The sequence below is a fragment of the Rhipicephalus microplus genome, chromosome 4 (genome assembly GCF_043290135.1).
Source record: "Rhipicephalus microplus isolate Deutch F79 chromosome 4, USDA_Rmic, whole genome shotgun sequence".
NCBI classification, from domain to species: Eukaryota; Metazoa; Arthropoda; class Arachnida; order Ixodida; family Ixodidae; genus Rhipicephalus; species Rhipicephalus microplus.
In genome coordinates this window covers 168,964,705-169,108,883 of record NC_134703.1, presented here as the reverse complement: position 1 = coordinate 169,108,883, position 144,179 = coordinate 168,964,705, and the positions used below count along the sequence as shown (strand labels likewise).

At 46.8% G+C, this 144,179-nt stretch overlaps 1 protein-coding gene and 1 long non-coding RNA gene across 2 annotated transcripts; both read right to left on the bottom strand.

Annotated features, from left to right (window-relative positions):
• Positions 1–64,500: 64,500 nt before the first annotated feature.
• On the bottom strand, positions 64,501–114,001 carry LOC119171502 (uncharacterized). Its single transcript, XR_012894793.1, has 2 exons — positions 113,853–114,001; positions 64,501–64,765 (listed from the first exon to the last, which is right to left on the bottom strand). It is a non-coding gene; the product is annotated as an uncharacterized LOC119171502 (long non-coding RNA).
• A 12,955-nt stretch (positions 114,002–126,956) lies between these two features.
• Positions 126,957–131,259, bottom strand: LOC119172462 (uncharacterized). Its single transcript, XM_037423575.2, has 2 exons — positions 131,047–131,259; positions 126,957–127,324 (listed from the first exon to the last, which is right to left on the bottom strand). Exons 1-2 carry the CDS (start codon positions 131,047–131,049, stop codon positions 127,064–127,066), a joined length of 264 nt encoding a protein of 87 aa, XP_037279472.1. The 5' UTR covers positions 131,050–131,259; the 3' UTR covers positions 126,957–127,063.
• Between the last annotated feature and the right edge of the window lie 12,920 nt (positions 131,260–144,179).

Sequence of the window (144,179 nt, the reverse complement as noted above, 5' to 3'; positions counted from 1 at the left end):
GAAAACCACTCACTATCGAGAACCTTCGGCCGATATCTCTCACATCCTGTGTCGGCAAGGTACTCGAGCATGTTATTCACACTCGACTACAAAGGTACATGGAAGAACATGCCCTCTACCCACCTACAATGCTCGGATTCCGCCCTAAACTATCGACACAAGACGTGATGCTGCAACTGAAGAGTCACATTATTGACGGTGAAGACGGCTCTCGGTATGGGACACGTGCTATTCTGAGGCTAGACCTGACCAAGGCATTTGACAATGTGCTAAATTCATCCATCCTTGCCGCCTTGGCCACGCTCAACGTAGGCGCCCGTACCTACCGCTACATCCGCAACTTTTTAACGGACAGGACAGCGACACTCTCGGTCAACGATTTGCCTGCACCTTCCATCACTCTCGGTGGGAAAGGGACACCACAGGGGTCGGTCCTTTCTCCATTCCTTTTCAACCTGGCCATGCTTCACCATCCGCCACTTCTAGAAGATATCCCCCACCTCCACCACAGCATATACGCGGACGATATCACCTTGTGGATTTCCAGAGGTAGTGACGGAGAGATACAAGATGCACTTCAATTAGCGATTGATAGAATCACAGCTTACGCTGAACAACGAGGATTGTCCTGCTCGCCCCAAAAGTCTGAGTTACTCGTCTATCGACTTAGATCTCCCTACAGCAGAGACCTTCCCATGATAAATCTGCATGTGCAACATCACCCTATACGTACAGTCCCTACCATTCGCGTATTGGGCTTCCGCATTCAGCAGAACGGCGGCAATTCGGAAACAATGCAACTACTACACCATCATGTCTATCAGACTACTAGGCTCATCTCCCGCATCGCCAATAAACAGCACGGCATGAAAGAGGCCAATCTCATACGTCTGGTGACCGTCTTCTCCATAAGCAGAATCCTTTACGTTGCTCCATTTATGAAACTTACGCTCACCGACAAGAAAAAGCTAAACATAATGATCAGGCGCTGCTACAAGTGCGCGCTGCATTTCCCCGTGTCTACGCCCAATGCGAAACTCAATGACCTAGGACTTCACAATACTATAGACGAATTGATTGAAGCCCAACGTATATCGCACCACGAATGATTAGGCCAAACTCCTACTGGACGTCATCTGATGTGCTCACTCGGCATACCTTACGTCTCCCAGTTTGGCGAGAAACTCTCAATTACTTCGGACATTCGCGATACTTTCGTGATTCCCCCATACCACGCAATATGCACCCTGAATATAACGTGGAAAGACGAGTAGACCGCGCCAAGCAACTAGGCAAGCGTTACGCGAAAGCCACGTACGTGGCGTATGTAGACGCAGCGGAATATCCTACGCATCGGGCCATGGCCCTCGCTGTCGCCACCGGACCGCAGTACATAATTACCGCAACTGGCACCATTCGCGCAAACAAACCAGAAGAAGGCGAAAAAGCAGCCATCGCTCTCGCCTACGTTTCAACCCAAGCATCCTGCATCATCAGCGACTCCAAGACTGCCATCCGCAACTTTACCAAAGGTTTGATCTCCCAACCGGCGCTCCGAATTCTCACAAGTACACCTCTGTTACGTCGTCACCGCGTTGAGATCATCTGGACTCCGGGCCACTCAGGGCTTGCGGGGAACGAACACGCTCATGACGCCGCCCGAGCTCTCGTCCACCGGGCGCGTCATCTAATAGAGCACCACCCCTCGCGACCTGACGCGGCTGAGCGAGAGATGATCGTCTCCCCGTTTCGCGACAATGCGAGGGAAAGAATGGTTACCTTTGGAGGAATCCTAATGTATTACCGCAAGGCCCGACTTAAGTACCCACCACCAGACAAGTGCCTTAATAAGCAGCAGTCCACTACCTGGCGTCTATTACAGACGCGCACTTTCCCCTGTCCGTCACTGTACAGCCGTATTTACCCCGCTATTCACACACCACAATGCAAAACGTGCGGTGCGCCTAACGCTGAGCTCGACCATATTATATGGGCCTGCCCCGATTCTACTCACTCAGTTAAACACAGCACGAACCCTACATTCACAATCACCACGGCTGAGCAGTGGGAGGCTTCGCTGCTCAGCACGTGCCCGGAGGATCAGCTCTGGGCTGTCCGGCTGGCCGAAGACGCCGCCCGGATTCAAGGCCTGGCCGCCACCTGAGGAAGGGGGTTACAAAGGGGCCCGTCTCCCGGCCCCCCGCCACCTTTGACCTCAGCAGGGACACTTGAATAAAGTTTCTTCTCTCTCTCAAGAAAGTTGCGCGGATACGTTGATTATAATTACAGAAATTTCACCAAATGCTGTCAACGAGTTGTTACAGAAATGCTGAAATGCACAGAGCTACAAAAGTACAGAAATGTTAGCCGTATACCTTTACTTACGGCAGCGAATGTTTCGTGCAGTGCGATTGATATATCAGCCAGCGCTGGACAGCTTCTGTGCTCCGGAAATCTGCGTTGGGACTATGCGTAGTACGTATCTTGTTTGCACATGGACGCTGATGCATGCATATTGTTCACTGCTGTACATGCTAAAGCATCACTTGCGTGGCCTTTATTTTATGTGAACTTCGATAGACTCGCAATAAAACAATTTCTTGCCACAAGTCTGTGTGATCAGCGTTGTCGTTTGGCTCGGCCTCCTTGCGGCGGCACTCACTTACTGAAGTAAGTACGCAGGATACTTTTGAGCTTCTAGGGAGGAGTTTACTGCATTGTACTATGTGAAATTGAGAGAGTTTGAGAGAGGCAGCCGCTCCAAAGAGCATGGGGACAGCCATGACAGCAGAAGCAGACGACGATGGTGTCATCTGCTATGCGAATGGCCAGCTGCCATATCGAAAGGACCTGGTGCTTTGAAACTTATTTCGTTTTATACGGCCTTATAAATTATACAAAGAGTATTCTTTGTTATTATTTGTACAGAAAAGCTATTTGAGTGCAGAAGGTAATAAAAGCGTTCTCAGTTGTCAGTAAAATAGTAATTTTTCAAACTTTGTACAACTGCCACCACAATCAAGACGGCGAATCGTCGCGTTCAATTTTCATCCCCATTAACTCTATGAACATGTCACTCCCTTGATTCAGTGGCACTGAGGACCAAGACAATGAAGAGTGGTTGACTATTGAAATAAAAAACATGACAGATCTCTCCACCATTGGAGTCAGTATAAAACAAAAGTTAAACATGTCTTCACAAACGTAGTGGTTATTGTGTAGTGATATATAACAGCTAGTATAATTTGCATTGCTATTTCACTGATATAGCACCGTTTGACGTGGACGCAGCCACATTGACGTCTAGCATCCCGTTTCCATCGCTACGACTTTCAGCCATGATCGTGAAGTAAACGTTGTCGTAAGGGAAGTTTTAAATGCGGAGCGTTTTAAATGCGTCGGCGGCGATGTCCCCACCCCCACTGCGCATGCCCGCGCCACGCGTATCGTGCCGCATGCTTGCGTCTCGTTCCGACCACAGAGTTTCCTAAAATTAACTAGAGGGGACTCTGTCACTGCGATGGTTCAGTGACCAGGGTAATTATGGGTAGTACACGGATTTGCCTAGTCTTTGTACTTGCAGGCGGCGAATGGCACTTGCGGCTACGTTTGTTGCTGGTTTCGGTTTTGTTTTGAAAGAAAGAACAGATTCTTTTAGGGGCGAAGCTCCTGTTTAGAAAAAGTTTATTCTTTCATGGGACGCAACAAACCTAAGAGACAAGCGTCTGTATAACAGGCACAATAACAAACAAAAAACAAAGCACAACATACACTACACATATAAACTAAAGTTTCCAAATCCGTGGGATGTCCAACGTCCATTGTACTAATAACTGTACATACACTACATAAACGCACTAATCACAATATGGGCAATGTACATGATGATATATGTACAGAATTACAAGACTTGGTGAAGATGTTAAAAAATATGTACAACAGGTATCAATATTCATAAAAGTTACATAACTTACAGCGTTAGAATGAAGTGCATATATAGGAGAGCTCACACCCATATGGAACACACACAAACACATAAAAATAGTAAACACATAGTGATTACATGCACCAATCAGACATTGACAGGTGACCTGGCTATAGGAACCAGGCCAGGTGGAAGACTAATCGAACGCGTCTGTCAACTACGGACAGAAAGCGGCACGACCATTGTCGCAGAAATTCTTCCTCCCCAAGGAAGAACAATTCTTCCGACAGAAACAATAAGAGTTCAGAGTAGAGGCGTTCCAGAATCGGAAAAAGAGCACGACGACGATGACCTGCCGCAACAGCTTCGCACCTATTACGCCATAAACAAAAAGCTCCCGCAGCTATTAGAAGGCGTGCAAAGCGACTACGCGAGCAGCGACCAGATGTTACAAAGCGATTAAAACTTAGGCCACGAAAACTAGTGTTAACTGACTTCCAAAACACCTTTGCAATGACACGTTGCTGCAGCATATGCTGGTTAGACTCCTGTAACGGGAAGTTAGGACAAGTGGAAGATGCGACCATGCCCCAGCTCTCCAGTCTGTCCCGTGTTGGGAGTACTCTCCATCCAAGACGCCACATAAAGTCACGGAGGTGACCAGGCAAAAACAATGTCGTTATCGCGCTCCACGAGACATGTCTCGATCGAGCTAGACGGGCTGGAGGAACCAGAGGAAGCAGAAGGGCCGCCGTTGTATCTACAATGCGGCTTTCAAGAATTTCCACATCGGGACAAACCTGCTGCGCGTGTCGATAATATGCAACTGCCGTTGAGTAAAATGCAGGTACTTGAAGTGTTTGCGGTGCAGAATTATGCCGTGCATCTGGTAGTAAATAGCGTAACTTGGTGCCTAAAAAATAGCAGGCAAGATCACGCGTGGGGCACTGATCACCATGAAACAACCGAAGTAAGAATCGTAGGGCAAGTAGCCGGCAGCGAACAGAGACGGATGGGAATGCGAATCCACCGCAGTTTCTTGGTTGCCCAAGAGCTGCTCGGCAAACCAGCTCTGTTCCACCTGACCAGAAAAAAGAGCCAATGAGGGATTGCAACGACCTGGTGATTTGTAATGGGGGCTGTAAGACATGAGATATATACCATGCACGGCCGCAAAACACCGTCTGTGCTAAATACCTTCTTTCGAGCATCGGTAAATCATACTCCTGTGCTTACCGGACGTGTCGTTTTACATCTTCGACTACTGAATTCCACAGGGAGGCTGATATGCCGTAGCAAGTATAATCAAGCCCCAGAATGCGAATAGAGTCACTTTTTTGAAGACCGAAAAAGGAACTTAGACTTGCGTCTGGTGAACCAATGAATAAATATCGACATTTGGAAAAATTTAACGCAGCACCTGAAATCGTGCCATACGTAGTAAAAAGTCGTAGGCTACGGGATAAACTGTCCTCATTGTTCAAATACAACGTGATGTCATCAGCAAATGCTGTCACTGTCACAGTACCACTACCTGGAAGAGGAAGGCCTCTAACGTAAGGATCAGCGATTAGCGATTGAAGGAATGGTTCGAGGCTAAATACAAAAAGTGCAGGGGATAAAGGACACCCCTGGCGAACACCACGGGTAACCGGAAATGGCGCACTCTCTAAACCATCAAGAAATAACGTGCTGCGTATATTTCGGTATGCGTTTCTGAGAAGCTCGACGAAGTTTTGTGAGAAGCCAAATGCTGCCATTACGCTAAATATAAAGCTATGTTCGAGGCGATCGAATGCCTTTTCCTGGTCAAGTGAAACCAAGAGTCCCCGAGCTGATCTTGTTAACGTGTACGCAACTATATCGCGCGTAACAAAGGAGAGACTGTGGATTTCTCTTCCAGGAATAGAGCACGCCTGATGATGACCTATTAAGAAGGGCATCAGGCTTCTCAAACGCCGAGTGATAACTGCCGCGAAAGTTTTATAATCAACGTTGAGGAGCGTTATTGGTCGCCACTCCTCTAGGCGAACTGACGATGGGTCATGTTTAGGTATTAAAACAATTCGACCATCGCGAAAGCTATCAGGAAATTTAAAGTTCTCGAAACAGCGGCAAATAACAGAGGTGAAAAGAGCACCAATGTCGTCCCAAAACGTTAAATAAAACTCAACAGGCAACCCATCCGGCCCGGGGGCCGAGCCACACTTCATGGAAGACAGCGCCTCTTTCACTTCGTCAGCTCACGGACTTGTGCACAGTTGTTCAGCTACTTCAGATGAAATTTGAGGGAGCCTACTTAACATTGTGGCTGTCTCGGTGGTACCGCGATGTGATGACATTGTCGTACGAGCCATGATGGCAAAGTGAGCTAGGAAAACTGATTGATCACGTGTCGGCGGTAAGGCAGTGTGTAAGAATCTGGCAGCCGGAGTTCCTAGTCGACTCGACGGGTTGAGAAGCAAGCTTTTCGCAAAGCGTAGAACCTCAGGATGAGCACAAGGATTACGTCTGCAACGCCAAGCAGCCGCCGTCAATGACGAAGCTGCAATGAGGCGTTGAAAACGACCCCTTAACTCTCGCTGCCATGCGCGCATCAAGGGAGTTAGTCGATTAACCCGAAGAGCAATACGCAGCTTTGTGGCAGTGTCCGCTAGTTCTTCGGACGTACCGCGTCTAAGGGCCCGCCCTGCTACTGAGCAGTGTAAACGCCACTGCGTCTTGAGCGCGTCCCACACCTCCGGACCGCATCCCAAAAGAGAGGCGCGCAAGATTCTAGATAAACTGGAGCGTGTACGCGCGCCGTGCAGAATGCGGATGTCAAGACGCCAAGGTTTCACTGATGATGAAAAGGGAAAGTGAGCCTCAAGCGTCACTGTTCGGTGGTCTGATATATAAACAGGCGATGATGGTAATGTTACTACACCAGAGTGCGATACGTAAGAAGCTAGCGCGCTCGGCACATAGAAACGATCCAAACGACTAGACGACGTGCTACGCCGCCAAGTCCCGGCATACTGTGGTCCATGCACTAGTCTGTACGTATCTGTCAAAGAGAAATGTTGCACTAGGCGACGCAGCTCTCGCGCGTTCCAATCAGAGCGACCCCATCCTGGACCTTGCACGTCAGCTCGCATGTCTAACACACAATTAAAGTCTCCAGTGAGTATGACATGATGACCGTCTAGAAAATACACGTCCAGTTCACGAAAAAAATCGTTAGACATCACTGCTTCAGCTGGCCCATAAATACACAAAACACGCAGCTTGAAGGATGATAGGACGCAGTCAAATGCCTATACCCGTCCGATCCCTTCATCGAAAACATGATGATTGCGCAGAAGAGCGCGGTTAAAAATAATAATTCCAACTCCAGAGAAGCGAGATATCGCGAAGAAAAAATAACAGTCTAAATTAAATGCGCGTTTGAATGCACGAACGTGGCCAATGGTGAAAAAATTTGTTTCTTGTAAACACAGAATATCACAATGTTCTGCGCGGGCTATGCTCATAACCTCGGCTTGCTTTACTGGGTTACGGAACCCTTGAACATTTAAAGAAAGAATTTTCAGGGTGTCTGCCATATTGAAAAAAATGTGGGTCACTGACCTGGTCGTGTTTTTCGATTCGGTATACCGCGGGGATCTGTCCGGGGGAACTGGAGTACGTACACTACACAGCACAATTCGACCCTCTAGAAGAAGGTCGAGGTTTCTTCGGTTGCTGGAACTCGGAGCGGCTATCTTGGGTGCCGTCCGAGCTGGTGCCAGACTTGTGAGCACGCTTGACCTCTCGCGGGGCTTGCATTCCCACGTCACATCCGTCTGGGCTAGAAGGGAGTCCGATGCTACTGTCGACTTCGAGGCTGAAGCTGATGTCGGACGAATCAGATGATGGTAGCGCTGCAGCGTTAACGTTGTCGCCGCCTCCAACGACCTTGATCACGGATTGCTTGTCGATACGCGTCAGTAAAGAACTCCCATGGCGTCTTGCTACTTGTTCAAGGAAGTCACGAGCCTGGCTTTCGGAATGATCCAATGGGCTTTGCTCATTCGGTTTCAATTCTGCTCCTGGCGAGACACCAGCGCCCATAGATTTCGCAACGTCGACGTCTTCTGGGCACTCAGCTGCTAGGTTTAACGATGAGTCTGGTGCCTCGGTGTCTACCGGCGTTTCTTTCTCGGCTTGCGCCGGCGTCGAACATGGCATGACATGTTTGCCTGGGACAGACGCAAGGTCAATCGCAGTGGCTCTTTCTATCGCTGAGATTGGCAGACGTGGCACGCTCGGGTTAGCCAAGCTGCACACTTCTTCATCGTTTAATGGAGCTCTCAGAATCAGATTCTGGCGTTCTTCTAGTACAGCTCCTGGTTCTCGTTCATCTGTTGCCGTTGGTGACACGGACGGTAGGGCAGGAAAGATCCCCGCAGTAGCATCAGAATATGAACGACGCACAGGGCAGACGGTGGTAGGGTGGTTATCTCCACAACGTCGGCAGGGGCGGTCGCAACCTTCGCTTTCGTGTCCGTGCACACCACAGCGACCACAGAATGGTGCTGTGCACTGTGCTCGATAATGACCACTAGAGCCACACCGACGACAAACACGTTGCAGACCGCGGTAGTCGAAGGTGACTCGATGACCAGAAACGCGAAGATAGTTGGGGACGCGATTTGTGGGACTCATTTCCATCCGGACAGAGCGTGTGCCTGTGAGAACTCCGCGTCTTGCGCTCATGACGCCAGCGGTCACAGTCAATACCTTGCCGTATGGGGACAAAGCCTGGACGAGTACCTCGTTGGAGACGAAGGCTGGTAAAAACAGGCAGGCGCCGTTAGTTACCTGCGGGCCGACGGGAACGACAGGGATACGCTCGCCACCGATGGTCAGGTAGCCAGCGTCGACGATGAAAGTCATGGAAGCCATGCTCTTGACAGTTACTTGGAAGTTCATGCCTCCCATGTGCTGAACGCAGTGTACCTCTGAGAGGCCAACTATTGAGGCCGTCGCGTCGACGACGGTCTCCGGACTAGTCCCCGCCGGGACGACAACGTCGAAGGCCTGCGCCTTCGAGGGCGTCCACGACGTCGATGGCGCCATGGCTAGATGAGGAGGACGTCCCTGACGTGGAACACGCAGGGACCTCAACAGGATCACTTCCTCTTCCGAAGCTCCTTATGGCGTGGCTTGGGCTTCCCTCGTAGTAGGTAACCAGCAGTGGCACATACCCGAAATAGGTATAACATTTGACCTCCAAGGTGGTGCCGGAGAGAAATTTCTTCTGTGCGTTGTTTAACAATAGAGAATAGTGCTCAATGTACATGCGAATGGCTGCTAATGGGGAATGAGAGACAGGAGCATTCGGTTTTTAGTCAACGCGCACGCTGCGATCCCCATTAGCAGCCATTGGCATGTACATTGAGCACTATCGGACAAGAAAGGGTTGCTTCATTACACTCGCTCGGTGTAACCTCCTTAGTTTAGAAAGGTTTAGCGAGCGTTGAGCCGCAGGGCCATGAATACAATGAACTAGTATATACCATGAATGAATTCGAGGTGGTTAAAGGGGGGAAGCAGATACGAAGCGCAAGCCGTAAGAAATTAAAAGCTGAATCCTCCCGTCTCTCATTTCACATTAGCAGCCACTGGCATGTACATTGAGCACTATCTGGAAGGAAAAGGTTGCTACGTTATACTCGCTGGGCGTAACCTCCTTGGTTTTAGAAAAGTTTAGCGAGCATTGGGCCACAGTGCCATGAATACAGTGAACTAGTATAGACCATGAACTCAAGGGGGTTGAAGGTGGGAAGTAGACCCGAAGCGCAAGCCGTAAAAAGTGTGCGTGTGCCACCTCTCGTTTAGTCCTTGGAATATCCCATGGGTGGCGGTGCTTCTATATGGGGAATATATGATAAAAAAATGCGAGATGGTGGGACTTGGAGTGTTGAATAGATGGACAAACGGGAACACAGACAGATGCATGGATGGACGCATGAACGAACGCAGGGGCGGATGCATGAACGAACGCAGGGATGGGCGCACGAACAGACGCATGGACGGACGAATGCTTCGCCCCACTCTCCATCATTCACTCCGTGGATATGCTGCCATTTTTTTAATCTTGTGTCCTAATTCGAAAGGGTAAGCCCTAAAAAATAAGATGGTGAAGCGCAATCGCTGAACATTGGTTGATTTTTGGTTCGTGAGAAAACAGCTCCAAGCGACGCGAACACACACGGATCCGGAAGCAGGCCAGAAGTACGAAGATTAGACAAATGTGTGTACCACCCATCATTCCCATGCTCACTGAAGTGCCGTGCTTTGTAGCTCCCATGAACACTAGAGCCAGAGTTCTCTCTAGTGTGTATCAGGAAATTCTGGGGTTTCAACTGTTTGCCCCCCCCCCTTTCTTGCCCCGCAGGGCGGACGTAGGTAGCGTCTGCTGGTGAAACCCGACTCCAGGTCGAGCTGTACAACTGTATTCTGGCCCCTAGACACCGTTAAGTCTAGTTTGCCAGTCTGCCTGCAGAGCCAGAATACATAGCCTAGCGGATAAAAAGCATCCTCGAGACGGCCTCAATGAAAATGGAACGCGACGCGTGCGTTTCGTGCCCTGCATCTGCCGGCGGTATGTCGCCGGGATACCTGGGGGACGCGAGCACGCCCCTATTTTCTGCGTGTGCCTAACGGCGAATGTTAAACGATTTAAGACGGGACAGTGTGCGCAACGCACCTCCGTCTGGTCAGTGTGCGGTGCCTATAGGCACCATGCAGACGAATATTTCAGTGTGGCTGCACCACCAGAGCGCAACGATTAGCGGAGAAAAAAGAATTGGCAGATCCCACGTATAGTGGGAATCGATTATATGCGATGCACGAATGAGGAATGTTTAAATGTCAGTTTAAAATCAGAACAACGTCAGGAGGCGGAGGTATGTTATGCCGTATATAACTTCCATGTCATAATTATTATGCTTCGACGTGTCATTGACCTTCATAATCTATTCGCGCCACCTGATACCAAATTTTGTATATGTAGAGCTAGCAAAACGGCCGCGAGCCTGCTCTCAGCGTAGCATGTAGTCATGTTGTTACATGACACGCATGTCTTGATTGTAATGTTTGGACTTGTCATTTACATATGTCGTCCGTTCGCGTCACCTAATACAGAATTTGGTACATGTAAAGCTTGAGAAACGACCGCGAGCGCATCATGAGCGTGGCATGTGGTCGTCTGTTACATGACAAGCATCGCATGGTTATTATGTCTGCAACAGTCGCATACCTTCGTTGTCCATTTACGTCCCGTAATACGAAACTTGGAATATGTGAAGCTAGCGAAACGGCGGGGAGAGCATCATTAAGGGCTCAATATACCGCGACATAACGTTGACGAGCGTACGCTGGGTGCAGCGACGCTCTAGCAAAACGATAACACTCCATAGTCTGACGCCAGACGCGACAAGGGTCTGTCGGCGCAGTCCGGCGGCAACCGGTGCGAAATGTGCATTTCGCACCAACCACGTTGCCCAGAATGCACCGCATCTGCCTAGTTTTAGGTGTGAATACACTTTATAAGCGACCCCAAACCGTCCACCGCCGTCGGCGGCGTCCGCAGTCTTCCCTCTATCTTTCAAAGAAAGAGGACTTGGCGGGCCGCAGCGCGACGCTCTACCGAATAAGCCACGGACGCGACGCTAGGCCCGTTTACATTGACCCGACGAGGGCGCGTTGAGTCGAAATAAACAGGTTTTCTGGACTCGCCCTCCCCATGTATAAGCGGACGCGTCGGGGCGGAGAGTCGTCGCGGCGAGTCCCGTCAACCCGGAGACAGGGGGTAGGTTCACCCAACTCGCCGCGCTCAGAAAGGGCATGTATAACCGGTCGCGCTGAGTTGACGGCTCGTGACCTCTCCCGCCCGTCGCCGTCTCCGCTTCCCCATCACTCCGACGTTGCTCTTTCTCTGTCGGCCGGTACGCGCGCGCTAGGCACGATGACATCCTCGCGGGCTCCACGCACCGTGTGGACAGATGATGAAATAACGACGTTGCTAGCTTTAGTCAACAAGAAAAAACTGAGTGATTTGCTCGATAGCAAGCATAACAGAACGAGGACATCGTTCTGTTATGCGGTAAATGCAGATCACTTTTACGTTTAAATCTTGCTTGGCACGTCCTACGAGAGCTTGTTGGTTATCGTTCTCACGGCCGGCTATTTTGCTCTGCCCGTAGCAGGAAATCGGCTTGTGCGCCAGAAATCTCAAATACGTGCACATGAACGCTTTAATAAAGTTTCTGGTCACCTCGCCATCAGAATACATTTGCGTAAATTCACAGAATTGTCTACTAATGCGCAGCATTCCAACTCCGCTTGCATTTATTTTGCGTTCTTCACAGCCAGGTTCGACTATGAAAAGGCAAATACTTTCGGGTATTTTATTCTTTGTAAGTTTTGTTTTGGGTTTTCTGCAAGTGGTGTAAATTGACTTTATCACAAAAATTAACTGCCTTTACCAACGCATGTAATTTCCCCCAGAGGAAAAGCGTAGTCCAGGGTTTGTTTCTCTCTTTTTAATTCGTGTTTCATGAATCCCTGAATGGACTTAGGCATTTCAAACGTTTTTTCGGGTTTAGTGTTCGGGTTTTGGAGGAGATGAGGGTCGTTCCACGCCAAATATGCCAGACAGTACGCTAGACCATCTACGATTACACTATAAAAAGTAATGGTTGGTCACTTTACTACACTATTCATTTTTGGAACCAATTTTCTAAAGAAAATTTTAATTTTTAAAATATGGTGGCAGTTAGGTTGCGACGAAACTTCAAAAAAGTGAAATATTATACGCAGCACGGTAAAACGGTTCCAGTCGGTAGGAAAAGAACCGCATTTTCTTGTTAAAACGCATTCACCAATGTGCTTTGCGGGGAAGCAATGCAGTGTTCTTGACCAAAGTCAGAAATTTTTACAGCTTTTCAACTTTTCCAGAGACAACGCAGCTGCATAGCTTGCTTGCATTGTTGACGGTAAGTGGGGGAAAAACACGAGTCGCGAAGACAATAGTTTGGAAGCGCTGGCACATGAACTTTGAAAAATTTGCAATATTGCTCATGTTCAGGCACTTATTGGTCTGTGTGGCGCTCTATATAAAAATATACACTTTGGATCATTTCAAAGGGTGCAGAAACGATATTTATTTCTGTAAGTTTAATACGAATCTTTGTTTTACGCGAGAAAATATTATTTATATTGAGCTGCCCCCAAGGCTGTCAACGGCGGACCGTAAGCGCACTTCACTGCACCGAGGGTTCCTCGGCAGCCTCCTAAATGCACCAAAGCCGGCTTGTTGATTCGTGCTCCATTTTTCTGCACTTACAGCCAGTAATTTTCCTGCGCTTACAGAACTACTGCTGCCATCGCGTTGTGCAGTGTTAGCCAAGACACCAACACAACCATAAAGTACAGCTGGTGCAAACTGAGAAAAAATACCAACACAGCCATCGCGGTGGCGGAGCGACAACTGCGTAAACAACCGCAGCCCACAGCGGCGAGAGCGCAGGCTTGGAGGAGCGGAAACCGGTACCGGAAGACGGGCTTTCGGCTCGCCTCGACGCAAAGCGTCGCTGCGATCACCGCTCACCTCAACTCGTCCGTGTGAGTTCATATAAACTCGGGCGCGTCGAGGTAAGCTGAACCCGCCACTCAACTCAGCCCACCCCCGTCGCGTCCATGTACACGGGGCTGCTGATATCGGTGTCAGTAACGCGCCTTATACCCCCTCCCCCTTCGCTCGCTCCTCCGCTCTCCTTGCTCGCTGCAGCTGCGTGCGCACCCCTCTCTCTCGCGCGCCCGCCTTCTCTCTCGGTCTCCCGTCGAGAGCGGGTCGTGAGGGGGAGTAAAGTTAAAATCCGTTGGCATTCGCCAGTGAGTTAACGTAAACTCCCCCGTGTGATCAAATTGCGATTCCCAGGAACCATCCCACCATAAAGGCACCATAGTGTGATTAATAAATATAATAGTGCGAATTAATAAATACCGCTCATGGCATCACCCCGTGTATTCGCACTTAACCATGTTCACCCTCGGGGAAATGCTTGGGAGTTTTTGTGACGAAGGGACGCCAGCCATGCTCAAACGCGCATGCGTCAAAGCAACACAGTGCGGTGCGTGCCTGCGAGTATATGCCAGGCAGATCGGCGCCTGGCGTGGCATCGCCGGCATGACGTGACGAAACGAACGCTGGGGCACACGCTTACCTGGTCACGTCTAAGTGTATTAACGCCTTGACCTTGAGTGTGGCATGTAGTCATGCTCTTACATGACACGCATCTCATAAGTATTATGTTTGCACCAGTCTCATACCTTCATCATCCATTCACGTTACGTAATACCAAATTTGGCATATATGAATGTAGGAAAACGGTCCCGAGCACATCATGATTGCGGCAAGTAGTCATGTTGTTACATGACACGCATGTCATGATCACCATGTTTGGATATGTCATTTACATATGTCGTCCGTTCGCGTCGCGTAATACTGAATTTGGTACATGTGAAGCTAGCCAGACGGCCGTGAGCGCATCATGAGCGTAGCCTATAGTCATGTTGCTACATGACACGCATCACATGATTAGCATGCTTGCACCAGTCACATCCCTTTGTCGCCCATTGACGTCCGTAATCCCAATTTCGTGTTTGTGAAGCTAGCGAAATGGCTGCGCGGGAATCATGAGTGTTGCTTGTAGTCATAATGTCGCATGACACACATCTCATGATTATCATGTTTCCACCAGTCACATACCTTCGTCCTCCATTCGCATCACGTAATGCAGAATTTATTATACGTGAAGCTAGCGAGAGGGCTGCGAGCGCATCATGAGCGTGGCATATAGTCATGACTCGCGACTTACATGACATGCATGTCATGATTTCTACGTTTGAGTATGTCGCTTGTGTTCGCCATGCAATCATGTCATACCATACCAGTTTTGACGCGTGTCTTGTGAACGAGACCACCACAAGAACATCATGACAATGAAATGTAAATCATGACATTCATGACAAACACATCATGATTTTGGTGTTATGACTAGTCAATTATGCTCGTCATACATCATGTTATGCTATACCAAGTTTCGTATCGCTAGCATTGTCCAAACGGCCAGCGAGTATAACGTAGCAACCTTTTCCTGTCAGGTAGTGCTCAATGTACATGCCAGTGGCTGCTAATGTGAAACGAGAGACAGGAGGATTCAGCTTTTAATTGCTTACGGCTTGCGCTTCGTATCTGCTTCCCCCCTTTAACCACCTCGAATTCATTCATGGTATATAGTAGTTCATTGTATTCATGGCCCTGCGGCTCAACGCTCGCTAAACCTTTCTAAAAGTAAGGAGGTTACACCCAGCGAGTATAAACTAGCAACCCTTTCTTGTCCGATAGTGCTCAATGTACATGCCAATGGCTGCTAATGGGGATCGCAGTGTGCGCGTTGACTAAAAGCCGAATGCTCCTGTCTCTCATTCCCCATTAGCAGCCATTGGCATGTACATTGAGCACTATTTTTTATTGTTAAACAACGCACAGAAGAAATCTCTCACTGGCACCACCTTAGAGGTCAAATGTTATACCTATTTCGGGTATGTGCCACTGGTGGTTACGTACTACGAGAGACGCACAAGCCACGCACATCGGAGACATCGGAGACACTGCCTGGTAGCGTTGTCGTCTTTAGCGTCTCAGGGCGTCCCTGAGCTGGCGGACGCCCGTCATGGCAAGCCAGCCCCCGAAGAAGGCGCTGGCCTTCGACGTAGTCGTCCCCGAGGGCACTAGTCCCGAAGACGTCGTTGACGCGACGTCTTCAATAGTAGGAATCGAAGAAGTGTACTGCGTTCAGCACTTTGGAGGCCGGAACTACCAAGTTACCGTCAACAGTGACGCCGCACTGGCCCAAATCGTTGACGCGTCACACCTTATCATCCGAGGAGAGCGCGTCGCCATCGTACCCCTGGGACCCCAAGTGACCATCCTGTTCCTGCCGTGCCGCGTAGCCAGCGAAGTCCTCGCACAAGCACTCTCTCCTTACGGGAAGGTGCTGCACATCACCAGAGGACTCATGGGATCGCGCCCAACCGTGACCACTGGAACGCGATACGTCCGCATGGAAATAAAGGCTTCATCACCGGTGCCCAACTACCTCAAGGTCGCGGGCCATCGAGTAACCTGTGACTATAAAGGCATCCAGCGAGTGTGCCGTCGATGTGGAGACAGTGGGCACTTCCGCATGAACTGCACAGCTCCGTTTTGTGGAAGGTGCGGCGTTTATGGCCACGACGGGAGAGGCTGCTCGCTGCCGTGTCGCCGTTGTGGGGACCCGCATGCCACCGTGCCCTGCACCATCAAGCCATCGAATTCCGAGGCGGCATCCAAAGATTTCCCTCTACTTCAACCAGGAACGCCATCTAAGAACAAGTGTGACGATTCGTCAACGCAAGCCGTGGTAACTGACCACGACCAAGGTACGCCAATCGCGACGCTACACCAGACGCCCACTGCGTACCCAACGATTCCGGGCCTGGTAATCCCTCCAGGTACTGAAAACTTAAGTTCCCTGCGTCCCGTGGCCATTTCTGAGGAATCGCAGGCCAAACTCTCGTCAGACAAAGTGCCTCGTGAGGACGGCGTCTCGGATGGGAATATTGCATCTGAGGCTCCTCGCGTTGCTGCTCTGTCGACCACAAGTTCAGGTGTCATCGAGAAGTCTACATCTCAAGACGACGACGCCTGCATCTACGAGGACTCTAACAGCACCGCGAGTGAGGCGCCCCTACAAATGGACGAGGACACCAGCCCCAGTGACATAAGCCAGTACAGTGGAGACGTCTTTGTACCATCCTCGCTCAAGAACCCGGACACCAAACGCCACCGGATAACTACTTGTGGCTTAGTAGCCCCCACCAGAGACAGAAGTCCCCTACGGACTTCGACGCGATCCCGGAAGCCCCGAGCCTCCGGTGGATTGCATTGCCGGAAAAAAATGACTCAGCCATTTGCGGAGCATCGGCTCCCGCACCTGATAAAGGTACCCCTGCATTTGCGTGATCCTATACTATGTTTTCATTGTCCCCATGGCTCTTACTGTAAAAGTTATTACTTCTAACGTTCAAGATTTCCGAAATCCACAAAAACAGGCTAAGGTATTGGCTTTTGCACGTTCAGTGCACTGTGATTTGCTGTTCGTGCAAGAAACAAGTTTTTTCAAACTTTCTGATGTACTCGCTTTCAAGCGCGCATTCAATTTTGATTGTTTCTTTTCGTACGCCAGCACGCGTTCGACTGGCGTCGGAGTCATTATTTTTAACCGAGGTCTTTTACGTGACCATCATGTTTCCTTCGAAGCCTTCGGACGCGTGCTGGCGTTCGACTGCACCTTTTTTTTTTGTTAAGAATAAGATTTGTTGCCGTGTATGTCCCAGCGGCACGCGAAAACTCAAACACGTTCTTCCAATCTCTTGATGCGTTCCTTTTAAATTCCCGACATGTGGTACTTTTAGGGGATTTCAATTGTGTCTTAGACTCACACGCAGACGTTGGAGGTCCGGGTCGCGGCCGGTCAAACTGGAATGCCAGAGAACTCTAACGTCTAGTGCAGCAATTGGTATTGAGTGACATTCATCGAAGTGTGCATGGCAGTAATTATGCCTATTCTTGGCGTCGAGCAGCGTCGAGCAGCGTCGAGCAGCCGAATTGATCGCGTGTATGCATCCCCCAGTCTCATTACCTACGTTCACGACACCAGGGTAATGTCATTGCCACCGACACCTGTGTACATTAGCGACCATCGGCTGGTTATGTTCTGTCTCCGCCTGCCAGCGGGGACGCCAACGATTCACAGACCATGTCGTCTCGATTGCCGCGTCCTCCAGGACTCTCAGGCTACGGAGAAATTATCCCGAGCGTTACGCGCATCGCTCATTGGGGCGAATGTAGCTGATTGGGATCGCCTCAAAGAACAGTGGCGCCATCATTGCAGTGCGTCGGGCAGAGGACTTTGCACCCGTATGTCGAAAGGTGCGTCATTGTTAATCCAGAAGATACGCATTGCCAATCGAGATCCCAGTCCTTCCACTGTAATGCGGGCATGGCAAGAGGAGCTCGTTGAACGGTACCAACGCATTATGCGCGCTTCTTCACTCTCGGCTGCAGCTTGGCGCTGTAGACGTGCACCGTGTGCGCACCCCGAGGTGCTAAGGTATGCACGCAGAGCTCTGCTTTGTCCACCAGGCTCGCCTGCCCACTCGCTGAACTCTATCACCCCCGCGGCTGCGGGTACGCGCGACTTTCAGAAATTCACTCAACACTTTGAGTCAATAGCTCAATCTGGAGCTAATGGCTGTTACCCAGGATCCGTTTCTTCGCATCCTCTGCTAAAAGATTTACCTCATGATTCCAACATGTCAAATGACGTCCTCCTATCACCGTCATCCGATGACGAAATCAAAGGCGCATTAGACGCAATGATAAAGGGATCGGCCCCAGGGCCTGACGGATTCCCTGCAGAGTTTTATGTACAGTTCTGGCCTATCATTGGTCCAACTATGTCACGCGTCATTCGCAAGTGTTTCAAAGATATTACACTTGCAACCTCTTTCCACAAGAGCGAGAGAGAGATAAAGATGCAAGAAAAGGCAGGGAGGTTAACCAGACGCACATCCGGTTTGCTACTCTGCACTGGGGAAGGGATAAAGGGGAGAAAAGAGGTTGCAGAGAGATGAGAAGGTACACACAATCACGAGCACACTCGGAGAGCACACACAGTCTACAGGCGGTCACTCAGGTTTGTTGACTTTAGGTAAAGTAGCAGTGCTTTAGTTGCTTTCTGCGCTACTGAGGCAGATGCCCAAGGTCCTAGTATCTTCTGCGCACAAAATGGTCCGGGGTCAAGTTGGTTCAAAACCATCCGGAGCTGGCATCGCTGTGTGTCGTAGCAAGCGCAGCTGCACAGGACGTGTTCGATGGTCTCTTCAGCTCCGCAGTAGTCGCATGTAGGAGTGTCTGCCATACCAATGCGAAAGGAGTACACCTTTGTAAATGCAACACCCAACCAAAGGCGGCATAACAGTGTCGCATCGGAGCGGGAAAGTTGTGATGGTAGCTTTAGCTTGAGCAAAAGCTACCAAAAGGATCCAGTTCATAAAATTGACACCTTTGGAAGCTGGTAGACGACCCGAACTTGCGTGTGAGATCACGAGCCAGCAGGTAAAGTTGTCTTGCTGCATCAATCCTTGATAGAGGAATTGAAACTACACGGGTTCCTTCATGGGCTGAGCGGGCTGCATCATTGGCTAATTGATTTCCGGTAATACCGATATGTCCAGGCAGGCATTGATATATAATATCATGCCCTCGTGCTACAGCTTCATGATGGCAATGTCTTATTTCTTGTATCAATTGGTCATGACTCCTCCTACGCTTGGCAGACTGCAAACTCTGAAGCGCTGCCTTCGATTCACAGAATATGACCCATTTTCCTGGACGTTCTTGAACGAGATATTGTAAAACAGCCCTTATAGCAGCAAGCTCTGATGCCGTAGATGTAGTCATATGCGACAACTTAAACTTGATTGTCATTGCTGCAGCCAGAATTACAGCGGCACCTGATGAGCTGCTGGACGAGACGGACCCATCAGTGTATGTCTGCGTTCGGTCTAAGTATAAGTCATGTAATAATAGCAGTGTTGCTTGCTTCAATGCTACTCTGGAGTGACTGCTTTTTTTTTGATTCCCGGAATTTCTAGACGTACTTGCGGCTGGTCGAGGCACCACAAAGGACATGCCATTCTCACAGCTGGCGTATATCCTGATGGAATGCTGTTTAGGTGCTTGGCTATGACGTCTGAAAACGTAGCACGTAGTCTTCTGGAGGGTAGAAGGGCCAAGTGGTGGTCGGGGACACGGCTAGCATGTCGAATGTGCGCTCTGACGCAATCTACAACTCTATATGTCCTCACCGGATGGTCTTTGGCAAGCATGATTGTGGCATAAGTAGAAGCGCATCGGGGCAGTCCTAGGCAGATACGCAGTGCCTGACCCTGCAAACTTTCCAATGAATGAGTATTGGATTTGCAAGTGTTAGTCAGTACCGGCAAGCTGTGGCGCAATAGACCCAGAAATAGGGCCCTGTACAGCTGTAGCATGGAGGCCACAGAAGTTCCCCATGCTTTCCCGCACATGAATTTCATTATATGCACAATAGATAGCAGTCTCTTCTTCAAGTACGCACAATGTGGGCTCCACAAGAGACTTCTGTCGATTATTATGCCCAGGAAACGATGCGTCCGTGCATATTTGACACTCTGCCCATTGATGTAAACAGGGTATGGCGTCATTGGTTTGCGTGTAAACGCCATCAACTTCACAGTTGATATAGTTAGGCCTTGTTTCTGAAGGTAGGCTGTTGTGAGGGTTGCTGCCCGCTGTATTCGTGCACGCACCTGAGGGTGAGTAACTGCAGCACTCCAGAGGCAAATATCATCGGCGTATATGGATAGGCACACCGACTTTGACAGAACCTTCACCAGACCAATGAGGGCAACATTGAACAATGTGGGGCTTAAAACACCTCCCTGAGGTACCCCGCAGTAGGTGTAATGTTCAGCAGTTGTACCCTCATATGTTTGCACAAAGAAACCCCTGCCAGTTATATAATCTTTTATCCATTGAAACATTCGTCCACCAATGCCCATTGCTGCGAGAGAAGTGAGGATGGCATCGTGAGCTACATTATCATATGCACCCTTCACGTCAAGAAAGAGTGCCACTGATATGCGCTTGCGACTTTTTTCTTGTTGAACAAATGTCGATAAGTCAAGGACACAGTCGATGGAGGAGCGGCCCCGACGAAAGCCTGCCATGCAAGAAGGGTATTTGGTGTATCGTTCCAAGTACCACGCGAGACAAAATAGAACCATTCTTTCCATCACTTTTCCGAGGCAGCTTGCGAGGGCAATAGGGCGATACGCTGTCAAGTCCAATGGTGATTTTCCCGAATTCAAAAGTGGTATTATTCGACTTATTTTCCATTCTCTGGGAACACTGCCGCTGAGCCAGGAGTTGTTGAAGCACGTTAAAAGTTCTTTTCTGGCTTTTTGTCCAAGGTGTCCCAACGCACTATAAGTAATACCATCAGGACCTGACAATGACTTGCGCTTAGAAGCGACTAACGCACCTTCCAGTTCTTTCGTGGTGAATGGAATGTCCAATTTTGGTAATCGCGTCTCAGGAACGATCACGACGTCGATGCTCTCGTTCATAATATTCCCGGCAACTCTCGTGCAAAATTCTTCAGCCACCTCGAGTTCTGTTTTTCCATGATGGATTGCTAAAGCTTTAAAAGGGTGCCGTTGTTGCGGAGAGGAGCGAAGACCACGAACTGTTTATGAGGGTCTAGAGATTCGCAGAATGCTTTCCAGCGTTCGCTCTCCAGCTTCTAAATGCGTCGTTGAATTTTTTTTGGAGCCGCCTTGCTTCCCTCAAAACGTTAATTGATCGCGTACGTCTGTATCGTCGTTCAGCACGCCTTCGTATAGCTCGTAATCTTTCCAGTTTGATGTCAAACTGTGTTATTTTAGACAAAAATGGTAATTTACATTTGGACGCTTGCATAGCTTCCGCTATAGTATTTTCCAGGCTGCAGGCGAGGCCTTCTTGGCAAGCGTCCTCAACACGTGATGTAAACATCGACCAGTCAGTCCCTCTTTCCACAAAGGCCGTATAACACTTGTTTTCAAGAAAGACCCAATGTCCACTCGACCAGAAGATTGGTGCCCTATTACCCTGCTCAATGTTGATTACAAGCTCTTAGGCAACATTTTGGTGCGCCGAATCAGTCCATTTTTTCCAACATTATTTGCTCCCCACCAGGTCTGTTCTGTTCCGGGCCGAGAAGTACACACCCATACGTGGTTAATGCGTGACATCATTCAATACACCACTAGCCGATGTGCGCAAGGACTGTTGGTTTCATCAGATTAAAAGAAAGCTTTTGATTTCGTAGAACATGGCCACATACTAAATGTTTTACATGCATACGGATTCCCGGATAAGTTCATTAACCTCATCCACGCGATGTACACTAATTCAGAAAGTACCCTTTACTTAGATTCCCGTGAGAGTCACGCATTTAGAGTCACGCGTGGGGTCCGTCAAGGGTGTCCTCTCTCCCCAGTGTTATTTATCCTTGCATTAGAACTCTTCTTAAGGGCCGTTGAACATCACCCGCAGATTCGTGGCTTACCTCTACCTGGTAACACTCAAGTAAATGTCTCTGCACATGCAGATGATATTACTCTATATAACATAATGAACAGTCGCTGCAGCATGCTCTTGATACATTCAATGATTTTGGTATTATCTCTGGTGCAAGGTTAAACTTTTCTAAAAGCCAGTATTTTTTCATTGGCAATCCCAGCGGTCGTATGAACATCACGTCGCCTTTACAGTGGTCTCCTGGGATTTCAAAACTCGGAGTTAGTTTCACTGCATTTGGTATACAGGATATCATCTGGTCATCCGTTGTACAAACTCTTCTAAGTGATATCAAAGCAGCCAGGTACTTCGAATTCCCCTTCTTGGAACACCGATACTTAACTCAAACGGTGTACCTAGGAAAATTTTGGTACCTTTTCCATTATGTTGAACCACCGCTCCACGTCTGCAGGAAAGTGCAAAGCTGCATCAGTTCATTTTTTTTGGTCTGGTGGCACAGAATTGTTATCGCGTCCAGCGTTAGCTCAACCGCGAGATCAAGGCGGTTTTGCATTCCCCGACGTTTCCGTCACGGCTTCTACATTGTGCCTCCGCACTCTATTGCGAATACTAAGCAATGATGGCATGCCCGCTCAGACACTGGCTCGCTACCATCTGGGGCCTTCACTACGTGTCTTCTTGCCGGATAGTCAAATAAACCAAGGTCCCCAATCAACTGAGTTACCATCTTTGTATCGAGCCCTTCTGGCATTTCACCGACGTTTGGAAGCTTCGTGCCCAGAGATAGAGGTGGCCGATTCTAAAGTGGTGGACACAATGCCCGCCCTTCTACGGCCCTTGGTGCCCCAGCAGCGTCAATCTGTAATGAACCGCGCTTGGAAACCAATAACTGCCGCAGTGTTGCCAGGGCATCTCAGAGACTTTGTCTGGAGGTTGGGCAGGGGCTTGCTCCCCACGCGAGATTGGTTGCAGTGATGGCAGGTGGTTCGCACTTGCACTTGCCCTAACTGCGTCATGGTAGAGACCAATCGACATGCGACGTTTGAATGTGTGGTTTCCCGCCTTTTTTGGCGTGCGGTTAATGCTGGTTTTCGGGGACAGGGTGTGCGAACTTTTGTGTCCAACGGCCAATTTCCGCGTAGCCGCTTTTCCGCTCTGTTAATAGTTGTGGGGCTGTTCAGCCTTTGGAGAAACCGATGTGAGGCCGTAGCTGCCAAATACCGCCGGCGTGCTTTGTGGCCGATACTAGGGAGAATGAGACGAGAGATCCTCGCGTTCCTCTCCGAGGAGCTTTTCTTCCTCGGGGAGCAAGAGTTTCTGCGGCATTGGTCGTGCTCTTTCGTCAAGGTGGAACACGAAAGAATACAACTCATTTTTCGACCGACTTGGTGCTAAGCAGCTTCCGTTGAGTTGTTTTATATGATTTCATTTGGTTTATATCGTGTTTCATTGCATCTATTGTATCGTTATACCATTGTATCATGATATCGCATTGAGTTCTTGTGTATATATATGCCAAAATTGTCATGTATATTAGAGCAAATGTCTTCACTGTAACGTAGTGATGTTAGTCGTGAAATATAGATGTGCCGAGGTGTATATGCCCTGTTACTGGAATGGTATGAAACCTTTGTGTTTTGTACATGCTGTAAATAAATGTTTTCTAAACAAGGAGCTTGGCCCCTGAAAGCAGCGATTTTCAGTCTGCGAATTCGCTTGCAGCAAAAAAAAAGGCCAGTTCACTCTCGCGGCAGTGGCCCGCGGCGAGCTTCCAACATGTTGGAAATTTTCGCTCTGATCGCAGCGGCGGGAGCGATTTTCGGTCGGGACCCGTCGAAAAAAAATGCCGCCATATCCACGAAGTGAATGATGATGAGTGGGCGAAGCTCCGGAGGTAAACCTGGTAAACCATGAATCCTCCGTACATTTTGCCCACTCGATTTTATTGCAACGCTCCCCATAGCGTACGTCGCCGTACTATATCGAACGATGACACGCGCCATATGTGGCATCATTCCTATTTTATAACACCTCGCATCTTTCATAATGAACTACACGTACCGCCGTCTAGTTTATAACATCTTGCATCTTTTGGATGGACGGACGGACGGACGGACGGACGGACGGACGGATGGATGGATGGACGGATGGACGGATGGATGGATGGACAGACGGACGGACGGACGGACGGACGGACGGACGGACGGATGGACGGATGGATGGACGGACGGACGGATGGACGGATGGATGGATGGACGGATGGATGGACGGACGGACGGACAGACGGACGGACGGATGGACGGACGGACGGATGGACGGACGGACGGACGGACGGACGGACGGATGGATGGATCGACGGACGGACGGATGGACGGATGGATGGATGGACGGATGGATGGACGGACGGACGGACGGACGGACGGACGGATGGACGGATGGATGGATGGATGGATGGATGGATGGATGGATCGATGGATGGATGGATGGATGGATGGACGGACGGATGGACGGATGGACGGATGGATATGGCTGTACCCTTTAGATCGGGCGGTGGCTAGCGTAATACTTAGAACTGAACGAGAGGTGGCTACATACAGGGGACGCACAGCCCACGCCTTAAGGAGCTTCGCTCCTAATAGGGCTGGGCTGGCCAAGCCATCGAAATAGCGTCAACGTGTTTGTTTTAGTAATGGCCGATGCTGTGCATTTTACAAATAATTTAGATTGAAAATGTTCTTAAATGACGAAACACAAGCGCTCTTGGTTACCGTTCATGGAAACTTGATTATATCATAACGCACATAGTGTTAGATCAAATATGAAAAATTCTAGTGTCTGCCACAACAAACGGTGACAAGAAACGTTTCTCGCTGCTCCATTCGCAGAGCGAAATTCGCGGACCGTTCGCGGTTCATGTGAAACAAAACCGCCATTAGCGACGGCTGCGAACAGAGTGATTGGAGCGAACGGAACGATTTTTTTTTCGCTGCAATTGCGGCATTTGAAACGGCCTTAATAACGAATGTCGAACACTTTCAGACCGGGCAGTGTGAGCGACGCAGCTGCTTGTGGCCAGTGTGCGGTGCCTATAGCAACGGCTGCGGGTGCGTACGTTCCTAGCGACCAGAACCCCCACCACGTCACGCTTCGGCATTGGCAGCTGTCAGCAACAGCTGCAGGTGCATGCGCTTATCCTCGCCCCTGGCAGCCGGAGCCCCACCTTCTTGACTTGAACATGACTTGCCACCACCTCAATGTCATGTTAAACACGTTTGTAGCATTCGTGCTGCAGTTTTTGTGTAGCGTTTGTTTTATCTAGAGATTTTGAAACAGCCACATATGCAGTGCCGTCTCCCTGGCGCCGCAGAAACTCGGAAGGCGGCTACGTTACTCTATGGAAGTTTCTCTGCGGAGTGCTCAAGCGCCCAGGAACGCTACGAGCACGCGACAAGATTGGACGTGCGTCACATGGGCTCCCGCACTTTTCGTAGGACCCGGTGGAATCCGACTTTACATTTCATCATAATAGATCCTATGATCTTTCTAACATTGTTCTGCACTAAAAGATACCTCTCTCATCCAGGTGGGTCGATTTTCTGGCATTTTATGCCCACTTGTTGACCTCACCTCGTGGGAGCTACGCTCGCCCGACCAAGCGTTGAACCTAACGCTGACTGCGTCGTCACTTCTCCGTGGTCGCAGCCAAACATGGTGACTACCACTCTCTGTAGATATCATCCCACAACGTTGGCGCGAAAAAAAGTTTCTGCGTCAATGCCCGAGAAGTACAAACAAGCTTTAGGCTTTCCAGATAGCACCATCAACGAAAAACTGTTTCAACTGGGCTTACATAACATTTTAGAGGAACAGATAGAAGCGCAACAGATTGCCCAGTTGGAGAGACTAGCCAGCACGCGCACAGGACGGTGTATCCTTGACAGGTTGGGGATAACTTACCATGGGCAACAAGGAAGTAAAGTGTCGGTTCTAAAGGTGATCAGGGAAAAGATCCAGCTCCCCAATCTGCCCAAAAACATGCACCCCGAACTGAATCAGGGCAGAAGAGAAAGCCGCGCTAGAACTCTACTTAAGGCCTACGGCAGAGACAAGGAGGCGTTGTTCGTAGACGCAGCGGAGTACCCTAGTCACAAATCCTACGTTACGGCAGTAATAAACACCGACCGCAAATGCGTAAACGCGTGCTCCATACGCTCGGATAATTCATAAATCGCGGAAGAGGTGGCTATTGCACAGGCCATACTTTCCCCAAAGTGTAGGTATGTCATCAGCGACTCGCAGTCGGCAATCAGTAACTATGCACGAGGAAGAATATCTCCCGAGGCAGCCAACATACTCTTCCGCAAAGCAATCCTCGTATCATCCGAGGAATTCGAAGAAAGGTATATTATATGATTCCCAACCCCCACCCCCTGTGCGTCTCTCATTCCCAACCTCAACGAGGAGGCTCACCACGTACCGCGAGGTCTCACCGCACTCATGATGGAGCTTCACATGAGGTATTGGGAGGAGAGGAGTGGTGGGAGAGGGACAGAATGTTTAGGTTCTACGACATTATCCAATTCTACCAAAAGTCTAGGGGCAGATTTCCACCACCTAGCTCCACATTAGACAGATCTCAGGAGGTTGATTGGAGGCGACTTCAAGCTAGAACATTTCCCAGCCCGAAGCACCTAAATCGCATCGACCCCGAACTATAGCCAGATGACTCGTGTAAGCTATGTAGCATGAGACGCGCCACCCTAGAGCATATGTTATAGGAATGCACACAGATACAGGACGCCAATGCAGTCTCCCCAGAGCAGCTTGGGGCGCAGTGGAGAGCCGCGCTGATCAGCTCAGATCGAACAGATCAAATATGGGCCATCCAGCGAGCACGAGAGGCGGCTGAGAGATAGGGTCTCTCCACCGCCCCTGGCGCGGCTTAGGCCCACGCCTCAATCAGCTGGTTAAATAAATAAAGTTAGCTCACTCACTCAACCAATGCCCGAGAATTCCGTTTGACCAACAGATATCGTGGATGAGCTACTGTTCACCGTGGTGGCTTTCCGCAAGCATCGTCAGCCATCAAAATGCCTTCCAAGGGCGCGGCTACCAATAAGGCCACGTCCGCGAACAGTCCGCTCGAGAAAAAGAGAACCCGTGTATCGTGGCAGCCTACCACTATTCCCTGCATTGCTGCGGAAGACTTCCCCATTGAGCTGAAGCCTCGGGTCATGGTGGATCTCAAAGCTACCTTTAAAACAGGTGAACTATGCGCCAAGCTCACCTCATATATGAACGCAACCATGAGTGCTTCTACAAATGTGTGGCCCATTCGGAAACAAAAAAAAAATGGCAGACGCCACGTGCAGGGGCAATCGATGATATGTGAAGCATGAATGAGAAATGTTGATATGTCACTTTAAAATGAACATGACGTTACGAGGTGGAGGTAACTGATGCCGTACATGACTTCCGTGTCATGATTATCATGTTTGGATCTGTCGTTTACCGTCGTCATCTATTCAAGTAACGTGATACCAAATTTATTATGTGTGGAGCTAGCGGAAGGGCCGCGATTACGCTATGAGCGTGGTATGTTTTCATGTACTTACATGGCATGCGTGTCAGGATTATCATGTTTGCACCAGTCCTATCTTTTGTCATCCATTGACGTCACAAAACACCAAACTTGCCATACGTGTAGCTTGCGAAATGGCTGCGAGCGCATCATGAAGGGCCCAGTATACTCCAATGTAGCTTTGACGCACGCGCACGCTGGGCACAGCGACGCTACGTTTGCGAAACGCGAGCACTCTGTAGTCTGACGCCAGGCGCCAGCAGCGTCCGTCAGCGCGGCCCGACGGCAACCGGCGCTAAATGCGACACGCTGAAATTCGCACCGATGCGTTATCCAGACAACACTGCGTCTCCCTCTTTTCGGGATTCGCTCGCAGGATTTCAAGCTGGACGGTTGTGCCCTCGCGATCTCCGACATCAGCGTAGCTCCCGCCGACTGGTTCGCCCTCCGCGGTCTCCTGACGCCGTGCAGCTCTCGCATTGTGGCGCCCCGCCCTTGGACTGCTTCGACCGGATCCCCACTTTCCTGTCTCCTTCTTTTTTCTCTCGCTTGGCTGTCTTCTTCTCCGTCTATTTTCCTTCTATTCTTTTTATCCCTCCTTCCCCCCACCCCTATAAGGCACTGCGCCATGTCGCCTGAAGGTAGACAGAAATTAGGTGCCTTTTTCCTCTTCATTCTAACCACTACCACCACCACCTCTTTTCGTGATGGAGGGACGCCGGACGAGCTAAAACGGGCGTGCGTCAGAGCAACGCAGCGCGGCGCGCGCCTGTGAGTATAAGCAGAAGCGGCGCCTTGCGTGGCAACGCCGGCGTTACGTGAAGAAATGAACGCTAGCGAGCACGCGTTCCGCGTCACTTCGAAATGTATTGGTGGCTTGACTGTGGCATAGAGTCAAGTTCTCACGTGACACGCATTTTATTATTATCATGTTTGCACCACTCACGTACCTTCGTCATTCATTGACGTCACGTAATACCAAATTTGGCATAAGTGAAGCTAGCGAAAAGGCCACAAGCGCATCATCAGTGTGTTATGTAGTGATGTTACATGACACGCATGTCATGATTATCATGTTCGGATGAGCCATTTACTTATGTCATCCGTTCGCGTCGCGTAATATCAGGTTGGTTTCATGTGAAGCTAGCGAAACGGCCGTGAGCGCATCATTAGCGTAGCATGTAGTCACTTGAAAGAAATTTATGTAGCGCGAGGCGAAAAAACGAACACAGGAAAGAATAGACTGAGAGGACAGAGCGCTACTAGCAACAACATGTTTATTTTCGACCTCCAAGCCGCTTTTAAGCCATAATCGTCAGGCGAGCAAGCAGATAAGCACGTTTATTCAGATAAATGCACGGCAATGTCATCTACCTACAAGAAAAAACGATAAATAGGACAACAAAAAACCTCACAGATAAAATCACGTATCACTGCACACGCAGTAACGCCAGTTCCTTGGGTGACAAGGCAATTGAAGGCTTGCTAATACATACATCTCCAAGAGCATCAATAGGTTCTGCCTCTATGATCAACCGAGTCATCTCATCCTTACGCCGACCAACAATGATTGTACACTGAAACAAAGGCCGGCACCCACACGCGTGAATGTGAAGAGCGAGAAAACCTTCTGGCGGAAGTTTATCCGCCTTGTAATTGTGTTCTCTCAATTGCTCATTCACACACCTACTGGTTTGGCTGACATATTTTTTCCCACGTGTGAACAGAATAAGATAAATGACGAACGAAATGCACTCCACAAATTTGTGTGTATGCCTTTTTGTGCACAACACCCTTTCTCCGCGTGACGGATTCGTCAGCACACACAATTTCCCAAGTTTATCACGTACTGAAAATAGCACCATAATATTGTCCCGAAGTGCCACTTTCTTAAGGTTATGTGACAGCTGGTGAACATATGGAATTGTGGCCGTGCGTCTTGATCTTGCCGGTGAATCGACATGAACATGAGATTGGCTTGACCTTGCACGAATCTTTTTCAACTCTTTTTCCGCAACTGAAATTAAAACATGATCCGGATAGCCCGATCCTTGCAAACGTGTGATCTGATTTTGGAAGCTCTGCTTCATAAGGTGCGCACATGACTTGTTCAATGCGTTTTTGAGGCAAGTCGTCGCTATGGCTCTCTTGGTTAGTTTGGAATGACTGGAATAAAATGGAAGTAAAGCTTTCTGCGAACGCGGATCATAGCACCAGCATAGCTGGTTGTCAGAACACTGAACACTTAAATCTAAAAACCTTATTCGTCCGTTGCTAGGCCATTCTACTAGTCACTTCAAGGGGCTTAAGACCATCACGAAACACATTCAATGCACTTGTACTCTCACTTTACTCCCATTTATTCCGGTCATTCCAAACTAACCAAGAGAGCCATCGCGACGACTTGCCTCAAAAACGCATTGAGCAAGTCATGTGCGCACCTTTCGAAGCAGAGCTTCCATAATCAGATCATACGTTTGCAAGGATCGGGCTATCCGGATCATGTTTAAGTTTCAGTTGCGGAAAAAGAGTTGAAAAGAATTCATGCAAGGTCAAGCCAATCTACTGTTCATGTCGATTCACCGGCAAAATCAAGACGCACAGCCATAATTTCATATGTTCTCCAGCTGTCACATAACCTTAGGAAAGTGGCACTTCGAGACAATATTAGGCTGCTATTTTCAGTACGTGATAAACTTGGGAAATTGTGTGTGCTGACGAATTCGTCACGTGGCAAAAGGGTGTTGTGCACAAAAAGGCATACACACAAATTTCTGGAGTGCATTTCGTTCGGCATTTATCTTATTCTGTTCGCATGTGTGAAAAAGTATGTCGGCCAAACCAGTAGGCGTGTGAATAAGCGATTGAGCGAACACAATTACAAGGCGGGAAAACTGCCACCGGAAGGTTTTCTCGCTCTTCACATTCACGCGTGTGGGCGCCGGCCTTTGTTTCAGAGTACAATCATTGTTGGTCGGCATAAGGATGAGATGACTCGGTTGATCATAGAAGCCGAACTCATTGATGCTCTTGGAGATGTATGTATTAGCAAGCCTTCAATTGCCTTGTCACCCAAGGAACTGGCGTTGCTGCGTATGCAGTGATACGTGATTTTATCTGTGAGGTTTTTTGTTTCCTATTTATGGTTTTTTCTTGCAGGTAGATGACATTGTCGTGCATTTATCTGAATACACGTGCTTTTCTGCTTGCTCGCCTGACGATTATGGCTTAAAAGCGGCTTGGAAGTCGAAAATAAACATGTTGTTGCTAGTAGCGCTCTGTCCTCTCAGTCTATTCTTTCCTGTGTTCATTTTTTCGCCTCGCACTACATAAATTTCTTTCAAATGTTTCACCAACAATCCTACTTCGCCACTCATGTAGTCACGTTGTTACAAGACACGCATCTCATGTTTATCATGTTTGCGCCAGTATCATACCTTCGTGATCCATTAACGACCCGTAATACCAAATTTAGTATAAGTGAAGCTAGTGAAACGGTCACCAGCGCATCATGATCATGTCATGTAGTCATGTTGTTACATCACATGCATGTCGTGATTTTCATGTTAGGGTATTTCGCTTGTGTTCGCCATGCAATCATAACATACCATACTAGTTTAGCAACATGCCATGTGAACAAAACCACCGTAAGAGCTGCCGACCATGAGATGTAAATAATGACATTCATGACATACATGTCATGAGTTCCATGTTAGGACTAGTCAAATATGTTCTTCATACGGTCTTGTTATACATGCCAGGTTTGGTATTGATACCATTATCGAAACGGCCACTAGAGCTAAACGTCGTAAATAGATAGATAGATAGATAGATAGATAGATAGATAGATAGATAGATAGATAGATAGATAGATAGATAGATAGATAGATAGATAGATAGATAGATAGATAGATAGATAGATAGATAGATAGATAGATAGATAGATACGCTCTATGTCGCCGAAGTTCGCTAGGAAAGGCTTCGCATTTATTATTATCGTTGTCTTAACCGAAGACATTAACACTATGAACCTTGTCTCACGAGAATTCTCACTCGAAACATCGCAGGGTTCTTTACCGATGATTGGCCACGCCAAGATCAGTGGAGAAGTGTGCTGTGGCGTCATTATGATGCACAAGCAGGAGACCTCCACCTCCTTGAAAGCAAAGACCTACTGGCGGGGTGGAAGCATCGCTTTCATCAGAAAGCTTGGCAAGACTTCTGTGGCCCTTATAACGTTTGAGGGCCGTCACGTGCCACGTTTCGTGCACTGCAACAGCGCGGCGACACCAGTACGCGAATAGAAACGCACCATTCCTGTCTGCTACCACTGCAGGCTGGTGGGCCACATGATAGAGCTGCGTCTCCACTCGAACGACCAACGCTGCGGCCATTCTGGTCAAGCTGTGGCTGCCTCTGAGGAGGAGCTGGCACCACACAAATGCAAGCCATTGTGCCTGGTGTGCGGCGAGGGACACCTCATTGAATCCCAGGCATGCAAACCAAGTTTTTGCCGCCTGCAGAAGCCAGGAGGCATAATGGCAGCCGCGGCTCGTCGAAGCAGTGGTCAAGGTTCAAGACAACTGACGTCATGCCAGAAGGACGTCAGCTGGGATCCACGAACGAAGCCGCGAAGAACCCTGCTACCGGAAGGACCAATCAGCAAGCACCACCTACATCTAAGATATTAACGTCACAGCGAACGTCATCCAAGACACCTGACCAGGGTGCCCCCATGCACCAAACTGGGGACTTTCCACATCTGACAGATGTGGAAAGTCCCCACAGAGAGCCAACAGAGAGAGAGAATAAGCATGAATAAAAGGCAGGGAGGTTAACCATGGCTGAGTCTGGTAGGCTACCTTGCACTAACGAGAGGGTAAGGGTAATAAAAGTTGGAGAGAGAGGGAAAAGAAGAAATGCCACTCATGCCGTCGACAAAACGGCAGTTATGTGCTTGACATCACACACGTTGAGTCACATTTGTGTCTTAATTGAGCACATTTGTTGCATTAACGTGTATGTGCAGTTCCATGCACCCAAAAGCTAGCTGATGGTGAAGCCATGATGGTGCCACTTGCGTTCTCAAGCAGCAGACTTCTGAAGGCTTGCCAGAACTGGAATGATGTTGTCAAGCCGTTGCAACACGCTTTGAGCTGTCGGTGGCTGCATCTTGCTCAGCAGCACGCGCATAGCACTGACCAGGGTGCTAACCATGCCGATATTGTCCTTCGTCTGTCAAGTTATGAGATACCGATGAAGTGTCCCTCACTGTCGAAGTCTGATGCCTCACGTCAGGCGCATGCATATTTGGGAGTTCAGGCCAAGCGTCACCTACATTGCTGGTAGAGGCATCGTTTTCCTTTAAAACAGCTGCGTTCTGACTGGGTAATAAGGATGAAGCGTCAGCTCTATCCCTAGCAGAAGCGTCTTTGTTCTTACAACCGACAGCGCTTGGCCAGAGGGGGAGAGGTAAAGGTGGTTTTGGACATTCGTCGCGAAGGACGAGGTTTTGGTGTTTTTGGTGCAGCGCCGGTGACGGGTCCGTCGTCGCGTAATAGATGCAGCTGCTTCTCGGTGTGAGATGTCATCTCCAGCCCTTTTCTTCAGTATTGTTAGCTCCCTTCGAATGAAAGGGCAGACGTTCGAAGACGCATCATGTGGCATATTGCAGTTTGAGCACTGCAGAGTATGGGCCTGGCACTTGTCCTTGTTGTGGTGCCCAGTGCATCGGGAACATACAGTAGAGTTCGTGCACACACCACCTACATGAGCCAACCTCATGCACTTCCAGCACTGAAGTGGTTTCGGTATAAAATGGCGAACTGCGTGTCGGAAGTGGACCACTTTTACGTGTGATGGAAGTGATTCGCCATAAAGTAATTCTTACGCTTCGTGATGTTCCGATACGACATATACTTGTGATAATGGCATCTTCTGAAGCCGGCCTAATCAAAGCCAGTTGGTCCGAGTTGGCAATGGCTTCGGCAACGTCATATATCACCTCAGTGCTCACTTCTTTGCCCAGTGGTATATGAGAGCGGACTTCCATTCCATTAAGTTCCGTTACTTCACGCAATCTGTCAGGCGCGGTCACATAATTGACGTCAATCGCTAGCATGTTCTTGTGGCTATTCACTCTTACTTCCTTTACTTCATTCGGCACCAGTGTCTCTAGCTGTACATACACGGCTTTGCGGTTCAGGCGTCTCATGTTGTCACTAGCAAGAACTGGCATGAAAAGAATGATTAATACCTTAGTATTCCGCGAAGATCGCATAGTGGGCTAACTCGAATTGGGTGAAGTGCTCAAAATTCGTCTCTTTTCCTTGTGGTTTCTCACAAGCTCAAAGTTCTTGTCCTTTGATTCATCACTGCTGGCGTAGTAGGGTTCGGTGCCGTCACTGTCAGTGCCACTCTCAGAGCTGTAGCGCTTCCTGAAAGCAACACCCATGGTCATTCCGGTGTCCGGTAGTCTTCCGTAGGGCTCAACCTTCATCGCACACCAGCAGGATACCGCGCTTGACAGGCAAAATGAAAATTATTCACATAAAACCTTAGAACTCAAACATTTGTCATTCTGCCATACCGGCATAAGAAAACAGATTCTCGTGTAGGCAACGGAGCGAGGGCCGTCTCCTCCTTTTGCTCTTCCTGATCCACCTACTACCCCGAATTCCTCGAGCTCAAACAAGATTTTACTTCGCTGCGGTCACAAAACGCACAGCTTTAAGCCAAATATTCGCTTTGGAGACAGGTAGTGCACCAGTCCCCCCCGCCTCATACCTCACGAACATTACTGTTACTGCCCCAGAACCGATGTCCATGTGAGCCATTCCGTCCGTCTCGGAGACATCTAACACTAAAGAGCGATTTCAGGCTATCAAAATTGCCATGACTGCTTTATTGACAAAACTCACCACCATAAGCAAAAGCATCAACACTTTTTCAGACACTGTCACCCCAAAGGTGACGAGTAACATTAAAACCTGGCTCCGCGGCATGAACTCTTGAAGCTGAAGGGCGAGTCCCCTGAAGAACGTTAACCATCCCTTTAAGCTTTCACATCTTGCCGACCTCACTATAACCTCCGAGGACTCCGCGCTCCTACTTCCACAGGGCGCCGACGTAGAGGTAGAGACCCTCCCAGCCACCCCAATTTTTCCATATGGAGACACATATTATTCCCTGCTCCCCATCTTCCTTCCGAAAACCTCAGCTACTCTCTGTAATTCAGTGGAACTGTAGAGGCTCCAACGATAGGGCCAAACGGTCCTATTTCCGCCTCTACCTTGGAACCTTTGAACACCTGTGCACTTTCGTTGCCCTTCAGGAGCTCAGCAACGCCGTGCGCCTCTCAAGTTATGAGGCTTTCAAAGGGGACCCATTCACCTGTCTTCTTGTACATAAAACCTTAACTACGCCAGAGGTCGACCTCGAAATTTCAACGCCATACTCGTACACTATGATCATGGTCTTTCCCCTGTGCAGAACCGACCCCCCGGCGCACATCCTCAATATTCATTGCCAACCTTCATGCCGACGACATCACTCTGTGGGTAACAGAGGGAGTCCTGGGAAGCATGGAGGACAGCCTGAAACCACACCCGATATGCGGCATACTGCGGCCTCCTGTGTTCCCCACAGAAGACAAAATTCGTGCACCGTCCACAGTTGGAGCAGTGCACTTCGTCCATCAATGTTTGCCTGCACAGTGAACCTATAAATGAGGCACAGGATATCCGTGTTATTGGGCTCCACATTCACAAACACCGCAGGGTCGAGACAGCACTTCACAAGCTGTGTAAGGTTGGAGTACAGGTGAGTCACATGGCTCACCGAGTCTCCGACAAGTGGGGAGTTCTCAAAAGCAATGGTGTGCTTCGTCTCACACATGGTTTTGTCACTAGTCGCATTTCCTATGCGACTCCGTGCCTGCACTTGCGGAAGCGGGACGAAGATTCTTTGGAAGTCACCCTCCGCAAAATCAATAGGAGAGCCCTAGTTTCCTGATCACTACTTCCATTGCAAGACTTCTTGCCTTGGGAGTAGTAAACACCTACAAGGAGCTCCGGGTGGCTTACCTAACAAATCAATACACGTGCTTGGTGCAGACCCCGTAAAGAAGACGACCCCTAGATTGCCTACACTATGGGCATGAATTCCACACAGAGGAGTAGGTACGAGTACCTGATTATTGAAAATCCGCGATGATTGTTCGACCTCTTCTCCCCATTATGTCCCGCGTAAGTTGCTTCTTCTCAGCTTGACAAGTACGATCTGGCTCCTCAAGTATCACATTCATCTTCTTCACTACAATATATATATATATATATATATATATATATATATATATATATATATATATATATATATATATATTTGTGTATATATATATATATATACATATATTTATATATATATAAATATTTATATACATATATATATTTATATATATATATGCACTGAAGAAGATGCACGTACGAAGTGATTTTATTGACGTTTCGGCCGCGAGTCTAGCCTTCATCAGAATACAGTGCTGAGTGCTGTTCTTTTACAAGTGCATATCAATAAGATAAAAATATGAAAACTGACATAAAGTGCAATATATGGGTATATATAAATGCAAGGCACACGATTTGAAGGGCACCTGATACACATGTAAAATATTATCGTTTCAATGCGTGAGCACGTGGTGAGCACGTTGTTTAAAAATAAAGGTCCCACGCATAACATCAGGAGTAGTCCGACCGGTAATAGGAAGGTCAAATAAAATAAAATGAAATAAAATAATAACAAAGAAAAAACAAAGAGCTCTAAAAAATACTTCACAAAGCTGCTACTTAATTAACCGATACAGACAATGTAGCGTGACTCGCTGAGCAGGGTACAGAACAGATGGACAGGGTAATACGGGTTATATAGAACGGCAATGAGTTTTCCTATGTTTTCATTCAGGCCAGACGTGACCACGTCGAACCTATAGATGAGAAATGATTCACGGGCTTCTATATCATAATTTGTTCGGACACACGATTCGAGTAATGTGACCTGCAGATTTTCAAAAGAGTGGTCAGGGAGGTGCACGTGTCTTGGAATGGGCAAGTGGGGCAAGGTGTTAGCATGAGATTTATGGTTTTTAAAACGCAGTTTAAAAGGCCCTTCTGTTTGACCAATGTACTGTATTTCGCATAGCGCACAATCTATCATGTTTGTCACGTTCTTATAGTCGCAGTTAAAATTGCCTTTGATTTTTAAGGAAAAGTTGGAACCAGTACTGGTGACTTGATGGCATGTGCGCATGTACGAGCATACTTTGCATCTGTAGTGGAGCATACGCACTAACGCGTATGCGCCTTCGGAGCAGAATGAAAAACCCCGTGCTCTGATTGCGCGAGAACCTGCGCCGCCTTTGATAGACTTGCCGTACGGCCATTTTCTGTCGCGACCTCGTTGCGATTTCTCTGTTTGAATGAACATCATCGCATTTGGTGGAGGTGCTGATATTCCTTAGCAGACCTGGAGCTCCGCTCTCGCAAGTTGGCCGAAAGACAACCGTACAACATGACTGACGCAGTCGCCAACTAGCCCATCCGCCGTCGACCTGCCCCGGCGCTACCCGTCAGCGGGACCCACAAATCTTCAGCGGCAGTGGTGAGCAAGATGTCGAAGACTGGCTCTCCTTGTACGAACGCGTAAGTGCCAGCAACAAGTGGGACGATGACTCTAAGCTCGCTATGTTATCTTTTATTTGGCTGAAGTTGCTAAGCTATGGTTTACCAACCACGAAACCGCCATCGCCAACTAGTCCACCTTTAAGACCCTCGTGACCAAAGCGTTCGGCCGACCAGAGGTCCGCAAACTCCACGCTGACCAGCGTCTATGCCACCAAGCCAGCAGCCTGGCGAGACGTTTACTAGTTACATTGAGGATGTGTTCGACCTCTGTAGGCGTGTTAGCCCATCTATGCCTGAAGAAGAGAAAATTCGACAGATTCTCAATGGCATCGAGGATGGCGCATTCCAGATGTTGCTGGCGAAAATCCCGACCAGGATGGCAGTCCTCGTAAGCCTGTGCCAGAGCTTCGATGAATCGCGTCGTCAGCGTTCTATCGCCCGACAGAGTGTCCCATCACCAGATTCGATCTCGGTCATCGCACTCGCAAACGGCAACGTTCACCAAGGAACTTTCTCGAAATAGATTAAAGACTTCGTCAGAGAGGAAGTCGCCCGACAGCTCTCCCTGCTGCTGCATAGCGACGCGCCCACCACAAGCCTGCCGTCAACACTGCAGCAGGCCTTACGCACTCAAATTTGCGATGCCCTCTCTACAGTTCCGGCCCCTTACTTATGCACTTCGGTACCATCTGATCTCTCAACTGGCAGTTACGCACCACCTGCGCCACCTTCACCTCTCAGCTACGCAGCTGTGGTCGCGCGGCCCCCACCGCATCCAGTCTCTTTATCAGCTCCACGTCCTCCGGCCTCGCCTCCAGTTTGCAGGCCCCCACCTCGTTTTTCCGTCCTTCTAATGAGTGGCGCACCCAAGACAACCGTCCTATCTGCTTCGCGTGTGGCATCGCTAACCACATTGCACGTTCCAGCCGCCGCCGTACCACACCTGCGCACGCCTACTTCGGAACTCCTACCTACGCGCCGCAGCAGGCCACCACGTATGCATATGAACAGAGGCACTCCGACTCGGATCACCGCCCATCAACTGCTCGTTTCCCATCCCCTCGTCACCAATCGCCATCGCCTATGCGTAGTCAACCACCTCCTGAGGAGGGACACTAATCAGTGCAGTTCCGGAGGCAAAAACTGCAACTTCTGCGCAATTCTCAAGGCCTTCATTTTCACCGCAAAATGTTGCTGATGTCGACGTTGAAGGAGTCGCCACATTAGCGTTAATTAACAGCGGGGCTGAACGCAAAATTTTGTGATGAACGCAAAATTTTCTCGGACACTGAAGAACCTGACCCCATCTCTCTGTGGCGTGGTGCTGTCCACGGCTAGTGCGCAACGCATTCATCCCTCGGTTGTGTGTACGGCGCGCGTCGTCATCCAAGACGTTTTGTGCGTCGTCCAGTTTTGTGTTCTACCATCTTGCTCTCATGACCTTATCCTGGGTTGGGATTTCTTAACACGTCATGAAGCTATCATCGATTGTTCCCGCGCCGAAGTGTCCCTTGTGCCAACATGTGAATTTCCACCGCCCGACCATTCTCCTCTGCTCTGCAAACTCATCGCTGACGACATCTCCTTGCCTCCGGAAGCTTCAGTCCCTATTAGCCTTTCTTTCATGAGTGGCGCAACCTGACGCCACGGTGGTGTTTGCGCCATCTCCGGTTTTTTTACTTAACACAAGGGCATCGTTCTCCCATTTGCCGTTGTTACAATTGCGTCTGGTTTAACCGTAATGCTGGTTACCAACCACTGCAACTACCCCATTGGCTTACACCGAGGTGAAACGTTAGGATATGTACAACCTTTCGACCATATTCCTCCCGACGAAACCCCATGTCACATTGCCGCAATCACTCATGCGTCTGCGCCATGAAGTTCGTCAGCCTTCAACAATGCTATTGACGCAGACCTTCCCCCCTCAGATGACCTCCAGCTTGTTGCTCTCCTTAAAGAGTTTTGCCCTTCTTTCGACTTTCAAGAACCTGCTTTGGGCTATACCACGACTATCACTCATACTATTGACACCAGCACACATTCGCCTCTGCGACAGCGTCCTTACCACGTTTCCGCCAGCAGACTACACGGAAAGGTGAAATACAAGAACGGCGGCTCACTGCCCACTTGGGGAAGAGTGGGTGCGGGGGAGGTATTGTTGACAATGATGACAATGCTCATCTACCTCTGCCCTACTCTGTTGAGATGCGGCCCCTTTCTAATTACGCCGTGTCGGTCTTGCTTCTTCTCCTAGATTTTCTATATTTTATTTAATGTTTGTCCTCCCATTTCGCTGTTTCTTCTTCTCCCTTTTTTTTCTCTCTCTCTTTTCTGTGTTTTTTCCCTTTTTTTACTTTTCTTTTGACCCCTTCTCTCCTGTCTCTAGAGGCTATAAGAAGACACGGAACATGTGTAAATAGTATTATGCCTTGAAAAAGACGGGGTTCCCGTCGAAACGTCGGCACAATAAACAGTTTTTATGTGAAAGCGCATCTACTTTCATATTTATAACCTTGCGGCAACCGAAGTTATTCTTCTGCATATATATATATATATATATATATATATATATATATATATATATATATATATATATATATATATATATATATTGTGAGCACTGACTATGTACTTCATCTTCATCTGCATGACCAAACCATTGTAGTGATCATCATCGTATGTCACGCGGGCTGGCTCTCTGGCTCGTGCGCCTGGATTAAAGAAGGATAACCTGGTTCCTGCCGTACCGGACGTGGTCTCATAAGTGGTGGAGGTGCTTTGGTTCCCACGTCATCCTGCTCTACCCGTCACCCCTGGAGCTCCGGTCTGGTCGACGGTTGTGTCCTCAAGCAACAGCAATGGCAGAACCCAACCCGCCCACTGCTGCAACCGCTCCTTCTCAGCCACTTAGGCTTCACTACACCGTGAGTACCTCTCATCGAGACCCTCCGGTATTTTCCGGCCTTCGCAACGAAGACGTCGAAGAATGGCTCGACAGTTATGACCGAACAAGCGTTTGTAATTACTGGGACGAGGCGCACAAACTGCGCTACGTTCCTTTTTACCTCGATGGCGTCGCTAAAACCTGGTATTACAACCACGAGAGCGACTTCTCCAATTGGTCGGCCTTCACGGGGCATCTCCGTCAGGTATTTGGCACATCTGCAGGATGTTCTGTAGTAGCGAAACAGAAGCTCGCAACCCGCATTCAAGGGGACGACGAATCGTATACGTCCTACATTGAAGATATTCTGGCTCTCTGTCGCCGAGCACAAAATGACATGACGGAGGCCGATCGCGTCCGACATCTACTGAAAGGCATCAACTCTGTGGCCTTCAATGCTCTCGTGATTCAGAACCCGACTACCGTCCGGGACGTCATCACTACATGCCAACGCCTGGACGCGCTTCATTCCATGCGCCTTCCACACGCCTCCTGCGACGCTCGCTTTACCAAAGAGCATGAATTGCGGGCCCTTATCCGCACAATTGTCAGAGAAGAACTTCACGGCCTTATTCCAGGCAACCCTACCGTTGCGTCTGTCCACACACCTCCTCCCAACCTGCGAGAGATAATCAAGGACGAACTGGCATCAATGACAAGCGCTGCACATGCCCCGTCTACTGTGCGCTTCCCAGTGCCTTCGTACGCAGAAGTTGCATCGCGGGTCCCTGCACCAGTTCCAACCGTGCCTGCGGACGTCGGATGCGACCATGTGGCTGCGATGACAACGCAAGCGCCAAGGCTACGCCACTATTCTACATGGCGTCCTCCCCGCCCCATCTGCTTCTACTGTGGCATAAGGGGTCATATATCCCGTTTCTGCCGCCGCCGTCAGCAGGATGAACGACGTGGTTACTCAGCTTACGAGAGAGACTTTTCCCCGAGACCCGATGAATACGATCCCGCACCGTATCCATCCACCTTCCGTCAGTCGCCCTCCCCTCCACGGTCTCATGCTGGGCCTCATCCTTCTCGTTCATCTCGCCGCCGTTCTCCGTCACCGTTTCGGCGTACGTCATCACCCTTGCGTCCCGCTCCGATCTCTCGGGACTCGGAAAACTAGAAGGTGCAGTTTTTGGAGGGGAAACTGCTTGTCGTCGGAACGCTACAACTCCTCCGTCTCGTCCAGCTAATTTACTGCCTGTTTCTGTGGAAGGTGTTTTTGTTGACGCCCTTATAGACACTGGAGCCGCAATTTCGGTAATTGATCGTGAATTGTGTTTTCGCCTGCGTAAAGTGCAAACTCCTTATGCCGGTCCCATGTTATGCGGTGCTAATGACAGTCCAATTCGCCCGACCGGGTTGTGCACTGCTCGTATTCTCATCAATGGAATCCGTCATCACATACAATTGGCTGTGCTGTCTTCGTGCGCTCATCAGATAATCTTAGGCTGGGACTTCTTGTCAGCGGCGTCTGCTGTAATTTCGTGTGGTCGGCCCCTCATTCGTATTACGGACACTGAGCTTTCTTCTGCTGCCGACCTTTCGTCGCCCAACCTTGGGACAGCTGCAGATTTCCTCCTGCCTCCCGGACGAGAACGTGTCCTTACGATCAAGTCACGTGACATTCTAGATGGTGACGCTCTGGTTGCTCCTTGCCAGCGCTGCATTTTTCGAGGGATCACCATCGCATGTTGTTTAGTGCGGTTCTCCCGTGGTTATGCAAGCATCACGGCCTGCAACACGACGCCAGAACCGCTTCTTTTGCCTGAGGGGACCACTGTTGCCAGCATTACCGAAGAAGCACCGCTTTGTGTCGTCACTGGTTCATCTGCTTCGTCATTCTCAAAGTGTATGCCAGCGGAAGATGCATTTCCTGCTCTCAAGGCCACTTTGTGTGAACATCTCAACCCAACGCAAACGGATGCCTTGCTAGCGTTATTAATGAAGCACAAAACTTGCTTTGACGTTTGTTCCGAAGGTCTGGGTCAAACAACAGTGACCGCCCATCGTATCGACACCGACGGATCCCGTGTGATTCGCCGCCGCCCTTACCGTGTGTCGGCTTCTGAGCGCAAGCTTATAGAAGAACAAGTCAACGACATGCTCGCGCGCAACGTCATCAGGCCTTCGACAAGCGCATGGTCTTCTCCTGTCGTACTAGTGAAAAAAAAGGATGGCTCGGTACGGTTTTGCATTGATTACAGATCACTCAACAAAATCACTCGTAAGGACGTCTACCCAATGCCTCGCATTGACGACGCTCTTGATACTTTACAAGGTGCCGAGTACTTTTCAAGTCTCGACTTGCGCTCCGGTTATTGGCAGATTCCAATGCACGAGTCTGATAAAGAGAAGACTGCGTTTGCTACGCCAGATGGGCTCTTTGAATTCAATGTAATGCCTTTCGGCCTGTGCAATGCCCCAGCCACATTCGAACGGATGATAGACACGGTACTGCGGGGATTAAAATGGAAGACCTGCCTTTGCTACCTGGACGACATTGTCATTTTTTCGTCGAGCTTCTCACAGCACCTGGAACGGCTAGACGAAGTCCTCACGTGCTTAGCTAAGGCCGGCCTCCAGCTCAACACTAAGAAGTGTCGGTTTGCCAGTCACAGCATCAAGGTATTAGGTCACGTCGTCAGTAAACATGGCGTTGAGCCCGATCCCGACAAGGTTGCCGCGGTGCTGCACTTTCCTACACCAACCACACAGAAAGGCCTCCGCAGCTTCCTTGGCTTAGCGTCGTATTTCCGCCGCTTTGTACGTGATTTCGCTACTATTGCGGCTCCTCTGCACAAACTTCTGACCACGAGCGCACCCTTTGTCTGGTCGGATGACTGCGAAGCCGCTTTTCACACCCTCAAGCGATGCCTCACATCACGGCCAGTGCTTCGCCATTTCGACCCTGCAGCACCTACTGTGCTACACACTGACGCAAGTGGACTTGGCATCGGTGCTGTCCTTCTTCAGCGGAACCAAGCTTCCGAAGAACAAGTCGTGGCCTACGCGAGCCGTACTCTGTCACATGCTGAGCGAAACTACAGCATCACTGAGCAAGAATGTCTCGCCATCGTGTGGTCCATCCAAAAGTTTCGTCCTTACTTATACGGCCGGCATTTCACAATAGTGACTGACCATCATGCTCTGTGTTGGTTATCGTCTCTCAAAAATTTGTCGGGACGCCTTGGCCGTTGGGTACTACGATTGCAAGAGTATGACTACAGCGTCACATATAGGTCGGGCCGAGAGCACCAAGATGCTGACGCTTTGTCCCGTTGCCCGCTCTCGCAAAGCGCCGAAGTGTCACCTTCCATCTGTTCGTCACCGCCTGCCAAAGTGACCAAACAGACGGCTGCTCCTTCGAAACAGTTAGTTGCCTCGGCGGACCTTCTTTCGTCCACAGATCTCGCCTCGCTCCAACATGCCGATACCTACTGCCGCACAATCATCGATCGGCTCACTGGCTTATCGCGTGCTCCAAACAGCCGCCTAAGACGACAACTTGCCCGTTTCAAGCTTCAAGAGGGAACATTATGTCGGCAAATTTACCATCCTCTCGGTAACCAATGGGTTCCCGTCATTCCTCGCTCACTTCGTCTGGAAGTTCTACAAGCGTTTCATGACGATGCGACAGCTGGCCACTTAGGGTTCCACAAGACCTACGACCGCCTCAGGACTCGCTGCTTTTGGCCTGGCCTCTCCACTTCTGTCGCCAAGTACGTCGCTTCCTGCGCGTCATGCCAGCACCGAAAACCATGCCAGCACCGTCATGCCAGCACCGAATTTGTGGGCATAGACTTATACGGACCTCTTCCGCTTACGCCAGCCGGTCACCGCTGGATTGTTACTGCCGTAGACCACCTTACTCGCTACGCGGAGACGGCAGCTCTTTCATCTGGTGCTACCTCTGAAGTAGCCGATTTTTTCCTTCGCGCCATTATTTTACGACATGGCGCACCGCGTGTGCTCCTTAGTGACCGTGGCAAGACATTTCTTTCACATGTCCTTGCTGAAGTCTTAAAGGCCTCTAACACCATCCACAAGACCACATCAGCGTATCACCCAGAAACTAATGGTCTGACTGAGCGTTTTCACCGAACTTTGTCCGACATGATCTCTATGTACGTGCAACCAGATCACAAAAACTGGGACACAATACTTCCTTTTGTCACGTTCGCATATAACACTGCCATACAGCGTACAACGAATTTTAGCCCTTTTTTTCTCGTGTATGGCCGTGTACCGACTTTTGTTCTGGACACCACCTTTTTGTCCACATCTTCCAATCCATCTTCATCTCTCCCGGAAGAGTTCGCCGCTCGCATCGCCCGCTGCCGTGAAATCGCCCGCGCCAACACTGCTACCATTCAGGACAAGAGAAAAATCGACATTGATGCGAAGCGTCGAGTTGTTGTGTTCCGCCCAGGCGACGAAGTCCTTTTGTGGACACCTGTTCGTGTACCTGGGCTCTGCGAAAAATTCCTTCACCGGTATCTCGGTCCATACACCGTCCTGGAACGAACATCTGCAGTCAACTATCGCGTTGCTCCTGTCAACGCGGCTTCTGATCGTCGTCGCCGCCACACCGAGATCGCCCACGTCTCTCGACTGAAACGATATATTCGGCGTCCCAACCTTTTCTAACTTGCTGCCCTCTTTCGCGAAGGGGGGAAAATAGTGTGAGCACTGACTATGTACTTCATCTTCATCTGCATGACCAAACCATTGTAGTGATCATCATCGTATGTCACGCGGGCTGGCTCTCTGGCTCGTGCGCCTGGATTAAAGAAGGATAACCTGGTTGCTGCCGTACCGGACGTGGTCTCATAATATATATATATATATATATATATATATATATATATATATATATATATATATATATATATATATATATATATATATATATATATATATATATAATAAACAAGAGCTTCACAAACGGCCTCTCTGACATAGCACCGCTTGGACACGAGAAGGTTGCGGGACAGCGCTCCCAGACGTGAACCACAAGCTACAACACGCAAGCCGTACTTGGAATTTCGCGGCGCAGCCGTCTCTCCTTGTAGAACACTTTGAACCTACCCGACCGGCTGGCGAGCTATGAAGGGCTGTTTACAGTCAAAACAGCTTAAAAAGGGTGGTTGTCTCTGTGTGTCTCTCTTCGTTGGAGTGCCGCGGACAATAAGCAAAGTGACTGAGAACCGTCTGCGCCAGACAGACCACGACTTGTGAAAACAGCGGTGTTAGGCACCATGGAGAACGTGCGGAAAACAGATGCATTTCATACCTTCTCCATGGTGCGTAATACCGCCGTTTCCACTAGTCGTGGTCTGCCTGGCACCGCATGCTCATCACTGCAACGGCCTACAAAGTTGATTTCCTCGTGGGACTCAGTGCCTTCGTTCTGTGCTGTTTCGTGCATGGTGTGCAGTGTTTTTTCCCTCACTATGGGCTGAACTGGGCGTGCCTCTTTCCCCTTTCGTGGGTTGTTGAGGTGGTGGCGTTTCATCTTCCCATTTTTAAGGTGGAGGTGGAGATGGCAAAATTTATTGGACTCTCCTGGCCTCCATTGTATTTTTTTCGTGCACGGAATTCTGGGAATGCCAGGACATAAAATGCGAGCGCCGAGGTGCTCTCGACAAGCTCTCACAAGCTCCGAGAAGTTCACAGAAGCTCGAAGGCTTCCATGATGCTAACCCCATCGTGTAGCAACACGCTACCACTAAATGTTGTAAATAAAAGCCAGTCTAAGCAGCTCCCGGCTCCTCCCCTTGACATCTCCCCGAGAATCTGGCTGGCTCCGGTCCTCAGGGCAGACCCCCAACACATTACAACCCTTAGGAGAGGATTCATAGAGTAAATAAATAATAAAAAAATAACGTTCATAACTCACGTGGCAATACAATTTATGTCGCGCTGCGGAGCGTCGTGCAAGGACCTTGTATAGCGTAACCTTTCTAGTCTCTTTAACAAGTGCTCTCCCTCTTGCTACGTATCTCGGTTTGGGTCATCTTGAATAAATTGATTTGCTTCGCCGCTTGCGCGGAAATACACACATAAACAGAATCAACAAAATGTGCTCTTGACTTGGTGCCCGATTCCACATTTTTTTTGTTTTGTGTTTGTTGCCCGAGTAAGGAAACAATGATGGATAAGTGGGCGACGAAACTGTGCTCTCCAAAGCGTGGCGGTCCGTTCAAATATTACATGCACGTGTTTCTGTAGGTATGAAAGCCTTCTCGAAATCAAGTTGTTTGAGAACTTTTGTGGCTCACTTTTTATATATAAATAAAAATATATAGCTGTGTGTATCGGTAACTTCGTAACTTTGCAGAACAAGCCTGTCTAGAGAAAGCAGATTGAGTGGGCCGCACCGGCGCGCTAAGAATCTAGCCCCACAGCATATTTAAATCATTTTCCATGCAGGTGAATGAAGGTGCTGCGAAAGGGGTCATCCATCACTAGGACGTCAAGACGAAGTTCATGTTCACGACCATAAAAGAATGTAAAGAAAACAAATAAAGTGACAAGTGCAAAAAAAGGGGGGCTTCAGGCTAACATACCAAACCTCTATGCAGGCGGCCTACGGTGAGCGGGCTTTTCCATAACAGAGCGCCGTGTGGGTGCCACCCCACGTCCTGCTTGCCGTGCACTACAGTGTGCGAAACATGGCTTTAATGTCGAAAGCGCCAGTGAATAGATGAACACTAAAAATCACGCTTCGCGGCAGTGGTCAGCCACACATCATTACTGCGTAACTATGGTTCACCAGGACTATGAGGATAATAATGCTGTTTTACTGGTGTCCTACCTGTCTGATTCATGAAAAAGCGCCTTTGTAAGAAAAAGCCGTGTTTCTATAAGAAGGTTATCATTGGGTGTGGCTGACCAATGGCAAGCAGCACTTATGAATTAGACCCAACTTTCCATAGAGGTTTCGTTACATGCGCTTATTGATGTATACGTATAACTTATTTGACGATACGCACACTTAGATTAAACATCAAGGTTAGTGTCATTGTTAGGCTTAAACAAGAGTTTTTATACATTTAGTATAAACACACACACGCCTTCTCCCCCACATACACACGTTCACACGTCATAGAATCAATACATAATTAGGCGAAGGAAAGCATTCAGTACAATGTGGCAGCAAAAGCTGTTATGCGATCACAAGGTTCACTGCGCCGTAGTTGTCCGCCGCCGCTAGCGCTGGTGTCCTTAACCATTATTGCAAGAAATAAGCAAAAACTTTGTTCATAAAAAGCACCAAGAACAGACTAGGAATCGAACCCGGGACCCCTGCGTGCCAGCCCAGTATTCTACTCTAGAGGTACGTCGTTTTTTTGTTTGCTTATTGCGGTGCTTTATTTTCCCCAGTAGATATTTTCTACAATTGTTTCATATAGAATAGTGACTCCATACAAGGTACCCACTCAATCGGGCATCTCCTTTTGCATTTCTGAAAGCTATGTTAAGGGTTTTTCGAAGTATTTTATAGTTCGTCGAGCATCCATATAGGCATGACGTATAGTCATGCGCAACCTACAAATACTATGCAGAGTTAATAACATGACTATGTCATACAATATCCATGCTCGTTATCAGTGGCTAGATACCTCATTATTTACGCGCCTAGTGGGAGATCTTTATTATTATCCTTAGCAAGACATTCTAGAACAACACCCCGTCCAAACAATCAAGAAAAAAAATCAGAGCATATCTACGAAGCGAATGATGATGTGTGGGGCGAAGCCGGTGAAGCTTCAGAAGGTTTAATTGCTAAACCGTGAATCCTCCGTCCATCCGTCCATCTGTCTGTCTGTGTGTCCGTCTGTCTGTCCCTCTGTGCATCCGTCTGTCTGTCCGTCTGTGCGTCCGTCTGCCCGTCCACCCATCTCTATATATGTCTGTCTGTCTGTCTGTCTGTCCGTCCGTCCGTCCGTCCGTCCGTCCGTCCATCCGTCCGTCCGTCTGTCTGCCTGTTCATCTGTGTCCGTCCATCTGCCTGTTCATATATCCGTCCGTCCGTCTGTCCATCCATCCGTCTGTCTGTCTGTCTGTCTGTCTGTCTGTTTGTCTGTCTATCTGTCTCTCTGTCTGTCTGTCTGTCTGTCTGTCTGTCTGTCTGTCCGTCCGTTCGTCCGTCCGTCCGTCCATCCTTCAGTCCGTTCATCTAGTGAACACTCCAAGTACCACCATCTCGCATCTTTTCATCATATATTCGTCTTATACAAGTACCGCCATCCAGCGGACATTCCAATGGCTAAACTAGAGATGGCTACCCACTACTACTACTACTTTTACTACTACTACTACTACTACTACTACTACTACTACTACTACTACTACTACTACATTCTTCGAGGACGCAAGGCCCTTGGCTTATTGATCTTTGCCCCTAAAACACGCTCGATTGTTTCCGGCTTCCGACCCAAAAGGCAGTGATAACCCTACGGAACAAATAAACCTTTGTCAGACATACACGTCTTAACGGGCAAGACGCCAGCATGGCGCTTGAAGAATGATTTGACCCACAAACTCACTGGCGTTCATTGAACGCGTTTTACACTTTGCCCCATGTTCCACCTCAGTATTGAAGGGGGTAAAGTGAACAACGTCACAAAAATCCTTAAGCAATTATTTTACGAGAAAATATGCCTAAATACTAAAAAGAAAGAACGCCAGGCCTGCGCGGTAGGCGCAGCGCAGTCACACCGAAAGCTAGACGAGCGGCCTTCCAGAGCCTTTTCAAAACACTGATTGGGTAACTACTGCCAGCAAACTTGCTTGGTACCCACTAGGGCAATAATAAGAAACTTTTGGGTACTAGGCCGGCATTCGTTATGCTATTTTTGTCATTCTTCTGAGAAGCGTGGTATCCGCTAAACGCTTGCAAGGAATTTTGTGCCAATTATCCTTGCAGTGGCTGACGACGATGAGATATTATGGCTGAAGTGGGTATGGGCCACAGTTAATAGGCGAACAAGAACAAGCTTTGGTGATGGTTTGGAGCGCTGGATGGCCAACTTGTTACGCTATTTGCATTGTGCGATGACTGGTTGTTCTTACACTGTCGTAAAACGCTTTATAAGCCGTATTAACACGATTGCTGTCCTGACATCAAGGAAGAGCGTATCCAGCGCGCGCCAGTGGATTTCTGTGAACTGGAAGGAACTTAAAGCTCTTAATATCAATGTTTTTAGTCTTGTATCTGTGTGATGAAATGAGCGAATACAATCTCATTCAATCGGTCACAATCGAAACTCAACGCGAACGGCTATGACATTATTCTATATTAGTATTCATGCTTTTCGCTACGACCATTGCACACAGGCAACGGTGCCGCAAGCTTAACGTACGGTACGACTAAGGTGAATTATGGTGGCATTAGTGATAGAACGTGAACAGGAATGACCAAAAATATGTCCAAGGGGGTAAAAAACTAAATTGTTTAATGTACACTTGCAATGCGTGATGTTTCGTAGGCAGAAGTAACTAACCACTTAGCGAGTCAGCGCGAATGATGTTCATTTATTAGGCTGAGCTAGTTTTCCTTTTTCGACGGCAAAAAAAAACGTGCCGGATAATTGTTTTGATCCCACGAAGAACAAAACAAAGACAGTAAAGAAGTTAGCTAGAGTCTGGCTGCTTTTGAGATGCGCGGAGACACTTAAATGTACGCGTACATATTTTCAAGATTATACTTAAGACATAAAACAAATAAACACCTGATCCTCGTCTTTTAACGTATGGTGGTTAGCGTGTTGAACTTGCAATGTGTAGCGTGTGGTAGGCCAAAGATTGGCGTCCCACTCTATTTTTTGTCATAGTGCTTGTATTTAGCCATCCTTTTGATCTGTGCATGAGGAAATCCGTCAAAAACCATTAAAAATCCTAATTTTGGCCCTAGTTTTGCCATTTTTTGTGAGGTGTACTGTTACTCTTTTCGAGGGGGAGGGGGGTCATGCTACTTTGTTTCAGGCAGCGTTATGTTACTCTGTTGAGGTGGAGTGCTTTGACCCGTTATGGGGGAAGCACTGGACTCTGCCTCAACAAGAGTTGACTTACTTTGGAAAAGAGAGTGAAATATGGGACAAGAAAGTTCTCCCCCAAAGAAAGTTCCCAGCACTCTCTTAGTTTTTAGAGTGTTGGTGCAAGTTTTTTTTTTCTATTTTCGCGCGATGTGGTTACGGACACCGGTGGCGGTGGACAAGAACTGCGCTTAACCCGAAAAGTGATCTCATAACAGCTTTTGCTGTAAAACTTGCCCTCAGGAAGCGAAATCATTTGATTATTTCATTATTCGACCTTCCAATCGAATAGAACAGATAAACTCGGGCAAAGCAGTCAGTTAACTGAGAGTGGGCAAAAAAGGGCCCTGAACATCGAGAAGGTCTATAAAACAGCCTTACAATATGTCGCTGAAACAGGTGCGACAAACTCAAATCACCATCACGCACACGTCGAAACAGGTTCGTCCGGCTTGTTCTCTCCCACGCGAAACCCCCAATAAACACGGCAAAAGTGCGATGAATATTCTGCGCATTCGATCGAAAACAGTGCGTTTGAAACTCCGTTGCAAGCTGGCCTTCAGCATGTTTCATGTCGGGAAAGGAACCGCGTTATTGTGTGTAATGAAGCGTTTTGAAACAACAAAGAATTAGCTAGGCGTCGCATAATGAAAATTGCGTAACGAGTGTGTCGTCTATTGCCCTGACCCGTTACAATAGCATTCAGCATAATATTTCATCGACGCCAGCCACAGCCTCAAATGTTTGCACAGAGTTCCTTGCATGTGTGCAGCGTTTACCACGTTTCTCCGAAACATGACGAAGAATGGCATAGTGGATGGCTCCCTACTACACAAAATGATATTTTGTGTAGCAGTGGGTACCCCGCAATCGTGCGTGTGGCAGTTACCCAAAGAATATATAAAGAGGTCTCTCTAAAGACCAACTTTCCAGCTTCCACTGTGACAGTGCTGCACCTTCGGCTCAGGCCTGGTGGTTACTTTTTTTTCTGCACATGTTACTGCAGTAAAACTATTTTTTTAAAGACTTTGTTTTGCCACCCTTGTGCTTAGACAGGTACGGTTGTAATCATGTATTAGGTATACATTTGTGTGTTACTTTAGTAAACAATATGTGAGTAAACGTGCATAGCGGCACAAAAGAAAGGCAAAGAATAAATTACATTTCGAAGCCAATGTTTGTCCTCGTTGTTTTTTTTGTCTACTGTGTCCTTTTTGCACTGAAGCTCTAAAACCATGATCGCAAAACTTCACGGCTGCTTTTTGTGCGGAATGCAATGGTGAATTTAGCGGATATCACCGTTGGTTCGGTGAAAACTGGACAGACTCCCTGGGCAACTGGCCTATTAGTATTAGTGTTACAGTGATTTACTCCTCTGACGAGCAGCCGTGTAGTGCCTCTTTTATATGCGGAGCATGTTATACTAGGGGCTAGTCATGCGCCGTCGCCGTCTGCAGCCTCCTCTCCTCCTACGCCAGCCATCTGTGCATCCCTTCCTTCTCTCAACACAGCGCGCGCTGCGCTCGCTTCTCCCCTCCGCGCACCGCGCGAATTTAGTTTTACGTGCGCCAGCTGTATGCTGATGCGCGCATGCGCAGGCCGGGCCGGTGCTCGCTATAAATAACCGAGTGTCGGGGCGCACCATCCTAGGCTCAGGAAACTCTAAAGTTTAAGTGATCCCCTGTAGGGGGCGAAAAAATCAACCACGGCGCGTTTCTACTTCAAACAGCCAGAGTGGATCTACAAACCTCTCTCGTCACTCGTGTTATGGCACTTTCTTGTTGGGGCGCCTTCGTCGGGGCCTAGTTTAGTTTTAAAATGATCAAATACTACATTTTTGCGTTCTGCCACACATGAAAAACCACTTGTTCTTCTAGCAAGTAGATGTTTTAAACATGTGCTGTGTCATCAATTTTCGGCGTAGTTTTTGCTCCAGTGACTTGAGGTCAGCAGCAGCCTATCGACATCATTATCCTCATTTCAAAGTTTGCGGCGGCCAACGGTTGCGACGGCAGGTAGCGGCTCGCGGTACGTTCGGATGTATCTCGGACTGTTTCATTCCGCTGTAAATATTTCGAGCCTCTGCCGACCGACGCACTCTTTCTCGTTCTGTTTGTTTTGACTCGTTCAAATGCTTTCGCGAAGGGAATTCAAGTGACTTCCAGGGAACGAAGCGACCATTGAAGTTTTCATCGAATGAACACCCGTTGCGAGCCCGGGCCGGTGAGAAGCAACCACTTCAGTTTCTTTAAGGACGGTTGCTTGCGGGGCTAGTTAGTTCATTTCAACATGTGTAGTTTTCTGCCAATGAATGCGCAGGCGTCACACGGTGGCAGCGCATTGCAGTATTAAATTTTAAAATTGTATAACGTCGCAATCTGTAACCGGAAAAACGTGCGTTACATGCGGCGTGGCTTCACGAGGTAACGAGTTGCTAACTCAATAGTTAATTCTGAAACTCTATCACCAGGTAACACCAACCAGGCCGTTGCGATGAAAGAAGGCAAATAAATCTCTGTCACCTCACATGTGTATTCATAGCTGGCCCATATATTAGTGCAAAAAACCTGCTAGTTGATAGTTTACCGCAGTCGCGTTTGAGAAACATCACATAATTATGGGTCTGGTTTTGATATAGTGTGACAAAGAAAGCGTCACATAAATGAGAAATACTTTTTTTCTGCCACAGCCTCTTGGCCCACCTGACATAGAAGCAGCTGTGTACAACGGGCAAGGAACCTGCTACATGACATGCCTTGTGAACAAGCAGCCTTTAGAGATACACGTGTTATGGGGTAGCATTACATATATGTATAAAATACTGCTGTTTATTAGTTAACTGAGTTTATCAGTTTTATGCATTGATATCTGGTGAAGTTACTTGTTTTTTTAAACTGCCATGCAGCGACAGGGCAACTACTCCTGAATGTCCACTCTGCAAGCACGGTGAAACATCTGAATGTCTACTACAACAGGTCATCTCGAACCTCACACATGTAATGCTGTATTTGTGAATGTTTTACCGCGCATATCGTGGAGGGATGCTTTAGACTGGCCACAAGCATTGGCTGTCTACCGTGGCATAGAATCTACACTTCAATAATGTTGAAACTGTAACACTATTAGTGATATTAAGTCGCACTGCTGAGCTCAACAACACGCAGTTGTTATGGCCACTGTGGCCCAGCCACAGTGGCCATATTTCGATGGAGTGAAACGCTAAGACGCTTCTGTGCTTGAGGGTTTGTTCGGTTCGCCTGCACCACATGATCCATTTTACAAAGTGCTGCACATTGCCATTCTATTCAGTGGCGCAGCAATAGCATCTTCTAAATTGTGCCATTCATTTGAAAAAGCGCAGGAGAGGTACAGCACCAAATCTAGTTCATGACTTTCCTGTACCTTCTGCTCTGACGGCGCTGGTTTGGTGCAGCCGCACGCACAGCTTAACAAACAACATAACATTAGACGTATAGGTACTGTACCCACCTCTACAAAATGCGGCGCGTTTGCCAAGATGTTTGCACCTCATTGAATCAAGCGAACAAAATTAAAGATTCCACCTTGTCGGCACCTTGTCATTCACCTGTGATGCCGCACTGCTGAACTTGTGCTGCACAAGTTCTGAACTTCTCGTGCACAGCTGTGGACCAGTTCCATTGATGCAGGTGAACTAAACTGACCCTTAAAAGATGTAAGCTTCAAAATATGAAAAATCTGTTAACATAAGGTGTCACAGCAAATGTTTTGACAAGCAGTCTTGTCTCCTGTGAAGCTACAATGTCATTTGTTTGAACCCCTGGAAGCCAGAATCAATCTAAATTTGCCCACTACTGTACGACTCACGATCATTTCTTAGTTGGCATGTGAATCGCCAGAAATTATTAATTGCATAATGAACACCCCCGCAGTGAGGGGCATTAACAGGCTTTCCAGCATTTAGTTGTGCCTTGTGACTGTTTATGAACAACACCCAGAACTGTTTTGTCTTAATTAACTGTGTTTAGCTCATACAAGTTTACAAAAAGATGCGACCAAGCTCATACATAAGGCTGCACTCAATTGCTTTAGCTTTGCACATATGTTCAATGGGCTCCTATTGTAATAAATCATAAATGTGATGAGCACTTCCAGCACAGCTTCCTCAAAGGCGTGAATGCCGTGGTGATGAGCAAGGTTGAGTCCATTGCATGTGCTACTGTTTTTTTTTTTCATATAGCAGAGAAACATCCCGGATTTCCTTGAGCACATCTGCTTCTGTTTAAATTAAGTTGTCATAAATATAGTGTCTACCACTAGGAAGTAAAATTCTGTGCACTACAGTCATGAAAAAAATATAAAGGTAGTTGAAACATACATGATCTTGACTTATCCACAGCCACACTGCAAGATAGTACGTATTTTAATTCCTAACCCTTAAAAGTAGCAGGGAGAAAACAACTTCAGCTTTCAAGCACAAATATACTGAAAAAGTGAACAACAATAACTAGTGTGTAATAAATGTGACCTTTATTGATCCAACATTCGGACAGAATAACATTATGTACCACCAATTGATTTCAGGAGTGCTTGCTTGCAAGAGAGTGCTCAAATTCTAGCGATATGTCTATGCTAAAAAGGTATTGTGCTCAGGACTGTGCAGATAGTGTAATGTAAGAGCACCAACAAGGATGCAAAAACAACAAAATTGTACAATGCATGCCTAAAACTTATTTTCTTAGAATTGGGTCTTTTTGATCTGTAAGCACACACCTCATAAGTGTTGTTTTGGCATACACGTTCACTGCATACTCAGCACACCGCTCATTACCTGCGACGAGAAATTCTAGCTGTGGTAACTGTGTAACTTAACTTTAACAATAAATGTAGCAAGCCCTAAATATATTTAGTCCCATCACCTAAATACATATCACGTATGATATGGGCCCACGGCTGAGAATTAAAACTAGTTCCCAACCTGTCGACACGACATTGCACAATTGTGAAGTACACAATGTAGCAATGCAGAGCGAAAAAAAATTCAGAACTGCACGCATCCACAATTACTTATCTAACAAATTTTGCAAAACTACATAGCTCTAACTGCGCGAGCTATCTATCGGCAATGTGCAAGTTTCTTTCCCGATTCCACATCATGAATTCACTTTACTTCAAAATCAACACTACAGGGCAAGCGTCGCATCTGACAGCAGAATGGGACCCTTGTCCTGAAGCCACGCTATTAAACTCGAGCACCGCAACACAATGAGAGCGACGATCATTCAGCGATCTTGATGTTCAGTTATATGCATAATCTTGTTAGCTTTCAAGAGTCTTTACACATGGGTTTAAAGCTTCCGATATGTATTAGTGACTTGTTTTGTTCGGACCCGACCGTATACATAGACGCACCCGCTTGGACACTCGCAATAAACAATAAAACCTTACTTGATTGACGTTGTTTTTGCCACTCGAGGCAAGATAGGTCACCTGGCGATAATTACGGACGCAGAGTGATTTAACAACGAAAAAAAAACTGAGGAAGCGAGCAGCGCGATCAGTCGCGCCTCCTCCCGCCCCCATGCCTGCAGCAAAAAAAATGCGTCTGTTTATTGATGATGATAGTACTGCCAACGCCATCTCGCCTTGCGGTATTGCAGTTCAGTACGCCGCCGCTAAGTATTTGCGTGTTATTTTGATACAACAGCCCAAAGGTACAGTTTCCGTTCTCTAAACTGGTAAGTGTTATGTGGCCACCCTTCGTCGGCGGGTTTGTGCGGTCACTCCACGTGGGAATTCACGTCAAGTGTTACGACGTCGACTCCTTCGAAGACCTCCAATTGCGGCCCGGTGCTCAACAACGCGCCAACGGCGAGCAATGCGTCGCTAGCGTCTGCGGAGTCGATGTCATGACGATGTACCTCGCGCCCAACCTATCGTGGGCCGCCGTGGAGATGTACGTCGACGAAGCCGTGGGAGAATACCTGAAAAAACGACCGCAATGACGACCCTTCGGTATAGTTGGCGACTTCAACGTCAAAGTCATCAAGGACGATTGGGTGGTCGACTACATGGAGTCGCGACGCTCGCTGAAACGAGCAACACACGATGGCAAACGTCATCCGACCACGGTTCGCGGGACGTGCATCGACCACGTCTTTGCAAATTTCGACCTTCGACCGCTGCAACCAGACCCACTCACCCTTCACTATACGGACCATACAACCATTTTGCTCAAAATACCCTAAGCGTCTCATCAATAAACATCGTATGTCGCAGCATACGTGCGTGCGTGTTCACTCGTGTTCACTCATAACACACACGCATGTCGCAAATTACGAACCACATTTATCGCAGTTCAACATATATGCTCCGCATGCTAACCAATGTTCCCACTCGGGAAACTGCGGTCATTTTTCGTATGAATTGTGCAGGGGATGTTTGTTTTGCCACCCTCACGTTTAGGAGTTTTTCGCTTCATAAAAACCTCGAAATAAACGCTGGAAAATAATACTTACTTTTAGATACGATGCATTTCTTAGCTAATCGCATCTCGAGCACATCTATCTATCTATCTATCTATCTATCTATCTATCTATCTATCTATCTATCTATCTATCTATCTATCTGCCTAGGTCTGAGTGATCTCTGGATCACCTCCTAAATTCGGGGCGGACCGAAACAGTACTGGAGGCTCGGAGGTCCTCACAAGTACGGAAGCACTCACTCATTTATTTCATCGGCACTTCCTCGGGCTATTCCATAGTGCAATTCGCATCCGGATTCCATTGTATTTGGAAAAAAATCCTAATACGTTCTGTCTATCCATCATTTTGCAATATTTTCATAAACTTGTCAAAATGTACATTTTTCCATGTTTCTCCCTGGTTATGTATATTTGATTTGTTCATATAATGAGTTCGTTATTTTTTTCGCTCATTCCTTGTACTCTTATAGTGTTTCTTTAAATTGCCTGCACGTTTAACAAAATGCATGGGCTCATGTGTTTTCTTGTCTGTTTTAATTGTAGATGCATTGATTTACTTTGGTCCTTTTTTCATTATTAGCCACTATTTTATTGTGTTGTGGAGCTATGTGCGTACGTTTATTCATTTAATCCTGTATGATAATATGTGCTGACTATGTGTGACAGTTTTTTTATGCCCCCCTTACCTAATGCCTTTTAGGAGGCCTGTAAGAACTTTTTAAATAAATAAATAATTAACTAAAAAACTATGTCTCTTTGGTAACAAAATAAATAATGAGAAAATCATGTCGCGGCCGTCGTTAAACCTTTTGCTCCAGCCTCCAGAAGACAATACCCGTATACTACGGACCATGGTAACTGTTATGTGCCACGTGTGGTTGACTGTTTTTTTTTTTCTACCCAGGAAGGTCGAGAGCAGACATCGGTAATTTACACGCGAGAGCACTAAGAAAAACTAACGTTGACCCGATGAAGGCAGAGACTAATAATAGGGTCCCAGCGGCAATCAAACCTATGCATTCTGTGTGGCAATAAGGTGTTCTACCACAGAGACACGCCAGGTCTCGAAATTTCTTTGGAGAAACACTCTGCATGCGTAATGTTATTGAAATGTTCATTTTGGTGGCAGTGCTGGCTATCTAATTTAATAAACATTAATATGCACTCAAATATTACCGGCGTTACGTCACATTAGCGTCAACCTAAACGTCATTTAATGAAGTTAGTCGACGTAGCACTATAGCCAGGGCTACCATCCTCGCAAGCTCAAGCGGTATACATATCAGCTCACCTCCTATGGTGTTGGTAATACGCATGTTACTCTTGGCATCGTAACGCAACAGTAAACAGCCGGTTATATTAAACGTATACGGCTGTCCCACATATTTCTGTGCGTGAAGCAATTGTACATACCTTAAGCATGATTGCGTAACGTTTCGCACAGCAAATACACCACAGTCACCTTACCTCTGCGTACTTCTCATAACAGTGGCTCTCATGTTAGGTCGTTTCACTCTTCTGTGAGCGTTGGCGCTCCGTCAACTTCTATTCTTCCTCCAGTACATACAACGACATGCATCCACTCAATAGGGAGCCCAAAAGGCTACTGCTTGTATCATCGCTGGCGAATTTCTACACCACGAGACAAAGCAGCACAACGATTTGTGGGGAGCACCACCACCGAGTACCGATAGTCGTTTAGGCATCGGTGAAGGCAGCAGAACATTTTTGTATGCGTTGTTTTGTCCATTGACGCCAAATACTAGAACACAGCCATACGCAGCTATGCTGTAATACCGGAGGAACACTTGGCAGGTATACAGATGCTGAAAACGAGTAGTCACTTTATGTATATGTGAAATATTACATGAACAACAAACATAACTCATACACATCGTGACACAGAACCCGGGGCGGGGAACTTGACAATGTGGATTGAATTACAACGCGAGAACACAGTCAGTAAACATAAACTAGAGCGTACATTTAGTGTAAATGTAGTCTACTGGCCGTTTTCTGTGTTTCCCTCTAAGTCCTTTCACGATGTCAGATACGGAGCCCCTTCCTGTTGCGTACACTCAAATAATATTGGTTCTGCCTTTATAAGTGAGAGCAGCATGTCTCTTTAGAAAGGTACGTTGGCTACCTTTATGAGAGACTTGGAACGCACGACTTTTCAAACGACTCAGAACCCAACTCTCTCAAAAGATTCATCATGACTCTCTAAAGAGGTAACAGCTGTGTCTTTCACATGTGCGAAAAGGGAGTCAAATGACAGCTTTTTTTCTTGCTAGAGTACATGTTACGACGTACAGCTACCATTTAACGCGTCGCCCTTGCTCGCTGCTTTTGCCACTTCCAAAACGAGGCGCTACTTACAACCCTTCCCTGGAAAGCGAGAATCGATTGTCATAATGACCAATGGGCGTGAGTGCAACTTAGTTTGACATACGAATAATGGTTGCCGTCAACTTCTTTTGCGCAAGAATTACTCTGCACGTGGGGGCTAAAGACTATTCGTGTCGCATCGCCTTCGTAGTTTAACGAGAAGAGACATTGCGAAGACTAGACGGTGCGTGTTTCTGCACACGCCGGTAGGCACGGACATGGGTCGAAGCTGCATTGTTTATAAACGAGGCATCAGTCATGCGGGATAAGCCCAGGGCAAGGAGGTGGCTGGGAGGAGAAAAAGCCATCGTCCCTTGGAGCTGCAGCAAGCCATTTTTTCGCGGAGCGCTAATGGCGTTCTCAATTTCGGTGCGCGGCTCTCGCAAGGACAATGTGGATGCCTGCGTCCGGTGAAAGGCCGGGAAAATGTAACCCGTACCCGCAACAGGTTCGGCGCTAGAGCTGGGAAAGCGCCCAGGAAGCACCGACCCATTCGCTGCCCTTGCATAATTCAAAACGATGCTATGCCCAACCGGGCGGTGTTTTCAGACGGATATATTTCACCAGTGCAGTGCCATAAAGCGAGCGTGGTCTGGATGGTTCCGCACGAATTTAGTGCGGCCGCAATGTAGGTCAAGCATGAATATTTCAAACGCCCAGGTGGCCGTGAAGAGGAAAATTTCTGCCGCTACAGCATTGGCTGGCTGACGAACCTTCAATTTATCTGATGCGGTTGAGTTTTGGATGTAGCTATGTGTCTATTTCTTACTTCGGTCTCTAAAAGCGACGTTTTTGAGCGAGTACTGACAAAGAACTGTCATCGCAAAAAAATTACAGCGAAAGCTTTTTTCATTCTCAAATGGACAGGTATATATGCCGCCTCGCAATTGATTACAACAGGCTGACAACAATGAAATAGTAAATAAAGCCCCGTGCAGAACAAAAGTTTTGAAGAAATAATTTATTCTCAAAACTATCCAAGACAGCAATAAGCTACCAGCCGGGGGTCGACAACGATGACCATGGACAATATGTCACCATGGTCACATATTAGGTGTCTTGCTTAGCTGAAAGGTGTCATTTCATTTTATTTATCTCATTTTCTGCTGGACCCATGTAGGCTGATCACGCTTTTACACTCCTGTTGCTATTATCGTTCCTATCTTTTGCTCTTCTTAACACTCCTGACTTGTTTGCAGGAGAAAAACGAATTCCCGTATCAAATCACTTACCTTAATTTCTGTGAAGAGGACTAATTTTTGTAGGATTCTTTGGCATATTTATAGTATATCAATTGCATCATTTATGATGCGAACCTGCTCTGTTTCATTGTTACAGTTCCTTTTTTTTCTGACAAAAAATACGAGGATGATATCCTCGGGACACCCCAGTGGCCCAAACTCATATATATATATATATATATATATATATATATATATATATATATATATATATATATATATATATATATATATATATAATTATATATATATATATACGCGCTGAAACATTCATGCAATTGAACCATTTGTGAATTCCATCAGCTCACCTACTGGCTCTCTGCTCCCTCTCGTTCTTCCAGTTCATCTCCTACTCGTTCTAGATAGAACGCAACTTCCAAACTTGGTGATTCTTTTTTCAATGTAAAACACTTCATACAGTTGAACTAAGATTAAGATTGCATTAGGACATTTAATTTGAATAAACTTGTAGCCTATAAAAGCACAATCAGTGTAATTAAAACACGTGCTTAATTAAACTGTAAATATTACAAAATGATTCCAATCCAGTAAAATTTAATGCGCATCGACCCAGCAGCACTAGTTAGAGTTATCAATTGATCATAAACAGAGGTGAATACACTAAAGGGCATCCTATCACTAGCAGGCAGCTACGAGAAAAACACAACGGGACCGGCACTGACAGGATAGTATGCTTATTAGAACTTTTTATTTAATCAACTAGCCCAAAGAGCCATATTCAGCAGCTAATACTTTACCATTTCACAGCATGACTAAAAAGAAAGAAAAAAAGAAAGACAGGAAAAGCAGCAGGAATGTTAACCAGCCGACAATAACCCGTATGCTACATTCAAATGCAGAATGGGGTGTTGAATATTGAAATTCGAAAGAGTAAAGAAACTGAGAGAGAAAGAGATTGAGATGGAGGAATAGAGCACATGCATGATGTCACCCTACCTCAGTTTTTTTTTTTTTTTTGCGGTACGCGACACGCTAGTACACAGAAGCCACTTGTGCAAATTTGTCGCCTTTAAAATTTTACCAATGTCACATCGTCTGCGTAGAAGCTGCGCACGAGTGGCAGAGATTCGAAAGAAACAAACTGAATGAATTGTTGGGGGAGGTAGTAAAGGTAATCAATTGGAAACGGAATAATAAATGTCAAGGTAATCACCTGGCCTACCTATCTACACCGAAACTGAAAAACGCATGCGTCTAGGGGTGCACAATACACTGGAGGAAATGGCTGAGGCACAAGAAGCGGCCCAGTCCATTAGACTCGCAACGACGCAATGAGAAAGGCGCTTCTTCAAATGCATTCGTACACTAATTACAGTGATAGATGACAGCCACGAAGAAATTCCCAGTGCCCCGCCGCGGTGGTCTAGTGGCTAAGGTACTCGGCTGCTGACACGCAGGGTGCGGGTTCGAATCCCGGCTGCGGCAGCTGCATTTCCGTTGGAGGCGGAAATCTTGTAGGCCCGTGTGCTCAGATTTGGGTGCACGTTAAAGAACGCCAGGTGGTCTAAATTTCCGGAGCCCTCCACTACGGCGTCTCTCATAATCATATAGTGGTTTTGGGACGTTAAACCCCACATATCAATCAAGAAATTCCCAGTGATCTCAAGGACAATATCAAAGTCATGCCTCTTTCAAAGAATGTTCACCCCATTCATAATGTGAGCAGAATACAAGTAAGAGCCAAAGCCCTGCTAGAAAAAGCTGGAAGTCAGCCTGAACAATGCGAGCTTCTTTACGTTGATTTCATATCCTCTAAACAAGCTTCACAACAGTACTTGTGAACGGTAAAAGTGAATCAGTGAACTCAGCTTCCACCTACACCACAGAGTCAGAAATTGCCGAGCAAGCATAAATTGCATTGGTACTTTTAGACCCGAATAGATCCCCATTGATTCAATGGCAGCCATCCGAGTATTTGTCAAAGGAGTAATCTCTAGATAAGCTCCGGTAATGCTCAACGGAGCCGTAACCAAACCACACAATTTTATTTGGTTTCTAGCTCACATGGGAGAAATGAATGGTGCTCCTGCGTACCCCAACGAATCTGCCCACAATGCTGTCCGAGGACTTTTCGCCCATGCCACCACAAGGCAACAAGATTCAGAGGTTTTAGAATGCAGGGATCGACTCCTCTCGTACATCGGGCTAGCCAAACATTTCTACCTAGGACGCAGTGCCTTTCCTACTGCACACAGTAAACTAAACAAATCTCAGCCCAATATGCTAAAGCTATCACAAAGAAACACGTAACCGAACCAGCTGTTAATAACAAAATTTATCACGAGTCCTTCCTTCCCGCAACATGCAATAAGCGCCATGACCCCATGGATCTCGCTCATACGCCCTGGTGTTGCTCCGCGTTATGCAGCGACAAGTAAAATACTGAAGAATGGCGCAACGCATCTCTACGCTGTTTTGAATAAGATGAATATTTATGGGCAGTCTAATGGGCCTGTGAAGCGTCTGAAATACCTAGGTCTTGCAGTCCTAACGAGGGAGTGGCACGCTTAAAAGAGCACTGACATCAAATTCCCTCATGCCAAGATTTTTGCGTCAGCGAGTAGCTATAGACCCCGTAGCAGCGATTTGGGAGCTAAACCACAACTGAGAGATGAATAATTATCGCTTTTATTAATTTCTTTCGTAGGTATCTAGCACTATTCAAAACGGCTGAAAATTCCGTCATTTTTAGCGCTGGGAACATCAACAGTGGCGCTACCTCGCGGTAACCTCCAGATCACGCAACAGCTGACTACTTCTCCACAGAAAAGAGTAACGTCAGGCTCAGCTGTTTCGCAAACATTTCGTCTGCTAGGCGGACACATATTCAGTCATGCCTTATCACCTGCATTGCTGGCGTTGCCGTACAAGGTGTCGATTCGGGTTCAATACGATAGTCTGGAGCTTGCCATCGCCGCGATTCGCGACGTTGCGAAATATGTTGCTGCGATTGACCTTTTGCAGAACAGTGATTCCGAAATGTATGCTGTTCCAAGCAGCACTGCAAAGGTGCCCGAAGATGCACGCTTCAGCCATCTTCGCTCGTGTGTCTCAGTTGGCTATATTGGTGTGTTTTGGCGTGCAAATCGTTCAGGTATAAGCAGAGCGGTCAATGCAGCGCAGCAATCGCGAATGAGCATCAGCTGAGAAACATAATAGGTTCCTTGCTTGCCAGATTTTTTTTTTTGCGCCTCCAGATGGCCCCACCTATCCAGACTGTGGCGGTTAACACGGTATTACCATTTCTACGTGGACGCAAAGTCTACAGACAAACTAAAATTCAACGATACCTGTGTGTTACTTGTTAGCGATGATATCTGACCACACGCTGTTCCACTTTTGACAGCTTGTGGTCGTGTTGATGTGTAACACATACGTGACAAGTAAAAGACACCCTCATAGCGCTTTTTTCGTTCTTCGAACTAGACGAGTGCGACTCACCTGCAACTCAAAACAATTCCCCGACATGCTGACCGACAAGCACACGTTTAATCATGCTCTTTGCTCTTTTCTTTCGCCGTTCCTTGAAAGGTGGTTTTTATCTTGATAATTTCACGAAATCATTCAAACCGGAGCGACGAAGATCAGACGCGACGAGCGAGTGCGTTTCTGCGCTTCGGTGCCAGTCGGCGCCACGATAAGAACACTCGGATCGTACACTTCATCGCTATTAGGGCATCGTCACTCAAGACGGTATTTGTGAAATGTATCACACCGAACATATAGCACTAGCGTCGATGTCACGGGCAGTCTATTTTTCATTTTTTCTCCTTAGCTTTTTTACGCTGGGTGACATTCAAATAAAATAACTTCCACATGACGGATGCCGTTCAAATTTGGCCAAGATGACCTATGCATACCAAGCGATCGAATGATGGGCACATCTCGATCTGGAAATTTGATGTCAGTGCTCTTTTAAGGCTATAGTCCAGGACACCAGCGTGACATGTTGCACATTAATCAGGTTATTTATTCTATTCAACGATGACATTCCAGGTTGGTCGCCACTAATACCTGTCCGCGGTCAAGGTGAGGCTGCTCGTGCTGCTGCTTGTACTGCTAGTACTAGGGTCTGCTGCTTGTCCTTGGGTGTCCGCTGTGAAATTCTCGTCCACGCTGGTTTCAGGGTTGGCTGTAGCAGTGGTTCCACTCTCCGCTGTGTCAAATACAGCCACAACCTCACTGCCTGTTGGTTCTTCGTCAACTACTGGCACCTGTGCATGACAGAAAAGGAAATACTTATTAACAAAAGTGCACTTGTTTACAGCTCGTTAGCAAGAAATGTCTGACTGGACATGGACTTCACGCAGCAATTGGTAAAATAAATGAATTACTTTACATGAAATATACACTGGCCATGCATATGCATGAGCTTGAATATAACGAATGGCAGCCTCTATTGCTATTTTGGTGGCTGTAATGTGTTTATTGCTTGATATCAAGCTAATAAACAATTACATTTTCAATGACCTGCTTGATCAATTCTCACTGCGGCGCTCTAGCAACATCACATGCAATATTCATAGCATACTGAGAACACACGCCAAGTTGGCTCACAGCAATAACCTGTTACTAGTTGTAGCGTAATGGTAAAAACAGCTGACTACCTCGAAACTTTCCTCGACCAGGTCACTGTCGTTGATTGGCGGTGATCCGAGAAAAGAAAGCAGCTGCCCGTAAAACGGCCATTCTATGCCTTTAGCACCAGTGCTTGAGCCACAACGCCTCATCTTTTTGCAAAGAATGTTTTCGTGGACACTGGAAATTTTGTAGCACATAGACATGCATACACGGTAGTTCTGCCGGCCAAACAAAAAGCATTCCAAAGTAACAAACTGCCAGGTGCACAAAGATAATAAGCGCAGTGATACAGCAATACCAATTTATTAAACACATTACATACTCTGCCCTAATGGCACTCTGGCATTGTGCTCTGGCACTATAGAGGAGTCCCTCACCTACCCAATACAGGTTTACACGTCCCGTGAGCCTCTTCGAGTGCACCTTCGTCTGCTGACCCAACACGCACAGCACCCGTTGTCTTCGCTACAAGCGGACCGACCAGGCTGTACCTATTCGCGATGCCTCAATACGCATAAACACATGATCCCTTCAGGCTTTTCACCAGCCGTAATCCCTGCAGTGCCTCCATGGACATTGACTAAACCGCTGGTGTGCCTTCACATACGAGGAATTTCGTATAAATCGCGTGTTTCTTATATTGCCCTCAAGCAACTCACCTTGGCACATTTGGATGACCAATACAGTGACTCTGTGCACATTTACACCGATGAATCTGTAACTTCGTCTGCCTCAGCTGCAGCCTTCGTATCACTAACTCGGTATTTCTCGACAGTACAAATGAGATCACAGGTCATCCCCGACAGCTGCAGAGCTGGTGTCTATACAGGAAGCCATAAAATTTGTTAAGGACAAAGCACCGCGTACATGGGCGATTCTGTTCGATGCAAAATCAGCGCTTCAACCTATTCATTCATGCTCAAGAAGAGGCCAATTTTATGAGTTAGCGTTAGGATTCGTCCAAGCATTTGACCTAACATGCAGGAGCGGTCACTTGATTACACTAATGGATTCCGCGACACTGCGGCCTGGTTGGCAACGAAACAGCCGATAGCGAAGCAAGAGCGGCAGTATACAACGCTCCTATGTACGTCCGTACCGTATTCGCGAAGTGACGTCAACACATTGTTGAGATCGCTCATGCGCGAAAGCACTGCCATTTACTGGTCGCTACCAGATCACCGGAACAAGCGTCTGCAGGAAACAGACCCCGGTATGACTTTTCGTCTTCCAGATAAAATGAGCCGAAGACAAGCTAATATACTGCACCGGATTCGCCTGGGAGCCGCCTTCGCTCGCCACTACGAAGGCGCCACTACGAAGGCGCCTTCGCTCGCCACTAATCGTTCGTGCGGACAGCCCGAATTGTGAGCGCTGCCAAGTGCACGAAACTTTAGCTCACATATTTTGCGACTGTGCATTATACGTGGGGCAAAGAACAATGCTAACTGCAACGTTGGCAAGCATCGGAGGAACGCCATTTTGTGAAAGCCGCATATTGTCAGCAATGAACGACCAAGCAGTGTCAAAAACTGCTCCAAAGACTGTTTTAGATTTTATAAAAAGCACTGTACTAGATGTTAGTCTGTAGGGTACTATGCCGAGTGGCTACTGTACATACGCACCAACTCTTCTAGTCCCCGTCATCACCCTTCATCCCTCTTCCCTATTCCCTATGTAGAGAAGCAGGCTAGAGCGAACTAGCTCAGGCCGACCGCTCTGCCTTCTAATAAATTCTCACTCACACACCAGTTCATTTCCGATATCTTTACTGCCGTCTGAAAAAACAACGGGCGAGGAAGTCATTCATGTAAGAAAAATACACAGCATTACCTAAAGTTGATCACACTATGTGCCTCGGCAGGTTATAGTAATCCTTGTGTTTGTTAAGCCTCCGCTAACGGGACATAGACAAAAAGCCACCTGAACGTGCGCTCGGCCTTTTCGTTTGCGTGAGGTTCGCAATTTTTAATGCAGCTTGAAAAATTACAGAACCGGCCTGTATCTCGTTAAAAGAAGACACTGTAGCTATCATAGAGACAAGTAAATTCTAGCAGGAAAGAAAGCCTCCTTTTTGTAAAAGCATATTTTCGCAGCATGGACAAACTTGCAGGCGTGTAAAGGGCGCACTTTTAACTTGAGCCAGAGCTGATTTGAACGCCAATTGTACCATTCGTAAAAAAAAAAAATTGCGCGAATTCGAGAGCGCACTCTGTTCAAAAGATTCAAACCCAACAAGTGGCTGCGACGTTGTGAAGGTGGAGGCCTAGTCACACAGGCCAGTATTCCATTCCAGTGCCTAAACACGTCCCGTAAATTGGAAGCAGAGATACAAAAAAACACCAAAAATACCACTCACCTGTACTGCCTGTTTAAGTTTTCAAGTTTTTGGCATACTTTTTAGACGCTGTACGGTCCTTCACCATCCGGCAGGCAAGAGTTCAGAATATCTACCATAGATTTATAAATCCGAGTGTTCCTTGTGTTGGAACTGAGAGCAGTTAGATTGTCCTCCCAAATTTGTTTTACCGCCTCCGTCGCCGCCACAGACCAGTTCACCCGCCTTTGGCTCAACACTTCCTTGGGAACCAAGCTATTCGCGTCCGTCATGGGCGCCGCCATTTTGTCAGTTTATGGCGCAAACAAAGGTTGCCTACCTCCGTTTACGAAAGCAGTTGTTAGCGCATTAACTGCGGCAAGGGTTGTCGTGTGACTAGTTGCCACAGCCATTAGACTTAACGGCTCTCGTACTTAACTATGGTTAGACTGCTCGTGTAACCACGCTAATATCAAAATTTCTCATTTGTGCTTCGCATATCATCGATTACCCCTGTACGTGAAATCTGCCAACTTTTTTTTATTCTTCATGATTTGTTGTGCCACTTCAACTGCATTACATCATGCACTGTGTTACGTGTGTATGTCAGTGTGCTTTACTTCTTGTTTTAGTGTGCATGCTGTACATTTTATTCTATGTTAGTTTAAGATCACGTTAAATGGTACAACCCGAAGTGTTTTTTGTTTCAATGGAGGGATGATGTGGTATCAGGGTTTCAGTTCCAGTTTTAGAACCTGTTGTCTGGCCCCTAGGGGGCGTTGTTCTTGTATATATATATGGAGTTCGGTTCGGACTGGCACGGTGGATGGACGTGTTTTTTGAGCGCTCCCGGTTGACTGCGCAGATAAGTGGTTTTGCATGTTTTGAGCGTGCTTTTATAATTATTAAGGCAGCAGTTAAAATCTTTGTAGCCCTTAATATATCGTACGGCTTTTCCGGGGGTCAGTCACCAGGGATTTACTAGTTTGTGCATGTGTGTGTGTGTGTTTGTTTCTTTGTGTTTTTTTTTCCTTTTGCCACCCCGTGGGGGAGGTGCACGTACATTGAACACGCAAAGTTTGTAGTAGAGCTTCGACTTTCTCTTTTTCGTCGGGCAGGGGTCATGTCGTGTTTTGTAATTATCGAGTGAGGCAAGTCGTAAGGACAATTGGTGTCATAAAGACATAGTTAAAAAAGCTGTAAAGTGTTCTGGATGCGAGGGAGATTGAAAATAGACCCAAGTGGACAAGCAAATAGAGAAGAGGCTGACGCGAAGTGTAGGCGATGAGAGGTCGAGGAAAAAATGGGAAAATGGTGGTTGCCCAGAGTGAACTGTTGGTTAGAATCACCAAGCTTGAGACTGCGTTGGCGACAGCGCAAGAAAAAGTGAGGGCAATAGGCGAAAGGTTGAAGTCCGCCGAGGAAGGACTAGCCAAGGTGAACAAAGGAGCGGCCTATGGAGAGAACAGTAGGGCACCGGCAACCAGAACGGCTGAGAAGAAAGAACTAGCGAGTTTGGAAAAAAAGGTTCAGCTGGTTCAATTGTCGCAAGGCCCAGCAACAGTGAAGTACTGGAGGGGCTGGGAGGGGACAAAGCAGCCGGCGTCACAGGTGCAAGTTACCCCCAGGTACAGGACGCTCCAGCTGAAAAGTCACAGCATGTGATAATCGCCGGGGACTCGAATTTAATTCGATGTGCCAAAGCAATCAAAGAGAGGGTAAGAGGTGACAAGAGGGTTGCAGTAGGGACGTTCCCAGGACACAAGCTGGAACCAGTCATGAGGCAAGTGAGCACGAAACTCAAAACTACAGCTGATAGACGAAACCTCGTGATAATTTCAGGCGGCTTAAACGATGTCCTAAATGAAGATATGGCAGTACTAGCGACCACACCGGCGAAAAGGGTCGTTGACATGCGCGCCATTTCTCCTCAGGTACAGGTAGTGATATGCACGATACCGGAGGTACCGGTGCGTGACGTCAACCAGCAAAAAGTGGTTGTCAACGCAAACCAAGAGCTATGACGGATGAGTCGAGAGAAAGGCTTTGAAGTGGTGGAAATAAACAGAGAGGTGCATAGGTTGGGTGGTTTTCAGCGAGACAGAATTCACTTCGATTGGCGGCTAGGTCATGAGGTGGGTTCGCGACTTGCAGGACGCGCAGTAGCTTTTTTGGGAGGCACGTGGGCCCTTCGGGGCACAGGATAGCTAGTAACGAGAAAAACAACCAGGGAGACTCTTTGACAGGTGGTATGGACAGATACGATTCCAAAGTGACACCAGTATCTAAGATATAGGTAGAGTCCAGGGCAGAAATAGACGTAACCACGAGTGCCGAGCCAATTTAGACACAGGGTATATTAACATGCAGGGTGGTAGGAACAGGCTGAAGTGGGAAGAGATAGAACAACAGCTAAGTGAGGAGAGGCCAATGGTATACGGTTTTGTAGAAACACATCTTAGGGACATGGAACAACCTCCTAACAATCCGGACTACGCGTGGGAATATTGTAATAGAACAGAAGGCAGCAGAATGGGGGTTGGTACTGGGGCATTCATTTAAATTACGGACTGGCAAAGGGTCAAGCAGGAGTGCAAGGAACAATTATGGCTAAAAGGGAAAGTGGCAGGGCAAATGGCACTCCTTGGTTTGGTGTACTTGTGGACGAAAGCAAAGACCAGAGAGAAACACCAGGCCATGGTAGAGTGTATATCAAAGAACTTTAACGGGTTAGGAGGAGAGTGCAAGATAATCATACAAAGAGATATGAATGCGCACATAGAAGATATAGATGGGTATACCGACCCAACAGGGAAAATGATCATGGATATCTGTGAAAGGCATGATTTGATCATTCGCAACAGTACCGAGAAGTGTGCCAGGCAAATAACATTGGAGAAAGTAAGGCTGCAGTCGATGATAGATTACGTACTGATGTCACATAGGATGTATGATAAGCTCAGGGAAATGAACATAGATGAATGTCGCTCCAGAAGTTTGTGTAGTGATCACAAACGTATCAAGCTAAGTTTTCGAAGAACCGTGAAAGTGAGAAGGAGACAAGATGAGCAACTACAGGAAAAATTTTACTCAGAAAGGCATAGAAATAGCGACTTAACAAATTGAGAAAGTAATCACTGAGAATAATAAAGCAGTGTGGACATACACGAATTTAATTAGAATGTTTGAGCTAGAGCTTGCTAAGACGCGTAACAAGTCACCCCGGAAAAGAAGACACAAACCCAAAAGTTGGTGGGATGAGGAAGTTAAGAGAGCCATAGCAAAACGTCAAGAAGCCTCTAGGGAACACAGACATGCTAAGCAGCGGGGTGAACCGACAGGTGATGTTGAAAGAAAACGGGAAATCTTTCTAAGTTGTAGAAGGAATGCATCCCTTCTGATCAATGAAAAAATTAGAAGACAGGGATCTCAGTGGCTGGCAGAAGTACATAAAAAAGATAGAAAGGCAGCTGCAAAATTTTGGAACCATCTAAACTCCCTAATAAATGGGACGAGCCTAGAGCAGAGGTTTCAACTACAACTCAAGGTGATAGGCTTGAGGGGGACGAAGCTATTGAATTTATAAGAACAAGGGTGACAACAAAATTTAGACAAAGAAGTGCTTTATGCACCATAACAGACAAGGATGAATGAAGTGGCGCAATGGCTCCATTTTCACAACGAGAGAAAACAGCAGGGGGCCAAACCAAAAAGAACCATCGGTTAAGAAGAAGGTAGAAAAGCTGAGGCCGATATGTGGAGAATTGGCATGATTAAGAAGCCCGCACAAGATATCTATCGAACCTTTAAGCAGGAATTTGCCAAGGTAAGGATCTGTGATAATACTCGGGGTAGTTCTCTAATGTTTGAGGCCAGGATGGGAGTATTGTGAACCAGGACATATCGGGCCAAATATGAAGGGGTAGACACAGTATGCAGTGCGTGTGGAGAGAAAGAGGAAACTGCCGAACACTTGATAATGTTCTGTAAAGGGCTTAACCCTATAGTTCAGGATGATGGCGCAGAGTTTTTCAAAGTTCTGGGGTTTAGAGACAGGGAGGGTAAAATAGACTTTAAGCGGGTTGAATTAACTTGAAGGAGGTTATTTGATTGGTGGCTAAAGTCAAAGCACGAGTGAAATTTAAACCCTTTACTGCAAAGTACCAGTGCTAAACTTAACAATTTAAAGGAAAAAAAGACAAACCAAGTTGTTGGTTCTCTAATAATTACGGCTCGGTGGCGTTAGCCACCGCCTGATCTAAAGGGTGCAGCCATATTAATTCATCCATCCATCTGTAGAGTGTCGCTTGTGTATATAAAAAAATAACCGCAGTTGCCCAAGTGTGAACACTGGTTAGCATGTGAAGCATACATGTATGTTGAACTGCGATAAATTTGGTTTGTAATTTGTGACATGCATGTGTGTTATGAGTGAACACGAGTGAACACGTACGCGCGTATGCTTCGAAAGACGATGTTTATTGATAAGACGCTTTGGGTATTTTGATCAAGATGGCTTTATGGTCCGTAAAGTGAAGGGTGAGTGGGTCTGGTTGCAGCGGTCGAAGGTCGAAATTTGCAAAGACGTGGTCGATGCACGTCCCGCAAACCGTGGTCGGATGATATTTGCCGTCGTGCGTTGCTCGTTTCAGCGAGGGCCGCGACTCCATGTAGTCGGCCACCCAATCGTCCTTGATGACGTCGACGTTGAAGTCGCCAACTATCACGAAGGGTCGTCGTTGCGTTCATTGTTTCAGGTATTCTTCCACGGCTTCGTCGAGGTACTTCTCCACGGCGGCACGCGATTGGCCCCGCGGCGTCGACACTTGCAGGGGGCTTCACCGTCCGGATTCTCTTGTCGATGCTGACGCCTCGCAGCGGCTTCGCGTTCTCGAAGCTGGGAATCTTCCGCTCGACGTTGACGTATCGCAGCTGCTTCGCGTTGGGGATCCTCCGCTCGATGCTGACGTCTTGCAGCTGCTTCACGTTCTCGGAGCGGGGGATCTTCCTCTCGACGCCGACGTTTACGTTCCGCATCATGAGCTCTTCTCAGCTCGGCCTTGTCCATGGACGAAGTTTCTTCGGAATTGCTTGAGGTTCCACCAACACATTGGCTGACTCTATTGAAGGGACGTCAGTAAGTGTGTTAGCGGATTCGTTAGCATACATTTTCACCAGCGACATTGGACGTGGAGCGACCGCACAAACCAACCGACGAAAGGCGGCGCGCCCCGACACTCGGTTATTTAGAGCGAGCGCCGGCCCCGGCCTCGCTCTAAATAACGTACGCCAACTGTATGCTAACGTGCGGTATGCGCACGTTAGCATACAGTTGGCGTACGTAAAACTAAAGGTTGCGCGGTGCGCAGAGGGGAGAAGAATGGGGAAAAGCCGGTGGTGAAATGGGTAGCGGTGCTGTACACGTAGGTCACAAACGGGAGAACCAGGTCCCAGTTCGTTTCGTCAGGTGCCACATGCGCCGTGAGCATGTCACCCAGGGTCCGATTAAACCGCTCCGTCAGGCCAGTCGTCTGAGGGTGGTAAGCAGTACTCATCCGATGCACAATATGGCACTGACGGAGAAGTGCATGGATTACGTCGGATAGAAATACACGGCCCCGGTCACTGAGGAGCTCGCGAGGCCTGCCGTGACGCATTACAAACCGATTGAGGATGAAAGATGCGACGTCCTGAGCGGTCGCTGTAGGAAGAGCAGCGGTTTCAGCGTACCTTGTCAGGTGATCTACAGCAACGATAGCCCACCGGTTACCTGCCATGGTCAATGGATGTGGCCCATAAAGGTCGATTCCGACGCAATCGAATGGGTGGTCGGGGCACGCAAGCGGCTGTAGTGGAGCTTCTCCTTGATTCGGTGGCTGTTTCCGTCGCTGACACTCGTGGCAGCCACGAATAAACTGTCGAACAAAAGTGAACATCCCGCGCCAGTAGTACCGCTTCCTTAAACGTTTGTAGGTCTTGAAGACACCGGCGTGAGTGCATTGCGGGTCGGAGTGAAATGATGCACAGATTGTAGAGCGCCGCTTTCGGGGAATAACGAGCAGCCACTTCCTGCCGTCTGGTGAGTAATTGCGCCGGTACAAGAGGCCACCTCGAATGGGGAAGTGCGAAGCCTGGCGTCGCGTTGCTCGACTGGTTGGAAGTGTTGGTATCCCAGATAAAACGTCAAGAAGCGAAGTTATTCATGGATGGTCGCGCTGTGCAGAGGACATTGTGTTGACGTCAACGGCTGACAGCGCGTGTTCTATAGAATTAGAGGCAGCCTTAGTGGATAGTGGTGATCAGGAGAGCGCATCAGCATCGGCATGTTCGTGGCCGGAACGGTACATGACGCGGATGTCATACTCTTGAAGTCGCAGAGCCCAACGAGGAAGGCGACCTGTTAGATCATTCAGTGACGACAACCAACATAAGGCATGATGGTCTGTAAATACAGCAGACGTGCGACTATAAAAGTATGGGCGAAACTTGACAATTGTCCAAAGTATGGCTAGGCACTCTTTTTTGGTAACACTGTAGTTTACCTCAGCCTTGTTGAGCGATCTGCTGGCGTAGGCGACGACATACTCAGGGGATCCAGGCTTGCGTTGAGCGAGAACTGCACCGAGACCGACACAGCTGGCGTCTGTATGGATCTCAGTTGCAGCCGTAGATCATAGTGGTGCAATATAGGAAGTGATGTCAGGAGACCGCGAAGAGTGGTAAATGTGTGATCACACTCGGAAGAGCATGACGTGATATCGTTAGCACTGCATAAAAGTTGGGTCAAAGGGGCAAATATGGAGGCAAAGTTGCGCACAAACCGACGAAAGTAGGAGCACAGTCCTACGAAGCTGCGTAACTGTTTCACAGTCATCGGCTTGGGAAATTCAGCAACAGCGCGTAGTTTAGCCGAGTCGGGAAGAACGCCATCATTTGATGCGACGTGACCGAGAATGGTGAGCTTCCGAGCACTGAAGCGGCATTTCTTGAGATTCAGTTGAAGCTGTGCATTCTTCAGACACGTGAGGACATGTTTCAGGCGTACAAGATGTGTTGCGAAATCGGGTGCAAAGACGACGATATCGTCGAGGTAGCTGGGGCATATGTTCCATTTCAAACGCCGCTAACCGAGTCCATCATGCGCTCGAATGTGGTCGGCGCGTTGCAGAGGCCGAAGGGCATGACATTGAGCTGATATAGCCCGTCCGGGGTCACGAAGGCTGTTTTTGGACGATCAGAATCTGCTAAGGGCACCTGCCATTACCCCGAACACAAATCTAACGACAAAAAAAACTCGGCACCTTGTGAGCAATCAAGGGCGCCATCAATCCTGGGTAAAGGGTATATGTCTTTGCGAGTGATCTTATTAAGGCGCCTGTAATCAATGCAAAAGCGAATTGTACCATCCTTCCTCTTAACAAGAACGACAGGTGATGCCCATGGACTTTGGGAAGGTCGGATAACGTCACGCTTGAGCATATCGTCAAGCTGTTCGGCGATAACCTGACGTTCCGCGATGGAGACACGAGATGGTCGCTGTCGTACTGGCCCGTTGGAACCTGTGTCGATGCAGTGAAAAAAACTGGGAGTTCGGCCAAGGCTAGGTTGAGCAGCGTAAAAGCATTTACGGAACTGGTAGAGCAGCTGAAGAAGCTCAGAGCTGTCAGATGGCGATAGTCCATCGGCGATCGATGAATCGAAAAGCTTGGAAGGTGGTGCATTGGAAGGGTTGAGGCCACTGATGGCGTCGTAGTCACCGGAACAATCTGGCGGCATGGTAAAAATTTGTTCCTTATCAATGGCATGCACGTGTCCAAAAGATTCGCCTTGAAACAGTTCGACGGGATACGGAAGGAGATTGATGAGGCAAAGATCACTGTTTCCTTTTGAAATGGAGAGGGTTGAATAAGGCAGAAGAAGTGATCTTCGACAAAGGAAGAGGCTTGATGGTTCACAGAATGCAGCTTTGTTCCTTATACCATCACAAAACACGGCGAGCAACACAACTGCTGTCGGAGAATTTTCAGTGCATTTTTTACGATGAGTTTGTGTACGGCGGGCTGAATGCGGTTGGTTGGTTGTCATACATAAAACGGGAAGAGTTCACGTTCCGATCTTGCACAATTAATAACGGCGTGGTTACGCGATAAAAAATCTCATACTATACAGTATTATGTCGTGTGAGCATGACAAAAGGACAATAAACTCAACAGTGTAGTGGTCATTCGCCATGATCAGTCGGACAGTACAGGCGGCTACAGGCTGAACTAGGTCCCCATTCGCTGTTTGCAGCGACATTATATCATGAGGCTTAGTCACTTTTCGGAGCTTGCGGCAAAATTTAGCGTCTATCACGGAAACAGACGCACCGGTATTCACTAGAGCATATGCCGAAACAATGGAAGACATACTTTTTCCCGCGCGCTCGAAGACGAAAGCCCTTCGAGCCTTCCTCGAGTTCTGTGCTTGCGCGGACCTCGCCGCCTTATAGACGGACTCTTTTCACTCGCACTACTGACTGTACTGACAAGACGTTCTCTTGCCATGACATTCACTTTTTCTTTCCTTCCTCTCTTCTTCCTATCATCTTTACTTCCCCTTCCCCGATCCCTAAAGGCGCTGAGCCGTGCCCCCGCGACGGGAGGCAGAAAATAGCGTCCTTTTTGTCTCTTCCTCTTTCATTAATCTCTCTCTCTCTCTCTAGAGCATATGCTCGAGTACCTTTTACAAAACCTTCGGCAATATTCCATGGCAATGTCCGAGGACTTGATCATTTCGACAGCTAAGTTGTTGCCTCCTGAACTGCGGCGGTTAGTTTTCTTCGTGTTCAGGAGCTGGCCGACGAGGCATGGGTGACAGAGAGCAACGACGGGGTGAAGCTGAGCGACCAGACATAGTACGCAGACATTCCCGTGAAGACGATCTTGACTGAGGATCCGAATTTTCCAGACGAGATCGAGGAAGGTCCATGAAGCTGTTCTGTGTCCGGGCGTCTGTGTATCCCGGAATGCGATGACGGCAGTATCAGGCAATATGGCCAGGACCGCCGCACGCAAATAATGGGCCGGTTATTGGTGAGGAGGGGAACAGCCCATGCGGCGGATGGGTGAGTTGAGGCGGTGGTCACATTGGGAGGAACCCAGGCGGGGAACGGATGAGTCGGGGCTGAGGTATGCGGCAGTCCCTAGAATGGCGGGGGCTGGTGTAGCTGCTTCCGCTTCAGTGCCTCAGCGTAAGTAAGAGGCGCGGTGATGGGGGACTGCTTCAAGGGCACCTGCATAGCCTCAGAAATCTGCTCCTGGACCACTTGTCGAAGCATGGAAGCCAATGGTGGTGGGTGTCGCAGTGGCTGTCGCTGTGAGATCTCCTGGCATTGAGCAACAGGCAGTAGAGAAAGCTGCCGAGCCACTTCCTCTCGCACAAAGTCTTTCATTTGTGCGAGAAGGTTTGTCTGGTCAGTCATGACGTCTAGGGCGATCACTGGTTGAATCGTCTGGAATGAGCGTCGTGTCTTAGGTCGTTGCCTCCGCAATTCTTCATAGCTCTGACACAAGGTCACTACTTCAGCCACAGTGCCAGGAGATTTCGCGAGAAGCATCTGGAAAATATCATCGTCGACGCCCTTCATAATGTGCTGTATCTTTGCACTCTCGCTCATGGAAGCATCGACGTGCCGGCCGAGATCGATCACATTTTCTATATACGAGGTGAAAGTTTCACCTGGCTCCTGTGCCCGTGTGCACAGACGTTGTTCGGCGCATAGCTTCGTAAGGCAGAGTGACCAAAAAAGGCACATATCGCCTCCTTGAAGGCGGACCAGTTCGCGAACTCAGTTTTGGGGTTCGTATACCACAGCTTGGCCACGTTCGTGAGATAAAAATTGACCGTGCCCAACTTAGCAGCGTCATCCCACCTGTTGGGTTCACTGACTTTCTCGTATGACGCCAGTCAGTCCTCGACATCCTGGTCTTCGGTGCCCGCAAAGATCAAGGGGTCTCGCTGGTGAACCGGGCCGGGGCAAGTAGCAGCCGTGAGAGGTACTGTTTGTTTGGCAGCGTCAACTTGCATGGTCGACGGCAGGGTGCGGGAACAGAGTTGCAGGGTGTAGGCGATGTGGTTACCCAGCAGAATCAGATTCACCAAATGTAAAGAGGTTTATTGGGCGAACCTAATGGGCAGGCGCAAGATTCGAGATGGCGACAGGACGAGGAAGATGGTGGAGCTCGAGCACAGATCTCGTGGTGCCTTGCTCTGCGATGATGCTTGTTGTTCTCTGATGTTGTCATCCTTCCTTCATTATACCGGTAACGCGTTACTTTCTTCGGTGACTTAGTAACATACTCATTACAATTTCGGAACAGTAGCGGGTGACATACTTCCGTTGACATTTTTCGGTAACGTGAGGCGACAAGTTACACGTTACTTTTTCATTCCGAAGGAGCCACATTCCCAAAACTCTCCCGGACAAATTCCTTTGTTGCAGCGTCAGACCACATTCCCCTGCCACGCTTTGACAAATAAAGCGTGGACGGAATATAATTTGAGGAGTTTGGGGGGTAGCGGCGGTATCTTTAGCAGGCATCAATTCCCTGCGTGGACATAAGACGATATAGTGCACTGTGGCTCGTCTTGAAAAGGCTGGCTATCCTGAGAAGTAGCAGGTTACTGTGACCGAAAGCATCTACAGAGCTCAGAGACACGTACGGCGGGCTACAGATAATAGCGTACAGGAAAACATCGGCAGACGCGAACAAGTCGGGGTCATTTCTTTCAAACATCAGCTTTTTCCACACAGATTAAAAAAGATCGACCGGCACGTTGGTGTCCATGACATTTTTTCGGCCCTAGACAAGTTAGCCTCACTCTCACAGAGGAGCTGTCTAGTCACGAGACGCATGCCTTGGAGGCCAGGTAAGGCATCGTAATCGGTTTCTGTAATGTGTGTAGGGAGAGGGGGTGGTAGACTACAGAGTGCTTTTGTCGTGTGGAGCCTGCCACTTCAGCCCGACAGGCAGGTGTCTCGAAAACTTTCTCCGAGAGCACGACAATATTGTTCGGAACAAGACGGACGGCTTTCTGGCTATTCATTTTGATTGCTGCCGCCCTGTACTCGACAGCACCACAATTCTGTACTGCCACAGAGACGAAAGCCAGCTTTTGTACACCCGCCCAAAAGTACAGAAAAAAAGTGATTCTTCTCTTTGTAAAAAAAGTCTTATAGACATTTTTCTTCTGTAGATGCATAGAGAGCTGACGAAGCGCTTTTGCGCCCCAATTTTTCTCGTACCACGAAAGTGGCCAATGGTATGCCCAACTTTTTTGCCGACTGCATAATGGGCATGTAATTTGTTCGCATGCTGAACTTAGTCCGTGCAGCAATGGCAGAGTGCGTTCTAGTTAACGTTTCTAATTAAAAAGCTTCTGAGTGAGTGAGGCTGATCTTGAACCCCTTCACATAACTGCTCCTAATCTTCAGAGGCGAAGCTCCTTATAGTGGCACCCGTTCGTCTCTCGTTGCCGTTGTATTAGTGTGTAACAAGTATAACATTTTGACCTCCGAGAGGGTGCCGGTGAGAGATTTCTTCTCTGCGTTGTTGAACAATAAAAGATAGTGCTCAATGTACTTGCCAATGGCTGCTAAGGGGGAATAAGAGACAGGAGAATTCGGCGTTTAGTTAACGTGCACGCTGCGAATTGTTTATTGTTCAACAACGCACAGAAGACAAGAAAGGGTTGCTACGTTACACTCGCTGGGCGTAACCTCCTAGGTTTTAGAAAGGTTTAGCGAGCGTTGGACCGCAGTGCCATGAATACAGTAAACTAGTATATACCATGAACTCGAGGTGGTTAAAGGTGGGAAAATACTCGAAGCGCAAGCCGTATGAAAGTGTGCATGTGCCTCCTCTCGTTCAGTCCTTGGAATGCCCGCTCGATGGCGGTGCTTCTATATGAGGAATATATGATGAAAATATGCGAGATGGTGGTACTTGAAGTGTTGAATTGGTGGACGAACGGACACACAGACAGATGCATGGACAACCGCACGAATCGCTGCACGGACGGATGGACGCATAGACGGACGCAGGAGCAGATGCATGGACGAAAGCAGGGACGGACGCCCAGATGAACGTGCGGACGCACGAACAAACGCACGCACGGGTGGCCACACAGACGCACGCATGGATGGACGGAAGCAAGAACGAATGGACGGACGGATGCTTCGCCCCACTATCTATCATTCACTTCGTGGGTATGCTGCCATTTTTTAGGGGCGAAGATCCTTATTGCAACACCTGTTCGTCCCTCGTAGCAGTTGTAGTATGAAACAAGTATGACATTTTGACCTCCAAGAAGGTGCCGGTGAGAGATTTCTTCTGTGCGTTGTTGAACAATAAAAAGTAGGGCTCAGTGTACATGCCAATGGCTGCTAATGGAGAATGGGAGACAGCAGCATTCGGCTTTTAGTTAACGCGCATGCTGCGACCCCATCAGCAGCCATTGGCATGTACATTGAGCACTATCTCACAAGAAAGCGTTGCTATGTTATACTCGCTGGGTGTAACCTCCTTAGTTTTATAAAGGTTTAGCGAGCGTTGAGCCGCAGTGCCATGAATACAATGAACTAGGTTATACCACGAATGAACTCGAGGTGGTTAGAGGTGGGAAGTAGATACGAAGCGCAAGCCGTAAGAAATTGATTGATATGTGGGGTTTAACGTCCGAAAACCACCATATGCTTATGAGAGACGCCGTAGTGGAGGGCTTCGGAAATTTCGACCACCTGGGGTTCTTTAACGTGCACCCAAATCTGAGTACACGGGCCTACAACATTTCCGCCTCCATCGGAAATGCAGCCGCCGCAGCCGGGATCCAAACCCGCGACGTGCGGGTCAGCAGCCGAGTACCTTAGCCACTAGACCACCGCGGCGGGGCAAGCCATAAAAAAAAAGTAATAGCCGAATTCTCCTGTCTCTCATTTCCCATTAGCAGTCATTGGCATGTACATTGAGCACTATCTGACAAGAAAATTTGGTACACTATACTCGCTGGGCGTAACCTCCTTAGTTTTAGAAAGGTCTAGCGAGCGTTGGGCCGCAGTGCCATGAATACAGTGAACTAGTATATACCATGAACTCGATATGATTAAAGGTGGAAAGTAGACCCGAAGCGCAAGCCGTAAGAAAGTGTGCGTGTGCCACCTCTTGTTTAGTCCTTGGAATGTTCGCTGGATGGTGATGCTTCTATATGGGGAATATATGATGAAAAGATGCGAGATGGTAGTACTTGAAGTGTTGAATAGATGAACGAACGGACACAAAGACAGATGCATGGATGGACGCATGAACGGACGCAAAAGCGGATGCGTGGACGATCGCAAGGACGGACGCACGAACAGATGCACGCACAGACGGGCGGATAGACGCGTGGACGTCACACAGACGGACGCATGGACGGACGGAAGCAAGAACGAATGAACGGACGAATGCTTCGCCCCACTGTCGATCATTCACTCCGCGGATATGCTGCCAATTTTTTTCGCTAAGTAAACTGGTTAAGATGAACAAGAAATGTTTGTGCACCAATACATTCCCTTGCAACCAGACCATTAAAAAAATTTTTTACTACCCACAAAGTTCGCGCGTTTATTTCGCAGGAGAAGCACGCTGAAAGAATTGCGGCAAATTTGATGAGAGCCCAGTGGTGCGTCTTAGCACAGCGTTTATTCGTACGAGAACAGATAACTGGGCTAGTTTGTGGGAATTCATATTAAGGCGTTGATGATTCAACCTTGAATTGTACATGACGTGACGTTCAGACCAATAGCTTCACCATGTGCTAGAGTCCGAAGCCATGACATGCAACTATAGAGGCAACTAGTTAAGCTCTATGACATTGCTAAGGTTCAGTGCATTTGTACAAAAAGTTAAATCGGCATTTTTGATAAAACTGCCGTTTGGCTTAGAAGTTATGTGTTAAAAATAAGTGTGAGCTTTAATATATTCTTACTGGAGATTCTTGCAGCAAAAACAATATGATTGATTTTTATTATTGCTGAGTAACGGCAGAGATAACGTCCGTTACTTTTTTTCGGTAACTGCAACGGTGACGCGTTGCATTTTTGTGGGCGTAACGAGTAACGTATCTAGTTACTTTTTTGGTAACGAATACAATACTGCAACACAGTAACTCCGACTGTGCTAGTACCAATGTTTGCCTAATTGTGAAGAGATTTATGATACCCTGAACAAAGTATGCCGTGAAGAACTGGAAAGTGTTGCGGTCGTAGGCCATCTTGGGAAAAAACATGTGGATGAATAACTCCTGCTGCTTCGGCAGAAGAGTCTTTCCGAAAAGGATATCAAACAAAGAAGTCCATTAGGATTTCAGCATTCACGAGATGGAATGTTTCACTGAAAACTCTGACTCGACTTTCAAGTGCGAATGCACTTTATAAGCGACCCTGAATCCGCCGTCCGCGGTGCGCCTCCTCCTCCCCCGTAGCAACAGCGCGAGGAGCGGAGAGGAAGGAGCATCTGAAGCAACGGCACAGCGACGTCACACACCACATGATGACACGCGCTCCACCCTCCGATTCCTTGTTGCGCGCGCCCGCGCAGCCACGACTTGCTCGAGATCGGCAAGTCGTCATAGGTATGGATCTATCGCAGGCATCAACCTTGACTGCGATACCTCCAACAACGAGTACAACGCGATCGATTGCGAGCATTGCACGCGTCGTTGAAGATGTCGCGCCGGTTGAAGACAAGGCAGCGCGGCGAAGGGCCCGTGATGCCGAGCACAAGCGGGCGAAGCGGGCCGCGGACATAAACATCATTATAGTGCGAATTTACTCTCACATATACGCGTAAACTCACCAACATTTCCCGAGAGGGTCTAATGGTTCCTGGGAATCACAATGTGATCACACGGGGGAGTTTACATTAACTCACTGGCGAATGCCAACGGATTTTAACTTTACTCTCCCTCACAGCATCACCCCGTGCATTCGCACCTAACCATGTTCACCCTCGGGAAAGTGCTTGGGAGTTTTTTTGTTGCACTTCTTATTTCAAAACACATTAAAATGAAAAATTGAGAGGTTGCTTGCTGATATCTCATGAAGAGTTTTGCACTTGGTGAGCAAAATGTAGAGTACACTGTTGTTATTGTGATATGTTGATAACCATGGCCAACAAAACAGCAGCGCAGGCTAGCTAGATCAAGTTTTTTACCATGTCTTAACGCAAGCCAAAAGAACAATAAATGGCTGGTATGTGTTCCTAATTATTGGTATGAAAGGTGCTTCTATAAAATGGGCCCCGCCGCGGTGGTCTAGTGAGTAAGGTACTCGGCTGCTGACCCGCAGGTCGCGGGCTCGAATACTGGCTGCGGCGGCTGCATTTCCGATGGAGGCCGAAATATTGTAGGCCCGTGTGCTCAGATTTGGGTGCACGTTAAAGAACCCCAGGTGATCGAAATTTCCGGAGCCCTCCACTACGGCGTCTCTCAAAATCATATGGTGGTTTTGGGACGTTAAACCCCACATATCAATCAATAATTCTATAAAATGGATATAAATCAGGGGCTAGATGATGCAAAACAGACGTTTAACATATTAGGCTAACCAAAGTGAACAGTTTTGATTTTTTACTGTGCATTAAATCAAACTCAGGGAATACCATCATCATCAGCAGCAGCCTGACTACGCCCACAGCAGGACAAAGGCCTCTCCCATGTTCCGCCAGTAAAACCGGTCCTGTGCTTGCAGCTGCCAATTTATACCCGCAAACTTCTTAATCCCATCTGCCCACCTAACCTTCTGTCTCCCCCTAACTCGCTTGCCTTCTCGGGAATTCAGTTAGTTACCCTTAATGACCAGTGGTTATCCTGTCTAGGCGCTACATGCCCGGCCCATGTCCATTTTCTCTTTTTGATTTCAACTATGATATCCTTAAACCCCGTTTTTTTCCCTAATCCACTCTGCTTTCTTCTTGTCTCTTAAGGTTACACCTACCATTTTTCTTTCCATTACTCCCTGCGTCGTGAGGACGATGCAGGGTGGGAATACTATAGCAGAACCCATTTCTTTTATCGGTATTTCACTCCCTCTTGGCTAAATCTGTTAAGGTTTACTTTAAACCTGCCTGTGAGCGACATGCCACATTCCCACATGGCCGTCCGAAGTTTGTTAGTACTACCTTCACAGTAGCACGGCCGCTACATAGTCTTTTAGATGCGAAGCGTCTTAGGGTCAACCTCGATCGCGTGTGCGTCGTGACCACTGTTACCGCGCGTGTGCGTCCTCTCCGCCTTCTCCTCTCCTACGCTCCCTCCTCTCTCATCTGGCAACGCTGAAGCCAGAAGCATCTATTAGTCCTCACTCGCTCTCCCCTCTCTCTCCTCTTGGCATCCCTCCCAGCGGCTCTTGCTCCCCATTGCGCATGCACACACCCTTCTTCTCCTCTCGTACGCTCCCCCCTTTTTTGCCTCAAAACGCTTAAGCCTAGTTCACACTGAAACATCCGCTTTCTACAGCGACCGAAATTCCCCTGCCGCCGGAAGACAGCGTCGTTCGCACTGGACGCGCCCCGCGCCGCCGAATATGTCATCTACTACGGGGCGAACGCGGGATGGATGCGCTGTCACCCGGTTGTTGTCGCGGCTCGAAAACGCTACTACGCTATCCAGTGGTGCATACTTCGACGATTCTCGTACGCAAGAAGCAAGAAAAGACAGTACTGCTTACTTTGCTGGCAAATGGCTGTCTTGTAATGCACGAAGAGCAGAAAAACCACCGACGCCAGCGGCGTTGGTGGGTTCGTTTTGCTTTGCAAGACCGCAACAAGCTCGGTCACGCCAACAGCAAGCTCGGTCACCTCTTTCACGAAATACGGAGGCGAAGTAGGCAGAGAGTAGGTTAAACTCCCGTTGGTTTCAACATTCGGTTACGTGCACTGCAGCATAACAAGTAAGTAGGGCTTGGCCGCCATTTTTCAAAATTCCTCGCTCCTATTGGTCCGCGGTGACCGATTCGGCGGCAGACTCCGCAAAAATCGGTCCGAGAGCGATCGGCGCGGAAAGGGCCCTTCCGGCGGATCTCGCCGCCGCCGAACCGGATTTGAAGCACTTTCGGCGGCCGGAATGCTCAGTGTGAACGCGGCCTTATACAGGCAGCGCCTGCTAGTGAGTTCCTTGATGGAAAAATGGCTGCTCGCACTGCATAACCCTTCACTGACTACCCCGTATTAGGTAACCAAAGCTCAAGTTTACGGAGCAACGACAACGCCGCGCCTGGTTTTGGCGACAAGCTCTGGAGAATCGGACAATAGGCACGGAAGAGGGCGCAGGCGATTCAGTGTGATTAGGGAGCCTACATGAACGGCCGTTTTTAGGGTGGAGACATCTTAATAAGTGCCTTCAAGAAACTCAGCCAAAACCAGCGGGCAACAGGGCACGCTGTTGCCAGCTTCCACCAAATTCAGCATAGTTTTCTGTGCGCCGTCATTTTGGAGCCAGCCGCCGCTCCCTCCAGCTACGCGAAGTACGGCGCAACAAAAAGGACAAACAGCTAAAATTTAATTCAGCTGGACTATTCAGAATTATTGTAGGGAGGCGACCGAGCATGTATACCTACGTACGGCGTCGGTGCCCAGCCCTTGTAACAACACACAACACCTGGGCTTTTGACAGCGGCGGTTCTCAGGGTCGTGTAAGCGACCCAGTTCTCAAAGTGAGCGCAGGAAGAAATTCGCAGCCCACACACAAACACTTGCGACATAATACTGAGGTTACGCTGACACGAACGCAAGCGTGGCAACAGCTCAGACTAGCGAGCGCGTCTCCGTACGAACGCGCGGACGCGTCCCGTTTGTGGGCTTTCTACTCGCAATGCGTGGACGCAGCAACGACACCTTCGGTTATCTACTCATTCGCGAACACCGCGAAACACATATACGTGTGCCGCAGGAAAAAACAGTGAACGAAATACGCAGTACTCACAGAGCAAATACGAGACGCACTGGTGGGCTCCCAGCCGTCTCGCTTCACTTGAGCCAGCCACAGTTGTCGTCGGCCAGGGCTCGCTGGGAAGCGGAACATTCGCACCCCCTTTCTGTTGTGGTTAGTGCAGAGCGGTAAGCAGCATCCAGGCATTCTAAGGCTTCACCGGCAGCGTTTAACACGCTACCGCAACGTTCGACGCCGTATTATTGAGAACTAAACGCAACCGGGCGTAGACGCAGTGCGGGCACCAAGATGGGCCGACAGCGCGGCGTTGCTGTCTGGCAACATTGTGTTTTGGCGGGCGGCGGTGCGTTGGCGGCATGTAGTTGGTCAAAGGCTGACATCACCCTAAAATCGGCCGTTCATGTAGGCTCCCTAAGGCCGCATTCACACTGAGCATTCCGGCTGCCGAAAGTGCTCCGACTACGGTTCAGCGGCGGTGAAATCCGCCGAAAGGGCCTTCTCCAGGCCGATTGCTCTCGGACCGATTTTTACGGCGACTGTCGCCGAATCGGTCACCGCGGACCAATAGGAGCGCTAGTCAAGGAATTTTGAAGAATGGCGGCCAAGCCCTACTCACTTGTTATGCCGCAGCGCACGTAACTGAATGTTGAAACCAACAGGAGTTTAACCTACTCTGTGCCTACTTTGCCTCCGTATTTCGTGAAAGAGGTGACCGAGCTTGCTGTTGGCGTGACCGAGCTTGTTGCGGTCTTGCAGAGCAAAACGAACCCACCAACGCCACTGGCGTCGGTGGTTTTTCTGCTGTTCGTGCATTACAAGACAGCCACTTGCCAGCAAAGTAAGCAGTACTGACTTTTCTTGCTTCTTGCGTACGAGAATCGTCGAAGTATACATACACCACTAGATAGCGTAGTAGCGTTTGCGAGCCGCGACAACAACCGGGTGACAGCGCATCCATCCTGCGTTCGCCCCGTAGCAGATGGCATATTCGGCGGCGCGGGGTGCGTACAGTGCGAACGACGCTGTGTTTCGGTGGCAGGGGAATTTCGGTCGCCGTAGAAAGCGGATGTTTCAGTGTAAACTAGGCATAAGTGTGTTTCGCCAAAACGGCAGCACGTGCGATGCACACAGCAGTCGGTGCGGGGAAGTTGGACGCCCTGCCGTAAGCTTGGCGCGTTAAAACGAGACGCTAAAACGAAACGCCTGTTAAGCTGTCTTTCCGCGATGGAAGAAGCGACCCTACAGAAGCATGGGCGAGTTCCAAAGTATTGTTGTGTCGTCGGCTGCCACAACAATGCAGACAACACCAACTGACGCTCTCCACGTATAAAGCTGACACACTGAGCCGTTTTTGCGAAAGTTAAACCGAGCATGACAGGGGAGCCGGTAAAAATGGGGCGACCACTTCAACTTTACTTGCGGTGGTTAAAGCTCAGCTTGCTGCCTCACGGTGAAGTCAGGGCGCCATGTTCCAGTGGCAGAGAGGACGTGACTAAAACTTCTCGGACCTTTTGAAGCCATGACCATATGAATTTTGTTTTATTTATTTTTTATCACACCGCAAAGTTTGCACAATGCAATACACGGCTGCTACTGCTAGAAACCACAAGAAAACATCTATGATTTTAGTAAACATCGCAGCACATCGATAGAGTACGCGGTTTTATGGCGACAGAATAAGACTTACTTCGACGCATACGTCGTACCCATGTTTGTTCCGGACTAGGCGATTGCATTTTGCAGTGACTCGGGCGTCTTCGTCTTCTATCGACTGCTCCACTTTACAAACGAGACTATCGAGCCCTACTTTTTTTGTTAGATTTATTTTTCGGAAGTGCTTGTCCAGCTCAGCATTCTTTTGAAGCCCCTCGGTGAGCGGTACATTGAGAGGTGAATCAAACTCACCGCGCGTGCTCTGCATGGGCATGTAAGCGAGCGACAGAGCATTGGCGGGAAGGAAAATGATACATCTCCAATTTCTACTTTTTTACCATGAAGAGTCTCGCAATGCCTCAGGCCATAAAGAGTCTCAGAATGTCTCATAGATAGCAGCACATTATCTAGCGTTCGCTGTTTGTTTGATCAACGCCTCTGGAAAGGCATGATATGTTTCCGCTAGATGGTCATAGTTCCCCATAATTAGAGCTGTTTGAAAGTCCCTGTGTGTTTTTAGCGGCGATGACTGCACTATCCCGACCTTTTTCGACGTACTTTGAGGCTTTCTAAATTCGCCTACAAATCTACGAATGGGCTTGTTTTTGTCGTGGCTCCTGTCGACCGAAATGCGGTAAATGGGCCCTGAAACACTTTTTCAATTAACCATGGAATAAACTCACTAGTAGAGCTTATTGCCTCACGAATTTAACGCCACAAAAATTTTCAGGATTCGTTCAGTGCGAGTGGAGGTACAAAGCTTTGTCGCATGCTGCAATTGCATTGTCTCTTCTTTCGTCCGACAGCTCTGGAAGCTAAGCAGGGAGAGGTTGCAGGGGCGAAAAAACTGCAGCGCCTGTGACCTTGAGCACTTTTTCTTCGAATACACGTCTTTTTTTAGTGTGATCGCATGCGCATGCGTGAGCAAGTAGCGGCCTCCCGTGGTGGTCTCGGTAACTTGATTTTTCGGTCACAGACGCACAGATGATTTTTCGTTCACAACTAACGGCGCCGACACCAACGGCGGGATTTCGGCGACACGAGCTCTCCAGCGCTATCGGGTTAAAACACGTCCATCCACCGTGCCAGTCTGAACCGAACCCGTCAGGATGGATGGATGGATTGATGTGGCTGTACCCTTTAGATCGGGTGGCGGCTAACGCCACATAGCCGTAATACTTAGTGAACCAACAACAAGATTTATGTTTTTTTTTCCTTTAAATAGTGAAGCATAGGACTGGTACTTTGCTGTGAATGGTTTAATTTTCACTCATGCCTGGACTTTGGCCGCCAATCAGACAACCTCCTTCTAGTGAATTCTACCCTCTTAAAGTCTATTTTGCCCTCCCTGTCCCTAAATCCGAGTGCTTTGAAAAACTCTGCGCCATCATCCTGAACTATAGGGTGAAGCCCTTTACAGAACATTATCAAGTGTTCGGCAGTTTCCTCCTCATCTTCACATGCACTGAATACCGTGTCTAATCCTTCGTATTTGGCCCGATGTGTCTTGGTTCGCAATACTCCCGTCCTCGCCTCAAACAACAGAGAACTACCCTGAGTATTCTCATAGATCCCTTCCTTGGCAATTTCCTGCTTAAAAATTCGATAGATCTCTAGAGCGGACTTCTTATTTATGGCCATTCTCCACATATCGGTCTCAGCTTCCTTCACCTTCTTCTTAAGCGATAATTCTTTTTGGTTTGGCCCCCTGCTGTTATCCAAGTATTTACCCGTCAATTTTCTGATTCGCTTCCTCCATTTTGTATCGACATTCTTTTTGTACACGTAGCTGAAAACCTTCCTAGCCAAACGCTCCTCCCTCATTTCTCTCAATCGCTTCTCAAATTTCATCTTGCTGCTAGCTCCCCTGTCCTCAAATGATGTCTAACCCATATCACCTTGTACTCCCTGATTTGGTGTATTCCCGTGAGCGCAAGCCTACCTATTCCACGTTGCTTCGTTTCTAATCTAATTGCTAATCAGGGACACTTATTGATCAGTGCTCCTAGCGGCCACGGCTGGAAGCTTGCGCTTTTTCGTTGGGACAGGGTCATTTTTTGACGATAAAAAATTGTAGATGCGAAAATTCCAAAAGTTCCTAAAGAGACAAGTTTTGGGTGCTTCACTGCAGTTCACAAATGCAGCACCGTTTTCGAGCTTCCAATTTTGTTCCCACGACGATTGAAGATCAAATGATGGGATCCTAGGGAAGCCACCAAAATCACTCCTTGTCTTTTTAGGGGGGGGGGGGGCAAAAAGGCTGTATATAAAAATCGGATGGAATTCTGCAAATTGGTCAGAGATCTTAGTAGTAAGAAGACTAAGCTTTGATTTGAGCTTGTAATCGAGTTTAAGAGTGACGAAAAATACGTCCCAAAATGGAGTTTTCTACAACACAGTCGCGTCGCCGTCTCGAGTCTTCGAACATAGCACTTTGATAAGACAAATCTTGTAGCCGCGCAATATAGTAGCCGTGCACCCGGCTGGCGTCATGGCAATGTATGGGCACAGCTGTTCCTAATTTCGCATAACGCCATCGCTGCACCAACATAATAATGGTTTCTTCCCTACGTCGCGAGCCGGACAAACTGCCGGCAATCACAAGAAGGAAAAAAAAACGTTTGGCTGCATTTTCAAAAGGTCCGGTGCAGTCGGGCAGCAGTTTTTTTTTCTTATGCGTCGAACAATTGGTTGCCACAAAATAGGGGAACGACTAGCCTCTTTAACGCTACAACTTGCCGTTCTCTGTCGCCGTTGACGGTGAAAGGCGACAAGACCAAGCCAAGTATTGAAGTTTTTTTGGTTTTTTTCTTGTCATGACGCTAACCTTCACTACGCGCGAGAATAAAAAAATAAAGGTCACGTTGCACGTAGTAGAATACAGTCGAACTAAACGCCGATGTCCATAAAAGCAGTGATTATAATTACGTTGAAATACCTAAATTCAGAACTTCTATTTCTTTCCGTATAACAATTTTAAAGGTCGCGGTAGTATACGAAAGTATATACTTGTAATCAATGCAAGAATACTTTACGAGGTTGTTCTCAGTGATAGAAGCGCAGTCTTTTCGAGCGGTTATTCCTGGTCTCTGAAGAAGGGGGCGTAGGAACATGTCAAGCGATATTTTGCTGTACTGCTGAAACACTTGTTAGAATATCATGGAAGTCTTACGCTTAGTAAGCTTCTCGTCACAGATGGTTGTAAAAACTGTCACTGTCTGTCATCCACGAATTTCCGGTGACTCGTCGTGGTGATGAAAACGGGGCAGTTTTTTTTTTATATAAAATAGTCTGTCGACGCAATGTCTTTCGCATTATCTTCATATAGTTATTTCTGCATTGAGGAGAGGGTATGAAGCGTAGAGACGCTAGCGCTAAAGAAATCAGTTCTGTTCTAGCCATCAGGAAGACAAGTCTCGACACAACCCCTGCTTACGGATTGTTTATCGCAAGCTTCCATCTTCTCCATTCTTTCATTTTTTTTTATTGCGATAGCAATAATATGGACACTCTCGGCTGGATTTTGTCACTGGCGTCGGCGTCGAAGTCATGCATCGTATATGTATACGTACCTATGTGTATGTAAACGCAAGAAAGAAAAAAATTCAAAAAAAGACTCCGGCGCACGGAATTGAACGTGGGATCTCCGCGTCGTGAATGCGAGACGTCAACCACTCAGCTACCGAAGAGTTTTTTTTTTTGTTTTACTGCCTTTCATATAAATACTCTTCACATTACACATATTTACATGTAGGTAAAAAAGTATGTGCGTCACAAAATACACCCACAAAATTCATTGAGGTACTGTCAGCTCTTAGCTGACTATTGATTAATACTTGGGCATTCGTAGAGTACCTCCTTCAACGTTCAAACGGCAAGCTATTCATATCTACCACTTACCGCTGCTGGCAGGTATCTCGGGGGGGGGGGGGGGGCTGTCGAGTTTTCAGCATGATCAGCAAGAACGCACAGTGAGCGCATGGCGGCTTTCATCGCTCGCGCGTACTTTAGCCTGCGTTGAGAATAAGGGGTGTACGCTCAATAGCGCGCCCTTATCTTGCAGTGGGGAGAATCGTACGTATTGGCTAGCCTTTGGGTTTCGTGGGAACGACTCTGTTGTAGTTGCCAGGCGCACAAAGGTCACCGCAATCGTTTCACAGCCTCCGTTTGTGAAAACGGCGCGCTTTTCAGACACAGCGAAGTATAAACTGAGACGCTTTTTCACGTTCACCTGTACGTGTGAATACGTTTTGTGCATCATTTGTGCGTGAGAAACGTGGGGTACGCTGCGATCTGCTTGCGCTTATGCACGTAACCTTCCAATTTGTTGCTATCGCGTTGATTGCTTCACCTTTGCAGCAAAGTTATAGCTTTTTTGTATTTCTGATATACTTGTTTAGTACTTGGCATCGTACGTGCTACCAGACACTTTATTCGAAAGAGGTTCATCAGCCAAATGCCGAAGAATAACAGCAAAACTAAGGTGAAATTTATAATAGCCAAACAAGTTGACCGATGGCGTAGCCATGTCGCGCACCCCACCACGCCGGTGCCCCCGCCCCTTTCTTCCCAATTTTTTCTCGCTTCCGCTTACTCAACAAAATTGTTCATACCAAAAAGATGACCCCCCCCCCAAATAAATCGGTCTACGCCCTCGTGGCTGACGTGCAAATAACTGCTTAAATCGTGCCGGTTGATAAAATATGAAGAAGGTCATAATGGTCGTTAAAAAATTTGGGGACCTGAAAGCTTCGCCTTTAGGAGGTCAACACGATAGCGGTCTTCTATTTATAGTGAATACTTCACACACTTATAGCATGAAACCTTTTGAGACAAGCTATGCACCCTTTACATCGCCTTCAGCAAGCAGGCGCAGTAGCGTGTGTGCATTTCTTAGTGGGTTACCTGCTTTAAACCATGAATTCAATAGAATAATCACATGTTCTGACGCCCGATTGCCACGGGCGCTTGAACCAAGCATTATTACTTCAACATATGTTGTATTGTGAAGCATGTATCCAGGACGCGTGCGTTCATAAAGCATGTCACTTTCACTGGATTTCGAAGCAGAGGAAATTCTTTTCAATATATTCCAAAGCAGACGCTGGGCCGTGTGGTAGAACGTCCGCTTGCCATGGAAGCAACGCTGGTTCGATCGCCACTAAGACACAAAACCCGGGTTTGATCCACACCCAGGATTTTTTGTTATTTTTATAGGTGTGGTTCTCAATTTTCAGCCCCACATAAGATGATAATTTTTCGCTCACAACCAACACCGCAGAAGCCGAGACCGACGCCGGAATATCTGCGAAACGAGCTCTTTAACGCTTTCGCGTTCAATTGGGAGTTGATCTTTAAAACAGAATGCGGAAACAATTTACAGGCGAGAGCTTATAAATTTTTTTCTGATTTATCCCAAGGTATGGGGTGCTTAATTACAACATGGGCCACATCGAGAATAAACGCTCCTGTTGTCCTCAGTATTCCAGCTCAAATGCGCACCGTAAAAAAAGTCACTTTTCATAAGAATTCATGCCACGCTTCCCTGTTGTGTGATTGGATATGGTGTCGCGACAGTGTCAACATATCCAATCACACCGCGGCACAAGCAGGACGAAAAGCGCTCGTCACAGAAGCATTGCCGAAATTCCTCGCTTCTCCGATCACTCTGGAGTAAGTTACACTAATACTTTTATTTCCCTGTATCCACTGCCAAATGAAAAAGACTACTTGCAGGTATAAAAGCAGCATTTCTGAAAGTAGAGGTGGAAGTTACACTACTTTTATTTCCCTGTATCCACGTGTCACAGAACGAGCGCTAAAAATGGGCGCGCCGCCAAATTCTTGCGATAACGCGCGAAAGAGACGCCACGAGGTCAAAAGAAAAAAAAAGGAAAACAAACATCCAAGGCTCCCGGGGGCGCGCGCTCTCCTCTCGGAAGCGTGGCTTCGCCGACGAACCTCCTCACCCCACAACGGCGGCCGAGCAAGCGCTGGATAGTTCCAGAAGGAAATAGGCGTGGTCAGACCGAGTTGAGTCATCCGACGCGGAGGGCATTCGAACCGTCTCGCCTCTCCCCAGCCTTCGCTGCGTATCGCGCCGACGAAATGACGAGAACTTTCTGGAATGTGGCGCGGAAGGTATTTAATCGAGCGGCCGAGACGAGAGAGCAGGAGAAGACGGAAGTTAGCGCCAGAGTGCGTAGGGATTCCGCCGTGTAGTCGGCGAAGGTTTTGTCCATAGGGACGAAGCAGGAGATGAAGAGGATTTCCACCTGAGGGGTGAAGGCTCGAGCTACAGGCAAGAGAGTGTGTTTACTGCTATCGAGCGAAGACGCGTGGCGACAGCTGCGTGTGTGAAGCCGACGTGTTCGGGCGAAGAAGTTTGAAACTTGGAGAGTGGCCAAGTGAAGACGCGAGGTTTCCTGGAAGAGAAACTTCGAGGGCGCGGAACGACAACAACGCTGGACTTTGAGTGAGTGATTCTCGGAAGAGTATCATCCAGACTTTTGTTCCAAGAACTTTGGACTGGATAGGTTTTCTATCTCTTTAGTCTTTAAGTGTCTTGGTTGTTCAATGCATGCGACTGCATTGTAGAGCGTATCGTTGTCTGTGTCCGTTGTTTTGAGTGTGGCTGATTGTACTGTGTAGTACGTTGGTTGATTGGTGACATATTGTACTCAACTATTGTGGAGTGTGCATACTCGTGTATTGTTTTCGATCTGCCATTATTGAGAATATAATTTTGTTTGTTTATCAACTCTCGGCTCTGACTTGTTCTTTGGGCCACAGCCGGCGTCTGCTGGCGCGCCAATAAGGACCAATTCTAAATTGTCCACGCTTTCGTGGTGCGGTTCGGGGGGCCGATACTTCGGCTCTTGGAATTAGCCCGGCGATCGCCTCCCTAATTAACGGGACCTGTGTGTGACAATTAATCTGGCGTCCGCGACACAGGACCTTTTGGTGCACAGTGTGTCCAAAGTAGTGAGAAAGAGCCTCGAGTTGTTGATAGTGCTATCGGAACGATTTTGTGTGTTGTTCAGTGTTCTCGTTAACGAGTGCAGGGGAGTGTTCCGATAGACTGATTTAGGCAGATACTTTTTGCACGCGGCAAGGTTTTATCTGCGAGTTGCGAGACACCATGGATCTCGAAAAGTTAGTCGCTCTTGGTGAGAAGATGGGTCTTTCTGGCGCCGAACTACGGAAGTGGGTCACCCAGAAGGAAAAAGAAAAAAAAGAGAGGGCCAAAGAAGAAAAGGCAGCTGAGCTGGAAAAAGAAAGGCTGGCGGTCGAAAGAGCCAAAGCGGAAAAAGAAGCTGAGTTGGAACGAGAGAGGTTGGCAGCTGAGAGAGCCAAGGAAGAAAAAGCAGCTGAGTTGGAACGAGAGAGGTTGGCAGCCGAGAGAGCCAAGGAAGAAAAAGCAGCTGAGTTGGAACGAGAGAGATTGGCAGCTGAAATGGCGAAAGAAGAAAGAGAGGCAAAGGAGCGACAGTTGAGAGAAGAAAGAGAGCAGCAATTGAAGTTGGAGCTGGAGAGAGAAAAGTTGGCAGCTGAAAGGGCGAGAGAAGAAAGAGAAGCAAAGGAGCGACAGCTGAAAGAAGAAAGAGAAGCGGAGATGGCTGAAAGGGAACGGCAGCGGCAGCACGAGATGGAACTCGAGCGGCTCCGTTTGCAACAGCGAAGTGAAACTCCGGTCGAAGCTAGAGTTGAAACCAGTGAACGGGAGGAACATGGCTTCCGCTTTAACCCAAGCAAGCTGCTCGTGGCGTTTGATGAAAGGAAGGACGATCTTGACGCGTACCTTCACAGATTTGAGACGATTGCAAGGAGCCAGAATTGGCCGGAATATCAATGGGCAACTGCTTTGAGTACTTGCTTGAGTGGTGAAGCGCTCAGTGTGTACGGTAGGCTGACGCCGACCGATGCAGCCAACTACACAAAGGTGAAAGCTGCTTTTCTGAAGCGATTTAGATTTACTGTAGAAGGTTTCCGGGACAGATTTCGGACAGGAAAGCCAGCTGATGGTGAAACGGCTACACAGTACGCCGCCCGACTTAGCCATTATTTCGACAGATGGATTGAACTTTCAGGGACAGCGCAGGAGTACGATGAACTTAGAGAGCTCCTAATTAGAGAACAATTTCTTACTAGTTGCCACCCAAGCCTGTCGCTGTACTTGAAAGAGAGGAAGGCTGAGTCACTTGAAGGAATGCTTGAATTGGCTGATCAATTCTTGGAAGCGCAAGGTGGAACTAATTTGGCCAAGGTCAAGAAGGATTGTCCCGATGATTCGAAGAAATTGGCTCCCGAAGAAAAGAAGCGTGCACCAGAGAGCATTCCGCGATGTTTTCTGTGCAACCGAGTGGGTCGTCGCGCGAAAAACTGTCGAACGATCTTTACGAGCCCTACGGCAGTAAAATGTTTCAAGTGTGGTCAGACTGGGCACAAAGCAGACGCTTGTCGGAACGGAGTGAGTCAAACTCACCAGGTATCTTGTGTGCAAGCGGCACCGAAATCTGATAATAATGCCGTCACCGATGGATTCGTTCAGTTGAAGAATGGGGAGAAAATTCCTATTGTGGGTGCTGTAATGTCAAAACAGCCAACCGGTGTTACGAAAGGAATGCCAACGCTGCCTGGAAAAGTTGCGGGCAAAAAGATTACGGTGTTAAGAGATACCGGCAGCTCCACTGTTATCGTGCGGAGAAACTTGGTACGGGAAAGTGAGTTAACCGGCAAAACGAAACCGGTTTGCTTAATTGACCGTACAGTTCGGATGCTTCCCGAAGCAGAGATTGAGGTTGAAACCCCATACTTCAGCGGGAAGGTTACGGCTCTATGTATGACGACCCCCCTTTACGACCTTGTCATCGGAAACATCGACGGGGCGCGAGGACCGAATGATCCGGAATGTTTGGGAGAAGACCCTAAGACAGAGCCCTCGCCAACCCAGCGACCGCGAGATACAGTGGAGGAGCAGCCCGTGACGGATCTCACTAGAGCCCAAGGTGAAGCCGCGGCCCAAGAGACAGCGAATGAGAAGATGATCGTGTTGAATGAGTTCACGGGCCGAGCAACTGGACTTACGTCGGCACGACCTCAACCGACCGGCAGTGTAAAGGTGACGGAGTCGGCCAGCCGGGCCAAATGTCGAGACATGAACAAGCTGGTAAATAAACAGACAGGACCCGCTGAACGTTATGACCCGTTAACGGTGTCGGAAGTGACCACGATGGCTGAGACGCCGCCTCAGATATCGTCGTTGGAAATAGCTCGCCGAAAAAGAACGTGGAAACACAAGAAGAGATCGAGCGAGCACCGCAAGAAAGGGCGCAAGCGCCGCTCAATATACACAGGATAAGTGCTGAAGTCGAATCAGAATGTGTTTGGCAGTACTGAGTGCCATATGTTGTGTTAGTGTTGTGTTATCCTGTGTCACAAGTGTCGAAGTATCTGTGCTGTGTTGTGATGTATAGTGTTGTATAATTGTTGTAAAGACAGAACCTTGTACGTTTGTATTGTTTGGAATGTGTGATGAAGCGTTGTACTCATGTACCTGCGGTTATATTTCATGTGTGTGAGATTGAATGTAATGTCCAATCGTATTGAGTGATATATTGTGAATGTAAAGTGTCATGAGCGACGGATTGTGTTACAGTCTGTGAGAGTGTGTGGTGACTGTTCACGCTCGTTGTGTGGTTTTGAATATTATGAGATAATATTCTTAAAGTGGGGGGCAGTGTCACAGAACGAGCGATAAAAATGGGCGCGCCGCCAAATTCTTGCGATAACGCGCGAAAGAGACGCCGCGAGGTCAAAAGAAAAAAAAAAGGAAAACAAACATCCAAGGCTCCCCGGGGCGCGCGCTCTCCTCTCGGAAGCGTGGCTTCGCCGACGAACCTCCTCACCCCACAACGGCGGCCGAGCAAGCGCTGGATAGTTCCAGAAGGAAATAGGCGTGGTCAGACCGAGTTGAGTCATCCGACGCGGAGGGCATTCGAACCGTCTCGCCTCTCCCCAGCCTTCGCTGCGTATCGCGCCGACGAAATGACGAGAACTTTCTGGAATATGGCGCGGAAGGTATTTAATCGAGCGGCCGAGACGAGAGAGCGGGAGAAGACGAAAGTTAGCGCCAGAGTGCGTAGGGATTCCGCCGTGTAGTCGGCGAAGGTTTTGTCCGTAGGGACGAAGCAGGAGATGAAGAGGATTTCCACCTGAGGGGTGAAGGCTCGAGCTACAGGCAAGAGAGTGTGTTTACCGCTATCGAGCGAAGACGCGTGGCGACAGCTGCGTGTGTGAAGCCGACGTGTTCGGGCGAAGAAGTTTGAAGCTTGGAGAGTGGCCAATTGAAGACGCGAGGTTTCCTGGAAGAGAAACTTTGAGGGCGCGGAACGACAACAACGCTGGACTTTGAGTGAGTGATTCTCGGAAGAGTATCATCCAGACTTTTGTTCCAAGAACTTTGGACTGGATAGGTTTTCTATCTCTTTAGTCTTTAAGTGTCTTGGTTGTTCAATGCATGCGACTGCATTGTAGAGCGTATCGTTGTCTGTGTCCGTTGTTTTGAGTGTGGCTGATTGTACTGTGTAGTACGTTGGTTGATTGGTCACATATTGTACTCAACTATTGTGGAGTGTGCATACTCGTGTATTGTTTTCAATCTGCCATTATTGAGAATATAATTTTGTTTGTTTATCAACTCTCGGCTCTGACTTGTTCTTTGGGCCACAGCCGGCGTCTGCTGGCGCGCCAATAAGGACCAATTCTAAATTGTCCACGCTTTCGTGGTGCGGTTCGGGGGGCCGATACTTCGGCTCTTGGAATTAGCCCATCGATCGCCTCCCTAATTAACGGGACCTGTGTGTGACACCACGCCCATGACGAAATGAGAAAGACTACTTGCAGGTATAAAAGTTGCATTTCTGCAAAGTAGACCCTAGTTACAGACAATGTGTTAGAATTAGGAATGTGAAACACGGCCATTTAATGGGTTCACTACTATACCAGCTGCCTCGGCGAATAGGCTCACTGCGCTTCCACCTTTCTTGCACACAGCGAAAGTACCAAGAAAGGCAATTGCATATGCGAACATAGGACAGAGAACTCATGATAACATTAAGGGCAACATTTAAGGACCTATGGCGACTTCGACTGTTATAAACGGTGTCATTAACGGTGTACACACACGTAAATTTGCCGCTTTGAGGCGTCGTAGATGGTGCGCTGCTTTGATGTACTCCTCACTAGCCCGCATTCACGTAGGCGGAGGAGGGGGCGATTGAACTTCTTTCAAAACTTTGAGGTTTTGTATGTATATACACGCACATATAGAATGAACGCACGAGCATACATAAGATGTGTGCGAATACCCTTCTCCTTTCGCTCGCTGACTGGCGGAGGCCCGTCGCAACGGCGGCGCAGGTGGATGTGCGCAGAACAAACGGCGAAGCGGTATAGGCAAGTAGACGCGGAAACGCGACAAAGCGCGGCTGCACGTAGTTGCCATAGCAACGATAGAGATATCTTCTTTCGGCTGCTTTGCTGCTACCTTGCGTTTCATTTCGTTCGTCGAATTCTCGACGCTCGCCACTCAAACAAACAAAAAACAAACAAAAAATGGCTCGGGCTGATAACATGCTTGCCATTTTTGAGTGGAAGTGGTGGGAGCGCGTCGATAATACAATCGAGAGGCTTGCAACATTTCAGGACTATTTTTGTGAGGAAAAACAACACCCTTTGAACACGTTTTTCATTAGTATGCTCTGCTTTCCTGATCAGCATTATATCTGAGGTGTTACGGCCCAAAACCATGAAATGATTATGAAAGGCGCCGCAGGGAGGGCTACGGAAGTTTTGACGATCTGGTATTCATTAACGCGCACAAACATCGGACAGCTGACCGCCCGCTTCCATTTCGCCGCCATCGGAGTGTTACTGCCCCGGCCGGGATCTAACCCGCGATCTTTGGACCAGCAGCCGAGCTCTATAACCATTGCTTCACTGCAACGATCTCCTGATCAGAATATTTTCATCGAGAATATTAAACCACGACACACTAGTTTCGTGTCCACATGCCGCTTTACGCCGCTCAAAAAGTAATCCCTAAGAGGTTAAGTTCAGGCACGGACACATGCATGTCGTCTTTACTGCTGACTTACCCGGAACAGGTATGCCAACAATAATATACAACAAAGTGAATGAAAAAAAAAGACGAGAAAAAAAATTCACCGCTAACAAGCACTTTTCCCGATTTCATGAGCCAACTCTTCGAAGCTCACTATATACTCTCTCCGCGCAGTGTTCGTGAGCCAAACCCAATGATGGTTCATCAAACTAACAAACGTGTCAAGTGAGCATTACTTTTAAATTGCAACAATTGTTTGGATGCTCGTTGATCTTTGGAAAGTAAAGAAAAAAATGCCTGTGCTACGTTAAAATCTGCCTGCAGTCTCGTATCACATTCGCAAGTGGCGGCCGTTCTTTCGTCGTTTTTTTTTCTTATATCGGTACAATTCTGCATTCGCTTAACGTCCATATTAGTAACCAATAGCCTGCTCAAGCGACCTTCCTTTGTGAACAGTCTTTGATAATTTCTTGAACCTACATTTGAGTAGAATAAAAACTCAGCGCGTTTGGTGGCAGTGATGTGATAATAGGGAGCTTTAGAATACCGTTTGCAAGCGCTGCGGGCGTTGCGGGCGTAGGGGGCGCCATATGAGTTTTAAAATAGCGTTTGCCTACTGCGATCCGCAACGCACGATTGCAGCGACACCGTAGCCTAGAAACCATCGCTTGCGGGCCACATGCAGGCCGCCATCACCGCCCGTAGCCTCGAAACCAGCGCTTGCGGGCCACATGCAGGCCGCCATCACCGCCCGTAGCCTCGAAACAAGCGCTTGCGGGCCACATGCGGGCCGCCATCACCGCACGCAATTTCGGATTTTTTGCGTGCGAACACCGACTCGCGTTACGACGCATGCGCAGTGGCAGCGATTGCACCGCAAGGGCTCACGGTGCACTAATCTAAAGCTCCCCATTGTTTTGATTTCGCCAACTTTAAACCAAGACTGGCAAAAACTAAGCAGTGCAGTTGTCTTACCGCAGAATAAAAGTTTCTGGCAGACATTTCGTGCGGAATGCTGCGAGCTGTCTGGCACGGTATGGTAAGTCTAGAAAAAATGTCAATCCATTGCCAGTTGTTGCTGTCGAGATAACACTGACACACCGTGCTCTTATCTGCGCACTGAGGTGAAGCGAACGTTTCAGAGCGTGTGCAACAGTTCGTTTGATTATATTTTTTTTATTGAGTGATACGTCACGGCATACGTCATGACAGAACTTTTGAATTCTTTAAGGTCAATACTCCACATGGTGTCATTCAGACGAACGGAACCATTCGTGTCCAAAAAAGCTGGATCTCCTAATTTTATTTATTTATTTACAATACTGCCACTCCCATCCGAGAGCATAGCAGGAGGGCATACAAATGTGTGTACAAGAAACATGTGAATCTGCAGGCTTGATTCATGAGGAAGAACAAAAAGAACATATGCACACAAAGACGGAATAATTGCACAACTTTACGCATAAACACGCCTATATTACAAGCTGTAGTAACAAGAAGAAGAAATAAACCAAAGAAACAAGTCCATCAAAAAGGTAAGAATAGTTCCAATACAAGGCGGCAGCAACGAAATACACAAGAAATTAACAGATTTGTAAGCTGGAAATGCTACACGTGTGCTGTTCGGTTAGCACAACAATAAGTGTTATTTCTACACTGAATAATCTAGCATTTCGACGAACTTAGATAACGAGTCAGTGCTTGTTATCACGGGGTCGAGTTTATTCCACTCGCGTATTGCCATGGGAAAGAAAGAGTACATAAACGTGTCGTTACTGCAGGAATATTCGGTTATGGTGCGGTCGTGTTTGTGACGTGTAGGGCGGGTCTGAGAAAAAGATATGTATTTATGCGTATCAATCTTGTAACTGTTATGAATTAGCTGGAACAAGAATTTTAGGCGAGCGTGCCTCGCTCTAACTGACAAACTTTTTATTCCTGAATCAGCCAAGAGGTTAGTGGGAGAGTCAGTCCGTTTATATTTATTGTAGATGAACCTTATAGCCTTTCGTTGGACACTTTCAATCTTTTTCATGAGGGTAGTCGAGTGCGGAAACCATATCGCGCTTGCATATTCCAGAAGCGGTCTTACGAACGTTCTATAAGCTAACAGCTTGGTAGGAGTGGGGGACGTCTTTAGGCACCGTTTTAGGTAGAACAGTTTGCGCAACGCGGCGGCGGTAATATTTGTGATGTGTGAATCCCATCTAAGATCGGAAGTAAGCGTAATTCCTAAATATTTGTGTTGCGAAACCTTACTTAAGGGTATGTCATTAATGAAGTATGTAAACATAGAAGGCTGTTTTTTTGTTAAAACAGTCATGGTAACGGTTTTTTAATGTTTATTGTCATTTTCCAGTCAGAACACCATTTCGTTATTTTACTAAGCGACGTGTTAAGCATTAGGTGGTCCGTATAGCTATTAATTTCCCTGTAAATAATGCAGTCATCTGCAAATAACTTGATGTTGCACTCGATATTGGAAGTTATGTCGTTAATAAAAGTTAAGAATAATAACGGTCCCAGGACTGACCCCTGCGGAACCCCGGATGTCACAGGTACGGTCTCAGATGGTGTGTTTTCGAAGACAACAAACTGGGACCTGTTCGAGAGGAAGTCTTTTACCCATGCCGATATTGCGTCTTTGCCAATCACATTTTTCAATTTCCCAATTATTTAGTATGGCCTACACAATCAAATGCCTTGGAAAAATTCAACAGAATGATGTCTGTTTGCGCGTGGTTGTTTATTGATAGTGCAATTATTATAGCAACTGTAATCAAAATGAGGCACTACCTGACAAACTCGTTGTGACATAGGCTCGGGTCTCTTACATGGAAGTATTGGCTAATGGAAGCACAGAGGTGTTATTCTTGACTTGGGATGATACTTACAGATACATTACACAAGCACACACAAAGAAAACACGTTCCAGTTCATCGTTTGGTAGGTAGCTTCTATCATTGTGATAAGGGAACCTTCATGGCACGTTGGGGCGCACGACGATGTTGTCATTGTAGAACCGGGATAGTATCAGAGTCTAAAAATCAACAACATTACGTGATAATTATATAAAATGTAACAGGAAAGATGTGAGGGTGAAGAGGAGGGTGAATGAGGAAAAGGAGACAGAAACAAAGAAACAGTAATGAGGGCGTAAAGGAAGGGGTGGGGATCGAAACAACGTACCTATGATCCAAAATATGTGAAATAACCACTCGGCTATTCAGGCACGCCTGCAGAATATAGCATAGCCTTGTATGGTAAGGTGTAGCAAGGAGTCTAAAACAGCCAGTGGGGGTGAGGAGGAGCAGAGGAGTGACGATGAGGACGAAAGCACAAAAAGAAAAGTGAGTAAAGCAAAGACTCACAAAGAAATATGTAGAGAGAAAGCAATGCAGAAAGACAAAGAAAGGCAATCAAAAAAGAACAACAGAGAGAAAAAATTATTCAACGGACAGAAAATAAGAAAGGAAAAGAAAACTAATGAGAAACACAGAAAGCTGTTAAGCTCCGTGGATAAATGTACAAAAATAGATCAGCGGCTTGCCCACAGAAATTTGATGAGCTTGTGCTTTGCTGTTACAAGCTTTGCGCGACTTCGTACAGGTTTCTCGCAATTTCTCGAAGACCTTAGCAAGGATATGCTCTTAACATTTCATGTAACAATACTTTTTTGCCTGGAAGGCAAAATCAAACTAGAAGTCTAGTCATCGCCATTATTCTGATCCAACAAAGAACGACACCGATGGAATTCCGAAAATAGTGTTACCTTCACCGTGAAATACTTCTACGTAATTCATTCTGTGGAAATTACACTTTATTTACGATCTAATTAAAGCCAAAATGTCAATTTCTAATGTTTTAGAGGCAAATACAAAATTTTCACCTGAATACTGATGATATCGGCAATAAGGAATTTAGCCACATCAGAGGTTTCAGTTATTTAGGGGACATAAGCACGCTAAAAAATGCTGGAGCAGGCCCTGCCGTTCTGTCACTATCAAAAGGCTCTGTTTTCTCAGTGAGACTTGGATATTTTTGAAAAAACTGCCACATGTGCTATGCTGTACTACAACGCTGGCAGAAGTCGAGAAGAACGTGGAAGCTTCAGACTATGAAAAGCCCTTAAACAAGAAGTGCGGCGAACGTTTCGACACTATGTCTTGTATTTTTACTTTTAACGTTCCTCCTTGTAAAATATATCACCACTTGTTGAATTCTTGACACGAGTGCCAGTGCCTGTTTACAGATGTTTCCTCTTTACTATGAATCTGGAACTTTTAATGCAACCTTTGCTGACCCTACAGTATAGGCCGATGAACACTCATTACGATACGCATGTCAGCATGCCAAATTTTCACTTTGTCTCAATGTTATTAACCTACACGCTCGAACAGGAATGTCGACGTTATGCCGTACTACTAGCTACTCTTCCAAAAACCAGGGGATCTGGTAGGTGCTTTTTTGCAGACTACTTGATTTATGCAATAACATCTATCCACTTTCTAAAGCTCGGTGATAAGTTAATCAACCCATTAGTTACTAGCGTAACCACAATGTCGCGCATACCCTGAAGAAACCTCTCAATTTATGCAGCCTTGAAAAACCACGCCAAAATACCAGTTATATACTTTGCGATAGTTTATGGCACCCTTTATAGACACCATGTGGCAGAAGGTTTGTATGTTGAATGAGTAATAAAACATGCGAGTAGCAAAGCGAGCGACTATGCCATCAGTGTGTCAAGTCTGTTGCTACTAAGTATGTTGCTGTTTCCTGTGGTTTTTATCGACGTACTCATGCTAGATCGCAGGCTGCGAACTAACTGTGACCCTTAAGAACATCTGTTCTCCGCTTTCGTAGAAACTCGCAGGCATATCACGAATATTTCAGCCCTTTGAGAAGGAAAAAAAACAATAAAGAGACAACAACAAGAACGTGTGAGTCTAATGCTCCTACCTGCCCTTGCAGGCAGGTAGGAGCGTTAGACCAAATTGGAAGTTCTCCCTTTGTAGAAATTACACTGGGCGCAACACCGTGTCCTGGAATGGCTCAACTGCCACCCTAACCGTTTTAAAGGTGCGAATGGTTATCGATCCCGACAGGGGAATACTAGTGGGGTAATTATCGTGTCGCAATGAACGCGCGAGACACGTGAACGAAAAAGAACCCCTCCCCCCTCCCATACAACAAGGTGTGGCGCAGCTTCGCGACAGTAATAGATTCGTTAAAGGAGATCGTTGACTGGTCGATGGGGCGCTCCGGCTGCAGTAAAATGCGAAACGCACGCGCGGAATGCCACCTTACCGCCGTCAGTGGAGTTGGCTGGTTTTATTGAGCGACGTAGAAAAGTGGCATTCATTGTTGGTCAATAATACCACGAGAACCCATAGAAGCATCGAAGGGTTGCAAAGAAGTGCTTGCGTTCACTAACACAATTCGCTGATGCGACATCTGGTGCTAAGTTAAAACACAAATTTCGAACAGGCATGTAATGTTCTTGATCTCGCTAAAAAGCCACCTCTATTGCGTTATGCTACAGGTCCAAAATCGATCTCTCCGCTTGCAGCCGCCAGTTTCTCAACACAGCCACGTGCACTTCATGCCACCCAAAGTCACTACAGCGGGTGCACACATGGAGCACAGGATAGGTAAACAACTTATCTGTGTCAATGAGAATAGTAGCGTTATTGCATTTTTAAGCACTCTGGTAATCTGAAGAGGATTCATTGTGTGGCGTTTTGGATAGCTCACTTGTCGTGGGGATTTAGGGAAGCTCTAGCGCTCCTGTTGCTGTCTTCGTCGCACGTACCACACGTATCAAGCATTTTGTTGTCACCACCCGCCAGTGTTGCGAATTGGGCATCTCCTTTTCATTCCCATTCTGTTGCGGGAATAAGAACTTGCAGCAAATATATTCCTCCCAGTTCCTCAGAATGATAAAGCTTAGCCGACTCCCACTCCGAGAATGACCGGCTTGTTCAACAGCACTCCTGTAATTTCTCAACGTTGGAAAGTCATCTTGCAATTTCTATCGAGTTAAGAATAAGCTCCCCGTACTGCTGATCTCATCAGATGCTTTGAGAACAGCAAAAGAAAGAAGAACAAGTTAGCAAGGTCAAGGGATGGGGACATCGTGACTTATCTCGTGCAGTTAACCACCCTTTTAATTACCATAGGGGCAGTTCTACTACCTACAGCATTTCCATGGCAATCATGTTTGAACAAAAGGCGATATTTTAGGCTTAAATTCCAAAATGACGATACAGTGTATTTTAATGCTGACAGAAGTAGTGTTCAAGAAGTTTTGCCACACCTCTGGATCGGTCTTGAGTATTCAGACAACTAATATTTGGTTAATGGGAAGCAATACCTTCTATATCTGCTAGTATTAACAGTGCACTGCTGCTCCGGCACCTTGTGCTTTTGCATCGAATACGGAACACTGGACCACACTGATCGTCATCCCTCACGCTTGTCTCGCGTGCCCCGCAAGCATCAACGGGGTGAGAAAACTTCCCCTCTTCGCCTGAGCTCAGGTGACTTCCTTATCTCAAAGGTTATTTGCGTCTGTCGGGTACTAAACTGCTCATGAAATGAAGATCAGGCTGTGCCTAGAGTATGTGCCACTTTCGTGCAAGGGTATTCATGGAACAAACGCGCAAGGATCATTTCTTTCTTTGTTCATTATAAGCTGGGGTCTAGCGCATTTATTTGTACGCTCTTAAGCTCCTCTTTCGCAAATTCACATATTGTTCACGCTCTTAACCATGCCTACCCTTGGCTCTGGCTAGCTAAAGGTGAACCTAGAGAATGCTTTGTGCCCTTGAACTTTGAAAAAAATATGTACTGAGGCCTACATGAATAATCTGGGCGTGGTATTACCGTAGTAGCAGTTAAGGGTTTAGCAAACAACGTTCTTTCCCAACGTCCTCATTGCTTGACAATGCCAAGATGGCCATGTGCCGAGTCGTAGCGAACGAGCGAACAAAAGATGCTAATAAATAACTATAACGATAACAATGAAAGAGCACCACCCCTTAGCAGTGGATGGGCGGGATTGTCAGTTCTCATCGAGACCCAGGAACACCTGCTCTCCCGGGCTGGAGCAGCAACGGTCGCTCGCGGGTTTTTGAACTTAGAATAAGCCAGGCACCTTTACTATATTTTTATCGGCTCAAACAAGTGCATCTACGACAACAACACGTCCGGCATTTGATCACTAGTTTTTTGCGACGACTACGTCATGAAAAGAACTTAGGCATCCTCGCAGTCTTCAACTGCTGCAATAAAGGTCGAAAACAGTAAAATGTTTCAAAAGAAGCTTTATTTTGCTTTTATTCACAGTAATTTTGCAATAAATTTTGTGGGCTAAATAAGTGCCTTAGGACTTAGTTTTTAAAACCAGAAGTGTTAATGACGGCTGCTTCAAAAGATGGTTCCAAATGAAAAAAAAAATTCAGATAGACCATTAGCCGCTACCTAGCTATGTATTGGTCTTCACAAATATGAGGTATTCGAAAGAGCTGCTTCACAGGCAATTTCGCATCGCTGCTGCTATTATCAGGGATGCCGCAGAAAACGTACGTTCCACGTCAGCTGACGCTGCATTCTCCGTAAAAACTGCCCTCGTGAGGCGGGAAAGAAGGGCCAATAAGTCAGCGGCGTGAGCACGTCTGCGCGAGTTCCCTCTGAAAGTTAAAAGATAAGTTTTCCATGCTATGAATTCAAGGATAGTGTCTTGTTGGGGATTATCATTTTATCAGGTGTTTTCAAACATCCATCTGCATGGCCTTACCCTCATAGTTTGTATTCGCAATGCTCGTAGACTGTCGCGTCGCCAAGTGGAATTCAAAGGCGTCATCTCAGGGATTTTCAGTGGGAAGACGCTGCCTTGTTGGGCTGTACTAGCCTCGGGCGTTCACACGTTAGCAAGAAACGAACACTAACTACTTTGGATGTTTCATGAATCAGTGAACAAACTAGACAATTTATAAGACGATAAACATGATTTGTTTTTGCGAGACAGAAAGTTTCCGAGAAGTAAAAAATGTGGCCACTAGCACTTTCACTTATAACCCACAAAGTACACATAACAGCTTCGGTAGATTTTGTGTAGCCAAGTAGTAAGTTAAATGTAATCTTCTCAGCCTAGCAGTTGAAAGTCACTTTCTTTTACGTGCGTATGTCATTTCCAGTGCTTTTGTAGTGCATGAATTCCTGCGGAAAGTCCACGCGGGAAGTCGCATGAGCTCGTGATTTGTTCTCGAAAATAAGACCAACGCTGCGCCTTTTGTTTTTGTGCGCTTGTTGACAGTAGGCAGCACACTTCAAGCAATTTGCTTGTGAATGGTTTTCATTGCGAAATATTCTCCGCGCCCAGATAAACGTGAGGAGTGATGCGGTACTCGTGTTGTCGAGGGTGTTCGGCGAAGAGAATCCCCAGATTGCTTTTAGCAGTGATGTTGAAAGAAACAATCGTGACGACTAGGATATTTTACTGGAAGTAGAAGGTTGTCAATGCACCGAGAGTGGCAGCGACGATTAACGAACAATCAGCTGTTAGCTCACGAGCAGTGAGTTGTACTTCATGTCTTCTCGTGCGTTAATGTTTTTTCATGCTCGTAAGACGCTTTGATTCTATTGAATGAATAATATCCTTCATCAAAGTGAAAGTAAAAGCATATTTTCTCTTGTGCATTGCGTGTAAGCCAATGACAGAGGCTATTACGATGTGCCGCATGCCGCCAGCTCGTTCCAGCTCTACGAGTGAAGAGAAATCGTTGGAGCAATGAAATGTGCAATTACGACTACAATTCATGCCTCTCTGCTAACTTCCCTTGCACTTCAGCGATACCTTCTGAACGGCGTTGTTCGACGAATTTTCGCAACGTCATCGTCGCGATGCGAATACGTTTTTTGGTATTCTTGTTTCTTTCGGTCGCGCTGATGGAACCTGCAACATCCAAGTGCAGTGAATTGCGCTCGGTTAGTGTATACATGATGACTATGACGCAAGCGCTATTTAATGAGCAGTTAAAGGCATGTGTCCCGTGTAATAAGCAACTCCATAGTGCGTACAGCGCAATTAATGACGACGGCATATTGTGTTTGCAAACTATCTCTACGTTGAACATTCGGTCCCGTGCAGCCATGATGGCGCGCTACTCGCTAGCGGACTAGTGCTGCGGCAAATCCGTCAGCCTGGTTTGGTACCAATTACCTTAAAGTGCCATTCTAGATAGCGCTCCTTTCTGTAGCACGCACACGATTACGCGAGGCATCGTTGATGGATGGTCAATCAGCTGACACCACCATTACCCCTCGCACTACAACAAAAGTTTAGAGAGCGAACATTTGGCGGATCTTATTCTTTGGTAAAGTATTTCGGTCCAATGTACATTCATCTGACAATCATCAGCTCATTCAGTGAAATCGGCATGGAGCGTACGTCTGTGCGTCCTATCTTTCCCTATGGGGGATCATGTTACGTCTCTGCGTATTATGTTTCCCTATGACGGATCATGGGTTGACCCTGCTCCTGCAGCCATCTTGAATTGCATGGTGCGCTACCTACAGCCCATGAACATTGCGAATTCGTGACGGTGCTGTCGCTGTTCTGCCTAAACAAAAGAAGACCTCTCCTTTTCATTGGAGCAAAGCTAGCTTGTTTGTATTCTTCATGGGTAATTTAAAAGAATTTCATTCCTGTGTTCTACGTTGGCGGACTTACTACGTGCCTGAGCCGCTGCACGCAGATGCCAGTGTGTTAGCGAAGTTTTTTTTGCAGTTGTTTGATGTTGTTCTCACATCATTAAAAAGTACGCTCAGTTTTTCATAACACGCTCTGAGAAAACCATACATCTGCGTGTTATGCATGTATTATTAGTAAAAGCCAGCAGATAATGAAGTTAATAATGACATAGAGAATTTCACTTGTACTGAAGTAGAGTGTTATTACAGGCTAGTGAATATTCCACGTTCAACTAGCGAACTGTGCACAAAAAACGAAAGAACCAGAAACCAACAAAGACAAGTGCTGATCCAGCCAACAAAAACGCCAGGCCTGCGTGGAGGCGCAGCAAATTCACTGCGAGAGCTAGAAGAGTGGCCTTTCAGAGCCTTTTTTAAACATTCACTGGGTAATTGCTCCAAGCACACTTGCTTCATACCAACTACGACATTAATAATAATTATTTCTCGGTAGTAGGCCGGCATTCGCTATGCTATCCTTCGTCATTCTTCGCAGAAACGTGGTATCCACTAAACACTAGCAAAGAATTTTGTTCCAATGGTGCATGCAGTGGCTGGCAACGCTGAGAAATTATGCCTGAAGTCGGTATGCGCCACAGTTAAAGGGTGATTAAGAACAAGCTTTTGTAATCGATTGGAGCATTGGATCAGCCACTCGTTACGCTATTCGAATTTTGTGACGTCTGGTGGTTCTTTAGCTGTTATAAAAAGCTTTATTACTCATATTACCGCGATTCCTTTACCAACATGAGGCCTGCCTAAGGCAAGCTTGTGAACAAGTCCCAAGCACCAGCGCGGGCTCCGTGGTAGAATACAGGTCTGGCACGCAGTGGATCCGGATTTGAGTCCCACTGTGCCTTTGGTACTAGGTTTTTTAGATGCGGAGCATCTAATACTCGAGGCTTGTAGTGCGGCGCCGTCCGCAAGCTTCCTCCTCCTTCTTCCACCATCTGTGCATCCCTTCCTCCTCTACACACCGCGCGCGCTTCACTCCTCCACCATCTGTGCACCCTTCCTCCTCTACACACCGCGTGCGCTTCTCCTCTTCACGAACATTCGCTAGCTGTATAATGTAGCGCGCATGCGCCGTCACGCTTCGAGAACATCGGCAGCTGACGCGCGCGCATGCGCCGTCGCGCTTCGAGAACATCGGCAGCTGACGCGCGCGCATGCGCCGTTGCGCTTCTCTCCCTTCTCGAACATTCGACAGCTGACAGTGCATGCGCCGTCGCGCTGTATATATACTCAAGGTCGGTGCTCGCTCGCTCAGTTGCCGCTCGTCGGTTGGTTTGTACGGCGCGTCGACGTCCGAGGTCGCAATGATCGACGTCCCTTCGACCAGCGCCGGCCAAAGTGTTGGCGGAACCGCAACCAAGTCGTCGTCCAACCCTTTCGCATACGTGTCGTACGCGTTCACTCATTTAACACCCCTCCTACAACCACGTTAACCAATTTAGCCAGCGACCCAAGTAAGTCGCAATTTAACACCCTATTTCACAACCACGTTAACCAATTTAGCCATCGACCCAAGTAAGTCGCACTTTAACACCCCGTTAACCAATTATATGCTCCGCATCCTCCTCAGTGTTCCCCCGAGGGAAGCTGCGGGCAATTTTTTTTTCTTATTTCATGTGATATGGTTGCGGACACCGGTGGCAGCGATGAACAACTATACGGTGCCGCGTGTGACCCTTGTTGTTATCTCATAACTGCTTCCCCTGTGAAATAAATTAGCTTCCGCTGTAAAATAACAGCTTTCGCTGTAAAATGAATTGGTCCGTAAAGTGTTAGCGGACTTCCACCCATATTTTCGTCATTGATAGTTTGAATTTCGCGCTAGGCGGGGCAGAATAAAAGCAGGGCATTGTGTTCCAATATCAAAGAGCCTCTGCTAAGCATGAGCCTCCTCCACAATGCTGGCGGGTGGGCGGGCGGGCGGATGGATGTATGGATGTATGGATGGATGTATTGATGTATGGATGGATGGATGGATGGATGGATGGATGGATGGATGGATGGATGAATGGATGGATGGATGGATGGATGCTACGAGCGTCCTCTTTATAACGGGTTGGTGACGTATGTGCCACCAGGCTTGCAACAAAAAAGTCACAGCTTTGCCACAAAAGCGAAGCAACGAACGCGATAGAAACAAATTGGAAAGCCATGCACAGACTGGCAAGCAGATGGAAACGTGCCCCGCGTTTCTCACGCACAAATGACGCATGAAATGTAGTAACAGGTACAGATGAACGCGAATAAGCATCTCAGTTGTTACTTTGCCCTGTCTGAAAAGCGCGCCCTTTTCGCTAACGAAGGATGTGCAACGCTTGCAGCGACCTTTGTGCACCCGGTATGTGCAACAGAGTACGTACGAGACGTGCAATCCTCCTCACTGCAAGATAAGGGCACGCGATCGAGCGTACACCCTTTTATTCTCTACGCGGACCAAAGTACGCGTGAGAGATGTGAGGCGCTGCGTGCTCACAGCACCATCTTGCTGATAATGCTCAAAACACAATAGCCCCCCCCCCCCAGATGCCCGCCAACAGCCATAAGTAGTAGATATAAATAGCTTGGCGTTTGAACGTCTAAGGAGGTACCCCACGGTGCGCAGTGGTTAACACCTCACATTCATGTCGCAGAGGTCCTACGTTCAATTCCGCGCACCGGAGACTTTTTTCTTGGATTTCTTTTCCTTCTTGTGTTTTCATATATATATATATATATATATATATATATATATACTGTGTTGACGTCAATGAATGACGAAACAAATGCCTGGTGCAAACATAATAATCCTGACACGCGGGTCATGTATGAACATGACAACATACCACGCTCATAGCGTGCTCGCGGCCGTTTCGCTAGCTACGCATATAGTAAATTAGGTATCACGGGACGTCAATAAGACACAAAGGTAAACGGCACATCTAAACGTGGTAATCTTGACACCTAAGTCATGTACGGCATCATTTACCTTCACCTCGTAATGTTGTGATAATTTTAAAGTGACTTATGAACATTTCTCATTCATGCTTTGCATATGATCGATTCCCACGGTACGTGGGATCTGCCGATTTTTGTGTGTGTGTGTGTGTGTTTGTGAGCTGGCACAAGCTTCTCGTGAACCACGATTTGCTTCTACCCTTTCTCGCCCATAACACCCAAGCTGGGGCGAACAGCTCTCGTAATTCCAGTATTTTCTGAATAAGTAGCTGCTACAGTCCGTCCACACTCCTGCACTCGGCTTCGTTTCGAACACTACTAAATATGCCTCTAATGCTTCATTTACAGAATTAAGAATGGCTTCTTTGTAATTGTGAAGTTTTCTACTAACATGGTTTTTGATTTTAACATAGGAGAGTGACATTGTCTACAGGACAGCGTGATCGTCGCTGATACCAAGATTCACAAGTGTTAACTTAACAAGTTTTGGGGAATGGTAAACCGAAGGTGTAAAATATTATTTCCATGCGCTGGGGTTAGGATTGAGCATGGAGGTTTACCATTTTCATCATTTTCGTATGGTGCATTCCAGTATACCCGTGACAATGTTTCATGCATCCCGTTTCAAATCCTGTAAATTGAGGTCTCCCCTAATTGCCACTGTATCTGTATGTACTTGATCAATCACACTTTCAAACTGAGTGTGAACATCCGGGGATGCTTCGAAAGGGGGGGGGGACTATAGAAGCTACTGACAGTTAATGCGATGGGGTTCGGAAGTTCTAATTTGCACAACACTACATCACTCAGGCCAGCATCAATGCGAATCAGGGAGGACCTATTGCTGCTATCAATAAGACTAAACACCCCACCTCCACGATCACTCCTGCCTTTTATGTAGCAGGTGAATTCTGTGGGAAATACCTCGTGGTCATCAATGTCAGGATTTAACCAGGATTTCATACCGAGAACACCAAAGTTTTAACAGTTTTTATTAAGGCTGAAAACACCGCTCTCTTATTTTTGCGCTCCTGCAATTCAGCAAAAGAATACTAATGTTCACAGAACTATAGAGTGGTGTGGTCACTTATGTGGGGTCACTTGCATTGTTGCATCATTGCATACAAACTTCTGCCCGTTCAAAAGAAGGTAGTCAAACTTGAGCATAGCTATCGCGTCATCCTGTTTTTATGTTTTTGTTTGTTTTCACAATTGATTTGTTTTCTTTCATACTGCTTCGGAAAAATCTTCGGGAATGCTAGTCACAGTGCCCTTTAGCTTTTTTTGCGTTGCTTAAGAGATGTTTTTCAATAAAAATAAAAATTTGCTATCATGGGCCTGCTTCTCCCAGGACGAAAACGTCCTAATAGGTGAGCTCTTTCTATTCCGAGAGTGAGAATTCCTAAGGTCGAAGAGCAGATATCTAAGATTCGTTTCTCACACTCTTCATTTATATCGTTAGCACTTTTGTCGGGTATACCGTGAAAGATGCGGTTGCACCTTCTGCTGCGGTTTTCAAGGTCGTCAACCTTTGACATTAGGGACTTTATCGCTCGTGCTTGAGTTTCACATTGTATAACATACTCTGAAACAGATGATTTTATTTCATTAAAGTTTATGAATTCAGCTTCAAGAGATTTGATTCAATCGCCCAGATTATTTATAGCGAGCTTGTTTGCAGCTTCAACAGTTTCAGTAGCACTTAGTTTATTCTTTTATGCTTTGAGCTGCTAAGAGCTGCTACAGTGTCGCCTCGATGGACGGTACCGGAGTCACCTCTAGTTAGCCACAAAATAGCAGAAGTAAAAGAATAAAAGGAGAAGCCACGTAGCAAGCGAAACTGCTTCCGCGAATGGTGTTGCGTGCATGAATGTGACATAACGCAGTCAAACAACTTATGGGGTGAAACTGGCAAGACAAAGGGGAACAAAAAAGGGGGTTCCCTATGACTAACCTGCGTAAGCAGTATGAACAGCGTGAAGGGTACACTGCAGCCATGCTGGTTTCACGCCCCTCTGGCGCACTGAAGAGCCCCGCTTCATGAATCTGACCGTTATCATCGAGCCGTTAATGAATCAGAGTTTGTTTGGCAGGAATCGCACATACGCTGGATACCGGAACGTCTGGTGGCGTCATCTCACTGTAGTCATCGGGTGCCACGTTACCTTTAGGGCTCGTTGCTCGTAGTCCTTGCGTCGTGGATTCTTCTGGTGAAACAAACGCTGTGGCTTTTTGGGGACATTGTCATGCAGAAGCGCCGTTAACCTGCGCAAGCAGCAGAAACAGCGTGAAGGGTACTGCCGCTGCCATGCCGGTTTCACGTCCCCAAGTAACCCATATATTTCTTCCTTCATCTACCTTATGTTGTTGCAATGTGACCGACACTACCTAACGCTTTTAGGTGGCTCCAAAATATTCTAGGTGCGGCCTTCTTCTGATAGCGAATATTTGCCATCTAGCATTCACTTTCACCTTTAATTTTCGCCTCAACCCATTTCTTCACAATGATTTTATGTTTAAATATATTCTCCATATTTTGTTGACTTCTTCCTATGGACGCTTCTGTCTTTTTGCCGGCCTGTGCTCCCGTGATGCCTCACGTCACTTCTCGATCCCTTCCCGCATTTCTCTTCTCCACCAACATTTAGGCTTTCTCTTTCTTTTCCAACGAGTAGTTCTCTTCTTGTTTTATATCTCTTTTGTCATTACATGTAACAGCTCACTATACTCCCAGTCTTTTCCTAGTAGTTTTCCTACTTTGTCCTCGACTTTTGAGGCTATATTTGTTATTTGTATGATATTTCAACACGAGTTTCCAAACTTCAACTCTCTGTCCTTATTTTCAGTTTTATATCCCATTTGTAATGCTATGCGTTTAAGATCAATACCCACGCTGTGAGTGCCTTCCTCGTCTATTCTCACCTCTCTAAGTTTGCCATCGATTTCCTCTGTCATAAGACAATAAATAATGCTCGATTGTCTGTGTCAGACTTTCACATAATCTGCTCCTCACACTTAGGCCCCGTGTTAACTATCTCAAGACTATGTTGCTCGCAGAGATCTAACAAGAACCTGCTATTGGTGTCTGATAATAAAAGTTTATCCAATCCAATCCATCAAGGTCCTGTATGCGAGCAATCATATCCCTTAAAAGGTTTATTTCGGCTCCATGATCAAATACCTTGATATCGGTGCGTATGCCATTCCCCCTCTCCAAATGCTTTCCCTTGCAGTTATTCCCTGTCCATAAGTAAGCTACACCGAGCCACGTTTACTTTCCCCCTATACTGTGCCCGAAACTCAGAGGTGCTCTGAACACGTTTGCTTCACTCTATCCTATTTGGCTTTGGTGCGGATGAGCATTCCACACCCCAACTTTCCTTTCTAATATGCTCCTGTTGCATCCTTCCAAAGTATAATTCAGAATATGTGGTGATACTTACAAATCTCTAAGGTTATTTTTTGTAACCGCATACACACCTATCTGTTCCTTGTTTAGCTGCTCCTCACTCTCTAACCATTTTGCCTTCTTTCTGCCACGCGGCATACTAATGTAACTAATTTCAACACGTGCCTTCTTCATTCCTTTACCTTTTTTATGGTTTTTCCATCACCGAATGTCAAGGATTCTCCGTGGTTGTTTTCCTCGTTACTAGCTCTCCTGCACCCCGAATGGCCCACCTGCCCCATAAAAAAGCTACTGCACGTCCAGAAAGTCACCAACCCACCTTATGACCTAGCCTCCTATCGAAGTGAATTCTGTCTCTTTGAAAACCACATCCACTATGCACCTCTCTGTTTATTTCGACTACCTCAAAGCCTTTGTTTCGACTCATCTGCCATCTCATTGTTTGCGTCGACAACCGCTCTTTATAGGTTGCCATCACGCACCGGTACCTCCGATATCGTGCATATCACTACCTGCACCTGAGGGGAAACGGCGCGAATGGTTTCGTTCATTAGCATCAGTTGTGAGTTTTGCGCTCGTTTGCCTCATCGGTGCTTCCAGCTCATCTCCTGTGAACGCCCCAACGGAATCCCTCTTGTCACCTTTTACCCTCTCTTTGATTGCTTCTACGTATCGGAGATGAAGGCGCGAAACCATCACCTAGGTAGCCAGCATCATAGAGATTGTACAATGCTTAGTCGTGAGACACGGAGGACCATTATCGTAAGGAGAAGCGTAAAACCAAATTAATATATAAGTAAGTGATTGGCGTGTGGAATGAAAAATCTCACGGATTTCTTTGTTTCCGTGTGGCCAGGTGACGGGGACCACTGCTGAAAGCGGAATGGTCCACCTCTGGATATTCTCAGTTGAGGGGCTAGCACTCTCTGGCCCTCCTCGGCAGACACGTCTATGCCATTTAAGAGAAACAGCAATAATCCTTTTTTCCATTAAAGATGACTATATTATAAGTCTACAGCGTATGTTCTACAGACATTTTACAGCCCACGTATTTGGCTCAACGTTGCGTTTACGCACTCACCCGTACTCCCCGAAGTTCAGAGCAGCTCCCCCCATAATTTTTTTCGTGAATTCCGTCAAACAATTTCGAAGCCTTCGCGGCCTTCTCTTTCTAGTCTACGTCTGTTCTAGTAGCTGCTTTAACACACTTTTTTTCGAGCTGTCTGATTGTGTATCTTGTTTGGTCGTTCTCATAAGCCGACTTACTCGGACTTACTCAGACTCAGATTTGGCCGTGAGTGTTCGTCTGAATGAGTCTGAATGAGTAATATTTTAGATAATTTGAGTCGAAGTCCGTTCGACCGAAGTATACTTATGGTAGTTTGAGTGTAGACTGAGTTTGGCTCAGAAAAACTTCGGTGAGTAGGAGTCCGAGTGGGTCCAAAGCACAAGGTATATTTCTTAAGCGAGTCTGAGTCAGCTCCACATTTCTTTGTCGAACGGTGGTCACATCTATTTACTTCAACATTACTATGAGCATCACCTGGTTCACGTTTTTACTATCGCACGTAGTTTAAAGCAGTGTCGTTGACGCACTTATTCAATAATTATTGATTAGAGCCTACGTTATTTACGTAGGGAAGGGCCAAGAGCCTCCATAGAGGCTCTTGTGTCACTAGCTTGCGCCATTCTACCTTTTGGCATTGAACACCTTACCATCCTAAAAAAATGGACTTACCGAGCGTTAAATTGCACAACATTACAGACTAAACAGACGCAAATACCCACCACCACACAATAAATTGGACAAAAAACAGGCCGTAGCTCTGAGGTTATTACACACAAATACGTACCCTAGCCCTGTGATCCTACGCCTGCGTTACCCTCATCTATACCCGACGGACGCGTGTAAAGCGTGCGGGGAAAGGGCCACACTGCGGCACATGCTTTGGGAGTGTGCTGAAAAAGTTAACGTGACTGCCGCCACTCCCTTCGGAACGCATGTTAGGCAGGGACGAAATCCGAGGCCAATTGCTGCTGCCACCACCGCGCGAGGGCAGGGGATGGCCTCCGCCGTGGCTGCGGTCACTGTTCCCAAGACACTTACAAACATGATTTCAATGTACGTGGCGTCCAATCATAAGAACTAGGACGAGATTTTTCCGTTTATAACATAGGCCTCCAACATGGCAAGACACAAAAATCGACACGCTAAGGTCCATTCTTTCTTCTCTACGCACGTCCTTCTCAGTATACTTCACTTCACTTCACTTTTATTTCCTTAAAGACCCCCTATAGGGGTATTACATAAGGGGTGGTTTATCACAAAAAAGTGAACAATTCAACGGTGTTTTTAATGGCTTCTGCAAACATATATCTGTTAGTGATGGCACAGATGGCGTGAGGAAGGTCATTGAAGCTTTTTGCTGCTCTTACAAAAAAGGAGGCTTGGAACGCAGTGGTCCGGCTATGTGGTATTGCGACTTCTAACGGATGACCAGTGCAATGGGATATGTGCGGAGGGGACGTGATGTACTGCGGATGATTCAGTGAACTGTAATAAAACATATGAAGAAGAGAGAGGATGGCACACTGTCGGCTTTAAGCAAGGGTTTCCAGACCTGATTCCGCCGTTAGAGATGAGATGCTGATATCGTACGAATATGCAGAATGAATGAGCCTGGTAGCCTGATTTTGAAGTGATTCAAGTTTTCTTATGATGTATGATTGATGAGGGCTCCAGATGGAAGATGCATACTCGAGTTTGGATCTGATAAATAATTTGTATGCAAGCGTCTTGACGTGAGGCGGAGTATGGCGTTAGTGTCGTCTCAGAAACACGAGTGATTAATTAGCAGACGAGATGATGTTAGTAGTGTGATGCCAATTCAGGTCATGAGCTAAGGTGATGCCGAGGTATTTGAATGATTGAACTTTATGTATGGGAACATTAGCAATGGAATAGATAAACTCAAAGGGGTCACGGTAGCGAGAAAAAGAAACAAGCTTACATTTATTAGGATAATTTGGATACCATCCTTCTTTTGACGACCGCTGACAACCTATCAGTAGCGGAGGGAGTCTGTCGGTGGAGGAACTTCGTCGACTAGCGTGGCTATGCACGCTGGCTTCCCGGACCACGTCAAAGGCCCGATGCGCCAGTAAGCACAGTCCTGTGAGCTATGTCCCTGGTGATTTTGTGGGGTTGTGAACGCTAGTATGGCAGTGTGGTTTATGCGCAAACTTCTTAGCATGTTACGATCGCCCGTATGTGATCATCGACTGTTTTAGGGTAGTGAACTATACAATCACGCGCCTCACACCCAGTGGCCGACGTTCTGCAATAACTCTAGTCACGCACGTCGCCCCAGTTAAATTCACGCACATAGCGAGAGAACGCCTAACTCGCACGGCAGGCTTCGTCTGCGCGAGAAGAAATTTAACGGCACCTCTGCAACGAGAAAAAAAATCTGCCGAAAAAAAAAGAGGAGGAGCACTTTGTTATCATCTTTCCTAGCCTCACTACGACCACTTCTCTGACGCCGAGTGTTCTCAATAAACGCTTCCAGACTTGTAACAATATGTTATGTTGCCATCCCTTTCAATAAAAATGCCCCTACTGGTTTGCAACCACTCACAACTTCTATTTTAAGAAACTATAATTGTTAAGAGCACCGATTATGTGAGATACCAGTTTTCAAGAGCATTATTACCATGGTTGAAAAAGCTAATGATAGACTACTGGCCACATCAGTCCTCTCATTCAGACTTATATCGAGCCGTGAGTCTGAGTAAGTCCGGGTGAGCATAATACTTTGATGAGGCTGAGCACGAGTGAGTTTGAAGTGCAAGATATACTTATTGAGTGAGTCTAAGTGAGTTTTACAATTTTTACCGACCTATGGTTCGTATTGTGTTTTTTAGCGCTGCTGCGTCGTTCCTTAGTACGAATTCAAATATTTGTATTCCCATACCACACGAGTGCTCCAGGAAGGGATTTCGTGCACTTGGCTAGGTGTGCAATATCAGGGGTGTAGCTATGGGGGGAGGGGCACACAGGGCACGTGCCCTCCCCTCCCCCGAAATGTTTTGTGCCAGGTTAACGCACAGTCAAGTCGCACCGCCACGAGCGACACGAATTTATGCTAATTTGACGCAAAACACGCTGATTCATACAAAAATAGAAGGTAAAGATTAAGCAAACATGTGATTCCGGCGGCCACTACAGATGCTTTACGTACTTTGCATATCTTGTAAAGCCGGCCGACGCGCGGATGGGACGTTCCCGTTAACAGCCCTTATTTCTTGCCGAATGTGCCGTGCTGCACCGGTTTTAAACTGTGGCCGGTTAACCTGCCACGCGCCGGCCGAGGCGACCGTGCTTCTGAACGGTTTCGCGGGCGCTTCACCGTTTCCCGACGGCGATGCGCCGAGAGGCGTTGGCCGTGATCTTCGCATATCATTCGCATAGTTCGCTGCGCATGCACTTCTCTGTCGGCGATTACGCGTCGTGGCCTCACGGCGTCGCCTCTTCGCGTTAGAATAGGATTGCGGGGGGGTAGTATGACGAGCTTCGCGAGGCATCACGAATACGGTGGCTTCAGGGCTTGACTACGAATCTTGACTGCCTGGCGCGTTGGCACTGTCCAGAAGAGCCTGATCTCATGAAGTGGATGACTTTGTAGTATAGCACCCTTAAGCACGCCTCAGCTTGGTGAGTCGGGTTCGCCCTTAGCCATGTTACGAAAGAGAATCAGCTCATTTTCCACACGGACTTCGAGGCATGCTCCTGTATCGTCTGAGACTCCCGATTCATGGTAAATAGTTGAACTGGTGCTCTGTAGCCGTGTTCTATCGTGATTTATTTTTTGCTAATTTCAAAAAGGTCAACTCTGATGCAGCGAAAAATTTCTGATAGGATTAGCGGATCTCGCCCTTGGAGTTGACGCGAAGCTGGATTATGCCTCACTACAAAACAGCGTGCAAGGGGACAATCCAGGGCCTGCCGGTAAGGTTGTGCATTGTGCAGAGCATGGCAAGTGGATAATTCAGGAAATGACACTAAACTAGCCATCGGAGTCTGATGCCTGAATTTGCGCACGCGCTACGAGCAGAGTTCATGGCGGCGATGCATAATGACTGAACTCATGGGCTCATAAAACAGGGTCCGATCGAAATAGGGGTTCCGTGAAGAAGATATTAAGGTTACACGAGCGGCCTCGACGAATCCATCCCCCTCCCGTTCAGTAACTAGTTGATTTATTGAGACAAGTAAACTTGCAGTGAATTTTGCATTTAGCGAAGTAACCGCATGCCACAACCGAACATGGGGTGTCTGCAAATGTACCCACGTAGTAGCTGCACTAAAGGCTTCGTTTAGTGCGTGCGGTGAAGCTTGCACGATCTGTGGACCCGTGGTGACAACGAGCTGAACGCTGGTATTTCATACTCGCGCGTTCAAATCAGTTCCAATGATATTAACGGGTACCTTAGCGCTTTATTCTTGGCTCATGGCGCGTCGAAAATCATGGGGCACAGTTTCCTGCACAGTAATTTGCCATAACTCTATGTCGGTTTTGTAATCAAAATGTGCAAAGAGTTCTTGGATACGCGTAAGACACGCCACTTCGCGCCGGCTCTCGGCGACATCTACGTACATTAAGGCTTAGCTTTAAGATTATCTGTGGACAGCCATTGCGATGTGCGATTTGTATACGCCGCCATTTTCCTTTTGCAAACAAAAAGAAAGTCAATATAAACATAGTAAAACTATTCAAAGTTCAGTTCTCTAACGTGAGAAAGCTTTAGAGCCCCAGGGTTAGCGCACTGATAGAAACGCTTTCCATCCTGCATAAGTGACAAACTTTGGCTGAGGGTATTATGCTACCTTGTTTTAGTTTCAGTCGCACTAAATAATAATCGCATTCGTAGTGCGATTATTTTTGCGTAGTTTTTTTTTTGCAATGGCAAGTGAGCTTATTGTTCGTCAGTCATTTGCGCTGAAACATTTCTGACGAAGATGTTTCAAAGCAGAGTTAATTTCATGTGGAACTGGGCGTAATTTTTTTAACGCATGATGGTATAGCACCAAAAGCACGTACATGGAGCAGTATCTAGGTAATATATTTATTATTGACAACACTGCTTCGTTTGAGGATCTTGTAGTAGTTGACCTCCAACATGCAAATTTCACATTGGGCTTCAAGACTGCACCAAGGTTGACGACGTGAGGAGACCCCAGCTGTTGACCTCTCCCTGGCACCCTTCTTCAGATTATCCTTCAGATCCGGCTTTCACGGACATCGGCGTTTAGTTCGCCTGTTTTCTGTCACGTGCAGCATGACCTGTATACTTTTTAATCTCGCACGAAGGCAAGAAATGTGTCGCAGCAAGAAAAAATACAAAAAGCTTTCAACACTGTGCTTGCTTTCCCGCCGTTGGTCGTGAACGGCGACAGAGATAAGGCCAACGAGTTGTGACCTTGAGAAGGTAAAGTAGGGTAAATGGTATAAGTAAGTTTCAGCGTAATATCTTGGAAATGGCTGCAAATATTCTGATAAAACTTACGTGCTCACAAAAAATGTCATTGCGTATCAAGTTACACCATTTTATTATGCCTAGGTTGCTTATCCTTCCTATGGCTTACTCCCAAACATTAGAGGTTGTTCACCTATTCAAAATTCTTTTTCTTTGCAAATACTGAAAGTAATCTGATGATATTCGGCTGTTTTATTGTAGAGGCTCATAGGTTACATTTGAACTAAACAGCTATTCCATTTCTATGAAACTGTTGTAGCAAAACAAAAATACTGCATGCACAACGCCACGGAGGTATTGTTGAGTAATTCTGTTACATCTTCACTATTTATTTATGAAATCTGCAGTTTATTTAGTCTAAATTGTTTCTAACTTCTGTAGCTCACGCGTACAAAGTTTCATCGAAATCTATTCAACATTTTTTGGGAAAAGGTGTATTGAAGTTGAAAAATTTATAGAAACCGTAATTTGAGACAAACGAAGTTTTACGTGCGCATACTGCTTACGCTAGAGGACGCACAGCACACTTTTGTGTGACACCTGAAACGCTTGGAGTGGTCGCTCAACTTTGGAATCGCAAAGGTTTGTTCCTCAGAGTATGTTGCATTTTTTTAGTGTAGAAATTGCGATTTCTATTTTTCGGGAGGTTTACCTTACCATAAAATAGGATACTCGTTCCTTGATTCAATGGCAACGAAATATTAAACGTATAACAAAAAAAGAGAAACGCTGCAGACTGCACCGGCAATTTTTAAAAGGCAGACGAACGTTTTTTTTTTTTTTTACCACCATCGGTAAAGCACCCACCCTTCGTCGAGTTCACGACGTACAGAAAAAACCATGATTATGCTGGCGCAGCGGCGGCGTCAAGTAAAATTAGGAACAGCTGTGCCTAGCTAAACCTTTGTGACCATAGCCAAGCCCTATATAAAGCCATGTTGAACATTCTAAAATCTTATTCGCTACGTCTAATGAATCTGATGAAATCACACAGTAATTAGCTCTATTAAAGTGAGCTGTGAGAGAAATAAATAAAAGGAAGATACAGGGCGTTTAATCTAGAAAAACTGGTTGCTATACCCTGTACAGGGGTGGGGAAATAATGGTACTAAAGAAGATATTGATATATAGGAATATAAAAGGAATGAGGAAGAAAAACTACACATGCACACACATGTAGGGCGTTCCGATCACCGTCGTTTGAAGAGGTCGGTTGAACGCAAGAAGCGCAGGAGCGCCTTCACAGCCTTCTCCTGCGACAAGAATTGCTGTAGGTAGCGCAATATTCTTTCTTCCTAAAGAGTCTGGTTGTCCAGTTCGTCCAGCGCGTTGCAGAGCGACTGTCTCGGTGAGTAGTACTGAGGGCATTCGCACAGAATGTGCCAAATTGTTTCGTCACTGCCGCAGTGGTCACATGCAGCAGTTTAGGCCATTCCTATGCGGAACGCGTACGCTTTGTTTAGTCATGCTGAGAAAAGTAAGATGTCTAGAACTTTGTCTAATAATAATTCAGACTGAGCCTAACTGGTGCTAACTTAATTTATTAGCTAACTAAGCTTAGGTTAACATGAGATGCAACCGACTAGAGACTGAGCCTTGAATTTGCGAATTAGGCCGATTTATTATTAAGAGGAGTAAAGTACTTCGCGCTACGATTTCTAAGAGATTCTCATTGAAACCCGATTAATACACTGGGAGTACTCGTGAACATTTTGTGAACATGCAGGTGAGTGAACGTGTGCGTAATCAAACCTGGACCATCCAGTGTCAACTATAGCTTTGGCCTGACGCAGCTTTGCATGACTCAGCGAGAGCTGAGAAAGTTTTTTTACCGTGTTGAAAGGCTCGGCTGATGGCAGATATCGAAGAGGTGGGCGTCCATTATTTGGCTTAACAGTCGAATATTCCTAGCATGTCGCTATGTTGAGTTTTGGGTTACTTAGCTCGTAGCGTACGTTAACTCGTCGTCTCCGTGGTTTTCGTGGTTTTCGAGCTTTTTTCTTCTGCTTAGCTTTCTCTGGCCGTACGGAAAGCGGTCTCTTTCTTATAATATTTGTTAATTGTTTTGCGTCCAAAAATGTGATATGAATGTGAGAGATGCCGCAAGGGCCCAACAGCTTGACAATGTGGGGTTAACGTGCTTCTAAATTTGAGCGCGCGGGCTCTTCGCTGATTGCGTCCATTGAAATATGGCCGCGGCGTCCGAGAGTAGGTCCCGCGAACTAACACAATGTTACCTAACATATGACTAAAAGTAGAAAGTGCGGCCACGGTGGCCGCATTTATGATGAAGGTGATAACTCTTGTGGCTCGCCTAAATAAGGTGTCCGTTAAAGAACCTCAGGTGCTTGAAATTTTCGGAGACCTCCACTACGGCATGACTCATATTCGTAAATAGTCGTTTTGGGAAGTCCAACCCCAAAAAATTATTATGGTTATTGCAGTACATGGTCATCGTTCTAGAAGGTGTTCGCTCACGGCACACACATATAGGCGCATAGCACATATGATCCAGCACGTGTTCTACAGCTACAAATCTGCCGTTCACTTAGCTTCGTACATCAAACTACTCAACGAAAGAAGGAATACTGACGAAATGATGTCATTCTAGCTCGATACACATTTTTTTTTTACTAAACTGGAATTATTATTAGGATTCGGCAGATCCTACGTACCTTCGGAATGGAGGTTATGCGAAGCATGCAAGGAAAAGTGACCGTGTTATAATTTTTTTTTATTCAGCAACACCTTATGAAATGACGCTAAATATGTGTATAAATGCTGCACGCACAGACATATGTTGAAGAGTTGCAAATCTTAATATAACCACTTCCTTGCACTTGCGGAACGATGCCAACAGAAACGTGACACTTAGTAACACCAGAAATGACTAGCTGATATGAAGCGCTAATGCTCGCGAGGATGGTAGCCCTGACACATAAACTACCTTCAGCGCATGGCACCTAACTACAATTGACGTTAACCCGAGGTGACGGCTGTATTATAGGAGTACATATATGTAATGTTCATAAGATTGTATAACCAGCACTGCCACTACAACTTGCGTTTAACGAACATTAAAGTCTATTTAAACATATAGTTGCAAGACGTGGCATGGCTCTGTAATAGAATGCATAATTGCCACACATAATGCTTGGGTTTGATATCTGCTGCTACCCTGACATTTAATATTCGCATTTCCCTTGACAACGCTGCCGAAGCCAGGTCTCTCTTAATGCTCACGCGTTAAAAGTACCCATGTGTGTTCTCGTCGTTCCTTGGTATATACTAAGCGTCACTAACATATGGCACATACCCGCATACCAGTAACACATACCCACCCCTGGGTATGTGTCATTGTCTGGCGGAAGGTTTTGTCGGAGTACGTGACGAGATTGTGAAAATAATAATGTCTCGACCAGCGCGTCATATTCGTAAAACCATCGTACCCTCCCGTAGTAATTTTGGATCAAGTGAAGTTAAGGGGGTAATCACAAGAGCACCTAGGCGTCAGCGACTAGACTGATAGATAGATAGATAGATAGATAGATAGATAGATAGATAGATAGATAGATAGATAGATAGATAACTTTCTTCGGGTCCAGAAGAATCTTCAGCCCGTTTTTTATAGGGGCAAGACTCTGGGCCGCTCCCACGTTGGGACAGGGAGGCAAGCCTCACCGCCGCACTGTGGGCCTTCTGGACAGCCTGGAGTTGGTCAAACCAATCATGGCTCGTGAGGAAAGCCGAGAAGGCTTCCTCCGTCAATGCGTGGATTGTGTGGTGCTGCAAAGAGAGGCACGCCCAGAGCATGTGCTTAATGTCGCTAACCACCCCACAGTCGGGACACAGAGAGGAGACCTCTGTGTACCTACTGAAGACGGAGAGTGTGGGATACGACTTTGTCTGCAGAAGCCTGAGAGTCACGGCCTGGGGCCTCGTGAGATTTCGATGTGGCAAGGGGAAAGCCCTGCGGCTCATCTGGTAGTGGCTAGTGATCTCGTCAAAGGTGGAAAGAATGTCCCTGAAGCGGGGTGGGTCAGCTTCCGAAAGGGTCGGACGAAGCCCGTCACCGGTCCCACCCGGCACACCGGCTTCCGAGTGCCCGGCGCGGCCGGCAAGACCTCGCGCGTGGGCATGGGCCAACTCATTGACGTTGGCCAACCCCCCTACCTCGGCGCCTTCGTGCGCCGGGAACCATGTAATGACGTGATGAGTCAACACGTTACCCTCAATTGCCCTAGCAACTTCCTCCCGACGAATGTAAATAATAAATTTCAGGGTGCCAGCAGGAATCGAACCGAAGCATTCTGCGTGGCAGTCAGGCATTCTACCACAGAGCTTTGCTAGGTCTCGGTAGTACTTTTCAAATAGACGCTAATCTTCATGAAACGTCAAAAGTGGTTGCAGTGCTGCCTACTCAGTTTTATAAACATAACTTATGTACTCTTTTGATACAGCCGTCACGTCGGGTTAACGCCAATTGTGGTTAGGTGGCATGCACTGAAATTGATTATGTAGCAGTGTACAGGGCCAGAATCTTCGCGAGCATGAGCTCTTCATATCAGCTTCTGGTGTTTCTAATACGCATGTTCCAGTTGACATCGTTGCGCAAGTGCAAACAACTGGTTATATAAACATCTGAAGCTCTTATGTCTGTGCGTGCAACACTTGTACATATATTTAGCATTTCATGATGTGTTACTCAATAAAAAAATTCAACACAGTCACCTTCCCTCCGCATGCTTGACATAACGTCTATTCCCAGGTACGTGAGATCTGCAGAATTTTTCGTTTCTACATTTTGACACCATGAGCGCCTATAGTGTGTCAATAATGGTTTTTGACGTTCGAAAAATTACGTCGCTTCAGCTAAAGTTTATTTCAAAAACTATAAATTGGCCAGGATGATATCTCTTATCTGCTCAGCATCAAGGTTGGTTTCTCAGAACTTAATGTAACGTTATTATGTGGTCATTTTATCTTTTTTCGCACATGTGAAGCATGATATGTGCTTCTGCTGTTTTATAAGAAGCCTGCGGTCCCATCTCTGTGTTATGAAGCGTACTTCTTCCATTCGAGTCGACAAAATAAATGACAACCTGAAGATGATTGGCATGTTTTTGCAATTTTTTATCAACAAGAACAACTGAGATGAGAATGTACAAGCAGCACGTGCGGTGGTGAGTGCGCGTGCGTGCCCCACGCAGGCGGGGCGTTTATCCCTTCCATCCCTTTCCGTATCCGCCGAAGCCTCCGCCACCGTATCCGCCGCGGAAGCCTCCGAATCCTCCTCCTCCGTAGCCTCCAAAGCCTCCGCCGTAGCCACCACCTCCGTAGCCTCCACGGAAGCCTCCGCCGTAACCGCCACCTCCAAAGCCGCCACCTCCGTAGCCGCCTCGTCCAAAACCACCTCCGTAGATTCCGGCGTACGCCACGGCCGCAACGGCCAGCAGTAGGAGCGCAATGCACACGGACTTCTGTCATATGAGGGGCGAACGCAACATCACTCATAATGAACGCCAAAAGAAATAGGAGAATGAATATACGATTAAGCAGTCATCTTTAGTACAGCAATATGTATTAGTGGTAATTCCAATGAATATTGTCCAAGGCCGACTTGCAGACAATGACAGATGCGCCACTACGCCATTGTATTAGTTCTTAACGTCGTTCTGTGGTTGTGATTAATTCTGAGCGCATTACGAGGCGAAAATATCGAAGAGTGATGAAACACTTATTCAGGATTACAACAAATATGGAGGAACTGGGGATGTAATCTCAATGTAGCAGGTGTATCGATGAGAGGACCAGTAATCCTATTTTATTTTCTTCAGGGTATTCCCGCCGTTTCTGCAATAGAATATGGGGATTGAAAATTCATTTAGCTCGTACTGATTCTAGTTCGAGATTTAGAAAAACGCGACACATTTCGAAACAACGTGAAACTCTTAGCATGCCTTAACACAGGCTGACTACACCTGCGAGGTGCTCAAGACCAATAGATTTTCATGTAATTTTAGTCGAAATTTCTTTTTGTTCCTTGATGTTTCAAATTAAGGAAGCGAAACATCATAACGTGTTTTTGTCTGCTTCAATATTTCTATTCCCAGCCTTGCAGACAAATAGCACCTGCGTTATCTTAGATTCATTTGCCTCCTCTTCTCAAATTACTTTCTCTGTACGTTTTTATTATGACTGCAGTTATAAAGATGCCAGCGTAAGATAAACACAAAAGCTCTCTCTAATGCAAGTTTGAGTGGACTAATCACCGACGTCATGGCACAATTTCTTTATAGTAAGGTTCGAATTTGTTCGGCCTCCCTTAGATGCACCAACTGACAATGAATTCTCTGCCATGGTCACAGAGCGGCCACGATACCCTTAACTATGCCTTCACGTTTGCTGAACAGCCACACATTCATGCATGGTGAATGAGCGGTGTGGTTAACCCTGAGAAGAGACCCTAAGGACAACGAGCGGAAATTGCCGACTGCTGTTCTACGTGTACAAACCATTACTCCTTGGTATCATTACTGACGCGAAGAGGGAGTACGTGACTTTTCCGTTATAGTCCATTTATAAGGGTTAATCGCCTGTGAGTCATACTTTACTGGTGTCTTTTCTGGGAGTAGCCACATCCACACTGATTAAACGCAACATATAGAGAACCTTTCATTTCTGGCCTTAGTGATTTTCACAATAGCATTCATTTATGCTGACACGATGACAAAGGCGTATATTTCGGCTTGGTTTAAATATTAAAGTGATCTATTGAATATTTTGACAATTTTGCGTGTGATATGCAGTAAAGCGCTTCCAACTGAAAATTGTAAGCTAAATGACTTAAAATCAGGCGAGTAAGTGTGTGGCTGCCTCTTTCTTCAACATCAGTAGATTCTGTTTATCATCAATGTTTTTCTAAGACACTGCTCAAACGCGTGAAACGTTTTTGAAAGGTACAAGCCAAATTTCATTGATTACTAAACCAAGCTTATTTCACGTGTTCGACCAAATTCAGCGATGTAGCCAAAGCTGCAGATAATCAGAAAGACATGAATTTTGTTGACACTTGTCTCGGCATGACATGGATGCACACCACCATGTACTCCAAATTATGAAGTGACGTTGTCGGCGAGCTTCATGCCAATACGCTATCACTGACCGGCACCGAATTTATCTGATTGAACTCTTGTTTGAATGGCAATGCAACAGCATTCACATTGTCTCTGCTGCCACAAGAAAGTCGCTTTGCAAACACTATATATATAAACAAGCCTGCCCCTCGGACGTTCCCAAAATCACAACATTCTAACTGGACGACCCTCGATGGAATGCATGGGACGTTACTTCGATCTGTGCTGTCACATACTGTCAGCCACCGTGACAGGTGATCTGAGCGAGCCCCTTTAACCCAAGACGTTTACGTAGTTTTGTATTTTCCTTTTGCGACACGCAGTTTGAATGCAAGCAGAAACGTAGAGCAAACAGAAGGACAGATAGCTTCTCAGGCAAGCAGAATGTGTCCCCGTTGTTTTTATGGGAGCACGTGCTCTGGTTATAAAAAGCTGCATAACGCTCGCCTCTCGACAGCCGTTCCAGCCATTCGCCTTCCCCGCATATAATCGCATCGCGGCATTTCGCGATCGAGGATTTGTAGCGAGAAGGAAAAAAGAATGAAATACGAGCTCTAGCTTTCTTGGCTGCAGCTCGACTTTCACTTTCCCTATCTTTTTTGCAATCGCTTCTTTCCTCCAACTTGTATACAGCACTTGTGCACGTCCTACACGGTTCGCTGTCAGCTATGTTTCCCAGAAGGTCGCGTTGCGCCCTGAGCCTCGCGCTTTTCAAGAGGAACAGAAAATAAACGCCGTCCTAGGGACACAGAGTAAAATTGCAACGCAGGACATGGTCTGTTTTTTTTTTCTCTCAAAAAAGATGACTATAAACGGAAAGGAAGACGCAGAGCGCCATGCATGCTGCACCTCACCACGTTTTGCTTCGCTTGCCATCCGCGATCGAAATGCCCGCCTACGCTCGCATCGTATGTTCTGTCTTGACGTGTAAATCGCTATAGGCGAAAGCTAAAACAGAGTATCGCGAGGCACGAATTCCTCGTAAAATGGGAGACACGCCGCCAAAGTAAATCATTGTTCAATTCGGGAATAGCCTGCGTTCTGGAATTATTTTGGTATTGTCGTAAACACCCTTAGCAACAACGGTCAAACGTACAGGGCTTACGTGCCTTGCGAAGAAGAAAAATAATAAAAGTAAAAATTCAAAGCTTCGTGGTGGCCACTTTGAGGTATGCGCATACAAAATCTACTGATTTCGATTGAGTGTGCGTTTTCATTTGTCATAAGTGTGAACCAGAGCAAACAATGCTGCTCTAGCACGTTCCATTTTCGCTGTACCTTCACCGAAGAAGATAAGGCAATCCTGTTTCAAGACATTAATGTTCAGGAGTAATTATGCACCCATGAGCATTAAGCCATTGCCGAGAATGGTTGTAAATATAGGACATATAACTTAAGTTTATTATTCTAACGAAGTTACGTGCACTTAGACTTCTGCGACACACTGGCCTACTTGCTGTGTTTATCAGCTTTGGGTTCTCCAGTAGGAACTTTGAAGGACAGGCCTACACGACACATCCAAACAATATGAAAAACTCTGCGAACCAGAAAGTAAGACAACGCGCCAATAAGACTTACTCAATATTAGCTGCAATACTTTGAACACGGAGAGCATCGGTCTGCTTCTGTAAACGTTAGAAGAAGACTATCCTCAGTGAACTAAGCTACAGACTCTTCTCTTATCCCAGCTCATTAGCTGCTATGCTTGATTTTTCTTATTTTATCAAACAACTGATGCTCGCAGTCGTATACCTCCATTTCCTTGGCAACTAACTCCTATATGAACTAGACCACAGGCTTTAGGCTCCAGTTCAGCTATGACCGGCTACCAATCCGAAACCATCAATCCTGCTATCCGACCCATTTGGTGACAGTTAACTAGTCCATATCAAGCCAACCGTTAACATGCATCAAGCGATCAAGACCATGATTGAACTACATGATTTTGCCCCTGTGCTAAGCTGTTACAAAGCACACAAGTACTGTGAGGAGATGCATTGTCTCTGCTACGGTGACTATACGAGGCGACTGCATGAAGAGCTATTTATGGACGACGCAGGACGTACCATGGCGATGATGCCTTGTCGAATCACAGTCGAGAGTGGGAGCAACTCAAGTCCTCCGAGCTACACTTGCGATCTGTGACCAAGCACGGACTAACCAAGTCTTTTTATACCAGTGGTCGTCGGTGCAGTGCTGTTTTGGCTGCATAGGCGTGGTCTGTGCACCATGACGTGGACGCCCCTTTCGCCACTTCTAACACAAAAGCTTCGAGGAGAAGGGTTCAGTAAGAGCGAGCGGCCTCCCCGCATGGACTGCACACGCACGTGGCGGTCGTTGCAGAGGAGGAGGCGAGGAGCGCTTAACCGGGCCTTGACAGCTCTCTGGCCGACTTGGCATTACCGAGAACAGCATATGCGCAACCCAGGTAGACGAACCCGCTACAAAGGACGCAACAACTTCCCACCTCCGTCGCATTTCCTTCCCCTTCGTTCTCACACGAAACTGACAAGCTACTTGTGCAGCGACTAGAACCAACACCGCCGCTCAAACGGGGCGATTTCGCCTTCCCGGATAACGCCATCCGGGCCAGGGAGAAATCACGCGAGAGTGTAAACAACTACGCGTGGCGATCTTTGGTTCAGATCCGCTGAGACCACGATAGCAACGCTGTCCGAGCTCCCGAGCGGAAAATGCACACCTGTGGAAGTAGTGATAAGAGAAGGAGGGGAGGGGAGGGGGGGTCCGGTTTTTCTTAACCCACTTGCGGCGTTATGTGGATCAAAGTCGCGCTTGCGCATGCATGCATGCAAGGCTCGCGCCGCGACTCACACGCTCCCCATCTTAATTCGAGATCGCGCTCTCCTGTCTCAATTTATTGTTTCTTTTTTCTTGTCTGGAGTCGGTAACCTTCGCGCGTTCCGGAAAGGGTCCACGGCTTCTTGAGTGGAGCCTGCTTTGCGTGCGCTCATGATGTATGGGCTTTAAAAGCCGTGTTTGTAAAAGGCCGCATCGCGCGCGAGGAGAACAGACGATAAGCGACGTGTACCGCTCTTCCCTTTCGCGCTCTCTCTTACGGCGATCGACCTTGCCTGCCTCGTCTGCGGCTCTTTTGTAATTGTCTTTTCCTTCGTCCGTCGTCTACGGCCAGACGCGACTCTCGGAGGGGGCATTAACGTTGAGGTCCCGGTAATTACACACCGCCCGTTGGATCCCGGCCCGGAAAGGCGGGACCTTGGGACATCTCGGAAGCGAAGTGCAAGAGTTCCCTCCCTCAGCCAAAGGATAATCTCATTCTCACCGAGATGCAACACACCGCCGCTGCCGAGGCACCCATTCGGTGCGGTATCATTATCATACGTCGTGACGCGCTCATGGTCCGTTGCGCAAGCGGCGGGGGCAAGGACTGGAGCTGCGTCTCGGCTATAAAAGTTCCAAGCTGAGGAGACTGGTGGGGGGATAAAGGTGAAGAGCCCAAGAAAAGCAGAAGCACCGCAAGGCGCAGCGTGATACCGTTCCCTGTTTTCGTTGAGGTTTTCTGCGTGGGTATTCCTCGGCCATTTCGATGCATTTCGCGCACGCTCATTTGCACAGCCTCTACGAGGAGAGCCGGAGACTTAGTTCTTCCGATTGTTTAAAGTGTGAGCAACGAATGACGGTGATTAATATTGGCCTACGCGGTCCCTTTTCTTTTTATTTATTCATGCTCAATCTATTCCACCGTGACAGGTTTCTTCCATACATCATCGGTAAGCAAACGTCGCCGGCAGTCCTCTTCCTAATTGGCTCTTACGGCTTAGTAGTCACAATCCGGGTTGGAGATATTTCTAACGCTTGCCTAATCCATGGCCTAATAGCTGTTTTTTCTTTCATTTACTGTCGATAACCTCTATACGACAACGGATAAATGGTTGTCTAAGAAATTTGGAGAAGTAATAGTGGGTTAGCCACTAATCACATCTAAACACCTACGAGACACGATAAAGGTAGCGTTTGTCTCAAATGAAAACGTAAAAGAAAAACAAAATTTAGTCACATGAAGGATCCTTATTTTTCACATGCCTGTTCACATAATCTCTCCTTTTAGTTATCTATATTTTACAGAAAAATAAAACAGAGTGTAAAGAAAAAAAGAAAGATACAGGTTTTATTGTAGTTCTGATGGTTTTATAGCAGTCCGAAATCGCACATTCGAGCCACTTATATTGTCTAACGTGATACGTTAATTTTCGAAAGACTGCACTGTGTTTTCCTCACAGTGCAGTTTTTATTCATACCTTCAATTATTTCCTAAACTATTCCACAATCAAACGTCTTACTTGAAATTCTTCCAACAATAAAGGATGCAAAACCATTTGAAAACATAGTCCTAAACTGTTTTCCACGGTATCACTGTGGTGTTTAACTTTATTTCTGGATTTTCGTGTTAGTTGTCATCATCTGATATAGTCATTATTACTCATTTTCTTTTCATTACTTCATTTTAAATACATTTGATTTCATTTCTTATTATTTCACACGCTTGATTGGTTGGACTTTCAAGTGCGGTATATGTTAGGAAGATAAGAGACATGATTTGACGTCTGCGTAGCATGAGAAGTGTCGTTGCCACCTGATAGGCTTTGCGCAAGTGACAGAATCTATTTTCTCGGAACGCTGTGGCAATAGTTGAGGCAAATGGCGAGGCCCGCTTCCTGATAATATCGAAGTAGGACATTCCTTGTGAATTTTTCTTTCTTTGTCAAACTTTCTCTTTGTGCCGTACGCTGTAACTTCGTAGGAATAACAAAATGAACAAAACAAGTGAAGATTATTGATCGATACATGGTGTTTAACGTCCCAAAACCACCAAAATATAAGAGGCGCCGTAATGAACGACTCTGGAAATGTTGACCATCTAGGTTTCTTTAACGTGCACACTAATCTGAGAAAATGGGCCCACAGCAATAAAAAACAAACTAATGTCACGAAGAACACGGCACAGCGAGCTTACTTCAACAAACAGCCTATTTTTTGTTCACAGAGCGTGTTTATCGGAAGTCATCGGTAGCAACAAGATGAAGCCAAAAAGTGCCGAAGCACTAAAAAGAAAGCCCTCGTACACCATGTGAGCCACCATTCTATCTGATTCTAGGTTGAACATTCTAGGTCGAACAAACTAGAAGAGACACTAAAACACGACAGGCCCATGCTGTCAATTTCCGCGGTTTCAATATTTCACGCGCCACTTCATCTCAGCTTCCGCGAAGCACAGAGGTCCGATAAAAGGGCGGATTACGGACAGATTCACGACAAGTTAGATATCTAACACAGGGTAAATACAGGCGACAATGAAAGGCGGGGGCTTTTACATCCAGAAAGAGGGAATATTCATTGGCTTGTGCATTTTCACACATGTTGAGTCATTTGCTTTTGATGAACCCTCACAGGCAGTTGCAAGCTGCTCTTTCCGGCCATGGTGCCCTCTAAATTTTCTGGTTCATCAGTGATTTCCTGGTATTGTTAGAACACAACATGTCACTCGACGAAGAAGCAGATGCGATCTTCTGTGTGTTTAAGGCTTTTCTCGACGCTTTTACGGTAACTATTGTGTTGCCCACGGATACACACTTGCGGCTTTTGGACTTTGTTTTGAGAGTCGGTGGCCAGCACGCATAAACTGGGAGTATGCGCCCAGGTTTCAAATTGGTCTTCGATCTTTCAACTGGGCACATACGAAACTAGTGGAAAGCACAGTTGCAACATGTCTTCGCCGGAGTGCACTCAGGAGGTCCTGCTTCCATCAAGCGCAAAAATGCTTTGAATCCCATATACAATAGTTGAAATGTACCGGGTATTCAATGAAACGTCTTTGTACCTTGACAATTAAGCCACTGCGCAAAGCATTTCAGGATAAACACTTCTTAACGCACAGCACAGAAACAACAAACAGCTACAGTGTTTCATCAGTTCTTGCGTACTGGAAAATCTTAAGTGGTGGTTCGGCTCTTTTTTTTCAGCTCCCCGCGAGCAAGCAAATCAATGCTGATGTAATGAACAAGCGAACATGTGTCAAGAAACACAGCACTCATTGCGTCGAATGCGTAGAAAAACGCAGTATACAGTATTCCTCTGACGTGTGGGCTTTCTTACACGGATAAACCAGGCCCTGCTTGAAGGATCATCTTAGAGAACACGCCTGCAATGTCAAGTCCTGAGCGAGCAGCACCTCGACAGCACATTATTCCTTGTGCGGCTCCGCTCTTATATTCAACGAATTTGAGGTAAACTCCAGGTACCGATATCGGATTTAGCGCCGAATAGAGGAAGCTTTTCAGATCAGGAGGAAGCACGTGTGTTATAGAACCCTCATTCGCTCTCCTAGAAAAAGAGATAATGTCATTCTCAAATTAAATTGTCATATCGCGACTCTTGGCGGACGTGCATTTCTTCACTGTGATCATGTGGGAGCTCATGTTTTTGTTTGTTTCCTTTTGTTTTTTCAGCTCTTTTTCTTGGTATACTTTTTCTTCCGTCGCACTAAACTTGCGCACAGACGTTCGTCAACGTTTGCGTTGTCTTCTCCACTGTTTCAGTGTAGGTAAATTTTGCGTTGTTCACCGCAAAATCAGTTACCAATTTTCTCTTCACGACACCCCTCGGAATAGTATAGCATAGCAAAATATAGAGTAGTAGAGTATAGGAAAAGCACGGGAATGGGTAGTGAAAGTGATTGATTGATTGATTGATTGATTGATTGATTGATTGATTGATTGATTGATTGATATGTGGGGTTTAACGTCCCAAAACCACCATATGATTATGAGAGACGCCGTAGTGGAGGGCTGCGGAAATTTCGACCACCTGGGGTTCTTTAACGTGCGCCCAAATCTGAGCACACGGGCCTACAACATTTCCGCCTCCATCGGAAATGCAGCCGCCGCAGCCGGGATTCGAACCCGCGACCTGCGGGTCAGCAGCCGAGTACCTTAGCCACTAGACCACCGCAGCAGGGCAAAAATTACTGTTCCCCGGGTAGTGAGGGTGAGGAGGGTGAGAAAAGAGGAGGAGATATGACGTCACTGCATCACAAATGTACCCTTGTTTGCCCGCCATGGTGGCTGAGTCGGCCGCTCGTTTTCAACGCCTGTCCTCGCTTGCTAGTTAACGCCAGCGTCATGAAAGGGCATGTGGTCGAAACGCTGCTTCGCAATTCTTATTGAGGTCTACTGTATTTATTCTTGTAACACTTTTTCTTCGAAGTTGAAGAGGTGCTTCAATAGAAAACAGCCAGCAGTCGTGTGGGCCTCGACGCAAAGAGGTCACCCCAATTTCAACAAAACATTTATCAGAATAAGCTGCTGCTATGGAAATCACACCGTTACATTACCAACCCAGGCAGCAGCGTTCACAGTTAAAATTATAAGCACCGTGTTTGCACATGGCCTTTACGGGAGTGCACTTTGCACGCTTGCAGCAATGGAATCACACGTGCTGACTGGTGGTATATTACAGTTGAATACTCAAGTTATACGTACCAAAAGCATGACATGATTTTGATAAGTGCCACAGTGAAGGACTGCAGATTGTACTTGACCAACCTGGTGTCCAGACGGGCGTCCTTCGCGTTTCACCAGTATCAAAAGGCCGTCTTCATGACCAGCTATTGGAAGTGCGTCATCGAGATTGGCCCCATAGCATATCAGGCCCTAGATCACCTAGGCGAGCTGTTACACCCCACTATTCGCGCAGTCATTGCCCCATGTGCGTGCTTATGTGATTCAGTAGCTGTCGTTTAAATATTTTAACGCTAGCCCACTCTACACATACAATAAAGGTTAAAAGAGTTTCTATCTATCTATCTATCTATCTATCTATTTATTTATCTATCTATGTATCTATATTCCTATCTATCTATCTATCTATCTATCTATCTATCTAACGGCCTACGTTTAGGTGCTCTCACGCTCGCATCCTTAACTTGCTATGCATGGAGTGGGAATCGGAGGGTATAATGTGCGACAAACAGGGATGAGGGATCATTATATTATTGACATGACATGCCTGTCGAGCACTTCATGAAACCCTAGGAAAAATAGCGCGAAAGAGCCCGACAAAAAAGGCACACCCATAGTAACACGTAGCACCGACCATAACATCTAAGAGGAACATGAAATTTCGGGCGCACGCCCAGCAGTTACTGTGTGGACTCATGCAAAACGACATCACCGAAAGTGTGAATGGTGTTGCTGACTGTCGGGACATCCTTTCAATTCAGCCTTTACAAGTGTAGAAATGCACTTTTTTGAAATGATCTCTGTCGTCTTGTCTTCCACTCATGAAAACTCAAGGAATCTATTAGATGCGGTGCCCATATACGACTAGTGCACTTTAAGGTACAAACCTTGACGAAACGTGCTTGGTATAGACACTCTAAGTGCTTAATACTGTTGCAAACAGGCACACCAAGCGTAGCAGAAGGATCCAAGCTTCCAAATGGCATATCTCGGTTACCTGCCAAGTATTTCACCCACGGCCCTCATTTGTCATTCAATCAGCTCTCAGCTTGAAGAATAACACCCTCGTGAGTGTACTGATACAATTTTCTTATTACTATTATTTTACTTTTTGTCTAAATAGCGGCAAAATTGAACCGAGTATTTTATAAAAACACTTCGTTCGCTTGTCTACCAGGTTTCCTAACAAATGTAACTCAGAACCTTTTTGACCGATTCATTGATGATCGCACCAACGAATTAGCTTTGTAATTACTCCCGCAGGTATCTAAGATAATAAAAGTTGTGTGATGATCTGGTGCGATCAAATCCATCATTATCACGTACGCACGTACGCTTCATGCCCTAGAAACGTGTGCAATAAATAAAGTACTTGGAAAAAGATTACGGAAGAGATTGTTGAAAAGAAGTCCACGCTTTAGGTAAATACCCCGCGTAGCACCCAGGTAAACTAGCGGACGCCATTTCAAGTGTTCTATTTACTTACGCTCAATAAACTAAAAAGACAATAATATTTACAACGTCACTTGTAGCAGAAGCAAGGCACATCTGCACTTTCTTGGAGAAACAAATCGCATGCTCATTTATTAAAACTATTACAACTTGTTTCCTAATTGTAGACAGCCGCGTGAGTTCATGTGTGAGATAGGGCGAGTATAGAAGGCGTTCTTCTATTTAACTCTATAACCCGATGTATGAAACATGTTTCATAGCCACTTTTCTTTGCCTAGTACGAGTCTGAATCAATAGAGTGCGAATTTTCACCCATTTTTACACTAAAAGTATAAGACTTTTTTATGTCAAACGGGGTGCGTATAAATTCCTATCTAAAATGCAACCTTGACTAGCTCTTTTGCCTAGAATATGTAAAGAAATGGTTATTTTAAGTATACAATGTATCAAAATACTTATGCAACCCATTGCAAAAATACATAGTACGTCGACTGCAAGAGAATTATTTTTTCTCGAAAGTTTTGCCTACAATGCATCTAATAAGCCGGAGCCCGCTGAGAGGAAACTCCGAAAACAATTCACCAGCCCCACACATGGACAAATGTGTTAAACTGCGAGCATTTGTCCCGGAGGCCTTGTGTTGCATCCATTAGACTGCATGCCACCGTAGTAGTTCTAGCATGCAGCGACGGGTGGCGCTGCAACAGACAAAATTGATCGAGTCCACGCACACCACCACTGCGAAAACGGCCACCGGCGCACGGAAGCGGAACAGTGCTTCCTCCCGTTTGTGCATACCCCTACTTTACCATACTTTGAATTATGGAATTATGAAATTATGACTAAATTTAGAGCAACTGCTAGGCCCAACTCAGCCTAGCAGTTTTTTGCGCGATATACTGATGGGGTTCAATCTGCATTCCAGCCTCCTTCACTTCAATGTGCGTGGTTAAAACACGAGCTTACTGTGCGCAGTCATAAACGCTGCACTTGTCTTATTACTTCCGAGTTGCTTTCGAAATTGATAGAATTGATGAAGCAGTAATACTTCAAAGGCAGGGAGGTACGATATCGCTTCATTAAAAGTTAATTGTGCATATCGGTCATTCATTGCATATTAAGGGCCTCGAAAGTGGGTTTGAATGTTCATCGCGTGGAGTGCTATAATTACGCACACAGCTTTTTTTTTTCAAATCTATATATTCAGCCAAAGTTCTGTTCCGACGTGGCGCCTCATATGTGAGAGCAATAACTAAATGTTGATAAATATAGAGAAATATATAGTAAGAGTTTTGTTGTGGCAAGAGAAAACGTCAACGCGATAGGATTAGGATTAAGATGAGCGGCCAGCAAATATAGCTTTGTGAAATTTGCAGGCGATTGCTTTGCCTGGTCTCCTCTTTTCTAATTATATGAAACTAATGCCCTTTTCAAAGCGAAGAGCCGATATGCTCAGTATAAAGTTACGAGCTGTGCAAGGCAATCCTACCTAATACGGTGGCCTGTGAGCTACTCCGCATTCAGTGTTGTACCGGGCCTCCGTATCATCCCACCGCGCCCCAGCATAAATTTCACTCATCACTAGCCACATGCGAGGTCCGCAACGGTCAGAACATTTAATAGTAGCCAAGACACCTCCTTCCTGAACGTCCAGTGACCGCGTGGAGACCCAAAATTATATACACCATAGTGCGGTGAGCTTAAACGTTGGAGTTTTTCAATTAAACGTTGACACGCTTTCTAAAGCTCGCGACACTTAAGCCAATATTTAACGTACTATGTAACCACAAATATTGTGAGCTGGGCGCAATGGTGTCGCGGAGAGTCTGATGTTGTGTAGCCATGCTGGTGTACGTGCTAAACCCTTTCCAATGCGGTGTAACAAAGATTCCTCTTGCCTTATTAGCCCTTTCGTCGCTTATGGCTGGTATGCCGTGAACTATAACAAATGGAAATGCTTGTGGCCAACGTCCCTTAAAAGACACTGATGGTTTCGGAGAGCCTTCTTTTTTGGCTTAAGTTCCGAATCACTTCGGGCAAGTCTCATCGTTGGCTATGCCCACATGCAATGGAATCCACTGAAACTTGCAAGGACACGTATACCATACGAGCTTGATCGTTTGCTACCATTTTTTCGTGAAATGTTACTTTCAGAGATTTCACGAGAGGCTAGATACAACTGTTAGTAGACTGTGAGCCAATGATTCAGAGCACGTTGCAGTTCACGCGCTTGTTTTTTTCGGTGGAAATGCGAAGATTTCGCTTCCTATTTCTTTATAGTTAGCAAATCGCTTATGCTCCAGATATTCAGCAGTTCCAAAACGCTGTTCACTTTGCCCAGAAGTTTATGCAAATCTTAGACCTTAAAAACTAGCTGGTATTATTGGCACATATAATGAAGTTTATATTACTGTTGATGTTTAGCAAGTCGCTCACATTAATGTTCAAGAGCAGAGGCCCCTTAATACTGCCTTCAGACACCCTATGTGAGCGCTCTTTAAAAGTGAATGCGTAAATGCGTAGCCAATAATTTCTAGTTTTTGCTGTTGATATTTCAAATAGATTTTTTGCCATTTAAAAAATTTCTTACAGAACAGTGTTCTAGTCTTCATTATTGTAGTGCGTTTAATTCTCTCAAATGCATTTCAAAAATCTGCGAAAATGCCAATTATATATATATATATATATATATATTTCCTTTTCAAATGCATCGAGTATGATTTCTTTTTGTATCAGTGAAGTGAAGCAGATTTGGTGAAGCGCTGTTTTGTGAAACCAAACTGAGTAGTAGTATTAGTAGTAGTGGTAGTAGTAATAGTAGTACAAAACATTATTATATGCATAAACCAGACAGGCTAGAACTCCAGTGCCTTGAGGAACATACAGTGTGAAGAACGTCGTCTGTCCGACAAACTGAAAAAGCGTCATAATGCGGTGCATGGTTGATAGTGACATCATTCGTTTATGTAATATATTAAGATTTACTTTATAAAATACATGTAGAATAAAAATGGGTCTGTAATTCGACATGATGTTTTCGTCCCACATTTGAAAATAATAGAAACTTTGGCTATGTCAATACGACTAGAAAACTAGCATAATTGTAAACTTTGAATTATGATCTATTTTAAAACAAGACCCATGACATGGATGAAGCGCTTAACTGGGCGAGTTTCTAGGCCGTCTACGGCTCAACATTTGTTAATATCACTCAAATTAAGTCAGCCGTGACCTTTTGTGCGGTCACTAGAAACAAAAGAGCACCTTCGTCTGTTTGCATACACAAGAACCTCGCAAAATAATGGTTGTGCGAGCTGTGTCTAAGAGAGATAAATAATGTGTTTAAGGCTTCGAGAACGTCATCACCAGTTAACCCGTGGTTACCTACAAAATGTTAGGGCAGGTATGCGCTACCATTGTAGTATGGAAGGAGAAACGTATTTATTTTACAGCGAAAGTTGTTATAAAATCACAACACGGGTCAAACGCAGCGCCATAGTTGTCCACCACCACCACCTGTCCATAACCATTATCGCACGAAAGAAGGAAAAAACTTAAATAAAAACACTAAAGACTGTGGTGACATAGTCGGATTTCAACCAGATTCCGCTGCGTGCCAGCTTCGTAATCAACCACTGATGTACACTGGTGTTTGAGACTCGTTCGCAAACTCGCCTTGGATAGGCGTCGAGAAATGAATAGCGCTGATATGAATAATAAAGCATTTTAGAATATAGCAACGGAACAACCCGGCGTCACACAGGGCTAAGCGTGTAAAAACCGGGTCGTCCAATGCTCCAACACATCCCAAAAGCTTGTTGTTCATCGCCTTTTACCTGAGGAACATACCCACTTCAGGCGTAATTTTTCATTGTCGTCAGCCACTGATTTAACAAACTTTGCACAAAATTCATTGCAAGGGTTTAGCGGATGCCACGCTTCACCGAAGGGTGACGACGGATAGCATAGGAAAAGCTGGTCTACTACACAAAAATTGTGAATATTTATGGCGTAGTGGGTTCCCATCAAGTGTGCTTCTAGCATTTACCCAAACAGTGTTCAGAAAAAGCTCTGATAGGCCGCTCTTCATGCTTTTGCTGTCACTGTGCTGCACATTCCGCGCAGGCCTGGCGATTTTTTCCAGTTGGCTTGAAATGTTTGGGTTTTTTCAGTGCTAATAGTATTACTAAAATATTTAACTTTGTTGTTCTATAATAGAGAAATTATAGTGCTTCTGTGGTTCTAAAATTTCTCGAAGTCTTTTTTGAAATTTTTGAAGTTCTTTTATGGGGTTTCAAAAATCACCGATCAACGTTTCTTTTTGCTTTTATTTTGTTGGGTCACTCCGAAGTAATCCAACGTTTTCTTGCCTTGCGTGGCCATCATTTTGTTATAAGCGGAAACTCTTCTTATTTATTTATTTATTTATTTATTCAATACTGCAGACTCGAGGTCCAAGCAGGGTGGTAATACACATACAAATAAAATAATTGCGAAACGAAACAATAAAGGTCGAAGAAGGTTGTTTGGTAGGTTAGTTCATTCCTCACATGTATTAGTAAGACAGTTCCATTCACATATGGTTCTTGGAAAGTACGAATACTTCAGTAGGTCTGTGCGGGCAAAATATGGGATCAAGGCCTTTGGGTGGTGGTGTCGGGTAGGCCGGCTACTAAGGGGTGTCAAATACGGGGATGGGTCTAGAGCTATTTTTTTGTTCAAACGTTGATCAAGGAATTCTAATCTAGCTTTTCGTCTTCGCATCTGCAGTAAGGGAATGTTGTTGGCTAGCATTAAATCTGAGGGTAAGTCTAACTTGGAGTACTTGTTGAATATAAATCTAACAGCTTTTCTTTAAATACGCTCAAGAGTGTGTATATTACGTTTTGTATAAGGATCCCATACTATGCTCGCGTACTCTAGTTTTGGCCGCACCAAAGGCTGTGTAACAAAGTAGTTTAACATTCGTGGAAGCACTTTGAAGTTTATGTTTAAGAAGACATAGTTTACGAAAGGCAGATGAACAAATATTATCAATATGGAGATTCAAGATAAGTTGGAAGTGAGTGTCACACCAAGGTATTTGTAGGAGTTTACTTGTTGCAGTGGTGAAGTCCCTAATATGTATGTATACGATTGTGAATTCTTTTGGCGAGTCACTGGAACGCACATACATTTGTTCGCGTTGAGACACATTCCCCATTTGTTGCACCATTCATATATATTGCAAAGACTAGTGCTCAAATCGTTATAATCATTATTGGAACGTATTTCTTTGAACAAAACACAATCGTCTGCAAACAATCTTATTTCTACACTAGGGTGAATAACATCAACAATATCAGTGATATACAATAGAAAAAGCAAAGGGCCTAACACTCTGTGGTACGCCCGATGTGACCGGAAGACAGTCCGAATATTGGCCCCCTACATCAACGTACTGTTCGCGATTATTTAAATACGCAGAAATCCAACAAACGAATATTTCGGGTATGCCTATTGTTCTAAGTTTCGAAATGAGTTTACTATGGGGAACTTTATCGAAGGCTTTGCAGAAATCTAAGAAGAGCATATCTGTCCTACCCTGTCTATCGATGTTTAATGCCAGAGAGTGAAACAGTGTGACGAGATGAGTTACGGTGGATAATTCTTTCCGAAAACCATGTTGATAAATGGTTAATATAGAGTGTTCTTCAATATACTTGTTTATACAAGTAGCTATGATGTGTTCAATAAATTTACAACATTGTGAAGTTAGTGAGATTGGACGGTAATTTCCTAGTGCTAAGCGGTCCCCCTTTTTAAAGATGGGTACAACGCGGGCTGTCCTCCAGTCACTGGGCAGCTGGGAAGACAACAAAGAACAGCGAAAAATAATAACCAAAAACTTTGCTAGAGATAAAGCATATCGTCGTAGAAATACGTTTGGTATGCTATCAGGACCACGGGATGCCTTAGTTTTTAAATTTAGCAGCATAGACAACACGCCTGGATAAGAAATAAACAGTGGTTTAGCACAAGGAAAGGCTGTAGCATTAGATATACACTTGAAATCAGAAGTGTTGAACACACTCTGGAAGTATTGATTAAAATGCCTGGCAATGTCTTTCTGATCGGTGACGTTGGTTCCATCAATTGATATTTGGGATACAGGTCTTTTCTTTTCACTGATAAAAGTGGGGTCAATTGCAATAAAGTTAGGTAATGAGGTTTCAAAGTAATATTCCCTAGAGCTGCGGACAGTTTGAGCG